The following is a 144,179-nucleotide window of genomic DNA, read 5'->3' as shown; positions in this document are numbered from 1 at the left end:
TAAGGTATGGCTACTTCGTCGCAATATCAAGACTACTCGACCTTGTGACAAGTTGGACTGTCGTAGGCTTGGCCCCTTTTCTGTTTCTGAACAGATCAACCCAGTTGCATATCGGTTACATCTACCGGAGTCAATGAAGATCCATCCTGTATTCCACGTATCTCTTCTTGAACCATATAAGACAGTGGATATACAAGGAAGAAGACAAATGCCACCGCCTCCTATAGAAATAGATAATAATGAAGAATTTGAGGTGGAAGAGATATTAGACTCAAGGCGGCGCCGAAATAAGCTGGAATATCTTGTTCATTGGCACGGATATGATATTAGTGAACGCACATGGGAGCCATCCAGGAATCTAGCAAATGCATCAACTAAAGTCAAAGTTTTTCATCAACGACATCTATCAAAACCAAGATGAAAATCTCTCTTATAAAAGAGACAAGATTGAGGCAAGATAACATTCAATTTCCTATCCTTGTTTGTAACTTCTTTACATTTGTGACGCTAATTAGATGGAGAGCCAACAACCAGCAGATTCAACTCAAGAACCTTCGTTTGCTGACCTGCCGGACGAGACATTACGATTGTCACAACCTTCAAGACGACGCAATCGAGATGAAGATCTTCAAGAACGACATGTTCTTCCTCGAACAGATGGTGAGATACAACGTGTTTGGTATCACGATTTGGGAAGGGACTCCCGATGTTTGGTGATTTTGCTAGAGGTAGGAACAACTCTTGATGGTGTTCCGAATATTCTATTCGAAGGAAGTTATGAAGGCCTCAATAATGATCAAATAACTGGGTGGTCTTCCTGCCCTGGTATGGGACACTAACGATGGTTGAGAGGCCCTATCAATCATCTTCGAAGAGAACAGAGATCAGAGTATGTGGCGAATATAATTCGTCGTATCATAGATTTCCTCAACATATGATGACCGCTCCTCGTGGAACTCGTCCCTAGAAGGGAGGGTAATGTCACGGCCATAATCATGTAAGCTAATAATTACATATAGAAATAGGTAGAAGTAAGTAAAAGTAGATAAAAGTAAGTTAATTGTATACTATTTAATATAGAAGCTTCCTAGAAACTTCCTAGACGCTGCTTTGACTTCATAGGTGTCTTTAATTGACTTTTTGGATTAGAAACGTGATCAACAAGTTGGCCATGTGCCACACATGTTGTTAGCTTGAAGATCAAGCTAACTATGTGGCCCACTCGTAGAAAAACTTGCCTTGTAAGTCAAGGCATGTGTCCTACAAAGTCAACACATATTGGAGGTCCTATAGAACGTCGCCACGTAGCCCCTAGTTAGATAGTATATATAGAGACAAGAGTGAAGGCTTCTTCACTCTTGTCAACTCCTTTCTTGCTTCTAGTCCAGGTTCAAGAGTCTTTAGTTTCTTGTCTTGTGGCAATAGCCATTCCAGTTTCCTTTTAATATACCTACTTGTTTATATTTTGACTTATTATATCGAGATAACCTTTTGGTGTATATTTTTCCTCATCGAGTCTTTGTCCTTGACAGTAGGTTGTCTCTTGCAATTTCATAAAATAGCTCCCACTCCAATGAAGAAGACATATTCCATTGTGGATCATCTATCATTTGCATCTTCAATCCAATCCGCATCTCAATAACCTTGTAAATCAATGTTCTTACCACCAAGGCACAATTTGAAGTTTTTTTGTATCTTTTAAGTACCTCAATATCATCTTTACCATTGTCTAATGCAATGGTCTAGCCTTAAACATGTATTGGCTTACAACATTCACCGCACATACAAGATCTACTCTTGTGGCCACCATAACATATATGAGTGAGCCTACTACTGTCTTGTATGGCACACTTTGCATCTCACATTGTCCATAAGAGATTGGTACTCTTCTTCCATAGTCTTCTCTCACTTGATTGCAGCTTGGGACTTCAATGCATCATACAAAGATAACGGATCAACAAGAAGAGCAATATTTGCATGTTCTTCACTTATTTAAAGAAAGATGTGATCCTTCCACCATTCACCATATTGCCTTCTTTCTCTCAAAGGATGTCTCCTTTCATTTGTAGAAGAAGATTTACCTTGTTGCATTCCACATTCTTTTCCAACCTTCTTCTCTCTTAAACCTTATTGTTTCTCACTCAATAGTTGGTACTCCTCATCATCATCATCATCATAATCTTCAACATCTTCATTTCCTTCATTGTTGTTCCTAGCAATTGTAAGAGTCTTTATCTTTTCAACCTTCTTTGGCTTTTCATCTTCATCAACTTCATTGTCTTCATCCTCTTGTTTCTTTGTTGAATTCAAATTAAATTTAATAAATTTAATTGTTTATCAAGTATTTAATAGACCATGAGTTTAGGTCAATAAATCTCATTACTATTAGACAAATCTTAAATAATTACTACCTTAAATGCAATAACTATGTTTAACAAATGGATGAAGATTTGGATGGATAAAGAAAATAGTTAAAGTAGAAACTATAGTCAAAATGCCAACAAAGGTTGCAGTATGGAGAGGGTTTTTTTACCCTGTCTTTGGTAAGAGTAGTGTTTGGGAGTTACAGAGGTTAGAGATTAAAGGAGGGGTTAGAAGAACTAGGAAGAGGACTAAAGAGGGTAGTTTAGGACAATTGTACCTTAATTTTGGAATAGACAACTCGTATGGAACCCTGATGTTGAAGATGGCAAACCAATACCTTTATTTATTAGATCTTGGATTGTATGAGCAATGGAGAGTCAATCTAATAGGTAGGTATGATAGATCAGGTGGTTGTATATACAAATCTGTGTTAGATCGAAGTGAATGGGACACGCCATGTTGTAGATCAGAGTTTTAGAGGTACTAACGAAAGAGGCAGTGACAGCGCCTAGGACAATAGTTCTTTTCTCTTTTTTTTAATTTAATTTAATTTTTTTCCAAGGTTTGACGGACAGTTAGGTGTTGCCATTCAAAACAACACTTTCACAGCTGTCGAACAGCTTCTAAGGGTGGTTCAAAGCCAATTGGATCGTCCCAATTTTGATGCACTAGTCTAAGGATTATACAATGGCAGCGGCAAAGTCACAAATGAATGCCGTCAGCACGGGTAGCCTGCAGGCATCGCTGTTGCTTTGACCCAAGCCAAGAAAGGGAACAGGTGCGCAGGGAGTGGCCGCCTCTGCCAGGCTGACAAAGTCTCTAGCAGGCAGGGTTTGCTGTGAAGCTGGAGACAACGAGGGTCCCTTGGCCGACGTGAGGAAGTGGGCTGCAACACGAAGAATGTTTTCACCAAGGACGACATCCTCCGAAACCAAGAGACCAACGAGTTCGAGAAGAAATCTGTGATGGGCACCGAACCGACGTCCGGGTCCTCGCACTCGCGCTCTGAGATGGAGAGGAGGCCTTAGACCGGAAGCAAGTCCTTCTAGAGCATGTTTGCATTCGACGGAGCAGCACCTAAGACCATCAACATGCTAGCCATGGTTGGGTTCATGTGGGTAGTGGTCGTGGAGGAGATGACTAGCAGAACGATGATGAATCAGCTCACATCTCCCGGACAGACCGAGCTCTTGTTCTTCCTGGTGGCAATGCAATTGCTCACTTACGCATCAATGGTGCCCATCATGAGCTGCGAGTTGTCGGATGCTCGCAGCTTCGGGTCTTTCACAGCGCGAGCGGAGCGATGGAACGGGCCCATGGCAATGGTGGGATTCCTGTCGCTACTGGTGACGGAGATTTTCACCCACACCGCTATCTTCAACTAGATTTGCCGGATGCAGTTGCGACACCCGATGCCAACGGAACGGTGGTGTGCGGGTGTGTTTACATAGGAGCGTAACTTGGGAAGGAACTAGCAGGCCACCAATCGAATGTCAGATGAGTCCACACGCAAATGAGGGAGATCATGAAACATCGACCTCGGGTGCAATATTGTAAATGGGTAGCTATAGTGAGTTTGGGTTCAAGACATGGAACAGGTCATGTGCATGCGAGGATGCATTGTAGAATTTTGATTGTTCCACATTCGCACAATCGTGCGGATGGACCGCACAAGTGTAGCACTGCATAAATGCAGCACATTTAGCTAGTAAAAGGAATTTAGAAGTGCAATCAGTAGGACGGGTTGTTATTGGTGTTTTCAAATGCAAGCTGAGCTGAGACGATCGTTCAATTTCACCAATGGAAAAGAGATTTGTAGGTCGCTGGCTGTAGTTGGACACCAAGAGTGGAGTTGTTGTGTTTTAAGAACGTGAATACACTGATTAGTTTGGAATGCAAACAATGAGATGGAAGAAGATTCTGGTTTGGAATTTTGGACGTGGCAATCTCTGATGTTGTAGGGATTTTGGTGCTTGAACATTTGATGCAGAATAGAGAGTGCTATCATCAGAGGTTTGTGTTTGAAATCAAAGGATTTAGAAAAGAGTATTATTCAATCTAAGATTGTGAATGTTTGTTTCTGATTTAGAAGATACAATATCAGAGTATATGACCATTATAATATAGAGCAAGTTGAGGGTGCCTTGATTGTGTAGTGATTATTACCAATATTCTAACTTTCAAGTTTCAAGCAAACATGCTGGAATTAATCATAACTTTCAACTTTTTATATGATTTTGCATAACATAAATGCATTCAAGACAATGATCAATAGTGTAAAGAATAAACATGGTTTTTTGGAGCTCTACATCTTATGTCTAAGATAAATTTAATAATGCAAAGTTTTGTCATTTAGTATGGTTGTTAGTACTGTGGACTACTTATTTGTCACTTGGAGAGTTATTAGCCCAATTATTCTTCATAGAATATTATTATTGTCATTGTTAAGGAGAACAAATTTGTCTTTGCAATAGATAGGTTTCAGTCCAAAATCAATGCATTGCATGCAATGAAGCTGTAAGTTAAAAGTTTTTTATTCTAGATTTAGGCAATTCCTGCATATAAAAAGATAAGTTAGAGGTTGTCTTTGCATAAGGTACTACTTTGGAAGATAATAGTAAATGCTAAAGCAAAGCAACTAATCTAAGTTTACTAGATTTTCACAACTACAATCTCAAACTCTTAACTTTGTACATTCTTATTATCTATTTTGTTTATGAGATCATATGTGGTGCCACCATCTATGAGTTAGTGGTGAGAAAAATTACATTTCTTCATTTCTATAAATAAAGAAATACTTCCTATTTAAAACAAAAATAAAGTTTGTTAGGTCATCAAAGAAAAGGTGGCAATAATTATTTGAAGGGGTTGGATGAATATGTTTTGAAGTAATCAATAAAGCAATGTGACATTGAGTAATCAAGTATTACAAATAACTTTTTTTGTTTTATTTGTTCTACTTGAAATGGTACAAAGAATTGTGATGCCACAAATATAAGAAAATTAGAAGCTGCTAAATATTGATTGAGCTTAGCCATCATCTCTGATAATCTGTGGGTCCTTCTACTAACTTGATGATGTTGTGTTGTAATTTTGAAGACATAAGATTAATAGATAAATATTTTGAGAAGTAGATTTAATAATAGTAAGTCCACAAATGTGGTTGTTTTTATGGTTAGACCAAATTTTATGTTAAACTAGGAATGTAACTTCCAAAAGAAAACTCAAAAGAATTTTGCTGAAATTAGTAGGCAAATCTTAATATTTTAAAGTTTCAATATAAAAATTTCTAATGTAAAATTATTTTTTATTTTACATTGAAATTTTACTTTTAAAATTTTTAGAATTTTTTCAAAGCTAAAATAAGTAAGACTTCTTAAAATGCTTTATTACAAATAAAAATTATAAGTTAAATAATTTAATTTTATATTACTAATAATACTAAGTAAGTTTTATTTACATATAAAAGTGTAAAAAATTCTTTTACTGTTTTAATATTTTAGAACATATTTGGAAAATTAGAAGTCTCTTTTTTAAAAAAATCAAATACGTCACCAAAGTTATATTTTAGCCTCTGATAAAATCAAATTATAATTTTACTTATAATAATCAAAATCAAGCTTTCTGTGTGAGTGCAATCCATCTACATCTCCCAGAGCTTGTAATGCGCACAATGTTAAGCCTGTTTTGTTGGTGAGATACTATTTAGCCACTGCATTTGAAGTCAAAAATTTCAACTTTGGAATACGAAAACTTGAAAGCCAGACTATTGAACATGTAGACATAGCTTATCCTTGTAGCCTACTCCATCTTTGATAGAGTTGTGTAAGTAATTGTAGTCCTCTAGACACTTTTTTTTAGAAAATGTGAAGTCTGAATTGAACAAGCAGGGCGCCTCCTGTCACAAGATTTTTGTTTCTTACTGCAATAACCTATTGCACTGAAGATGCCGTTACGGACTGGTCTACATATTAAGAGGAAACACCGAAATAATCACAGCTGTGATTTTCCGGAGAGCTGCTCAGGATTTCACATCTTCTCGCATCTTCACAAAGGAACGTCTCCGTGACCATACCTTGTAGGGTTATATTATTGCACCACAGTGCGATGAATTCAAACTTGTCGGTTCACTCGATGATGTCAAGAACAGCTCAAACTTGTCTGGAGCATGTGGAAGGTCATCCAATTAGACTACTTTTGAGTGTGGGTTTCAGATGCTGCACTGTTAGTGTACATATAGCAGAAAAACAAACATATGCTTGAGAATGATTTGGTGTCTACAGAAATAGACCAGTCTCAAACTTGCCCCACGAAAGGGACAATAGTCAGGATATTCACAAACTCTAAGTCAACTGCGGTAAAGAACTTCAAGGCAAAGCGACCAATGTTTCAAGCCACTTCCAATCGTTGAGTTTGAGGTGGTGTCAATGTTCTCCAGATCTCACGGTGATAGGTGCAAGTCTGTCAGCAAACATGAAAGTTTTGCCTAGAATACCGTGTCTGAATTGAGGGGAAAGGTGACTCTAATTCCACCTACTGTATGAATTAGAGCTTGCACTACACAAGAGTCAGTTGGCCCAGTCAGAGAGCTTTACCCCCAAACAGTGTGGTATGTGCTGTGGAGCCCCAGCAACCAAAGTGGACTAGACTCCCAACCAAACGTGGGCTAAACAATGAAGAAGACTATGTGTTGACTTTGAAAATCCACCCATCCCTCACAGAAAAAAAATTAATTAATTAATTTTAAAATTAAAAATCTTTCCAATCTCTTGTGTATGACCTGCCTGCCTGCCTTGGTTAATGCATTTTGACGTACCGTATACAATAAAATTTACAAAACTATTGATGTAAGTATTGGTAACTGTTGGTTGAGCAGGAGTGTGTCTATGAATATATATATATATATATATCCACACACACACACACACATTCGTTCACCCTTGGATCTTAATATCTTTGAATTATTTGCACTAGTGAATATTGAAGTTCAGGCTGTTATATAAATCATTGTGATGATTAATTATTAAAATAAATTATATGTAATTACATGTAGAAAGTAGAGACGGTGTGTGAATGAAGGTTCATTTTAAGCAGTTAAAATGATTTTATATTCAATAAAATAAAATAAAATAAACTAAAATAAATTGTTGTAGGGTTATTGCAAGGCAAGCATATTAAACTAAGGCAAAATTCACATGGCCAAGATTGTTCTTGCGCCTGGTTTAGAAAGATCAATTGTCGATAAGTTTTTTATTATACAATAATTATTTTTTATTTTTACTAGTAGTTGTAATTATGGATACTCTTACATGGACACCCTGATTCAAATAGAACCAACATTTCATTCCAAACAAAGTCTTAATTTTTTGGTCAATTTTCATTTAATATGAAACAATGTTAAGACATGTATTCTTCTCTTCACCTTTTATTATACAAATACTCACTGTTTGCACGAAGTCTAAATCTGCTACAACTAGAGAATTTATAAACATTAAATATGAAATTATTTTGAATTATTATTATTTTTTTAAAAAAAAAAAAAAAACTAAAAACATACACCATTTCAGGTGATTCTTTTTAGTTAGAGTTGATTGCAAAATTCTATCTCGAAAAACCCAACCTATGACTTTGTCTTTTTATAGAAAATTCTAACACAATAACAATAAATCTTAAACTTATTTTTTAAAATTAATTATTTAAAATATTGATTTCCTTGAATTACATGATATAAATCAGTTCACATTAAGCCATAAAACTACTGAATTGAAAGAAAGTGACGGTCATGGGCGTTATCCCGGAATTAGGCGAAGGTACGGTCACAGCGTTTCGCCGTGGGGGTCGAGCCGCACAGGTCAACTATTACGCAGACAGTTCACTTTGAAGGACTTTCCAGTTGACGATGGAGACCACGATTGACCCACGTTCCCATCCCCTCTCGGTTGAGGGAGTCAATGGCGAACAGCTTTCGGATCTTTTTCAGAGAACTTGGCTGGAAAAAGGTGCCCCTTTATCTCATGCGTTTCCAAGAGTTCCCACCAGTCGTCTGCCTCGTTCCCCATGCCCACGCTTTGCTAGTCTCCTCTGCTCCGCTTGTCCTCCTCGCTCGCTGAGGCTTTTAACTCTGCATTCGCGTGGAAAGTCTTCGCAGTCCGCTCCCGAGGCTTATGAACATCGCCTCTCGGGCTCACTTGACGTCTCCAGTCGGACGGTGTTTTTGTGTATGCTGTTGCGTCTTTGGGAGAGCTTTCGAGCGAGGTGAGAAGTGGATAGTGTGGTGCAATACGGAGGGAATTAGACGGGGAGGACATCGGGTTTTGGTGGTTTGAGAGCTGCAGGGGAAAGCGTTGTTGCGGAGTACAAATGAGTCAATGCGGAGTTGTTCTTTCATGCAGTTGAGCTTCTTCTTTGCTTTTCTTTTTTCCTTCTTGAAGGAAATTCGGTGAATGTAGCGGTTGAAGATTTGGTGCAGCGTTGAGGTATGTGCTAGGGAGGGGGTTTGAGTGACTGAAGCAAGAGGGACGTTGCGATCGCTGTGAGCTGCTTCAAGTTGGTTTGTGTGATGAGTTGTGATGCTGCAGTGGAAGAGAGCGTAGAGTAATGCGTTAGATTGAGTCTAGTCATTATTCGAAAACTTTTAAGACTTGGAGTTCTTACATTATTATGATTTTATGGCTGTCGCAGGCCTGTGGTTGTGAATCTTGTCTATTTTCTGGCACTCAGGGAAGGGCTAGGCTTGTAGGATTTAAGCGGAAGGATTTGAAGGGTCCGGAGCTTGTTGTTTACACGGTCCCGTGAAGAGAAGACGATTTGAGCGCCATGGCGACTGGACAGTTGTTCTCTCGCACAACGCAGGCCTTGTTTTATAACTACAAGCAGAGTCCGGTGCAGCGCATGCTTGATTTCGATTTCCTTTGCGGTATGTCATCGCTCTACACTCAGTTCTCGAGCTTATCTCAACGTTTTAGTCAAGTTCTTAACTTTTACATCGCCAGAGTAAAAGATCAGTCCTTGAATGGCTGAAGTTCACATAATACATCGTCAATTTAAACAGTAAGGCTTGCCTTTCATGAATTTGTCGAAAATCATTTCGTGTTGTGCATCAGTGATTACTCGAAGTCTTAATTTCTCTTGAAACTTTAACTTGAAATTGACCTTTAACTTACCCTCGTAACGTTGAGCATTCGTCTACGTCCCCTGTGTCGTTGAAGTGCCTCGATGACCACCTTCTCTGCAATTGTCTTGATGATTCAGGAACAATTATTGATCTCACTGATATTATCGTTTAATTCAAAGTTAATTTCTCCATGTGAACTCAGATCTGTTTGTTTGAACAGTCGGACGCAAATTCCAATGGTTCAATTAGGTTTTCCACTAGATCTATAGTTCGCCTCTTCACCCCTCAACTCTTCACGAGTCCAGCGCCAACATTTTAAAGTGTTAGTACTGACTTATTGCTACAAACTACACGAAATGTTGCTGTATATTGTGCACCAGTACAAAACTGGTCGCTTCAGTGGGTCTGTTGAGTTTGGTGATGCTCCATTGTGCCTCGACAATAGTTGATGAGATTGTACCTGACGTCACAGGAAGGGAGACGCCATCTGTGGCTGGTGTGATCAACCCAGGATCTGATGGTTTTCAGAAGCTCTTTTTCGGGCAAGAGGAGATCGCTGTACCTGTCCATGGCAGGTGTGAGCTAAACCTTGGAAAGACTCGTCAAGTTTGCTCTAGTACAACTCAAGTGCTTTTTTGAATTAGTGCTCAAGTATTCGCTTACAATACCTTTAATGGTTTTCAATAGAATGGACCCTTGTGGGATTTTACCTTTAAATGTATGCTAAGTGACTAACTCTGTAATCAGTTTGGCTGATAATAGATGCGAGAATTTTGCTTCTGAATAATGTTCTGACTGAGTTCATTTGGTCAAAGTGAAGTAAATTTGAAGCTGAGTTTGTCTTGTTTATGACTTTCGAACAACTTTTAAGTATTACAGAATTATCATAGAAGCTGACCTGCTTTACCATCGGTTTCTGCAGCATTCCATCTGCGTGCAAAGTTCATCCAACGGCAGATGTTTTCATCAACTTTGCATCTTTTCGCAGGTGTGCAAATGTTGCCTATACAAATGACTAGTATTTTGTGCCATGGGTTCTCTGCTAATGCGATAAATAGGAAGTTATCAATATCCTTCTGCTACTGGATCTTATAAATTGCTGTCGTGTTGTGCGCCGAGATCAGTATCTGTTTCATTTGAAAGGAATGACTTTTTATTTGGCTGCCATGACTATGGTTGCAGTTTTAGAATAACTATTTAAGATTGAATGAACTCTATTTAATCAATCATCGTTCACAGTGCTTATGCTTCATCCATGGAAGCTCTCAAGCAGTCAACAATCAGAGTGGTTGCAATCATTGCTGAGGGAGTTCCTGAAGCGGATGCCAAGAGACTCATCGCTTATGCTCGTGCAAACAACAAGGTATAGGGGACCCTCTACAGTCAGTGAAATTTATTTCCTCTAATATAACGCTCAGGCTTGAATGGATTGCCGACTGTGCTATTGCTCATATAAATGCTGGAGTTGTTATTCGTCAGCCATATTCAATGCACCCCACAGATTTTCTAAAGGTGTATGACGAGATCCTAGGAAGTCGGAGTATTACCCTTGTTAGTTTGTTGAGGGAAAAACCCACCTTGCCGTAGTTGATTACCTGCAGTTCTGTTAGCATACAAATAAATGTGACATCAAACGATGACTTTCATCAAGTGTTCTTCATTAAGAATATTCTTTCACAGGTCGTCATTGGCCCAGCCACTGTAGGAGGTATACAGGCTGGTGCATTCAAAATTGGTGATACTGCAGGCACGTTGGACAATATCATTCACTGCAAGCTTTATAGACCTGGATCTGTTGGGTTTGTGTCTAAATCAGTAAGCACGTTTTCCTCGTACCCATTCTTTTAGATAAGGCTGCAGTGAAACATGTGCATGGCACGTTTGCTCGTGAATTAACTGAGTGTTCAAGACAGCTGCTGAATGGTTTTTAAGAGGTACAGTACTCAGCTGACAGGTCCAAAGTGAGGTATCTCAGACAACCTCATCAAGTAGAGAACACTATTTTTTTTTTTTTATTTACGCCATCCAAGGAGCTGCGTAAACGCAAATGTATGCACTGGGGGCATCTCTAATTGGATTTTGGTGGTTCATGCACAGGGGGGTATGTCAAATGAGATGTACAATGTTCTTGCTCGTGTTACTGACGGCCTCTACGAAGGCATTGCCATTGGTGGTGATGTCTATCCTGGGTCAACGCTTTCGGATCATGTTTTGCGCTTCAACAACATTCCACAGGTATCCGTTTCTGACTGCGAATTGTATGATCGCTCATGCAGGATCCAGGAGCCAAGTTTATTACATCGTGAATGTAATTTCTATTTTGAATATTCTTTATCGATTTTTTCATAAGAGCTCTAGTGTTTCCTACGTGAACCAGTCTTATATCTGTGCGTTTCTTCGTGCTGATTTCAACGAGGACATAATCTTTTTTTTGGTACGCAGATCAAGATGATTGTTGTCTTGGGAGAGTTGGGAGGAAAGGATGAATACTCCCTAGTTGATGCTTTAAAGGAAAAGAAGGTCAGCAAGCCAGTTGTGGCTTGGGTTAGTGGCACATGTGCTCGACTTTTCAAGTCTGAGGTTCAATTTGGCCATGCTGTAAGTTCCTTCTTGACCTTAGTATTCATTTTATCTTAGTAATCTATTGATCTATTTTCCTGATGCTGAATTTCATAAGCTTGAATACAGGGCGCAAAGAGTGGTGGAGATGAGGAGTCTGCTCAAGCCAAAAACAAAGCTTTGGCTGATGCTGGAGCTATCGTGCCTACTTCTTTTGAGGGTTTGGAAGCTGTAGTCAAAGCTACGTATGACTCAATGGTATTCACTCAGAATTAATCACAAGTTCCAGTTCTTCAGAACGTCAATTTTTTTTGCCTTTTTTAATGCAAGAAGATAGTTTTTTGACTGACTGAATCTTTTACCTAGGTTGAGAAGAGCGTCATCATCCCAGTGAAGGATTTCATACCTCCCACTGTCCCAGAGGACCTAAATGCAGCCATCAAGAGTGGAAAAGTGCGGGCACCTACACACATTGTGTCTACTATTTGTGATGATAGAGGTACCTGAGAGCCCGCTTTCTTCGCATATGGTGGTCTATGAATTGCTGGATTTTGTAGTTCCCTATTCTCGATAATAACCTAAGTGAAAGTTACTTAACATACCTAAAAGTTTTAAAACGTTCAGATTAATTGTCTTCTGGTCCTGTTAACTACCATTGTTTGCTCAGAGTTATTGTGGTGTTCCAAATGTAGTCACCATGCATCTTTCCCTTCTGTAGGTGAAGAGCCAACATATGCCGGCGTGGCAATGTCCACGATTATTGAGAAGGATTACTGCGTTGGTGACGTTATTTCACTGCTTTGGTTCAGGCGTAGTTTGCCTCGCTACTGTACTAAGTTCATCGAGGTATTAACTCTGATCGACCTGAAATTTGTCTCTCATTAGATTTCAGGCGTGTCGTGCAATATTTTTCTGCTACTTTAGGAGCAACGACATTACAGTCATAGCAGTCCCAAAGCAATCGCAGCCTATTTGCCGATATTCCCATCAGTGCCGCCCGTATTCTGCCTAGTCAGTGAGTGAATGATAAAATATTCCAATTTACGTGGCTTTTTTCGCAGATGTGCATAATGCTCTGTGCAGATCATGGCCCTGCTGTGTCTGGAGCACACAACACTATTGTCACTGCTCGTGCAGGAAAGGACTTGGTATCAAGTCTTGTGTCTGGTACAGTCTAAATTGCAGAAGCTATGTTATGTATGAAGCTCTTGAAATATTCTTTGCTATTGCTAAAGCTTGCCCCGTTATACTTATCAGAATTGTGTAACTGATTTATATTTTTTTAATGAATACTAGGTCTTCTCACAATTGGCCCTCGTTTTGGTGGAGCTATTGATGATGCTGCTCGCTATTTTAGAGAAGCCCATGACAACGGATTATCGCCTTACGCATTTGTGGAAAGCATGAAGAAGAAGGGTATCCGTGTTCCTGGAATTGGCCACAGGTAGGCTCTTTCTACTGTCAGGTGTTTCATTCAGACGTTCAAAGTACCTGCATTTAGTACGGTTCCTTGCAGTTCCTAGCTTGTATTTGATTCTTCGGTCTACGAGGATTGTTACTGAACTTCGTTTACTGTTGTGTGATAACGTGTTGGTCCATTGGAATTTCTGTTTGTTGGGGAAATGAAACTCATTGAAGTTCTGCCCTTTGTGCAGGATCAAGAGTCGAGATAACAGAGATAAGAGAGTGGAGCTTTTGCAAAAGTACGCACGCACGCAATTCCCAAATGTGAAGTACATGGAATATGCTGTGACGGTGGAGTCTTACACATTGACGAAAGCGAACAACCTCGTGCTCAATGTTGATGGGTGCATTGGAGCCCTTTTCTTAGACCTGTTGTCTAGTTGTGCAATGTTCTCTAAGCAAGAAATTGACGAAATTATCCAGATCGGTTACCTTAATGGGCTTTTTGTTTTAGCAAGAAGCATCGGCTTGATTGGGTACGTGATCGCACGTGTGTTCATTGTAAAGCTTCAACAGATTGATTTGTGTGGTATCGTTTTGCATGATGCATTCTTCCATTATCAATGTCGATAGAATCCTAATGTATCCACTTATTGTCCTGCAGACATACATTCGACCAGAAGCGTCTGAAGCAGCCTCTGTACCGGCACCCATGGGAGGATGTGTTGTACACCAAGTACACATAAATTCATAACACGATCTAGTAGAGGATCTAAATCTTATTAGAGTGATTCTTGGTCGGCTACAATTTTAGTGGCTGATCTTGTGGAAACACCATTTAGCTGTAGCAATGCACAAAATATTTGAGATCACATAATGTACCTACTTTTTCAGAGCTTCGTATGTACCTGCTCGATAAATTCCATCACCTGGGTACAGGAACCTGCCTTCCGCAACAAACTATTATTTTTTTGCCACACTATGTTCTGTACCACTCGACCGTCAAGCACTCCATCAGCATTGTAGCAGAACACGTCATTTGTAGTCATCTATGAATTAGTGAAGTAGCAGTATAGATGAAGACATACAATCTGGTGAGCAAGGTAGTTTGCCAAGATGACGTTCTGGCGTCAATTGTAACTAATATGTAGTCATCAAGAGTATTAAATCCACCGCATTCAAGATATTATCTGTAGTGGATATTTTCACGCTCTGCACCGGGAAAAGATCTTGGTCTAGGGCTTGAACCCCCAGACAACATCAACGTTTAGACTGAACATCAATCCCTTTTGTTACTTGACATTGAAACTCACTGCAGATGCCAGCAAACCAACGTGCCTGCCATGGTTGTCTTTCCAGCGTCCTATAATCAACCAGTGGGACAAGCCCCGATCTATGACGTCTTCAGCTAAGGAATCTTGTCACTTGAAATTTACCTCGATGAGTCCACTACACCTGGAGTAACGAAATAACTGAATTTCAACATTGTTACCTGAAATTAGTTACGAGTAACCCATTCAATCGCTCATGGGAGGTAGCCCACATAGAGAATGAATTTTGGAGGCAATTGTTGCCACCTGCTTAGGTGTGTATTGCGTGCCAAAACCTGGTAAATGCTTGGCAGCAACTTTTCGGTCGAAGTAAAATTCCCCATTTTGAAGCTTTGCGCGTGGTTGCAACGCCAACCAAGTAATTGTATCTGCTCCTTCATTTAAGAACCTCAGTGATTTTTGAAAGCTAGACATAACAGTTGATTACAGTCAGCAACGTCCTGAATTGTCAAATATCTGAATAGACCTCTCAGACTTGGACCATTCAACAGCTTCACTCCACAATTTTTTAGAACAAGTAAAGACTGTGCCAACGAAGAGCAGAGAGGCCGTAATGTAATTCAAGAATAATTTAAGAATCTCATCTACTGCTACAATCACGATGGTAATCAAATAGAAACGTTGGTAGCCAGTTATTGATCCCGACTATTGGCACCAAAGAAATGTGCAGAAATTGACATACGTTGAGTGGAAGTCGGGCATGCTTTTCTTCAAGCCCCCAGTATCAACCCAACCTGGATGCATAGAGTAGAATCCAACAGCGTCTTTATGCTTCTGAACCCAGTACTCTGTTAATGCGACCTGCACAGACAATTTGGACGATGTAATATAACATGATAAATCAATCCAGGCTAGGAGTCAATTCAAATGAATTGTAGCCTAGAATCCATTATTGGATCATACTGTACAACGTGAAGCTCCTGCCTCAAAGTTGCAATGGTGTGTCACAATTTAAAGCCAAGTAGCGATCAAAATTTACAATGAAAAAGATGAATTACTACATGAGGACAAAAGTTGCTCAGATTGAGATGGAGAAGACTGCAATGTAACAAAAGGGCAACAATATTGTGGAGTTGTTCGGAGGCTAGATCTCACCTGCACGCGCTTGTTGCGCGCATATTGAGTCGTTCCATCAAAAACATTCTTGTCCTCGTACTGCTCACTTGATCAGAGAATGCGGAATATTAGCTATGTCTAGAACAAAGGACAACGTTCCAACAAATTAATTTATGAACGATCATCGTGGTGCGCTTTGTGGAAACTAAAAAGTACCTGCAGATTTTCATTGAGGTTTTCAGTTAACATGCCCCCAGATGAAACTGTTATCACACGAGACTCGGGTGAAGCTCGTTTCAATGCAGGCATCAAGAGTTCCGTCATAGCATACACACCAGCAACGTTCACTGCGAAATTTGTCTCCAACCTGGACACAAGAATCGTTAAGCTTGAGCTCATAATTGTACGTGTGAACTAGCTTAGCTGTTCTTAAACTTTTCTACATGGTTCAAAGTGGATGCGACTCATTCTTACCCATCCACAGTTTGAGTGCGCTCGGTTTCCATTAACCCTGCATTGTTCACCTTCATCCAGAAATAAGTTAACTCAGAAGCCATACTGTGTCCAACATAAGGCTTTAGACATACAGTTCAGAGGATATCGTATGACTATCAGGAGATTAGATGCGTGACTTTCTCTGCAGCATCAGGCGCTTCAGTAGAGAATGACCACTGAGATTCGGCGAGTTTACCAGTATGTGAAGAGGTCGACCAGATGATGTGTATTCAGCAGCAAAGTCTTTGACTTGCTGTAGCGATGACAAATCACAGACCTGTTTTCAAAGAAAAAAGAAAATTCGTTACACTCTCATAAAATTCATCCCCATCTTCAATGTCAAGGTTCAAAAATCGACAAAGTTTCTTGCACGAAATCGCCCAGAACACCTCATAATTACATAGGCAACGTTAAATTGTTTTTTGGAAATTCATTTGAGAAGTAGTACACCCTGCCACTAAGATGCCCAATCGTTTTAGTGTTGCAAGGCAAACTTGATTAGTGACCTGAAGGGACACATTTGGGTTCCCAGTTTTGGCCTTGATCTCCCCAACAGCCTTCTCCCCTTTCTCCTTCGATCGACACACCAAGTGCACGGTTGCGCCCCTGCAATCACAGCGTGCTGACCAGTACATGAGTGAAGTCTAAATGTAGACCACGAAAGAATAACAATCTGCAATCTCCAATCTTAAGGATAATCTTGACATCTTATCTCCTGGAAGTCTGCTAACAATAATTGCCATCACCAGACATCCAGTAAAGGAGATTTTAAACTCTTTACAACGTCATGGTCAAGCCTATTTGAACATACACGTGACAGTTGAAGAACGGTGAATTCTCTTTTGCTAAATAATCTAGGTTGGGAAGAAAATTGTTAGGGCCAATGCAGACATAGTCTGCTGGGAATCCAGCAATATAGCGCACATGTTTGTGTACACGATGTACCTGGCCGCAAGTGCTTCTGCAGAGGCATATCCAATGCCTGTATTGGCACCTGTCACCAGGCACTGTTTGTCTGTTAAGTCCACTGCCATTTCCTGATCCTTAAACTCCTTCTGGTGCTTCCTGCACAGATTGTCAGCAACCAACTCGGAATTAGCCAACCCTGTAAACAACCATGGGAAGAAACCAATCTCAATGTCAACGTAGAAATCCTGTCAAAGCTGTGGCACTGAACGAGGTCCACTGCTTAGCAAAAAATCCAGAGTCGGGCCTACTCACTAAGTTTAACCTGTTGTGGAAACTAGCGTACTCATAGACTAAGACTAATTTATTACTATGAAGAAAATGCTAGAGTTGTGCTTCAAAGAATTCATACAGGAAAGATCCCCGAGTCCAGTTCATGTATCCATAGGAGACGAAGGTAGCAGTCTTGTATGCCTGCAAAGAAAATACACGTGCAGCATTATAAACAGAATCAAATCATCCGCTAAGTTCCTCGATCTTCACTCGTCCAAGACCCACAGATTATATTCGAGGCAAAGATTTACGTGCGGTCTTTTAGACTAAATGCTGTACCACATCAGTGTCCAGTTCCGCAAACAGCTACATCGTGGTTAACGTCTCCAGCCTGCTAATATTACTATCAACTTCACTCTGACAACCTAATGAAGGGTGCATTCATGCCCAAACCGCTATACCCAGGTTGAAAATTTTGAAGAAGCGCATTGAAACCAACCCAAACCTTAAAAGTACTCATTATTACGCCCATACACGACTGCTACAAGGCACACTGCTACAGCACAAGTTTCAGAGGCGACAAAACGCAAACCTGCCGCAGAAACATTGCTACAGCGCAGAAGAATTGATGATCACGAGGGGCTGAACCAGCGATCCAAGCATAGAAACAAACCCTACACCAAACCCAAGCCTCTTTCACAAGCAAGCCTAATTTCAAATGCTGTCAATCTGGCCTTTCGTTCGATCTCCTTGAGCGAACAAGGGCAAAACCCAAATAAGATCAGGATGAAGCAGCAATAACAACGACGCAGGATTAAAGTTGCGATCTTTCCAGGTATGGTGTTGAGGAATCCCCGAGGGTAACTTCACGACTCCGACAATTTCCAAAAGGTGACGATGTGATGTGTGGGGTCCAGGCAGGTAAATTGCAAACCAGGGGATGGACCTCAGCCTCGCCACAGGAGGTGGCTTCACATCTTACGAGCACCAATTGTCAATTGCGTCGCCGACCATGATCTAGACAAAGCAATATCGTCGTCGTCGTCGTCGAGGCCACACTTTGAACGCTGCGCCTTCGACACCACCACTCGCCTCACCTTTGCTCTTGTTTCTCTTGTTGAAAATGGATTCTGGAACTAACGTCGAAACACCTTAAACCATGTCAGGCCCTTCAGAACCCCAAAACCGTTTTGAAGAATGTAGAAAGATTCTGAATCGATTCCAAGTCCACCAATGATTTGCAAGCTTTACAACAAAAAGTTGGTGGCTCAGACTATTTTTGTGGTGGTTGAACATGTTTTTATGGATTGTTTTGCTCAAGTCTACACCTTGATTTAGGGGTCAAATGCAAAAACTACTTTGATAATTTTTGTCAATTAAATCACTACAACAATTCAATTTTTTTTTTTTTTTTTTTTTTTTGAAATACATTAAAATCTTATTTCTTCACCCAAATTTTTTTCTTTTCCAAAAAAGTTAAAAAAAAACCTCAAGTTGATGATTTAAGGTATTCCAACGTTACTTGTAGCTGTGTGGAATTCTTTTATGGCTAGAAACATAATAAAATTGTTTCATTGAAATCTTGGCTTAAGTAGTTGCATTTGGTGTTCTTTGTATAATAAGTGTTATTTTGTATTTAGAATTTGGAGTTTTTTTTCTTTACTAATTAGTATATGAATTCCTATCATAATATTTGTTTATAAGAAGATCCTTCATTAAGCTTGACTAACTAATATAAATTGTTCCATCAAATTAGATTTATTCAACTAATTGTGAATTATACACAGAATGTTTTTGAATTGTATCATTCATAGATGATACATCTTTATATTTATTATATTAATATCTAATGAAGATTAATCTTGTATTTAATATAGACTAGTTTTATATTCTATATTATTAGAAAAAATCTTATAATTGATTGATTTTGATAATTTTTATGTTTATATTTTTATAATTTTCTTTAATTGGCTAAATAGTTGTTGAGTGAATTTTCTACATCTTCATCTACACCTATATATTCATGAAACAACAATGACCATTTAATGCATTTATTCCTTAATAACTTTCAATTATTGACATGGCTTTCAACTTTTCTTTTTAATTAGACTTATTTTCTAGTATCCTTATTTTTCAATCATAATTGATTTTAATTCTTGCCTTAATTAATTTTTTACTTATTTTATAAATTAAATTTAAGATTAGCAAATATTTTATTTAAGATTTTATTTTTTATTTTTTTATCTATTTTTTATTAATCATGTTTATTGGCGATTTTTTTAAAAAAATATTTATTATTATTTAATCTTGTAGTTTTAATTATTTAATTAAAAATCAATATTAATTAAAATATTTTAATATGATTATATCTATTTAATCTTATCAATATTTTATTAAAAAGATAAAAGATCTATTTATGAAAATATATAATATTTAATTATTATTTTAGTTATTTATCAAATAAATTTATAACAAAAAAATGTACCAAATATTAAATATTTATTTCAATAAATTATTCTTCTTTTTCTTTCTTTTTTTTTTTTTTTTTTTTTTTTTGACTGATTGATGTTTTTTCTAAGACATAAATCTCAAAGAACTAAAAGATTAGTATACTCTTATGTCAGTCAAAAAGGCCAAGAAATTACTCAATGGTGTTATAATATTATACTAGAATGGATATTGCCAAAGACAAGAAGATTAGAAAGTTATGAAACAAGACTAAGTACTAAAAAGTCATTGGCAAGAATAAAGAAAGCTTCATTCTTGCCTCCATATCTACTATCTAACTAGGAACTACATGGCAACATTCCATAGGACCTCTAACACATGTCCAATTTGCAAGACACATGTCTAACTTATAAGATAAGTATTATATATGCGCACCATCTGGTCAGCTTGTTCTACAAGCTACTAGCACGTTTTTTTGTTGAAAAATAGCATAATATGTAAAAATAATATGAAATGTTAGAAAAGTTTGGATTTTAATTAATAATAAAATAAAAATAGAAATAAATAAAATAAAATATTTATCTAATTTATTTAAGTTTATATTTTAAATTTTATAATTCAAGATAGAAATTGTAGGATTTATTAGTAAGGAATTTAGAAGGGCTTTGGTGTCAAAAACATAATATTTTGATTCTTAAGCTACCTATGTAGGTAGATAAGGTGAGTGATAGAGGATTTTATTTCCTAATCACTAATCAATTACAAATATGTCTTAAATCAAATATGTATCTATGAAGATTTTAAAAAGCATTGCCATAAGTTACTATCAAATCTACTTACATTCATCTTCTACTTAATAATTTTTATTTATATAATTATATATATATATATATATTTTTGTAACATTATCTTCCTCTCTCTTTTTAAAGACAAAATCCACAAGGAAAAGCAATCATATGTTGAAAAAGCTCAAGATGTGATAAATTACATTTGCTACATACTTTAATCTTTGTTGCTTTAGAAGGTGGTTGATAGGTCCTCTTAGTCATTGATAGTGTCTCATACCAAGACAAGAAGATCATCCTATTATTTGATTATTCTTGAGGCCTTTGTATCTTTCTTGATATATAACATTTGGAATACCATTGAAGGTAGTTCTTACTTCCAAAAATATCACCAAATATTGGAAGTCTCTTCTAAAGCTGTGATACTAAATATATTATATTTTGCCATTTATTTGAAGAAGATCATATTATTCTTGAAGATCTTCATTTTTATTGCATCATCTTAAAGATTTGTCATAATTGAAATTTTTAATCTAATAACTTAGAAAATAATAGCTCTTAAAAAGAATCTATTAATTATTAATTTTCCATCTCTTTATTACTAAAAATATATAAAAATTATAAACAAGAATAGAAGTTAGAATGTAATTTTTTTTAAACCTTGTTTCTTTTATAGCAAAGATTTTTTATCTTTCATCTTATTTTAAATGAATTTCATCAATAAAAAGAATCAATCTTCTTTGCTATATTTGCTAGATTATTAGTTGGCTCTAATGTATATTTATTAATATCATATCTCCACCAATGAATAAGATATTCTAATATATTTTGGCATTGCCTTGACTCTAAGACTTCTTCAACTTCATGTTCTTGATTATAGTCTTCTTTTATAAGGAGAAGTGGCATTTGTCATCTTTTTGATAAATTTATTATCTTTTATGGCTTAAAAAGAAATACATAGAATACAAGATGAATCTTCATACATTTTGGTAGATACAAGCAATATGCAACTAGATTAATCTGTTAACATGTAAAAAATGATTCACATATACAATAATCCAATTATTCAAAAAAAAAAATAGTTTTGATATTATGAAGAAATAACCATATTTTGTCACCAACATGAAACTCAGATTATTCCTTATAACAAGCTCTGCTATTGTAATGTATTTAATTTAGGTATATCAAAGATATTTGGAAGGTAATTAATTTTACTTGTAAAGAGAAAGGAATTTAGAATAAGAGATTTTTGCCTTACATGGATTGTTCAAGCTTTGAGGGTATTATCTTTTAAAATAATAATCCAACTCTATAGTAGTTTAAGACAAGTATTAGAAAAAAATTAGAGCATAAATTTTGGCATGAAGTGGATTATTTTATTTTATTTTATTTTATTTATATATTTATTTATTTATTTGGATAAGAATATATAGGAGGGAAATTATTGGAGTTCATGAATAGCAAGATTCAAAATTGATTTGGATTTTTATATACTATTTATTAGATTATATATATATATATAATCTAATAAATAGAGAGAGAGAGAGAGAGAGAGAGAGAGATTTTGAAAGAAGCTAGATCTTATTGTTAGGTTTCCAATAAGCCATTGTATATAAGAAGAAGACCTATGACAAGGGAGGTCCAAGCTAATTTATAGAGAAGGATTTCAAGGGCTGCAACTACAACAAGTGACCAATTTGTTTTTCGGTTTGGCTTTCAATTTCTTTGAAATTTATTTATTAAATTTAATATTTTTAAGTTTTTAGCTTGAATTAAGTTCAATGAGCTAAAATTTTCTTAAATTGAATTAATAGTAAGTGATTTATAGATATTTTAGTAAAAACAAAGTTTTTGTTTGAGATTAGAATTAAAGATTGGATACATCTTGGCATGAGAAAGAAATTGATCTAAAATTTATACTAAGTCTTTGAGCTATTTTTTATATTTGAATTCATTTGAGCAACATTGTGCTTCTTACAATCCACTTATAATCAATGACTTTGTGTACTTTTGAGGAGACATGTCCTTGATACCAAATTGATTTTTTATTATTATTGAACTTTTTTTAGTTGTGCCTTTATTGTTGCATGCAGTTCTAAAAAAAAAAAATTCAAATCTCTTGCCATGAGATTATCAACTTTTGAAAAGTGAAAAGTATCAAATTATAGATGATAATCATAATTAACAAGAAAATATTTTTATTGAATAGAAAAATATACCATATTATTATAATGATATTTCAATGATAAAAGAGATGTCCAATCATCTTATTAATAGTTGGTAGTATACTTGAAATATTGCTTTAAAATTTGATTCATTTATTTTATTTGTCCATCAATTTGAGGATAGAAAGCCAAAGTTAGTTTTATATCTACCTTTAGAATCTTGAAAAGAGTTCTTTAAAATCTTGATACAAATTGACTCTTCCTATCTAATATAATATTCTTTCAAAATCCATAATAACAATGGATGTTATCAAAAAGAAAATTAGTTGTTTCTACACCTATAATAGATTTTGTACAAGATATATAATATGCCATCTCGGTGAATTAATCTACTATTATTGTAACACGATATAGATAAGATATTTATATTTTTATTATATATAAATTGGTAATTGGAGCTATATTTAGAATATTTTTAGAAGTTTTTAGAAATTTCTAGAATTGAGGCTAAATTGATGGTCTATATAGGATCCACCATAGAACGTTCTAAAAAAGGCTTAAGGTAGTTATCTAAGTAGGATCTACTATTAAGAATATTCTAAAAAGTTCTAGGATGGTTGAACAAAGTATAAATAGGACTAGCCAAGGTCATTTGGATATCAGATCAAGTATAACTTTGGTCCTTTTTTTTTTAATAAAGTTTGGTTTTATATTTTTATATTTAATTTTTTTTCTATTCTCTTTTGCTATATTTTTTCTTTCATGTTCTATTTTATTTAGTTTTTTTCAATTTTATTTTGATCTACACTGTCCTATTTTGTGACGAAATTTACATTGCTATAGATTAGAAGGGTCTTAGGGCTTAGAGATAATCCAATTCTATTTTATTGATATTAGAGTGAATATTAGTCTATTCTTTGGTAGTATATTGATCACCGTTGTCTGATTAGAGGTCAATTATTGTGATCACAATAGGTACTATTTTGAGATTACCACAAGCTACTTTTAAAAAATTAGCTAATAAAAGAAAAGGCATTACAATAGCATAGTTCAATAAAGAAATTGTAGCATGAAAGATATGGCAAAGCAATCCCAAATGGAGACTTAGATACAACACCTTTTAGGCCAAATAGCTACTATGCAAGGAAAAATAGAAGCTTCTAAGATAAGAAAGTCGACATTTATTAAGTTGAAATTAAATAAATTCAATACACATTCTAGGACTTCAAGGCAAGAAGATATATTTCCATGCCTCCTCAACATGTGATAATACTTCCAACAATCTCAAACAAAAACCACCAAAGAAAATATATATATTTCCAACTATTTGAGAGGAGCAGCAGCCATTTAGTGACAACATCCAATTCAAAGTTATAAAGCTCAAGGTGGATTTTATAACTGAGAGGAATTTGAAACTAACTTTAAGAATCAATTTTGCCCCATTAATGTAATAAAAATAGCATGCAATTAGTTGGCTAACTTTATATAATCTAGGTTAATGCAAGATTATGTCTCTTGATTTAAGTCTCTACATCTCTAAATTAGTAATGTTTCAAAGGCAAAAATGATGGATTGATTTGTATGAGGGTTTAAATCTATAGTCCAACAAGAAGTAGAATTAAAGGATCAACACATATTTGAAGAGGCAATTAGGATTGCACATAAGGTCAATGGTATTGATTTCAAAAACCATGGAATACAACCTATAACACAAAGTCTTATGCTACTATCTAATACTATGACACAATAATCAATGTGGATGGAGATTGATGCCTTACAAAGATCATTGACACTACAGAGACAACAAATATTTATGAAAAAGGAATTGTATTTTTATTGCTGAAAGCTAAGCCATTAGATTGGAGGTTGTCTGATACATCAAAATTTAGGCACCAACAAATCAAGAAAGATTCAAAATTTTGAGCCTCATCAAGTCAATAACAAAATAGAACAAGAAAATGGGGCTTTCTATTAAAGACACGAAGAACTAATATTAAGAATAGTTATTGTCTCTTAAAGATAAATGGCATGCCCTTAGAAAACTATCAAAAAGATTGATTGGTGTGTCTAATAGATTGACTAAGAGGACAACAATATCAAGTGCTTGTAGATTGCGACTCCATAAAAAATTATATCTTGATTGAGGTTGCCAATTGACTTAAGATTAAAATCAAGGTAATCAAAAGAGGGAGTACATACCTAGCAAATGACTGAAAGAACGTATTGAATGAGACATAAGAGGAAAAAATCTTAAGGTTGAGTGACACCTATACTTTAAGAAAGAAGTTTAGGATAACAAAGTTCAGATATGTTATTATCTTTGGTTTATTATGGCTACAGGTGGAAAATAAGCAAATTGATTAGGTAGCAAGGACAATCTCCTTTGAAGATGGTAGATGCAAGGTGATTCTTTATACCTTTGTATCAAGTGAGATAGAAAAATAATCTATAATTAAAGACTTATTTGTAGAGATGATCTTATAAAAGAAGCAAATATAGCATAAATAATTGATATATATGGTAGTTTCAAATCTTGCCTTAGCAGTAGAAAAGATAGCCAAAAGAGTAGAATAGGCAGAGTAATTCATATGCGAATATTGAGATGTCTTTTCAATCAACTTATCTAATGGCATGCCACTTGATGAAGGTGCTTCTTTCCAAATAGAACTATTGTTTGAGGCCAATTTGGCAAGTTGGCCAATTTATTGTGTAGTACCAAATGAACTTAAAGAGCTTTAAAAGACATTCAACAAACTCTTCAAAAAGAGCCTCATTTGAGAAAGCACATCACCATAGAGAGCATATGTATTCTTTGTACCCAAAAAAGATCATGGGCTTCAACTTTGCATTAATTATCAAAGCATTAATAAGTAGACTGACAAGAATGCATATCCACTTCTATACATAGATGATCTTTTTGACCAACTTTAAAGTGCAATCATCTTAAGTAAATTGGACCTTCAAAGTGGCTATTGGCAAATACCTATTGTAAGAGAAGACATAAAAAGACGACCTTTCATATGCTGTCATGTTGTAGCACGATTATATGGTGAAAATATAAATGAAAAAGATTTTATTAATATTTAGTCATCTTAGATGTTAGAAACAGTGGCCAATTTCAGTACCAATATTCAAGGGCTAGTTAATGTCACCCCATTGCAAGCTATACGACCATATGTGACATCAGCAATATGCTCTACCGACGTCATCGAACCAAGTATCCTCCGTACCAACGGGACAACCAAGATCATTTTCTAACCCTACATGGAATAAGCTTAGTAGGTATATACCAATGGAGACACCCAATATGCCTAATGGGGGTGCAAGAAGACCACTTCGTTGTTTTCATTGCAGACAAATTGGTCCTTATGCTAGTGAATGTCCCAATTCCAGAGCCAGTGACGATTACACGCCAGTGTGTGGAAATTGCAAGCAGTCGGGGCATACTTATCAACAATATAATGTTCCATTCAATTTCAATAATCGGGATCAGCAGATCCAAAGCCAAGGAAAAATAGAGGAGATAAATTGAGGTCCTCAAGATACTCTGGTAAATCGGGTGGAATGTGTCTAAGCCGTTCTTACTAAGAGTCGAGAAAACTAGAAAGGACCAATTCAATATTTGGGTGAGCCTGATGCAAAGGGCCAACTTGACCCAATTACAAGGACATCCAATCCAGGTCCTGTTATGGGCCTTTTATCCAGTATGAGACATGACTCGGTTGGGCAACCCAATGAGGTCCTAATTACAGAGGCTTCAGTTCCATTTCAAGCTGTTTCGTTCTCTATGTCGTTTCAGGAAAACATTCTTTTCATGGAAAGCTCCTCTTAGAGGGAAGAATTCCATGGAAGTACGGTCTGCTATTCCAATTCCAAGTCCAAAACGGAAGAATAGGATACCTCACTGAATTAAAGGAAAAGAGAGGAAAAAAAAGAAGGCATTCAGGGGAGATTGGGGATTTTGGAATTAGAGAGTTAGCTTCAAGCTCCTTTGAAAGGTGTAGGACTTGATTTCATAGAGTTTGAGAGGACTTTGCAATCGTTGCTCAAAATCAATGTTTGTATTGGTGGATTGGGCTTTTTTTGCAATAAAATTAAGGCTAGTACTCTTGACTGTTTTTATGAAATTAGAGAAACATCTGTAGTTGAAATTTTAGAGATATCTAGATGGTTGAGTATCCCAAGTACATGCAAAAATTTGTGTTAATCTAATAGTATGGATAGAAGATATTTGATCATTAGTGTAAAGAGGTATCAAAAATCAGCATATTGAGATTGTTTAGGATTTCTGTAATAACTAGAGATCTATTGGCTGGAATAAGGTGAATTTTGACGTGGTAAGTCGAGGACTTAAAGGCGGAGCTGCTCACAAGATTTGAATGAGAATTAACGTTTGGAAAAGGAGAAATTGCAAGTCAAGGTTCATCATCAACTTTCTAGGCGGCGGTCAAGAGACATCAGTATGGATTTATAGCATTTTCTTGTAATTTTTTGTATTTAGATGGTTGAAGGCCACTAGACTACTTGGATACTTATAAAACATCATTTTATCTTCCACAGGCAGATACCCGATGCATTTTCAAGCAAGATAGAACGTAATACGATAACGTACTATGGATATTATGAATGGCTTATTTTATCTTTTAGCATCATCAATGCTCCAATCTCCTTCATAGATCATATGAACATATTGTTTCAAAATCTTTTGGATAAGTATGTAGTTGTCTTTATTGATGATAGCTTAATATATAGTAAAATCTATGAAGAACATGAGCAACATCTATGAGAAGTATTATACCAATTACAAGATAGTCACTTCTATTGCAAGCAATTAAAATATAAACTTTACAAGTCGGATTCACTTTTTTTGGATATGTCATGCTTTTTAAAGGCATGCACATAGAATAGGATAAGATAAAAGTAATAAAAGATTGGCCAATCTTTAAGGATTTTTTTGAAGTCTATTCATTTTTAGGCTTTGTTAGATACTATTCCCATTTTATTTGGCAATTTATACACATTACTACATCATCGAGAAGCCTATTAGAAAAAAATAGCCTATTTAAATGGAAACTAGAGCAAAAAAAGTCCTTTGATAAGTTAAAGGAGGTACTCATTATTACTCTAATATTGCAATTATGTAATCCAAATCTTCCTTATACATGCCACAAAGATGTGGCAATATTATCTGTTGCAGAAACAAGTGACTATTTGAACTGACTATTGACTAATGCTATATAATTTGTATGTGAAAAATATGAAATCACAATATTATTGTTAGAAAGAATAATTACAGCTCTTTAATATTTAGCTTGAATACAAGCAAGGGTAACAATGCATCATATTAGACATCTAATTGTGAAACCAAATTTGAAGCCCAAATCAAAGGACAAGGTAGAAGTCGCTACAATTAGTAATATCATTTTAAACCTAACTAAAGGAGCAAAAAGAATGGAAGCTACGCATTGGGATATTTATTTTAAGATGATTATTGATTGACTAAAGATAGGTAATCTATAATATCAAGATTATCATCTTAGTGATGGCTTGCTCTATTTCAAAAAGTGGATTTATATACTTGATAATACTATGTTTTGGACGTGCATACTTCAAGAGAAACATGACATTCCAATATTTGGACATCTAAAGTATGAAAAGTCTCTAGAACATATCTCAAAGATATAATTTTGGATAGATTTAGATTGTGATGTTTGAGCTTTTGTACATTGTTGCAAATCATACCAACATAATAAAGCATGCAATGTAGCATCTCTTTCACTATTGCAGCCAATTCTGTTATCTATGGTATGTTGAAAGCAAGTAACTATGAATCTGATTACGTATTTACTATAAATATCTTACAATCACACCGCGGTTGTTATCTTTGTGGATTGACTCTTGGAACAACTTTACTTGGCTATGGTGCTCTTTATTATTGATGCCCCAATATTTATACGGATCTTCAAAATGTAGTGGAAGGATATGTAGGATCCAAATTCTATTCAATATCATATCTTAAGAAGGAAGACAAGTTATTTTTTGAAGAGCTTTATGAAGGAGAATTAATAGATATTGATTATTATTTGAGTACCTTGAGTAAACAAGAAAATTGGTCTATAAAAAAAAAATTAAAAAAAAGAAAAAAAGGTATATAATTTTTTTCTTAAATTTTTTTTTTTTGTAAAAGTAATCAAAGAAAGAAATTAAGATGCCACAAAAAATGATTGGAAATAATAATAATAAAAAAAATAAAAATAAAAATAAAAATAAAAAAAACAACAACAACAACAACAACAACAAAAACTTCTAAAAGGATTTTACAATATTTTATTGATAAGACATGAGAAGATTTGGGCTACTTTTGCTAAACTTAAAGAATTATATTGGTAGAAAAATATGTATCGAGATATGATTTTATTTATAGAATCATGTGAAACTTGTTAAGATATGTTAGATGTAAGCTATTTTGATGTTGTATATATTCTAATACATTTTATTAAGATAGCTTATTTCTAATATATCTTTTGGCTATTCATTTTAAATGGGTTGTTGATTTGGTTATTATGCCAATTAGATTATAGAAAATGAAATATTTGGTCTTAGCTTGTGAAGATTTATCAAATCAAATAGAAGATAGAGCATTGATAACAAAGTCTTTAAAAGAGCTTAGTAGATTTTTACTTAAAGATGTTATTTGCTACTATGGATGTGTAAGAAAAATCACTAGAGATTATAGAGAATTAAATGTATAGTAAACTCGTGAATTCTTTGATAGATATGAAATTAAGTTATCATTCACTACCACTTATAATCTTGGAAGAAATGTAAAAAGTGAACATGGTCACCGACTAATTGTAAAAGTATTAGTTAAAGTTTGTAATAGAAAGGTTAAAAAATGGCCTTAATTTTTGCCATTTATATTGTAGGTTGATTGAACAACTCATAGTTCAATAATAAGATATATGTCTATTGAGCTCATGATATGTCAAAGACCTATTATATCAATTGAAAAAAAGTATTTACTTGAAGTGTGCTACTATGAGAAGATGAATTGATAAGAAAAAAAAAATAGCTATTAAAATTTAATAATTTGAGCAAAGATCAAAAGATATACAAATAGCATTAGAAAGGTTAAAAAGGTAAGATTACAAAATAAATCATGGTTTGATAAGCAATATCAATGGAGACCTAAGACAATTGAAGAAGGTGATTGGATTTTAATCTATAATAGTAGCTTAGTGTGAATATAAATTTCACTCTTCAACTCCAATTATAAGATGGCCTTAATTAAGAGTTACTTGTAATTGGTGGTAGGAAGTGAAGTATGTAATTGGAAAAAATTCAAAAAAAAAACAACCATAATACAAGTGAAAGAAATGAAATCAAGTAATTACAACACTCAAAACTAAGTCACAGTTTGTTTACTGTATTTTCATCAAATAAAAAGTAAAAATAAAAAGTAAAAAGTATATTTTTAGATAGGTGATTTTATTATCTTTTCAATGATATAAAAACACATAAATCTGAATTATTATGAATAAATAATGAAGTTTTAAAGATAAGAAGTAAATAATTAAAAAATGAAGTGAAAATATTTTATCTCAAAGATAACTTGCTTATAGATCAAAGATTTGAGCCTCACCAAGGCTCACATGTAGTATATAAGGGTGTCTAAGAGAGGCCACGAGGCCTTAGTCTTATCCTCCTAACTACCTTTAAGGTGCTACAATCCATATGGGACTTGTGCACCCTCCTTCTTACATGGACTACTCTAGGTATTGATGTCAAGGACAAAGACTCGATGAGGGAAAATATACACAAAAAGGCTATCTCGATATAATAAGTCAAAATATAAACAAGTAGGTATATTAAAAGGAAACTGAAATGGCTATTGCCACAAGACAAGAAACTAAAGACTCTTGAACCTGGACTAGAAGCAAGATAGGAGTTGACAAGAGTGAAGAGAGCTTCACTCTTGCCTCTATATATACTATCTAACTAGAAGCCACGTGGCGATATTCTATAAGACCTCTAATATGTGTTGACTTTCTAGGCCACATGTCTTTGCTTGCAAGGCAAGTTTTCTATGAGTGGACTACGTAGTTAGCTTGTCCTTCAAGCTACCAACATGTGTGACACATGGCTAACTTGTTGACCAAGTTTCTAATCTAAAAGTCAACTATGGACTCCTATAAGATCAAAGCAGCATCTATGAAGCTTCTAAGAAGCTTCTCTAGAAGATATTGCACAATTAACCTACTTTTATCTACTTTTATATACTTTTATCGATTCTTGTAGGTAATTATATGTATATCCGTGACATTACCTCCACTTCTAGGGACGAGTTCCACGAGGAGCAGTGATTATATGTTAAGAAAGTCTAATATGCGGCGAATTGTATTTGCTACATACTCTGATCTCTGTTCTCTTCGAAGGTAGTTGATGGGTCCTCTTAGCCATCGATAGTGTCCCATTCTAAGGCGAGAAGACCACCCTGTTATTTGATCATTATTGAGGCCTTCATAACTTCCTTCAAATAATACATTTGAAACACCATCAGCAGTCATTCCTATCTCCAGTAATATCACCAAACATCGAGAATCTCTTCCAAGGTTGTAATACCAAACGCGTTGTATCTCACCATCTGTTCGAGGAAGAACATGTCGTTCTTGAGGGTCTTCATCTCGGTTGTGTCGTCTTGAAGGTTGTGACAATCGCAATGTCTCATCCGGTAAGTCAGCAAACGAAGGTTCTTGAGTTGAATCCACTGGTTGTTGGCTCTCCATCTAATTAGCATCACAAATGCAAAGAAGTTACAAACAAGGATAGGAAATTGAATGTTATCTTGCCTCAATCTTGTCTCTTTTATAAGAGAGATTTTCATCTTGGTTTTGATGGATGTCGTTGATGAAAAACTTTGACTTTAGCTGATGCATTTGCTAGATTCCTGGATGGCTCCCATGTGCATTAACTAATATCATATCCGCGCCAATGAACAAGATATTCCAGCTTATTTCGGCCCGCCTTGAGTCTAATATCTCTTCCACCTCAAATTCTTCATTATTATCTACTTCTATAGGAGGCGGTGGCATTTGTCTTCTTCCTTGTATATCCACTGTCTTATATGGTTCAAGAAGAGACACGTGGAATACAGGATGGATCCTCATAGACTCCGGTAGATGTAACCGATATGCAACTGGGTTGATCTGTTCAGAAACAGAAAAGGGGCCAAGCCTACGATAGTCCAACTTGTCACAAGGTCGAGTAGTCTTGATATTGCGATGAAGTAGCCGTACCTTATCACCCACGTTGAGTTGTGGTTGCTCCTTACGATATACATCTGCGTTTATCTTTTGTCGTTCTTGAGCTTCCTTCAATTGCGTCTTCATTATTGCATGTAACTTTGACAACCGATTTGCCATATCTTCTGCTGCAGGATTATCAACTTTTGAAAAATCAAAAGTATCAAGTCGTAGATGATAGCCATAATTGGCAAAGAAAGGTGTTTGTTGCGTGGAAGAATGTATCGTATTATTATAAGCAAACTCTGCCAATGGCAGAAGGGTTGTCCAATCATCTTGTTGGTAGTTGATAGTACACCTTAAATATTGCTCCAAGACTTGGTTTACGCGCTCTGTTTGTCCATCAGTTTGAGGATGGAAAGCGGAAGATAGCTTTATGTCCACTTTTAAAATCTTGAAAAGGGTCCTCCAAAATCTTGACACAAATTGAGTTTCCCTATCCGATATGATATCTTTAGGTAATCCATGATAGCGATAGATATTATCAATGAAAAGCTTAGCTGTTTCTTCACCTGTGATAGATTTTGTACATGGCACAAAATGTGCCATCTTGGTGAAACGATCTACTATCACAAATATAGAATCATAAGATCTTGAGCTTGAAAGATCAGTGATGAAATCCATAGAAACAGAAGACCATGGTTGTTCTGGTATAGGTAATGGCTGAAGAAGTCCGTAAGGTCGATGACGAGGAATTTTTGATCTTGAACAAATATCACATGATTGTACAAAGTCTTTGACTGACTTCCACATTTGTGGCCACCAAAAATCTCTTGATATGAGTTCCAAAGTCTTATTATATCCAAAGTGTCCTGCTGCTGGAAAATCATGACGTGCTTGAAGAACACGTAAACGTGCTTCTCCTTCTGGAACATGTAAGCATCCTTCAAAATATAATAGATTATTCTTGAACTCGAACTTAGAAGGATCATGAGACTTGGAAGAATTATTCTCAATATCATGAATAAGAGGATCTAAGGACATACTGGACTAGATTTGCTTGAGAAAAGTTGAATCAACAGTCAATGTTGATTTCATTGCTCGGAGATGAAATTGCTCCGGTTTTAAGAGGACCGTTCTTTGTTGCTCAAAAGTTGCATCTCCTTCTTTTGGTGCAAAATAAGAACGTGTAGACAAGGCATCGGACAAACCTTGTTGTTTTCCTGGCCGATAAGTGATAATGAACTCGAATCTTGACAAAGACATACTCCAACGAGCTTGACGACGATTCAATACGCGTGCTGACATGAAATACTTGAGGTTCTTGTGATCTGTATACACAGTGACTAGACTAGAAGCGCCTTCTACATATTGACGCCATTCTTGAAAGGAATCCACGATCGAAAGAAGTTCTTTATCGTGGATCTCATAATTGATCTCGGCTGTTGAGAATTTTCTTGAATGAAAAGCTATTAGATGAAGTTTGTCATCTGATCCCATTTGTGATAAAACTGTACCCAAGGCAAAATCTGATGCATTTGTTTCCATAAAAAATGCCTTGAAAAAGTCAACACGATATAAGACTAGTGCAAAGACAAACTATGTCTTTAAGGCTTCAAATGCTGCTTCCGCTTCTTGATTCCATTGGAATTTATCTTTACTAGACAAGCATGTAAGTGGAGCTGCAACTCGTGAGAAATCTTTGATGAAGATCCAATAGTAATCGGTAAATCCCAAGAAACATTGGACATCTCTTACTGTCCTTGGAATCTTCCAATCCATGATTGTTTGGACTTTCTTAGAATCCATCATGAGACCATCATTTGAAATGATGTATCCTAAGAAGTCAACTTGAGTAGTGTGAAATACACACTTTTCCATCTTGGCGTACAATCCTGCATCTCTAAGTTTTTGTAATACTTGACGAACATGTATTTCATGTTCTTCGACGTTCTTAGAATAGATCAGGATATCGTCTAGATAGCAGACGACAAAATTATCTAAGAATTCACGAAATACATCATTCATGAGATGTTGAAAAGAAGTTGGTGCATTCGTGAGTCCAAAGGGCATGACATTATATTCGAAATGTCCATACCTCGTTTGAAACGCAGTCTTCCATTCATCTCCTTCTTTGATCCGTACTAGATTATATGCTCCTCTTAGATCTATTTTTGTATAGATCTTAGCTTAATTCAACTGGTCAAGGAGTCCTGATATCAAAGGTAATGGATACCTGTTCTAGATTGTGATCTTCTTGAGTCCTCGATAATCAACACACATTCGTAAAGATCCATCTTTTTTCTTTACGAATAGAATTGGAGCTCCTGCCGAAGATTTTGAATGGCGTATAAAATTCTTCGCTAAATTCTCGTCAATATATGTCTTGAGTTCAGCCAACTCATCTTGCGATAAACTGTAAATTGGTCCAAATGGTGGCTGAGTTCCTTCCTTGAGGTCGATTGAACAATCATATGGACGATGCTCAGGAAGAATATCTGCATTCTTTTTCTCAAAAACGTCTTGATACTTCTGATATTGACTTGGAATGCCACTTGAAGTCTTTGCGTTTTCAGAAATAGGTGTAGCATAAATAGCAAAAGTTGATCCTTCTTTTGCTGCATCTATAAATGCTTTTGCACCTATCAATATGGGTTTTACTATACTAGACTTATAATTTTTTACTTGGTTGGTAGAACTATTAATAACGCTCTAGAAAAAGTCAAGTTTATGCGAATTTCAATCTATTCGAAGGTTATATTTTTCTAGCCAGGATAAACCTAAAATAACTGGATTGGACGGGGATTTAATTATGTTAAAAGCTATGTAGCTAACATGACCGTCTATTGTTACTTTTATAGGATGAGTTTCATGAGTGACATCTCCAAAAGACAAGGGATGACCATCTATGACTTCTACATGTACTGGTTTAGGTTTCTGTACAAAAGGTATTTTACGACTTTTAACAAATTGTTCATCTAAAAAACATGCTGAGGCTCCCGAATCTAATAAAGCAGAGGCTTTGTAATTCTTAGGTCCTAAATATAATTCTATTATAAAACAAGGAGAGGGTTCTGAGGAGAGGATAGGACCTTCATTAGGAATTGTACAAGGTTCCAGCTGCACGGTCCCTATTGTAGCTTGACAAATCCGTTTTTCGACATGTTGTTTTCTTTGACCGTCGTACCCCTCATTTTATAGTTGCGTCGTTTCTTTGGACAATGTTGAGCAGTGTGCTTAGGTTCTCCACAACATAATCATAATCCTCCTTGACGATGTCGAATCTTTTCTTGCTCAGTTAGGGGTTTATAACGTACCGCGTCAATTTGCATGTCTTCTACTTTTGAATGTACGTTTGGTGAAGATGCTGATGTTGCCATTGAGTAATAACGTTGAGGTTCCCGTGAATGATTCTCGGATCGAAATTCGAAAAGTCGATTATCACATTTTATCGCAAAATCGATTGCTTGACTCAAAGTTTGAGGATCAGGTAAGTTGAGCATCAATTTCTTTACTTCGTATTGCAATCCATAAAGAAATTGACTGATGAGTGCAGCATCATCCCACTTAATGTCAATTGCAAGTTGTCGAAATTGTGAAGCATATACTGTTACTGAGCGATTTCCTTGTCGCAGAGTTTGGATCTTATTTGTTGCAACACGAGTTGCATCATGTTCACCATACATAGATCGAAACTCCACCAAAAAAGCTTCCAAATTGTCCAATATTGGATTTCGTTGTTCAAGAAAAGACAAAAACCATGATAATGTAGAACCAGAAAGTAGAGTGCCAATAAACCTGACTTGTGATCTTGGAGTTGGATAGCTTTGCGGTTGAAGTTCAATTACCAATTGTACTTGATTGATGAACCCTCGAAACTTTGATCTCGTACCATCAAATTTCTCGGGTAAGGCAATTCTTCGTTCTCTAGTGCTTACAGGGTGTTGTACAATTGGAGAAGGAACGTGATTTGTTGTAGATGTTGAAGCAGCTCCGATCATCTCTATATCCCCACTTTCTGTTATTCTTGTTCTTTCATGTGTTGGTGAATTGAGTTGATGCATCGCAAGCATTAACTCCCTCATTTGCTCTTGCATTTGTGCCATTGCACTCTTCATTTTAACAAGCTCTGTCATAATGACACTAAGAAGAAAAATTTGTTTGATACTGCTCAAGACAAAAGAAAAGAAAGACTTGATAACAAAGAAGATACTAAGAACAATATCAGTTTAGAAGTGGGTAATCCGCAAACTTCTAATACGCTTATGTCTTGTCAAGAGAAAGGGGTAATCCACTCTTACTCAAGAAAAACAAAGCTCTGATATTGTAAGTGTACTCTTGTCAATCTGTCAAGGACAAAGACTCGATGAGGGAAAATATACACAAAAAGGCTATCTCGATATAATAAGTTAAAATATAAACAAGTAGGTATATTAAAAGGAAACTGGAATAGCTATTGCCAAAAGACAAGAAAACTAGAGACCCTTGAAACTAGACTAGAAGCAAGAAAGGAGTTGACAAGAGTGAAGAAGCCTTCACTCTTGCCTCTATATATATACTATCTAACTAGAAGCCACATGGCGATATTCTATAAGACCTCTAATATGTGTTGACTTTCTAGGCCACATGTCTTTGCTTGCAAGGCAAGTTTTCTATGAGTGGACTACGTAGTTAGCTTGTCCTTCAAGCTACCAACATGTGTGGCATATGGCTAACTTGTTGACCAAGTTTCTAACCTAAAAGTCAACTATGGACTCCTATAAGGTCAAAGCAGCATCTATGAAGCTTCTATGAAGCTTCTCTAGAAGATATTGCACAATTAACCTACTTTATCTACTTTTACATACTTTTATCGACTCTTGTAGGTAATTATATGTATATCTGTGACAATTGATCCTCCTATTTTCTACTAGAAGAATCAAAAAATTTGAATTTTTGACCTCATTAGAATATTCAAAAACACCCAATTAGCCTAAGAATTTAGTGTGGCCTTCAAATCTTGCTCAATTTCTTCATAAAGACTCCCAAAGTAGTAAAACTCATTTTTACCAAGATCTTGAAAATTGTTGTAAAAATTCCTCGAAAATACTATATAAATTCTAAATAAATTCTGAAAAATCCTAAAATATTTCTATAATACTAATATCCATTTAAGATTACATTTTTCTATCTTGATGATTTTTGATAATAATAAAAATTAATTTAAATCTACTATAAATCCTATTTTTCATATCAATAACTAAAATGACATGAGGTTCTTTTTCACACTCCTTCTAACTACTAATATTTATAGTTTTTATAAGTAATATATATAGATAAAAGACCAATATAAGTATTGGTCTTAATAAATAATCCTTAATATTTAATAATGAATAAAAATACTAAACTAATGAAGATAATTACCTCGAAGACTTACTAAGACTTCATTTCTACTACTAACATTCTAATTTTCTATTTCTCTAAAGTTTTCTATATTACTTACTATATATGATGATTTAAAGAATTTTAAATGTATATTTTTATCCTAAAATAATAAGTGAGTCAATTTGATGACTCACACTTAGACAATCAACATAACACTTTAAAAAAGTTTTTTAAATAATGGTTTGGACTATATATAGTAAAAATTACTTATGATAATGCGACTTACTCATTACAAAATATAAATAGAATAAGGTTAAAAATACTAATTGTAGGGAAGAAAATCAAAATATTCAAATAAAGATAGACAAAAATAAGTATAAAAGACCTTGTTGAAGACATAAATCTTTTAAGACAAGAAGCTAATTTTAACTTGAATAGCAAAAATGATGAAGAAAAATTGGATGAAGACATAAAAAACATAATATGAATCAAATAAGATTTGAATTCTATGGTACATACCAGAGGATGCACAAGTTTAGAGGAGATTGATGTCATGTAGTAACATAACGTATATGGTGAAAAATAAAAATATGGGTGTTATTATAAAAAAAGCCTAATAGAAAGATGTAATAAAAAAATCATAAATTATAGAAAGCTGATAAAAAATTTAATCTTAATATTGCGATTAATAGAAAAGGCCTTCAATTTACTTTGTAGAGGCATAAATGAGCTAAATCAAAATAAATAAGATAAGAAATTGATATAGACATGTTTAGAAGACAGGTAATAGTAAGTTAATGCAAAATTTACCTCAAATTATCAAAAGTTGATATCCAAAGAGGACTAGTTGTCAACCTAAGTCGAAATCAAATGTTGAGACACAAAATAACATACCTATAGTGACTTTGAGGTTCTTTTTGTAAATCAAAGAGTGGAGTTTAAGAAAAGACATTATAGGATTTTTTAAAGTGTTTATTTTGAACAAATTCAATTTATAATGAAATTATTAGAGCTTTGCAAAATTAGGGTTATTTTTGATAAATTTGATTTTATGAAATAAAAAAAGAGCTTACATTTGGAAGAATTTTGTAAGTTTGATAGTAGATCTATAAATAATAATTTGTAGGTTTGTGATTATAATTATTTTTATTGTGTGCTATAAATTTGAGTATAATTGAATGGTTAGATTGATAGTTATTGAAGTTCAAGTAGATTGGTGTCTCAATTATGGGATTTTGAGGATCAATGAGGGTTTTTAAGATCTTTAGTAATCTACTAGTTGGATTAAGGTGAAATTTGTGTGTATGGATATTAGACTTGATTTTCAACATATATGTCAATTTTGAGAGGTATTTAACAACGAAATTAAGAGATTTTGGCTTGAGAAGATTAGCACCAAGATTAAAAAAGAAGGCTAGCCATTAGCCAAGCGTATTTTAAAATTTATCATTTATTTAGTATGTGCAATCTTTTTGAAAAAAATTGTGCATGTTGTTAGCTTAGTCGTTACAAGGTAGCAAAATTTGAATTAAAACTAATAGTTTAATCATTTATTGAAATTTTAATCTACTATAGGATTCTTAACATTCTCAATAATATTAAGAATGCCTTTGACTATGCAATCAACTCAAGTCTATCTTGCTACATAAGTAGTTGGGAGGTATATGTCAAATACAACAAAATTTTAGAATCAAAGGTAAAAAGCTGACCAATCAATTAGCTAGCAAGGAACTTCAATTGCAATTAATTACAAGTTTAGAAGAAAAAAAAAATAGATTCTTTTAATGAACAAAAATAGATTACATATCCCTATCATCTATTATCTTTGGCAAGACATCTTTTAGACTAGTTCCATGAATAAATATGGTATCATAAGATTATATCCACAACCATTTATTAAATTGTTTACTAATTTTTTGTCTTTCATATTTTTCCATCATAGACAAGTATTAATTAAAGAGATTGGTGTAATTGGTTGAAAAAACTTACTAGCACTACTAGTTCTAGGATTTAAATTAAATCCTAAAGACATTTTTTTAATAAGTAAGGAATATGGTTGTTAGAAATTTAGTTTTGGCCTACTTGCAATTCTTTCTTCTTTTTCTTATCTTCTTTTCCTTAGCATTGAATTCCCAATTCATGCAAGTAGACATACCAAAATAAAATCAAAACAAATTTAGAACTACTTGATATTTGTAAAAGAACAAAAATAAAATAAAAAAAATATAATACCAGATTCCAATTTGGGAGGAATTTTATCCTAACTCCCTCTCCAAGTAGTTCATAAGTTTCTCAAAAGATTGCAAAAAGCACCACTTTTTTGGAAGTGAACACTACATTCATCCATTGAGAGTTGATTGGCTCGTCCTTGTTTACTCAGAACATTTTTCTCACGTCTTTCTCACAATTGAATTCCTTCAATCCCCAAAGCAAGCATGAGAGCAGTTTGTGGCTCAAATTGGAAGGCAATCAAGAGTGTTTCGGGGTCCATCACGTTTCTCTTGCTAACAATTGCTTAAAGAAAACAGCGAGGAAATCCGAAAAGACAAGACGGAAGAGAAGTGGGAAATGCGGCAGCCTGATTTTTTTTGTGTAATTTTCGTGGTTCGCAGTGGATGTGGTTAACGCATTGCATGTGGGGCCATTTGTGGGTGTAGCGAAACAATCTTGCAACCCCAGATTCCGTGCTTGTTCGACAGGTCTCGCATGCGAAATTTCATCTCTCGCTGCAAGCTGAGAGACAACCGTAGGGGTGCTGCTGCTGCGTGGACGAGGTCTTTCGTGTCAGTTCCATAGAAGTGACACGGTACTCAAAGCTGTATTGCAATTGAAGGTATCGAACCACAGCAGCAGCAGCTTTGTTTTGAATCTGATTAAAGGGTGTAGTAGTGGGTTCAGTCTGTGGGAGTGATTGTGAAAGTTGGTTTTTCGGAAGTCTGGTTCGCAGAATTTGAGTGCAACAGATTCGGTGATTCAATTGTAGGGCGTTGAGTACTGATTTTTTTCCAATTGGAGGTGTTTAGGGTTTGGTATCAGAGAGAGGGGTCGATGGCCTGTGGGTCACGTTGTGTATCATCACCCTTGCATTTGGGTGCGTTTGGAAACTCCTCCATAAAAGGGCTTAATCCGTACTCGTCGACTTCGTTACCATCTTCCTCTTCCTCATCTTCTCCGGTACATTACTAAATCCTTTCGTTTTACTCCTATTTTAAAGTCCTTTCTTTAGATGAATTGCCTTGTTGGTATCGCATCTGTATTTGATGTTGTGACGTGGACACCAGGCCTTTTGGAAGCTGATTCACGGGGTTCTTTGTGTTAAGTAGCCTTCGGTTGTAGAAGTGGTGTGCAAGAAGAGGGAGCGAGGAGAACGAGGTGATCGAGAGACGTTTGCACCGTATTATGTGACGGTGATTACTCCTCCTCCACGAAATCTCGGTATCCACAGCCTGCCTCCGGTATGTAACGCTCTTTCTGGAAATCATATCAACCTCATGGAAATGCGAGTTTATAATTTATTGTTTTTCAACTAGGCAGCTATGTGCAAGCATGACTGTAATGGATTTCGATGTGTGTTATATTTGCAGAACACCCAATGTGGAGAGACGGTGGAGGTGAAAGGAGAGCCCTATGTTGTTTCTGGTGTAACATATCGGTACCAATTGAGGAGGGGGAAGTACCAGCCAAGTGAAAAACGCCTGGATGTTCAGTCTCTGGGCCGATACTTCGTCAACCTTTATTTTGACAATCTTCTCGACACATCGTAATTGACGATCTTGCTCCGCATTTACGAAGTAGGGTTGTAACATTTTGAGGTTTTGTGAGGAAAGTGCCGTTTCCTTAATACAAGGTTCTCGTAGCATTGTATTTCTACGTACATACGATGGTCATATTAGGTTTCATTTGAAGGTGAGAATCAGACGTAACTTTGGCTTAGCTATACAATGTAGTAGTTTATATTCTGCTCTCTCTGAGATTTCGAACTCTCTGGTCAGTTTATGAGAACGTTTTGGAAAATATCATCTCCTGTTCAGTAGATTGCATTTCTCACAATCGTATGTAGTCCTTTCAAACGAATGAGTTGTTCTAGTCACAGGAAAAGCAAAAGATGTCAGCTGTGTCGCGCATGGATCCGTACTCCTTTGTGACTATCTCCTACTCCTTTCACTATTGAGTTTGTCTCAGGAAGTATGTTAGCTCCGGAGAGTCTTTGGCGATGGAGAATGGAAGTTGTCTGCAGCAATTCTTTAGGAATGAAACTTTGAAGAGGCAATCAAGTCCATCCACTTCTACATAAGCGAAGTAACATGATAGAGATTTGGTAAAACCGTTCGGCTTACTCTTACATATAATTCACACTCTTGCATGGTTTTGTTCTCTCGCTACAACCCCACAATTTCCCGTCCGAAAAGTATGCACGCATCGAATGAGTGAAATGCAACGGTGTAGTGATGTTTGGCGACAGTTGAACACGCTTCTCCCCCAGTATGTTACCCCTTTTTCTGTGAGTTAATCATCCTTTATCAGCCCGAGGTTTCCAATTTCAAAATACTTCGGTTGTTGTCCGTGAGTCGTCATGTGACTTCTTGTAATGTTTGCGCCTGCACTTCATTTTAAAAGACTAGTTCATTTGCATTCGATGTGCATAGACAAACGACGTCACTACTCATTCCTTCATTGCGAAAGTTGCACTCGCCATGGGATAATCCAAGTTCTCGTTCTAGACCCTAATTTAGTAATCTCCCTTGACCTCCTTGAACCCTCGTAAGGCCCAAATCCAAGGACACTTCTCCGAGGTCTGAAAAGTATGTTTTAATTACTCGCAACCCATACTAGATCTTTGCGATAGAAGATTTCTGGACCAGTAAGTGAGAGATCATGCCTTCCTGAAGAGTATGGGGCTATGTAGATCACTGGGATAATTTTCTGCTCTGCAAACGGGACTTTCAAAAGCCTCGTCGAAACAGTGAAGAGCAGATGTATTGAACTATAACACGTTGCAATTTTCAATCAGTAGGAGTGGCCTATCAGATCTATTGCAGGTAAGAAAGAAGGCTGTTATCAACTACTTGTGATTGAAGCCTTGAGTGCCAAAGGGTTACGGTTGATTTTTCTCTAAACCGAGGAATTCACGAATCTATATGTCGGGTGGACAGATGGGAGTGTGCCGACGAATTCGATCCCAACTCGGGTGAATTGTGCATTTGATCTTGTTGAGATTGGTGTGTTTTCTGGTTTTGGTTAGAATCAGCAGTGATCGAGGAGCCATGAAAGTACTTGCGAGAACGGCGGCATTCTTTTGAGAGAAGGTCGATTGACAGCATGTATAGATTTGTGGAAGAGGGCAGCGCTACTGGTGTCTATTTGTGCCCTCCCATCACCCCGGTTGCAATCAATCGCAGCTGCTGAAATCTCCAACCAATGGGATGCAAACATGATTCTGTGTTGAAATATCAAGGCTGTTCTCAAAGGCTGTTGTCATGATCTCAAAGGAAAGTTATTCTGGACATTTCATGCCCACTGCTTAATGAACTCGAGTGCATCAATTTGCACTAATACCAGTATCATCGGTAACTCTCTTCTGAGGTCGTTTTAAAATTGCCATCTCCTTAAGAGTTGTCTCGTAGGTGCATATCGGGACTGCATACTACTACACCTTCACCATCCCAATCACATGGACACTGTGTTTCTTAGGACTGTTAAACACCAATGCAAGGTGGAAGTCAAGTGAGGATAGACTTCCATTCGATAACCCCAAGAAGAATGAGCCAGCCTCTTCCGTCCTCAATTGAGCTTTTGAAGATCTTGAAAGGTTCTAAAGGTATACCTGTAGGTTAATTTGTGAGTTCAGATGTGTATATCATACCAAACACTTATATTAACCCACACGATCTTCCCAATTGACAGATCTGTGAGTCCTCACTTCTGAGAAAGTTGCGTGATGTGATTTGACGCTCTGTAGGTTTCTGCAGTGAGTTGCAGCCATAGATATCTGGGACGACATATCATACAATCCTGGGTATACATGAGCTCGGAGAGCTTGCTATCAGTTTCTTAATCAAACCCCTCAGTTGGAAAAGAGGACTGCAGAATGAATCGTTTCTACAGCAAGCGCTGATCTTCACTTTGAATGATCTGTAATGACACAAATCGTTCAATAATACAAATTAAATCTATGACCTAAATATATGTCTTCTATTTTTGAGTTTGTCCTGAAGTAGGATATGGTGAACAGCTAGACCTAACCTCTCATGGTTGCTTAGATTATTCAAGTCACGAGTAAATCTTAGTCAGTTTCTTCATTTAAATAATCGAGAAAATCCAGTTGCAAAACTCATGTTTTAGGTTAGTTTAGTTCACATCGATGAACGGATTAAGCTTCTGGCTAGTTAGGGAGAGAATTAGTTTTTTATGTATTGATCTATGAACAGATATCCACGATTTCTCACCACAATGGAGGACACTAAGTGTGGCCAATTCTCTGCGAGAATTATGATTGTGTACAGATGACATGTCCAAGGGTTCTATCAGCACACGGTCAGATGACGCTGGCGAGACTGCTCTTGGTTGGGCTACGGGCCAGTGCGTTTTCCCCCGACGGAGACACAGAATTGCAGTCTTTGATATCTTTCTCAGTTGGCTCAAGAAAATACGTCAGAGAGCTGCACGAGCAGTCAGGGACATGGTAACATGCAGCACCCCACAATCGAACGGATTTGAGAAAAACCTGACTTCTACTTCTCAGGAGAATCCAGTAGACTTGCAAGACATCCAAGATGAGACGTCATCCATCACATCCAACTTGCAGATACTGCCTGACAAACCTATGGATGATGGGTGGTCGACCAGTAATAAAACCAATTCTTCTCTCCAGTGCAAAATCTCCTATGAGCAAGTGTGTTCATTCCCTTTTCCGTTCCTCTATAAAATAGGATGCAATATTCGAAGGGCATTGATGACACATTTGAGTTTCTGTGAACACTATCTTGTTGTCACTCGGAGTCTCAGATCTTCTCGAACTCGTTTCATTGTAAAAACAAGCTGTATTGAGCTGAATTATTTTTGTTATTTACTGTCCAACAACTTAGCTTGAATCGCCTTCCAGGATGCTGATAATAGCGAGCGTAATCTCTGGACTCATGGTCAGAAAGTCACCCCAAATTCAAATTGTGGGCCAAAGTTGCCCTCCAACTTCTTCGAGCTCCCAACTAAGCAACGCCTTCGAGCTGTGAAGATGGTAGTATTATTATTATTATTATTATTATTATTGTTAATGCTGAAATTGAGAAGGTGCATCAACCAGTTGAATATAAGATGTTAGATTCTAAAATAGTTTTCTAGTAGTATTAAGTGGCCTTTCCTTATTGCGCATGAAATAGCTTCTTGCTGGTTATGTGTACAAACCGAACTCGGAAACGTCCCTCCAGGCAAACAAACAGCGGCCATTATGTCGTCTCATGGCTACAGCCAGAATGGTAACTTCTTCTGACAATCCGCTTCCAATAGTATCTTCAAATGAAGCAGAGCTTATTGCAGTGTGCACAAGTTTCTATGAAGGATTTTTTCCCCCTGCAGCTGTAATTGATGATATCTCTTGATTGTACTTTGCTACATGTTCCAGATTGTGTACAAGCCTGGGCCAATCAAGGCTGTGGAGGCCGTGTTTCTCGCATTGTATTTAACTGTGAGCAAAACGTACTGTTTGTTATAATATATCTGAGGCTCAGTATTATTAAAAAAATAAGGTCTTGATCAGCATAATGTCATAGATGACATCCTATAACACAGTTTATCGTAAGTAAATTCCCAAAACCACCTCCGCAGGCTGGTCTTCTTTCGGTGGAGCGTATACCAGTTGGATTCAAAACCAAGTTTGCAGACGAGGTACTCGATGTTGCCCTGTTCTCCCAATTAGGTCAGTTTGCCACTTCCATTGCAGTAGAGTGCGATCAGATTGCTGAGCATGATGGGTGCTTGATGTCTTTTTTCTCTGTCAATTTCCTTCTCACATGTGACAGTGCCCACAATGTGGACAGGTTACTCAGCATACGGTGTTATTGGTGAAATGCAACGGTAAGTATGGAGCTTTTGGTATCAATTCAAATCCTGATCTCATGACAAAAAATCTTCAATTTGATAGGTAAATGACATGTTATCGCCTACAATTGATTCAGATCGTTATTTGTTTAGTTTTTTAGTTTTTTTAGTTTTTTTTAGTATATGTATGTATGTATGTATATTTTTATGTACTATCTTCTGTTCTGGTATATAGGATGTTTGTTTCTTAAGTCGGTGTCGAGATGTTTTATCCTCAGGATGCTCAAGCCGATGGTCGAGACTTCTTTCATCCCTGTAAGAAGAGGTGCATAACCCCTGTTTCTGTTTGCAGCATGTCAAATATCATTAAAAACTATCTAAAAGCTTACGAGGCGAGTGCCCATACTGTTTTGAAAATTCGAATTGGCCTCCCGGTATGTAACTTCATCCCTTGTTCCTTGAAAAACGTGTCACTGTGGTGGTGTATCTAGTTCGATGTTATAAGGCTTTATCCGTATTCCTCTTTACGATCTTAATAAAGTCCATTCTCTTTTTTATGGTGCTAGAGATGAAGGAATGTCCATGTTTACTCACGAGATATAACTGGAATTTTGTGGCTGTGGTGTGCCAGGTGGAACATGATGTGATGTCTTCACGTTTTATCTGTTGGCGGCATCTATCTTTGTCACCTAATGTAGAATCCTGGCAGGAGGTAGTTCAATACTACACTACTAACATATTGGTTCTTCTCTAACTCAATTTTTTAATATTACTGAAGCTTCTAATCTAAAACCATCTGCATAGTGTTGAAGTCTGTCGGTTGTTTTGCAAGGCACGTTTGTGGAACACCTTTGAACATTACTGTGGGGTGACAGTGTGCTGTGGAGATAGAGAATCACGTCATACGAATGAGGCGTTTGTGGGACTTGTAAGTTGAATGTACTGGTCCTTACTTTTTTATATTATGCAATTATCTTATATTGAAAGCTGTCTTAAGAAAATTTCATAATCTATATTCTGTTAGAAACTACCTTATTAATAAACGTCATATGATGGCCCGATTAGTTTCCATAAAAAAAAAAACAATAATACAGAAATACAGTATAAAAATAGAGAAATACAATAGTCTACCTTTTGTATGCCAAGTTGAAACGGTAGATACTTTGGTCAGGTGGGTACTAACTCGTAAAGTAGTCGATTCTCGCAAAGCTGGAATGGCGAAAAGGAAGCTAGTCAAGTCCAACTTAATAATAAAGCCAAGAGGAAAAGGAAAAGAAAAGCAACCTGAAGTAGCTGCACCTGCAATGAAAATGCCTGGGGAGAGTGCACCAAGAAGGAAATCAAAGGATGCATCCATTTCAACCGAAAGGACTCAACATTGGGACGCTGAGTCAACAGGAAGCAACTCCATCGAGTGCGAGCATTGTGAGGAATGTGAGCAACTCAAGAGAGATATTCCACCCTCAGATACGAAGTGCGTCTCTCTGAAAAGTACAGTGAAGGAAATGAAGACAACTGGGCACCATCATTTTCCCGAAAATCGCAAATCTCATGGAGACCACTCTCACACTTCCGAGCAGCAAGTGGAAACCGAATCCTTCGAGAGTAACACAGGGGACTCTTCTGTGCGGAAGCTTTCGGTGGATTTCAAACCCCAAGATCTGAACCAAAGCTCTATGGCTACCAGACAACAAATGATCAAGAATTTGATGAGCAACAGAGTGACGATGTCCACCCCTCCGAGCTGTTCTGCTAGCCGTGGTGGGACCAGAAACCCAACTGAAAAAGCGGCACACATCAAGTTGCCGAGTAAACACGCGAGTAAAAAGAATTCAGGTCCCTTGTACAATTTCTCTGTAGGACAAGGTAGAAAATCCACGGCAGGTTAAGTGATATAAATCAAGTTGAAGTTGCTCACAACAATCAAGTCCCACAAGGCAACAATTTATTATTTAAAGTTGTGTCTAGAATTAAGTACACTGGAGTGTTCAGCTTCGAACTGGCGGTGGCAGGAGGAGGAACAAAAGCCTACAGGTTTTGTTGATTTTGAAGAAGCAGATGCAAAGGTAAACATTTTGTTGAGTCATCTTTACGTAATCTAAAAAAAAAAGAATGACAACAACAACAACAACAACAACAACAACAACTTACCTTTTTTTCTTTTTTCCTGCTTGCATTTCAAAAAAATGATTTTCTAAAATATTTCCATACTTCATAAATAATAAAATGCAGAAATAAATCTTAAATACAAGAGTTTAAAAATACAAGCCCACTTTTAAAAGTTATCTTATTTATTTATTCATTTGCTTACAACTTATCACATTGCATTACATATCCACACAAATGAAAGTTTTCCTACATAAGGCCAAAAAATTTAAATTAGATTCAAAATGACATTAACTCAATGTGTTTCCAATTTTAACTGTAACAATACATCAAGATCACATGCTTATGCCATGTTTGTAATAAATCATTTAAATAACCATGTTATCGTATCATTTTCGTGCTTATGGGTCCACAAGCATGCCTGAGGCAGCCTAAATCCGCGCACCTGGTAGGACTTGAGAATCAGACCCTTACAGACATCAATACGCGGATATCAACTGGATCCGATATCTGCTTAACCAGGTATCATTTCCCGGGTATAAATCAGCATTCTTGGGCTTGCCTTATCTACCTGGCTCCGACGTCGACGAAACGCTCCTCGCTTTATCCCCCATCGGCCTTCTTCACAATCGCAATTCAACTACGGGATTGTGGAGTTGGGTACCCAAATTGCCAAACTCCTTCGATAGTGGCGAGGATTGTTCGGTGACGTGAGTTGCAGCAGCGCATCACCATGGCGGCCACCTGTGGAACTGCTCTGTCGGGCGCAAGATTGGACTCCAAGTTGGGGTCGTCATTTCGTCCTCTTACCACTGGGCCCTCCTCCTCATCGTCGTGTGGAATCAACAATGGCGCGTTCCGAGCTGTGGAAGTGCGGATCCAATCAATGCCCGTGCGCAAGTCCCTGCAGGTCGTCGCCATGGCGCCACCCAAGCCCGGGAAGGCGAAGAAAGGTATTCGAGTGTTTTCTTAAGTGTGGAAGCTCTTTTTTTTAATGGGATTGGGTGTGGTATTCTAGGTCGTGAAGGAATTGAATTCATGAATGGTTTCTGGTAGTTCAATTTTTGCGGTCTCGTACGCTAGCGTTTGAAAGAAGTTGGGATGGGTGCGGAGGAATGCAGTGGTTGGTCTTGTGAAGCTCGCCTTGGAGGCTGGAAAGGCCACCCCCGCGCCACCCGTAGGTCCAGCTCTTGGTTCCAAGGGTGTCAACATTATGGCTTTCTGCAAGGAATATAATGCCAAGACTGCTGACAAGCCTGGCTATATCATCCCCGTCGAGATCACAGTTTACGATGTATGTGGTTCCAGCGTCTTTTCTTCGTTCCCTAGTGCTCATTTTTGTAGTGATTTATGTTAGACTGAATTGAAAATGCTGCTCATACGCATTGCAATGAGTTAGCGAAGTTGAGCGGTTAATATTGTGTTTAGTTGAATACTCATTATATTTCGACGCTTTTTCATGTGGTTTGGATGAGAATGTCTTACTCGGAAGCAACACCAGCGTTGTTAATGGGATCCCTGAATTCAATTTCAATTACAGGATAGGAGTTTCACTTTCATCTTGAAGACACCCCCTGCCTCTGTCCTTCTCCTGAAAGCAGCAGGTAGGATATCTATACATATCGACATGGGTTTTGCTAACGCTTTTTTTTTGTTATGATTCTAATTATGAACTATGTGAAGGCTAGGGTTTAAGTTTTATTCTTTACAAAGGGATTAGACTCTGTTTACTCAACGGACTGCCTTGGTCACTCTTGACTTTCTCTTGTGATTCTCATCCTCTTTCCTAATGTGCAGGTGCTGAGAAAGGATCTACCGATCCGCAAAAGGTGAAGGTCGGAAAGGTCACCATCGATCAACTCAAGACTATTGCACAAGAGAAGCTTCCTGATCTGAATTGCACAACAATTGAGTCTGCCATGAGGATTGTTGCTGGAACAGCAGCCAACATGGGAATCGACGTCGACCCTCCTCTTCTCGAGAAGAAGAAGAAAGTGTTGTTCTAAGAAGTTGCTACTGTAGCTCCACCTTCTCGCCATTTAAGAGGTCAGCCATTTTGATTAGGCTTATTAGCTCACTTCGACGTTTGTACAATGAGTTGTTTGAGGTGTTCGATCCATCCACCTGCGATGTCAATTCAATAGAGTCTGATCAATCATTCCTGCCCTTTAAAACCATCAATCTGTGCTCAGCCCTATCCTCCCAGCTACTTAGGCTCTTCACGTTTCTTGCCTCACGCCCTCAAAACTAGTTGAGAGGAAAGACCCACTTGGGACCAAGTAGCTTCATGAACCTCATCAATTCTTCTTTTGTTAATACCTTGCGGTAATACACACTGTTTATTAAACCAGATAATAATTTGTTCCGAAACAAAGCAACAACATGGATGCTATCTGCCTGTTAAACCATTTAAGAAATTTGTATAAAGACTGCATCCACAAACTAATAAATTTCTAAAATTGATGGATTGGATTGATGACCTTTTGAATTGGTTTACATCTAACAAGGATTTGCTTACATGCAGTGGTATTAAAAAGAGTGGCCAACACAGTGCTTAAATAGAATTTCATATTTCAATAGAACACAGATTTTGTTCCAAAACCTTTATTTATTTATTATTATCACTTTTTTCATGAAGAAAAGTTGTGATAGTTACAGCACCTGCCTTTAATAAATTTAATTTAATACATAGATTTTTTAATTGATTTCTTAAATACTTGCAGAAAAAATGGTATAAAATAAACAGTAATCCATTTTAAATTGTATTAACTTTTATACCCATTTCCAATTTCTGAATTTATGGTTATTTACATTAAAATTTATCATTACTAATACTTTATACAATAGAACATATTTAGATGAACCTATATTGTTGTCTCAAAAAGTGTGATTTTAATGAATCATTTTTTGAAAAATATGTTTGTGAGCCAAAGAATATTTTTAATTTTTTTTTCGAATAGAAAGAAATAAAATTCACAATAGAGCTTTCAGCTACAAAGTAGGATAGCTAAACTTATGCCATTGTCATAGACAATATACAAAAAAAGTAATTTTGTTCAAGGAACTACTTGTGAAATTATAAATAATATATATAAATTACATTAAAAAATCATAAAAGTGTATTAAGACTTTTAAGGATATTTTAAAGTTAAAATTTTGAACTATAGATAAATTAATTAATATAAAAAATATATAATTTTTAAAAATAATATCTATCTAATTAAAACTTTCAGAAAAATAATACTTAGTGTGGAATTTAAATTGTTATTTCTAAGAAGAATCTTGATAGAAGAGGAAAAAATGCATCAAAAGAATACTACATAAAGTTGACCATGGAAAAAAATAGGTTGTTGTAGATCCAAACCAACATGTTTCATCAATTGTCCTTGGGATTTGTTTATTGTCATTGCAAATGTAAGACGGATTAAAAATTGCTTTCTCTTTAGAATGAACGGAAGTTCATTTGTTGAGGAAGTTAATGTAATCTGCAGAATGAACACTAAGTTTTCAGCAAATTGTCCTCTAAAAATTCTTGCTTTAAGAACTTGATCCATTAGTTGAATAATTACTAATTGGATTCTATTGTAAAGTCCTTGGTAAGGAGCAACATTTTTTAATAGCATCATTGGAGTTCCAATCTTACAACAAAGCCTTGATTTGGCCATTTTAGATGGATTAAGTGACTTGATGAATTTGACTAAACAAATATTATTTTTGTTGATACCATCTTCAACAATTTCATTGGTGCTAAGATATTCTTATTCTTGTCTAAAAAATATGGCCATAATATTTTTATTAATTATCCTCCACACCATCATTTTGTATAGATAAAGTGATTCTATCTCTTAAAAAGGCATCATTAGCTATACTGTCTTTTGCCAACTTTGGATAAACAACATTAACTAAGACCATTAATTGTTGATCAATAATTATGTAATCAAGAAGCGTAATTACATTATTAGATAATAATTTTGTATTGTTTCTAATCTGGCAAGTAGCAAATATAACCATAAAGAATTCAAATATACTACCATTAATATATATAACATGTATGTACATTTTATAACTGAAGAAGCTAATTAGCAAATTCAATATCTACTTAAAATGCTCTTGAATTCAATGTCATGTATTCTTTTAATATATGGATTTTTATTTGAGGCCAAAGTGCTAAATGTCAAAAAGATGTTGCTACAATTTCTTCTCAAGTTCCTTTTACAATCATTGAAAATATTTGGTAAAACTTTCCACCAAAGACTAGTTTCTACAAGTTTATTTTAAAAAAAAACATACATCTACATTTTTCTATTATAGAAGTCACATTATTCCTTGTCTTATGCCAAACAAAATGTTATGGAAACTATTGGTATATATATTATCTTGCCATTGCTATTGCTGCATACATCTCAAAAAATAAAATTAATATTATTTTTTGTCTTTTAGTGCATTTTAAAATTGAAATTGCATCATAATTTGGATCATATACCACTTGATGCATTTTTGGAAGATGAATGGCCAAACAAATAACATTTGGCATTTCTTTATAGATTTGCATATCAAAAAGTATTCAAGCAATCTCCAAAGCTCTAATGTATCTTGCATTCAAATATTACATGATCTCCTCTTATTGATTTTCAAATTACATTGTAATACAATCATAGCCCTTATAGATGTACTTGATGATATACTTGACAGCACAAATAGATGTACATACCTCAATGTTTATATGACAATTATACTTCCAAGTTAGTTTCAGAAAAAATGGAACAACATTGTTATTTTCAACAACCATTTCTCAAACTTTAAATGTTTTTCTATCATATTTTTGTTGATATTGAGGATATCCATTAACATCCATTGTTGTTTCTTCTACAATTATCTTTAAATACCTCTTTGTATAACAATCAACTTCCATGCAATGTGCTTGAGGGTTTTGCATTCTACATAGATCATGTACTACGTATTCTAGAATAACTTCAAATAACTCTTGGTCATTATCTTTATTTAATTTTTTTAGAAACTATATAATCCACATCTCTAGCACATCTAATCTTGTTTTCTCTATCCAAAAGAATCAAGTTGTGCATATGAGGTAGACCTTTCTTTTGAACTCAATTGTATAAACATGTGCAACAATATGATCAAAGATAATCCTGTTCTTTATATCTTCTATAATTGCATGTCTCTTTAGCTCAAATATACAAGCAATCAAATCTAATTGGTCACTTGCTTGTTATGCTTGAAGTAATTCAATTTAGATTTTGGACCATCTTAGATTTATTATTATTGTTATAAAAACATCAGGATACTAATAAAACCTTGTAATTGCTATAGAATCTTAAAGTATTTCCATTATATATCTTATACTTCTAATATGTGATGATGGAAGTAAGATCTCACATCTTAAATTATTTAATTTATATCTTCTTTCTTTAGGCCCAATACTTTGATGAATTATAGTAACAACTATTAATCTTAGGTATAAATTAGCACATAGATTTTCTTGATTGTAACATAGATATTACAACCATGATTGCTTAGTTGTTGCTTATCCATCAACCATAAATTCTTGTAATAATATTTTTCTATGCAAAATTATAAAATATTTGGTAGGCCTTAAAAAAGTCAATAAATAAAATAATCTATTTGTATGAGGATGTTGCTTCTCCATTCTTCTTTTCTAGCATCTTCTCTTTCTTCAGCAATATCCAACATTATATTTTGTATTCTTAGGCTAGAATATCATCTAAGGATTTTGTATAGAATAAAAAGAATATAATAAAGAGACAAATAAGTAGCATGAGCCTCATGAATCTTTTTTAATAGTTTATTATTACATAAAAAAATAATAATATTACAAAATATATTACATTCCAATCTATCTCTAGGGAATATAATCATAATTTCTTCAAAAATAGTAAAAAGATTATATTGGTATTTGTTGCTTTTATTCATGAAGTATAAAGAAACAACAAGATCTACCTCCAGCACTCCTTTATTCCTTGCTTGAGACAGTATTTCATATTCTTATTTATCTAATCCAATAAATAAATTATTCTCCTTCAAAACTTCTCCAATTTTTCACATAGTTTTATTTCATAAACCTTTATAATGTCTCATTCTTCTATCTTATGCAAATGATGTGTTGTAGATATAGAATTGTACATAAGTTGGATTGATATCTTCTTTTGGTAACAATGTTCCTACTAAATGGTGCAACTCTCTATTTATTTTAAAACTATATGGAATATTTTCTTCAAGCACAAATTGATCAATATTTGCAACTAAGGACGTAAAAATACATAAAAATAGTTATATATCTATATATATATATATATATATATAGAGTTCAATATAAAATTTCACATAAAACCAAGAAATAAAATTATTATATTTAATTTTTTTTACAATAGTTCTTATTGTAGTTGATAATATTTTTAAAATTCCAGTAAATTTTTTTGCTTAAGAATTTCATTTATAATTAAATTTAATATAAAAAATATAATATTAAAACTATAAAAAATTATAAAAAATATAAAAAATTAATTATAAAACTATAAAATGATAAAATGATATATAAAATTTATCTTTTATAAAATTATAAATATAAAAAATTTAAAAAATTTGATAAAATTTAAAAAATATAAAATACTATAAATAATATAAATACTATTTGTATTGATCAATTTTTTTAAAAAATAATTGTATTAAACTAAGGGTATTTTTAACAATCTAAATTGATAGTTGCATCAATTAATATAATTTGGCTTTTAGATTGTTATTTATTTATTTATTTATAAATACCTTGTCTAATCAAAATTGTGCCATTACAAAAGGTAATTTGACAATCTCATGTAGGTTGATTGAATGTCTAGGATGATCCAGGTGATAATACCAAAAGCTTTTAATCTCATCACAATTGCCTAAAAAGAATTAAATTTGTCTAATTAGGATAATTTACGTGAATATTTCACCACATTTTCATTTACATGGATAAATTTAAGGGCATGGATAGTAGTTGCAAGGTTCCCATTTTTATTTGGAATTGAAAAAAATTACAAAATCAATTGATTATTGATCCAAATAAAGAAATGACTATAAAGCTCCAGCTTGTGAGCTTTTCAACTTTTCTGTAAAAAATTCTTGTCGCAAACTTATTAAAGTTGTTTTTACACTTATAAAGTAATTACCAATATTATAAAAATAAATAAATAAATAAATAATCATCATCTAGTAACCAAATAAAGGTGTTTGAATATTATGTTTGAATAATTTTCAATACCTCTTAGAGCAAACATTGAAGGATCAACAAAAAAGATCATTCTTTCAAATTTCTTACTATAGTCAATTATTCACAATCTTCAATTTGATATCTTCCATGAAAATAACCGCAATTAAACTTTTGATTTACTTGAATTGGCCCTGTTTATAAAACATACACCTCAATAAACACTCTTGAATGTCCAAATTGCAATGCATCAGAAAACCACTAGAATCCAGGTGTGAGAGAACTTTAATTCACAAGCTTGAATCTTTCAAAAAGTCCAAGAAGATTTTTATTAAATTAACTATAAAGTGAAGAGATAGTTTATTGGCTTTAAATTCAAAGTCTGATTTAACACCTATTTATTTGACAAAGAAGGAATGTATACAAAATTCACAAAATAGTGGCATTTGTTGATTGTTTGCAAATAATTCCATACTTGGAGTACAATAATATCAAATCATGTAATTAAAATTTGAAGAAAAAAATTAGAATACATTTATTGGTCACAATATAGATTATATTATTAATCTTAATATTGATCATATTAAAAAACATTAAATATGCTAGGCTTCATAGAATTTGCACTCAACGTAATAAATGAAAATAAATAAATGATTGTAATAATAAGTGAATCAGCCATTGATGCACCTACAAAGATATTCCTTCATAGTTAGAAAGTTTGATGAGGTTGAATTAAGATAGATTCCACCATGCATGCTTTATATGAAATTGTACACTTTATTGATATTCTAAAAGGACTAAAATTTCAAAGCTACCTTTTTTAATACAAAAAATGGCAAGCTTAGCATTCTAAAGATGATTATTGAAATCATACTCTCTAAGTTCATATCATGGTGGGACCACATTTTGTCATAGCTTTGATAAAACACCACAAAAGTTTAGATTAGCATAAATGAATAAATGAATAAATGAATAAATATCAAAAATAGAAAGAAGATGTTGATTGATAAAACTATGTAGTTAATAGTTTTAATGAATCAAACAGAGCAAAGACACTCACTCTACAATGTGGTTGGATTTTGAAACCATGGATAAAGTTACCTCTAGCACTATGTAGAGTCTATATAAAAAAATAAATAAAAATAAAAAACAATAGTAATTAGTGTGTATAGTGGAATCACAGTTTGTCCTATAAATTATTCACAATCTATAAATTGTTAAACTTATAGAACGTCCTATAAAATGATTTGTGAACTCTAGAGAAGGTGATCTTTTTTGTTGAAAATAAAGATTTATCCATGTAATGAATGAAAGCCACCACTTATCTCCTTCTTAATTCTTAATATATAGATATTAATAATAAAATAAATAAATAAAATTATTTTTAAATATTTTAATTTATCTATTAGATTTATTGTTGAAATCTCAAATCATTTATTGAAGTATCAAGTTCATTGTGTATATTTATTGTTATTATACTTATAATTTTATTTTAATAAAAATTAATTATTTTAATTCTATTTACAATCTTATTTAGTATTTTATATCAATAATATCTTTATCAAGCTTTAAAAGATTTATTTCTTGAATTATTGAAATTTTATTTTAATTAAATTTTATATATTTATTAAATCAATTTTATTGATCTCTTTTTTATTATTTATTTAGAATTTTATTAAATATTTTAGTCAATATAATTTGAAATTTGTATATTATCTTTGCGAAATTAAATTAATTTTTCCATTTCGTAAATAAGCTATTAATATAGTATTTTAAAATTTTATATTTTTATTTTTTATTTAAAATCTTAAAGTTAGAACTATATATAACTTATGATACATGTATAATATTAATATATTGTCGACACATGATTTTAGCCATAAGTAATTTATAATTTTGATTTTTTTTGTTTAAGTTGTTAAAATATGCTTCTTATAATTATATTTAAAATTAAATTTATTTATATTATTTTATATATTCAAAAAATCTATTTTTATATATCATAGTATTTTATAAATAAATAGAGATTAAAATAATTATTTTCTATCAATTTAAAATTTAATAAATATACCAAATCTAATACCTTTGATTTAATTTTAAATAATTAAAATTTATATTGATTTTTGAAATTATAAAAATATTTTTCTATTTAATAAAAATTTAACTTATATAAGATTTTTTCTTTTCAAAATAATTTCTAAGCTAACTTTTATATATATATATATATATTTGTTTACATATTTATTTATTATTTGGTGCATAAATACATAGATACATAAAATATTAATTAATTTCATAAAGTTTTGATTGCAATAATAAATAGAACTAAATTAAATATAAATAAAAATAAAAATAAAAAAGAGAAAGAGAGAGAGATTTTCTAATCAATGCAAGTAATAGGAATGACATAGTAAGATACATGTTACTTTTGGACTATATTATATAGATTTTTATATAAAAATTCTATAAAAATATTATAATAATCGATAGATATTTGATTTACCATCTAATAGAATCTTTAATGAGTGCAAATATATAAATTATAATTAAATATTTAATTTACAATTAGGATTCTATTACATATTAATAAAATATAAATTATTTAGGTATTTTTATTTTTATACATCATATTCTATAATCTATAGTATATTCTTTGCACTACAATAAATAGATGAAAATGTACTATGCAAATATTTATCTTATTGATTAGAACTGTGATTGCAAGTTCTTTAATCAGAAAATAACTTTGTACATAGTTTATAATAATAAGTAATATTAATGCACAAAAACTTGATAATTGATATTAAAAATATTTTAAAAAGAAAGAAAGATCTGTAAAAGTTTAAAATTTTGCATTGAAATTGTTTTAAAGATAAAATGATACAATTGGATTGATAAAGAAATATTTTTTGATGATTATATATATATATATATATATATATATATATATAGTATAACTTATAATTTTTATATAATTTTTTTATTTATCATAATATAGATATAAACTTTATTTAAAACTAATCATTTTTTATTTTTTTATTTTTTAATTCTTATACATTTAGTTCACATTTGTATTTAAGAGTTTTATTTTATTTTTTATTTTCTTAATATTGATAATATGAATTTATACTATGAACATGGAAATGCATAATACTTATACAAAAATTAATCAATCTTATACCAAACCATTTTTTTATAACTACAAAGCCTTCAAATAGCTTTGTCTTTTTTAAATACTTTATTATATGAATAATAAATAATATTGAAATTTCTAAATAATAAATTTTATTATAATTTAGATTAATAAAATTTAATATTATTTGAATATATATTTTAAAATATAAAAAATAATTTGAACTATTAATTTTTTTTATAATAAATATATCTTAGCTTTAAATTTTAAGTATTTTTCATATGTCATTTTTTTAATCCTTATTTTAAATAATATATGATATTACATCTTATAATTTATCTCTCAATATGTTATAATATTTGATAAGTTTAAAAAAATTGAGGAACCAACCTAGTTGCACTATGATTAAGTTATAATTTTTATAAATTATCAGTTATGAATAAAGACGAAAAAAACAATAAAAAATAAAAAAATAAAAAACTATAACTTTGTAAAAGCTATAAATAGTAGAAAATCTAGCTTAGCTAAGAATCTAGTGTATTTTTCTAGAAGGCCTTTTTACGCAACTTCTATTGACTGTTACAAAAGATCTTATAGGCAGTGTATTCACCCACATCTCTAATAAGGCTTTGCAGCTTCTCCATGTATATGAACAATAGTGGCGCATGATCTTCCTCAAAGCTGTTGTCAACACCTTTGCTTCCTTTTGCTTGTTGATGACAAATAAGCTCAATAATTTCATGATCATCTAACTTGATATGTATAATATTTTTTTTTATTGAATTGAGTAGTATTGACGTAGAGAGAATTTGTCTTAAGGAAGAGTTAGAATTCTGAATGTCACTAATTATTCAACCAAATTTGAAGATAAAAAAAAAAAAACACCAAATTTATATATAAAATTATTTCTTTAAGAGCAATTATATTAATATATAAGTCCTAAGTATCAAAGATCACTCAAAATATAATAAAAATTTGATAAAAAAGATCATCTATTTGCTACAAAATTTGTATCCACTATTACAACCACTGGTCTTTGACATAAATAATCTACTTCTCTAAGCATAAGTAGTAAATTCAACATCTTTTTTAGATTTTCCATAGCTGCCTTCATCTTTCTTTATAAACAAATTTCTTATTTTTTCTCAATAACTTGTATAGTGGCTCTTAGATATGGAAAAAATGAGGCACCCAAATGTGATAGAATACACATGCCTTTAAAAACCTTTTAGTTTTTGTAATATTTTTACAAGTCTTTATTTTAGATATAGCATCAATTTTATTAAGGTTTGATTTTTTTCCATATCTACAACATATGTATCCCACCACTAAAATCTCATCAATTCCAAAGCTTAATTTTTCCAAAAATAATATGAAGGTAACTAATTCCAATCTTTTTAATATTTTAATCTCATCTTTAATATTCTACTTGATAAAGTTTTTGCAACCTTCAACTTCTATGATTTCATCTTTGTCTTCTTTCTTATTTATTTATTTTATAGATATATCTTTTAAAAATAGAATGGTTTTTTAAGCACAAATTCTTTCAATATTTGATTCATAAAACTTTGCATATGAACCATTGAGTTGGTTTTACCTTGAGATAAGGTACACATCTTAATCAAATCCAAAAGAGTCCTCATTACGGTTAATTCCCTACTTTCTTTAGCCAATTTAAATTGGTCATATCCAAAATATAAGTTTCTAATAGAATAAATGGCATGAGTTACAAATTGCTCAACGACTTCATCTACTATAGAACTTGACTCCATGTTTTGAATAGTCACTTTGTTTGCTAGTTGCATATCCTAAATGAATCTTCATGTTCCTAATTTCTTAGATACTATGAACTATTTATTAGAATACAAAGCAATTAAAGGTTCTAAAATATCCATCTTCACCTTTTCTTATAATAATTCTAACAATTGATAGAAGCAAAGCCCTAGGTACAAGTATAGGCTTTAAATCCCATGGAACATGTAGTATTGTAAAAATTATCATAGGTACTACAATATTAGAATCTACACATCTAATCACGTTAGGATTTAAGGGAAATACCTTATCATGTTTAGTAAGTATTTCTTCAAACATATTTTCCTCCATTGATGTCAAAAAATCACCCTCCTCTAATCTTCAGCTTAGATAATGATTCTTGAATAAAGTGATGTCTAATTCTACACTTCTATATTAAACTTGGCTCCTTAACTGCATCCTTGATATGTTTCATAGTATCAATTAGTAATTGGATAGTGATAGTTTTATCTTTTGTTGCCACAGTTTTATATTTAGTTTGAACTCTAGCCTCATATTTCAATCCATAATTTGTACCAAATCTATCATTTTCTACTATCTTTTTTAACTCTTCATAAGTCCCTCTTGAGTGTATTTCTACTATAGCATCTCCATTCATGCTTATAACTAAATTTTTTAGAACTTTTATCAAGTCTTCCTCTAAATCTATTTCTTCTATTATTCCAACTATGTATCAAGGACAAGAATTCGATGAAAAAAAGTAATTCAGACAAGTGAGCCTTCACTCAAAGAAAAGTAACAAAATATAAATAAACAAGTATGTATATTGAAAGAGAAACTGGAATGGCTATTGCCCAAAGACAAGAAAACTAGAGACCCTTGAAACTAGACTACAAGCAAGAAAAGAGTTGACAAGAGTGAAGAAGGCTTCACTCTTGTCTCTATATATACTATCTAACTAGGGGCTACATGGCGACATTCTATAGAACCTCCAATATGTGTTGACTTTGTAGGATACATGCCTTGACTTACAAGGCAAGTTTTTCTATGTGTAGGCCATATAGTTAGCTTGATCTTCAAGCTAATAACATGTGTGGTACATGGCCAAGTTGTTGACCACGTTTATAATCCAAAAAGTCAATTAAAGACACCTATGAAGTCAAAGCAGCATCTATGAAGCTTCTAGGAAGCTTTCATATTAAATACTATAGAATTAACTTACTTTTACTTACTTTTACTTACTTCCACCTATTTATATATGTAATTACTAGCTTACGTGAGTATGTCAATGATATTACCCCCCCTTCTAGAGACGAGTTCCATGAGGAGCGGTCATCATATGTTGAGAAAATCTATGATGCAACGAATTGTATTTGCCACATACTCTGATCTTTGTTCTCTTCGAAGATGATTGATAGGGCCTCTCAACCATCAGTAGTGTCCCATACCAAGGCGGGAAGACCACCTAGTTATTTGATCATTGTTGAGGCCTTCATAACTTTCTTCGAATAGAATATTTGGAACAGCATGAGGAGTTGTTCCTATCTCTAGCAAAATCACCAAACATCGGGAGTCCCTTCCAAAATCGTGATACCAAATGCGTTGCATCTCACCATCTATTCGAGGAAGAACATGTGGTTCTTGAAGTTCTTCATCTCGATTGTGTCGTCTTGAAGGTTGTGACAATCATAATGTCTCATCCGACAGGCCAGTAAATAAAGACTCTTGAATTGAATCCGCTAGTTGTTGATTCTCCATCTCTTGAGTGCCACAACTACAAAGAAGCTATAAACAAGGATTGAAAGTAGAATGTTATCTTGCGTAGAAGTTGTTTCTTTTATAAAAAAGGTTTTCATCTTGATTTTGACGGATGTCGTCGATGAAAAGCCTCCACCACCTTTGTTGTATTCGCAAGATTCTTTATTGGCTCTCATGTGCATTCACTAATATCATATCAGTGCTAATGGACAAGAGATTCCAATTTATTTTGGCGCCACCTTGAATCTAAGACTTCTTCTACTTCAAACTCTTCATTATTGTCCACTTCTATAGGAGGAGGTCGAGCTTGTCGTCTTCTTGGTATGTTCACTGTCTTATATGGTTCAAGAAGAGACACGTGGAATACTGGATGGATTTTCATTGACTCCGGTAGATGTAAACGATATGCAACTAGATTGATTTGTGTAAAAATAGAAAATGGTCCCAGCCTTTGATAGTCCAACTTGTTACAAGAACGAGTGGTCTTGATATTGCGACAAAGTAGCCATACCTTATCACCTAAGAGGAATGGTGGTTGTTTCTTTCGATAGACATCCGCATTGACATTTTGTTGTTCTTGAGCCTCTTTTAACTACGCCTTCATCGTTGCATGTAGCTCTGATAAATGAGTCGCCAAATCTTTCGCAACAAGATTATCAACTTTTAAAAAGTCAAAAGTATCAAGTCGTGGATGATAACCATAATTAGCAAAGAAAGATTTTTGTTTTGTAGAAGAATATACCGTGTTCTTATAAGCAAATTTTGCTAATGGTAAAAGAGTTGTCCAATCATCTTGCTGGTAGTTAATGGTACATCTTAAATATTGCTCCAAAACTTGATTAATACGCTCCGTTTGTCCATCTGTTTGAGGATGGAATGTCAAAGATAGTTTTATATCCACTTTTAGAATCTTGAAAAGAGTCCACCAAAATCTTGATTCAAATTGAGTTCTCCTATCTGATATAATATTCTTGGGTAATCCATGATAGCGATAGATATTATCAAGAAAGAGTTTAACTATTTCTTCAACTGTGATAGATTTTATGCATGGTATAAAATGTGTCATCTTGGTAAAACGATCTACTATCATGAATATAGAGTCATAAGAACTTGAGATTGAAAGATCCGTGATGAAGTCCATAGAAACAGAAGACCATGGTTGTTCTGGAATGGGTAATGGCTAAAGAAGTCCTAAAGGTCGATGACGAGGAGTTTTTGATCTTGAGCAAACATCACATGATTGTACAAAATCATTGACTGCCTTCCACATTCGAATTCACCAAAAATCCCTAGATATCAATTCCAAAGTCTTATTATATCCAAAATATCCTACTGCTGGGAAGTCGTGACGAGCTTGAAGAACACGTAAACGTGCTTCTCCTTCTCGAACATATAGGCATCCTTCGAAATAGAGTAGGTTATTCTTGAATTCAAATTTAGAGGGATCATGAGATTTAGAAGAATTATTCTTGATATCATGAACAAGAGGGTCTGAAGACATATTTAACTGGACTTGCTTAAGAAAAGTTAAATCAACAGTCAATGTTGATTTTATTGTTCGAAGATGAAATTGTTTCGACTTCAAGAGAACTATTCTTTGTTGCTTAAAAGTTGCATCTCCTTCTTTTGGTGCAAGATAAGAATATATAGACAAGGCATCGAACAAACCTTGTTATTTTTCTCGTCGATAAGTGATGATGAATTCGAATCTTGATAAAGACATACTTCAACGAGCTCGACGACGATTTAATACACGTGTTGACATAAAATACTCGAAGTTCTTTTGATCCGTACATACGATGACTAGACCGGAAGCGCCTTCTAGATAATGATGCCATTCTTAAAAAGAATCCACAATTGCAAGAAGTTCTTTGTCATGGATCTCATAATTGATTTCTGCTGCTCAGAATTTTCTTGAATGAAAGGCTACTAGATGAAGTTTGTCATCTTTTCCTATTTGTGATAAAACCGCAGCTAGAGCAAAGTTTGATGCATCTGTTTCCATAAAGAATGCTTTGGAAAAATCAACACAATACAAGATTGGTGCAAAAATAAACGCTGTCTTCAAAGATTCAAAAGCCACTTCTGCTTCTTGATTCTACTGGAGTTTGTCTTTACAAGTCAAACGTGTAAGTGGAGCTACAACTTGAGAGAAGTCCTTGATGAAGATCCAACAGTAGTTGGCAAATTCCAAAAAACATTGGATATCTCTTACCATTTTTGAGATCTTCCAATCTATAATAGTTTAAACTTTTTTAGGATCCATCATAAGTTCATCACTTGAAATGATGTAACCTAAGAAATCGACTTGAGTAGTATGAAATACTCACTTTTCTATCTTGACATAGAGTCCTGCATCTCTTAATTTTTGTAAGACACGACGAACATGAAGTTCATATTCTTTTGGATTCTTAGAATAGATCAAGTTATCATCTAGATAACAGACTACAAAATTGTCCAAAAATTCTCAAAAAATATCATTCATTAGATGTTGAAAAGCTGCTGGTGCATTTGTAAGTCTAAAAGACATGACGTTGTATTCAAAATGTCCATACCTAGTTCAAAACATAGTCTTCCATTCACCTCCTTCTTTGATGCATATTAGATTGTATGCTCCCTGAAGATCTATTTTTGTATAGATCTTAGTTTGATTCAGCTGATCAAAAAGTCTAGATATTAAAGGTAGTGGATACATGTTCTTGATGGTAATCTTGTTGAATCCTCAATAATCAACACACATCCGTAATAATCTATCTTTTTTCTTCACAAATAGAATTGGAGCTCCTACCAAAGATTTAAAATGGCGTATGAAATTCTTGGCTAGATTTTTTTCAATATACTCCTTGAGTTCAATCAACTCATTTTGTGATAAACTGTAGATTGGTCCGAATGGCGGTTGTGCTCCTTCTTGAAGGTCAATTGAACAATCATAGGGACGATGTTCCGAGAGTGTATCCGCATTCTTTTTTTCAAATACGTCTTGAAATTCTTGATATTGGTTTGGAATGCCACTTGAAGTCTTTTCACCAATAGAAACAGGTGTGGCATAAATAATATATGGTGATTCTTTCATAGTAGCATGCAAGAAAGCTTTTGCACCTATAAATACGGGTTCAATTGAACTGGACTTATGACTCTCTACTTGATTAACTACACTGTTAGTTATACTTTTAGAAAAAGTAAGAGTTTGAGAAATCCAATCTATTTGAGGGTTGTATTTTTCTAGCCACCATAAACCTAAAATGACTGGATTAGAGGGAGATCTAATGATATTAAATACTACAAAGCTATTATGACTATTGATTATTACTTCTATAGGAAGGATTTTGTGAGTAATATCTCCAGAAGATAATGGACGACCATCTATGACTTCTATATGAACAGGTTTAGTTTTTTTTACTAAAGATATGCTATGTCTTTTAGTAAATTCTTCATCTAAGAAACACGCTAAGGCTCCTGAATCTAACAAGGCAGAGGCTTTGTAATATTTAGGTCCTAAAATAACATTTAATGTAAAACAAGAAGATGGCTCTGAGGAGAGAATAAGACCTTTACTAGATGTTGTGCAAGGTTCCAGCCACACGGTCCCTATTGTAGCTGGACAAACTCGTTTTCTGACATATTGTCTTCTTTCACAACAATACTCCTCATTTTGTGATTGCGTCATTTCTTTGGACAATGTTGAGTAGTATGCTTTGGTTCTCCACAATATAAACATAATCTTTCTTGACAATGACGAGTCTTTTCTTGCTTAGTAAGAGGTGTGAAATGTACTACATCAATTTACATATCTTCTACTTCCGAATGTATGTATTGAAGAGGTGTTGGTGTTGCCATTGAATTATAATAATATTGAGGTCCACTTATACGTTTCTCAGATCGAAATTCAAAAAGGCAATTATCGCACTTCACAGCAAAGTCAATTGTTTGACTCAATGTTTGAGGATCAAGTAAGTTGAGCATTAATTTTTTTACCTCATATTGTAATTTATAAAGAAATTGGCTAATAAGTGCAATATCATCCCACTTGATATTAGTTACAAGTTGTCGAAATTATGAAGCGTACAATGCTATTAATCGATTGTCATGTCGTAAAATATAGATCTTATTGGTTGTAACACAAATTACATCATGTTCTCCATACATGGATCAAAATTCGGCTAGAAAAACCTCTAGATTATCCAATATTGGATCTCGTCATTCAAGAAAAGATGAAAACCACGATAGTGCTAAACCTGAAAGAAGCGTACCAATGAATCTTACTTGCGATCCTGGAGTTGGATAGATTTGGGGTTGAAGTTCAATCACAAGTTACACTTGATTGATAAATCCTCAAAACTTGGATCTGATGCCATCAAACTTCTCGGATAGGGTAATTCTTGATTCTCTAACACTTGAAGGACGTTCCCTTATAGGAGAAAGGACATGGTTTGGTGTAGATGTTGAAGCAGCTCCAACCATTTCTATATCTTCACTTCCTACCAATCTTATTATTCTTTGTGGTGGTAAATTGAATTGATGCATCGCAAGCATTAGCTTCTTCAATTGCTCTTGTATTTGTGTGATTGCACTCTTCATTTCGACAAGTTCTGCCATGATAATACTTAGAAAAGAGAAGATATCTAAAATCGCTCAAGACAAATAGAAGAGAGGACTTGAAAACAAAGAAAATACTAAGGACAATATCACTTTAAAAGAGAGTAATCCGCAACTTCTAATATGCTTATATCTTATCAAGAAAAAGGAGTAATCTACTCTTAATCAAGATTAGACAAAGCTCTGATATTGTAGGTGTACTCTTGTCAATTTTTCAAGGACAAGAACTCGACGAAAAAAAATAATTCAGACAAGTGAGCCTTCACTCAAAGAAAGGTAACAAAATATAAATAAACAAGTATGTATATTGAAAGAGAAATTGGAATGACTATTGCCAAAAGACAAGAAAACAAAAGACCCTTGAAACTAGACTAGAAGCAAGAAAGCCTTCTTCACTCTTGTTTCTATATATACTATCTAACTAGGAGCTACGTGGCGACATTCTATAGGACCTCCAATATGTGTTGACATTGTAGGACACATGCCTTGACTTACAAGGCAAGTTTTTCTACGTGTAGGCCACATAGTTAGCTTGATCTTCCAGCTAACAACATATGTGGCACATGGCCAACTTATTGACCACGTTTCTAATCCAAAAAGTCAATTAAAGACACCTATGAAGTCAAAGCAGTGTCTATGAAGCTTTTAAGAAGCTTCCATATTAAATATTATAGAATTAACTTATTTTTACCTACTTTTATTTACTTCCACCTATTTGTATATGTAATTACTAGCTTACGTGAATATATCCATGACACTATGTCTTCATCATTTGAAACTAAATCCACTCTTTTAAAGTTTTTTTCTTATTTTTTTATTATTTTTTTATTTATAGAGTCTAAGTCTTTGATCCTTTGAATACTCACAAATCCATAACTAGTCAAGTTTAAAATTCAAAATTCATATTATCTACATTGAAATTTGTAGATGATTCATTTACACCCATGTATTTCTAGCGTACAATAGTGCTATCTAGAAATCCACAAAGTTGTTTCTTTGCTCCAAAATAAACTTTTTTAATTAATCTTTATGCCTTTCATAGATAGGTTTCACAGTAATAAATTGCATAGCTTTTTTCTGATCCTAGCTATAAATCTTAGCATAATGTAAACCATCATCTAAGACTCTACTGTCTTTTCTAGAAGCTATAATATAGGACTAACTAATTTTTACTAGATATGTAGTAGAGTTTTGTATAAAGAAATTTTGCTCTACTTCCACATTTTTAATCCTAGTCTTTATAGTTGAACAAGTTCAATATAAATCACCTTCTTAATTATTTGTAATTCTAATTATCTGATCATAATTGATATCAATTCACCACTTATTCTTTTTATATATCTACCTTAATATAATGTTGATTTTAGATCTATAATCAACTAAGTCAAAATTAGATCTTTAATGTCTTCCAATCTCACATATGTCTTTGTAGTAGTTCTTGTCCAATAAAGAATTGAATAGCTATTATTTTTTGTTCTATCATTATTATATTTAGAATAGGTATTTAAATATGCTTCTTATATAATATTCTTTATTTTTATAGATTCCAAAGATGTTAATTCTATCCAATATTTTTTTATAACTTCAACATGTTAAAATGAAAACTTATTTCTCACATCAATCTTACTTCTTATTTCTAATATTACAAACTGTACAAATACATATCCTATTTCTTCTTCCTCATCTATAATTATCAATATATCCAATGTCTCTACAATAATAGCTTTAGCTATCATCTATCTCTTATTCTTTATTACATTGATAATCAACTCTTGAAAATCCTTCTTCGCTATATTAAGAGTCTCTTTTAGAATAAATTTAATTTTAGCACCTAAAATCCTCTCTTCTAAAATACTTTTCATATCTATAGATGTCTCAATATTAGATTGAAGCTTATAAGTAGGATTCTTATCTTTAAATTTGCTTGTCTTAGCTTTCTCTTTTTCTTTGTCCTTCTCCTATCACTCTTTTGATAATGATGCACTACCAAAATCAGTAGAAGAAAGCATCTTCTCTAATTTCTCTTCTTTAAAAGCTTCTTTGTTCTTTGGAGACTTCTTCTTACTTTTACGCTCAATAACATCTTTTTTATGAATAGTTCTATCTTTTTTTTCTTCAACCATAGCATTATGCAAATCATCATTATATTTTTTCTCACATAAAAGTATTTTAATGCTAATAACATCAATTGAATTATTCCATGCACTTATTTTCTTGATAGCTTCAGCTTTCCTGATCATAGGTTTTGTATTTGATAAAGAATTAGCCTTAATTACTTTTTATTGAATTATAATAGAGTAAGACTCAGCTCTTTTCTTTTGTATGGCATTATTCTTTGTATTTGTCTATTTATAATTTTTTCATGCCACCTTTTTCAAAATTAATCCTCAAAGGCTCATCTGACCTTATAAATTTTATCCTATCCTTCTTGAAATATACAATACTATCTTTGATTCCAGCCTTATAATTATCACACTCACTAAGCTTGTAGTTTGGATTATCACATCACATACATCTCTCTGAAAATCTCTTTGAGCCTTCAATTGTCTTTAGTGAGCTTGCTATGTAGGATTTCTTTAACTCAATCAATTCTACCTTCAAATCATGTATGCTTTTGATCAATTCTTGAAGAATATTTTCTTTGATAATCTTGATTATCTTTTGAGGTAGCACTAAAGATGGAATGTAAGCACTGACTCTGGCCTTAATATTAAATTATAAGTCTTAATATTTTGTAGCTTAGCTAAAAGCCCCATTGTCTCTTTTACTAATCTCCAATTATTGATAAAACTATTCTTAGATGTCTTCTTTGCTAAATAAAAGAGTAGCTTATCTTTTACGTATTTATCAATTTTTTATAAGAATAATCTAATTTTTCTTATTTCCAAAAGTTGCCTATCTTATCAAGGCAATTGTCCATTACTACTTGTAAAGCTTTGGTGGTGTTTTTATTCTTTCCATGCATTTATTGCCTATCTTCTATAAATTAAGCAAATTCCTTGAATAAATTGTAGGCATCCATTCCTTCTGGTAATGCAAGCCCTAGAATTTGATCTCCTATCTTGACTTGTTGAAAAATTTACTGCCTTAAGCCTCTCTTAGTAGAAGCACCAATATGTCGAGGTAGAGAGAATTTATCTTAAGAAAGTGCTAGGCTTTTCATTGTCACTAATTATTCAATCAAGTCTCAAGATAAAAAAAAATACCAAGTTTATATATAAAATATATATATATATATAATTATTCTTATAGGAGCAATTACATCAATATATAAATCTTAAGTACCAAAAATCATTCAAAATATAATAAAAATATTATAAAACCTTATATATCTTTAGGATATATTTTTTTTAATCTTCAACAACTCATAACTCACGATTGGACTATCCAAAAAAAATTAAAATTTGTATAAAGTACTAATATTCTTTCACAAAAGACATAGGTCTTAAAATCACCCTTGTAACTATATCTTTCAATTTCCAAAATTTGTTGTAAACTTTCTTGTAACTTCATAAGAGCAATAGTATGTCTTGAAAAGACACCTTAACTTTAAATAGCTATAAGTTCATTATTCTAATTTCAAATCGTCTAAAAATTATATACAAATTGTAGTCAAAATCCTAAAACTTATAACTCTTGCTTTTGATTCTTGAATAGCCCTTTTGAAGTTTTTGAAATACTTGTTATGGTTGCAGACAACCTCTTGAGAGCTTATTAGGCATGGCTTTTGACCAATAGGCATGAAGACCTTCACTTCTTACCTTCATCCATTCATATCTTGCTTTCATCCCTCCAAATAAGTTTGTTAGAAGTTTAAATCTTCATCTTTGAATTCCAATCTTTTCTTTAAATTTTATATTAAATATTTAAATCCTATATAATTTAAATATTATAATTAAAATATATAAATCTCAAAATAAATTTTCTTACATCAACTCTCTTTAAATTAACCTTTTAATTACTCTAATATACATCAACATTTATAAATATATTATATGTTTTAGTTAATTTTTACATACTATAAACAATTATAATATGGTAGTAGGTTTTGTATTGACATTTGATTTTGTAATTGAAGATTCTAAATTATGGCCATCAATTCCTTATTGATTATTTCTTCATTGTCAATTTTTGTAATTTTGAATGCCTATTCAAACAATCTAGCATGCCAAAAATAATTTTGTTTTATTATTGGAGATATTTCTATCCAAGCCACAAGTAACTACTACAATGCCATCAATTGCTTAACCTTGTATAAATTGATCTTATTTTTCTCGTTTCAATCTAGTGTATTTTGTAGAGAGGAAATGATAGTGTTACTTGAATGCCACTATGATTCTTGCATGCATTGGCTAGATCTTGGAAGTTGCATTTAGAAGAAGCACATACATATCTATATTGGAAGAATTTTGGTTGTTTGTATTGTACAATAGTGCATTATCCATGACAAGCAAAATCTATTGCATGTACCATCTCCATTTCCTTATTGAGAATTTTTGAGCCATTTTTAAAAGAAAAAAAAGTCTTCATCATCCATGCTTTCTTATTAGAGCAATAATAAAAACCTAATTGTTTGCTTATATAATGATTGAAGCAATAGGGCTTGTAAGCAAAGCTAATAAAAAATGGTGGTGATTTGTGGATTCTATCAACATTTGTTGTAAATGCAATGGTAATCCATGCAGTTTCTTTCTTATAGTCAGTGATTTATTGTTAAGCAATGATTTGGTCTGTCAACATATTATAAAGTAATCAAATTTCATCCATATTATGCAGGTCGTATAAATTATAACTTGCAATGTGTAAGCATAGAGTAGGCATTGTTACATCAATACTAGTTTGATGAGTTGAGCCTACATCTTCCTGCATTTTGATCACTTTCAGCTTGTGACGAGAAAAAAATTCTCAAATCTATTATTCAAAAACTCTATTTTGCCTATGAGAATTACAAGCAACTCTGTAAAGCATCAATTGTGCTCCATAATAAGCTCTATTGACAATAATACATTTCAAGATTGTCGTTGCATAATCCACAGAGCAAGTGATTCCTCAAGGTCAAAAAAATGAACTATCCTTGGATACTTTGTTTAAAACAAGTCTTGGTTCATAGCTTTGTACTTCTTATATTTCTTTAGGATTTTGTTAATAGCAATTTGTGAGGGTACTTTTGTAAGCTTAAACTCGGTTTTGGACCACTTCGCAAAATCATTTGTAAGATTGAAGGTTGTACATTCCTCTACTTGTAGATTAATAGTCATTTGATGTTGGTAAGTGCAATATTCTATAGAGTACGCAGGTGTTGGTCATACAAGAAGGAAAGTATTAGACTAACAATAAGTGGATACTTGAGTAGATTCATGATTTCAACTAAACTTAATATATTTTAATCTCTAATAAGTTATGTTTTGAGAGGTGAACTGACCTTAAAACTTACAAGAGATATTATTGTATATATATATATTTTTAATAATAATATTCTTATTAATAAATAAAGATTCTAAAATCAAGTTTTTTTTTGTTACTACATTTTATTTCTTACTATTTCATGCCAATTTGATTCTTTGTTTATTTATTTATTTATTTATTTATTTTATTATTATTCTAATTCATTTTGTCAACTTTTAAGAAGGAAGATACTTTTATATAGATTTTAAAGTTCCAAGTTGTAATGTAATGTAGTATTATATGAATATTATTCTTAACTTTTAAAAACTATAAAACATCTCAAAAACTAAACAAATGTAATGATTATTTTATTTTAATTATAATGATTGTTAAACTTTTATTTGAATCATTTTCTTAAAGCAATCACTTACATCTTTTCTTAAAGAAAACTTCAATGATTGAATTTTTTCTTTTTTTATCTAAATGTCTTGTAATGTTCTTAACAACATTTATTTGTAATAAACTTTTTAAAATTGCATAAGTGTTTGTAGAGTTAATTGAGTATTGAAGACTTTCACAAAATGAAAATAATATGACATCTAGAGCAAAGCTTTCTAACTTGCATATTTGCACCAATTGTAGATATACAACAACTTTTAGAATATCTTTACAAGACATTATAGTTTATATTTTCCATGTTCTTGAGTTTTCCAAAGTTATAATGTATAATGAAAATCATACAAATATTATTGAGTTTAAACAACTTAATAAAGCTCATCTTAATTCAAAAAAAATTTATAGAGATATTTATAACAAAATCATCTCAACTTTGTAATTCTAAAAAATATGATTAATTTTTTTATAATACATTATAAATTTAAGAATATTTTTAATTTTGGATTTGTTAGAATTCAAATAAAAGACTTCAATTATTACATAATCCACACAATGATATATATATATATATATATATATATATATATTCAATCTTCTTCACTATTACTTTAATACCATTCTAATATAATAAATACAACATTGAGCTCTTTAATATACTCTTCTCCCTAACAGTAAAAGAAAAAACATTGTTGTTCTTAGGGTCACCCAATTGAATGCCTAAACTAGGTCTACCAAATGTGTAAACTAACATCTATAGACACAAGGGTCATGGGGCCTTTCAACCAAGCATTGAAGGATGAAACCCTAGCGTGAGCCAATGGATGAAACCATCCATCCATCCAACAGCGGTAAAATAACTCACGTGCTCCAACAAGAGCTGACTGAGCTGCGAAGACGCTTACTTATTAGGTTTACGATGGGGTAGGATGGATGTTGGACGAATGAAGAAACTCATGGATGAATGATCAGTAGTCAGTTTGTTTGGTGCGGGAGGTGTAAAACCCTAGCCCTTCGGCATGGTGAGTCCTTTTGCAAGCTTCCAGGCCGCCATAGCCGAAGCAGAGCTCCGTAATTCTCATACTTCGTGTGTTGCTTTCCGATGGCTCCCCCGTCGAAAGTCGCCAAGGCCCCTGCAGCCTCGCAGGCGGCGAAGGCAACGAAGGCTGCCAAGGCCCTGAAGACCACCACCAAGCCGGTGAAGAAGCTCTGGAGGAAGGTGCGCACTTCGGTGACGTTCCATCGCCCCAAGACCCTCAAGCGTGCCCGCGCCCCCAAGTATCCTCGTCTTAGCGCTCCCGCCCGCAACAAGCTCGATCACTACGAGGTGCTCAAGTACCCGCTCACCACCGAGTCTGCCATGAAGAAGATCGAGGACAACAACACCTTGGTCTTCATTGTGGACGTGCGCGCTGACAAGAAGAAGATCAAGGAGGCTGTCAAGAAAATGTACGACATTCAAACCAAGAAGGTCAACACATTGATCAGGTCTTTGTTTCTCTCCTCTCCCCTTTTTCCTTTTTTAATGAATCAGGGTTTGTTGATTTTTTGTTTCTTCGGTGGTGGTCTCGTTTGCGCAAATTGCGTGATTTAGGTTTAGTCTTCGTCAGGTTTAGGTTTCGCGAACATCAATGATGTCTTAATTGTGGGAACTTGGACATGTGAAAATTTGTCATTTTTCTCTGTCCACAAGGTGTTAAGTTGCGGAAGAGTAATAGTGCTACTTTTAGCTGACCGTTTGCAGAGGATGGCCCGCCTTAGGTATTTCTTGAACGCTTTCTGCTGGTGACTTGTTACGCTTTAGTACAATTGATGCTTTTAGTAGTGTCTGCTGGGTGCTGTCTGGTCTGAATCTATCTGGCTCTCCTTGTTGTGCTCTTGTCTACAGCATAATTCCCATTTCTTGATGGAGACGAATCTAACTAGCTACTAGTGACGTTGTACATTCGTCATCATCAAATATGAATCATTAACATGAGATACAGACTAGGATGCCAGTCACAGTGCAATCTTGATTAGGACTAGAGCATTCGTCAGTCTTGGAAGTGATCGGTTTTTGTGTCGAAGTGGATAGGTAATGCAAAGTCGTGAGCACGTGGTGTTGTAGATTATTTTCATTTGATGTCTTTAGACGTGGTAGACAGTACATCTCCCTGAACGGTTCTTTAATATTGCTAAATTGCGGTGTTTTGGGTTGACTTGTGTGTTGGCTATCTTTTACGTCCTGCAATCCATGCGTAGATGGAGCCTCTACGCATGGATTGCTGGAGTGGTTTATATATAAACGCACCTGTACATCTATACATACATTTATCTAACCTATCCTCTACAATATTTCAGGCCTGATGGAGCCAAGAAGGCGTACGTGCGACTCACGGCAGACTATGACGCGCTGGACGTGGCCAACAAGATCGGTATCATCTAGATTGAAGTTTCTGTTCAATTTTGTAATCTTCTCATTATTGAGGCTTGGCCTGATTTCTGGCGCATTACATGTTTCTGTGCTGTGCAAAGCCCTGAATCCTTTGATCATGCTATGGTCTAGTCCTGTTGGTTAAATGTCTACAATTAGTTCACATATGAGTTTTGAACTAACTTTACTATATAATGGACGTATGCCACCATCAAATGTTCTCTGCGACACACCTTGTGTGACAGTTCAGCTCATGTTACAGTCGACTACCTCTCTGTATCACATCGCACATCAGAGTGCTACTACACCGTTGGTGGAACTGATGCATCATCTTTGCTTCAGTACCCTTGAATTTTAGCGCTACAGCATTTGCACACTCGCAACCTGGACAATGCACTGAATCACCTAGCTCAGTTCCAGTTCGTCATGAAATCTTGAAAACACTCTAGCGGCACGTAGCCAGCATCATTCATAATGAAACTGCGCACAACCATAGAGAGCCTCAGATATTTCCTGTTGTCACCAGCCTCTATGCGTAAATAACTTATCAAATATTATAATTCTTGTTCCTGGCCTTGCATCTCAATCGGTCGAAGAACAGTATTAATTTCATAGTATCTGCTAATAATTCAAGCGGCAGCAACTTTAGTTAACACCGCTGGTACCTCTCCCCTGTAAAGCAATAAATTGTGCTCTGTGTTATCGTAAGCTCTCTTCTATTGAAAGATCATCTCCTGGTCTACAATATTCACCTCACAATTATTATGCGATTTAAGTTTTGATGCACAATTACATTGATGATAAACAGCCCTCCTCGTCTGATTTCTACGATGGTCCTGATTTGGTTGTTACAATGGTTACATTGTATCATAACTGAGACAAGACTACTAACACAAGTACATAAACTACAAGCAAGTTTTCTTCCATAAATATTATTTTTTTTTATTGATAGTTATCTTTAAGATGCACTAAAGTGATTTGTCCAAAAATAGATAAATTAAAAGTAATAATATTAATACTGTATTTCCTAAGACTCTATTATAAATAACAAATTTATAGATATAATTTATGTAAAAGGTACAGATTATTGTAGTATATTATGATTTCTTAACATAACCATACATTTATGCAAGAATGTATATATATATATATGCAAAAATCTTTGAATGAAATCTACTCATCTTGTTAGTCTTTTTTCCTTTCCAAGAAAAGATGTTTCCATTAATAGAGGCATATTGATAAATAAGTATTAATGCATGCATTCATGCATGAGGTTTTTCAAGAGTTTGGAATCCAGTGTGCGATCAATCTGTAAGAGCGTGACAAAGTGTGAATAGTGAGTGATGCGGTGGTTCTGGAACAGGGTCTGTGGAATTCTGGGCGTCGCCGTTGAAAGAATCAGGCAATGGTGATCACGTCGGAGCGTTTAGGATGTAGTGCAAAGTGCAGACCTACTTATCTGCTCTTCACACCACGTCGAAGGTAACAAAGTAGGGGATGGCGATGAAGTTAAGGTGTTGGTCCGTTACGTTCCTCGTAGAATGAAATGCAGACCTACTGTCATCAACTCAAGGACGTTTCAATGCTCAAAGAAGACGGATATTGAGAGAGTGCACCGCGGTTACACAGCTTCTCCCAATTGTTGCACCGCAAGGCTGCCGGAGTTGGGTGTCATCTGACAAGTTTTGCGAATTGATAGAGTGCTGCAGTAGTGTCCACGCCATCATGATCAGAGCGAAGAAACTCCATCTATTCACCTCACGAAACAACACTCGTTCGTTAGTTCTTGTCTTCAGCACTAGGCTGCGAGGGGTTGGGTAGTGGGAGCCATGCCCCATTTCGCTGCTGCAGCCACTGTTATTTGATGGCGTGGACATGAATTGCGATTCTGAGCTTTAGATTTTACCACTGCTTAGAGTTATGGTGACCGTGTCGAAGTTTCACCTCGACTATATGAAACGGACGGTGGTTTGTGCTACGATAGCGATCCTCGCTCTCGTGTTTGGCTTAGTATTCTGCCGCTCTGTCATTTTCCCAAATGAAATATTTATGGGACTATCTGGACAAGATGTTTTAGACGCAGGTGAACAATCGGATTTGGTTGCGGACTGCGATGTCTGCGTTGCGATAGTCATGGGAGATGATGGCTCCAATTCTCCCAGCGAGAAGAACCTCCCCTTCCCCCTTTTGTCCAGACTCTTTCTCACAGTCAAAAGGATCACAAAACAGGCGGAGGGAGATAAGGTTGTATGCGTCGGAGTAGACTACTCCGACATAGTCTGCAGAATAGTGCGTGATGAGCTTGGAGAAGACGCTAATTGTTGGAAATTCGAGGAGATGCTGCAACGTGAAACTCCAGTAATCCCTTCTATCCATTTCTCTCCCTCTCCAACATCATATCAATGCTAAATTAGCTGCGGTTTTATGAAGGTCATGAAGTCCTGCGACGATATCATTTCTTACAGAATTTTGTAACACGAGCAGGTGATTTGCAAAGACATGGTGATAGGAAACACCAGCCAACACCATCCCCAGCTAACCCCATCGGGAAATCTACATGTCGGGAGCTTCAAATGGCGCAAGATGCACGTTGTGGATTTTGATGCAGCTGCTCTCGGCAGTCATGCACCCGCCGTGGCAAGCATTCGACCCACTATCGTGACGGCGTTTAGTGCTAATCATTTGTCTGTTGGTATGCTCCTGCTGCGATCCATTGGTAAAGCGGCCTTCAGCGCGTGGAAACGCAACCCCAGCTTCAATGTCTCCGTTGTGGTTTGGACCATGGAGGAGTTCAAGGGTAAGGACAGAGATGATTTCCGATGTGTTTTAAGCGAATTGGAAAACAAATGGAAATTGGATGTAGAGGTGCGCAGGTTCAAGTTCTGGATGTATCCGAAGTGGATGAGGATCAACCAAGCTCATGATGGAATGAACCAATTTGGAACAGGTCTGTTTAACGGACCTCTTGTTGGAGGAACAAAGAAAATCTGATGAGTAGTTCGGTAGTTCGTTTATTATATCTTTGCTATTGCAAACAGTTGTTTGTTTTGATTTTGATCGTTTGAAATTTACGGCGAGGAGCAGGAGAATACGCTTGGAAGGTTGTCATGATTCACGCCGTTTTGTCGGAACGACGGTTGGTGCTCTGGCAAGACGGTGGAAACAGATTCAGAAGCGCAGAGTCCCTGACTGAAACACTGGACTACATTACCCGGAATGGGTTTGCTTCGAGAACCAGCAGCGGTTGTATCTCAGACTGGACGCGTTGGGAAGCGATCCTCTACCTTCGTGCAACTGAGCTGAACATGTCACAAAGGAACTGCGATGCTTCAGCGGTTGGCTTCACTTTGCAAAAGTAAGTAAGTCGGGATCAGATCCCTCCTCCCAATGTTTACAAAAACTTTCTTTCTCACAATTAAGTTCCAGTAGTTTCGCTCTTGTACGTCAACCACGTGACAGATTCAGTACTTCACGTATGGCAGGTACGAGGAACTCGCACGCCCCTGGTATGAATGCGCAATCACGAGGCAGTGCATAGCCCCCGACGGATCCAGCCGACTGAACCATCGGCAGGACCAAGCCGCCCTGACAATTCTCACGTACTTGTCTAACAACACTTGCACCGGCATTCACCGCGACATTGGTGTGCACATGGACTACAACGTTAGCGACACCGAGGGTGCTGATCCTACCTCTTGCTATTCCGACCCCCGGCAGTCACGATCACTGTAGCGGAAACTTCTGAAATATATTTTGCGCGCGAAATCATAATTGATGCATCGCAGGACCACATTCTCTGACATCCTTGTTATAAATCAGCGAACCACCCTCTCCGACTCTAATACAGTCATTTGTTAAAACGAAAAAGAAAGAGAACTCTGAACAGTATTAGAAGGATGAATGGCCAACCATATCACTGTTGAACACTAATGACCACTACTTTGTTTGTTTCTTCTATCTTTTGGATATCTTTTACATGGTACCAGAGTAAACATGAGCGCTAATGGAAGGCCATGCAAGCAAGACCTTTCTCATCTTCTACAGGATCTTTTGGATCGTTCGAATGTGGGTATAGCCACTAGAGAGAGAACTCCAAGGAGATCTTGTGAGAAGATTAGTAGCCATTCCGCGAGGGAACTTGGCCGTTCCACGATGGAACATGGTAGGGACGAGAGACTTAGGAGTCTTACAAACTAGAAAAACTCAGCAATTACCACGTGTGGAAATTAAAAATGTGTGCAATCTTCTCCGTTGCCTTCCCTATAGTCCTATATAGTGGTCGTCATGTAATGCATTGCAACTGAGAGACTTGAAAGACACCGCCTATAGAGCCATCACGATGTCAGTCAAAGACTCTCTAATTGATACAGTTGCTGAATATAAAGATCTCGCTGCAGCTTAAGCAACGTTGAGAGCGCTCTACCAAACCCGCGACCCTTCCCTGATTCTACTTGTTACAAATCTATTTAGTCAGACGAAGCTGTCTAAAGGAGGTGAAATGGAGGAATACTTGAACAAGGCAAGAAAACTCAAGAACCGCATGGTTGCCCTTGGTGAGCAGTTACATGATCGAACTCTAGTGTAAGCAATATTAAATGGATTATCCAAGGCATATGAATATGTCATCCCAACCATCACTCATGGTTCAACATTTCCAACCTTTGATAGGATGAGTGCGATCCTCCTGACTGAGCATCATCGACTACAACAATGGTAAGTACATCGAACCCAAACGATTGGTATCTGGATTCAGGTGCCATCCGACACATCACTGGATCCAGGGACAGCTTGAACACAGTAAAGAATCAGAGCAGCAGCAAAAAAACTGTCACCACTGCAGGCAGAGAGAAACATAGAATTGAAGTAGGAGATGGCCAAATGTATACAAACTAATAGAAAATAAAACTAAACGATGTTCTCTATATTTTTTCTCTAAAATGTAACCTCATGTTAGTATGTACACTAGCAGACAAGAGAAACACTGTCGTATTTATGAATGATAAATGTTTTGTTTTAAACAACCCAGATAATAGGCTGATCATAGAATCTGGTAGTAGAGACAATATTAACAATCTCTAGAAGATAAGTGTTGGCATCACCTAAGATGCGAACATTGTAACAATTGAAGATGCAATGAAATTGTAGCACTGTAGATATTGACACTTAAATTATTAAGGCCTATGACATCTATATATTGAAAGGAGAATGATTAGATTATCAAAAATAGATTCCATCAGGATTGTTTGTCACAAGTGCCTAGTTGGACATCAAAGAAGAAAGAGCTTCCTTGCCAAGAGTTCAATGGGGGCAAAACAAGTATAAGAGCAAGTATACTCCAATATTATAGGTCCACTTCCAAAACCCTCCTTAAGCAGATTTACATTTGTCATAGTATGTACCATTGATTATTCAAGAAAAACTTGATGTATTTTTTGAAAGCCAAAAGTCAAGTTTTTGACATATTCAAAAAATTCATAAGCAAAGTGGAAAATAAAAATAGGCAAAAAATTGTGAGTATTTAGAACTAAGAAAAGAAGGGAATTCCTTTTGATTGAATTCAATACTTATTGTGATCATCATGGCATATGATAACAAGTCATGCAACCACACATTCCACAATAAAATAGGATAGTAAAGTAATAGAATTGAAGCTTAGTAGAAAAGACAAGGAACATGATATTTGAAGGTAACATCTCAAGCTTCTTTTGGGCAAAAGTCACTAACACAATGTCATGTTGTGGTTTGGTTGACATGTGAAAATAATGCTCATATATATTTAATATATAATTTATTATACAATGTAAAAAAAACCATATTATTAGATTTTAGTTGATTATAAAATATCATTAGCTTACTATTTTAAAATAGTTAGTTTGAAAGGGCTATTATTAAGGTTGATTTTATGTTGAAAATAATTTTTATATATTTAGAACCACCTTTATTAGACATTGGTGATTCTTGAAATCTTGTTTTATTTTTTTTTTATTTAGTGTTTGGGACACATATTATGTAAAATTTATTAAAAATAGGATTAGAGAAGGATTTTTATATAAAAAAGAATAGTTAGGTCAATCATATGGATAAATGGAGATGGATGATGAAAATCTCCAATTGTATTGGCCAAAATTCATGCCCAAAGGACTTCAAGGAGGCTACCTCAGGCCTTATTAGGAATTAGGATTGCTCTTTTAAGGCCATTTGAACATCAAAGTTTAGAATTGTCAAGTTTAGGATTTTGGGTATGATTTTAGTAAAAAATTTATATGATTTGGAATTTTTTTGAAGGAGATATAGGCACTCAAAGTTAAAGTATTGATTTTGTACCTACTATCAATCTTTAAGGCATAGTGCATGCATATAAAGGGGTTTTGAAAATTAGATTGTGTGATTGCAAAGTTGATTTAAAGAACTATATTTTTCATATAAAATGTAAAAGATTTGGAGTTGATTTAAAAGAGTAATAACTACTTGAATAAAGCACTTCCAAATTAAGATTTGTGAATGAACCAATTTCATGAGGGATTTGGTTTAAGCTATAACTTAGGCATTTGGATAAATCTTTAGCTAAATTTTTTCATAAATTTGTATTACTATGTTATAAAGCTATCTACCAAATTTTGTAGCATTCCAATAGTACTTAGATGCTTATAAATTAGGATTTAGAGTATTTGCTAAGATTTCTAAGATGCTAGACGATTTATAATAAATTTATGGTTTATTTTTTTGTAATAAAATTTAAAGATAAATATTATTTTTCTAGAAATTTGAAAATAAATTGAACAATTAAATCAAGAGATATGATATTCTAAAATTTGAAGATTTTTTTTTAAAAATATATATATATATATATTTTGAAAAACAATTGCTATAATTTAGGCATTTTATGTTAAGTAAAGGGATTTTTAAGAGCCTAAATTTTATATATTTGTTAAAAATGGAGATATGAAGCTATGATAAAATTATGATGTAAAGATGAAGTTCTAAAAAAAGATTATAAAAGTTCTTTGGAATTAATGAAGATTTAACTTATTGACAAATGATTAGTTATGATTTGATAGAGCAAAGGATGTTAGGGAATTTCCAGATGCTTTAGAAAGCCTTGTGTACAAATCTTATTAAATATAAAAAAAATTACTAATTGAATTTTTTTTAATATTGTTGCCTTTATTTGCCTTTTATATTAAAATAAATTACTTATTGAAGCTCAACATTAAAACTATATTCTTTACAACTAAATACTAACATTGTATTCCCAAATAAAAAATCATGCCAAATGACAATGGCCAAATGCTTCATAAATCATGGTTCCAAAAAAATGCAAATCAAGACATCACCTCAAAGCAACTATACATAAAACACTAACCACAAAACACTAACCACAAATCAATCACTTCTCGATCTTCAAAAGCATATACTATGTACTGGTAACCAAGGAAGAGAAAAACAAGCTTAACAACAAAATCCAAACATGCGTATTTATGAAATATAATGAGTGTACCAAGGCATATAGATTTTACAAACTTGAACGTATGAAAATACTTATCTCCCAAAACATCATGTTCAACAAGAGCCGTGTTGGCTACCACCATCTCATATGATGATCACTAACCTCTAAACACCACTCTCTTTTTATAGCAACTCAACCCAATGATTGATTTGCAATCACGACTCTCATGGACCATGCCGAGACAACCGCTCTCCTCGACAATATCGAAGCTAGTCCACATGACCATGACACCCACCAAAAATTCACATCACTAGCCAAGCACCCCTCAGACTGTAGCAACAGACCAACAAGAGAGCTTCTCACCTCGTCAACTTGATCGAGACCTCATTCCAAAAAAATGCCACCCCACGCGAGAACATTGACCTTGTATTCGACTAAAAGATTACCTAATCCTCTCTGTTGAACTCGGCATCACTGAGAATCCTGTAACATATGCCAAAGCTGTCCATAATGCAAACTAGCGAATTGCAATTCAAGAAGAGATTGATGCCATCTAGAAGAATGCAACATAAGAAGCAACTGAGCTTTCGGAAGGCAAGAAGCCAATTTTAGCAAAATGGCTCTTCAAAATAAAACGCGATGCACAAGGTGCGGCTTGTTGCACGCGGCTTCGAACAAAGGGAGGGAGTCGACTTCTATGAGACATTTACTCCTGTGGTCCGCTGGAGAACTATACGCACACCCTTGCCGCCCGAACGAGGTGGACACTACATCAATGCGACATGAAGACGGCCTTTCTAAACGGCACAATTAAAGAAGAGGCCTACATAACCATTTCGGATGGGTTCAAGGAATCACACTTTGAAGGCAAAGTTGCAAAATTGAAAAGGGCTCTTTATGGCCTACGCCAAGCACCGCATGCTTGGTACAACTGAATCAACAGCTACCTTACAAAAAATCTCTCACTAAAAAAGGTGACCTCTGACTCGAACCTGTATTTTTCTATTGACAGCGAGCAATACACAACAATCCTCTTGTACGTAGACGATTTAATTGCGACAGGTGACAATCATGAACAAATCAACCACCGAGCAACTGCACAGGGAGTTTGAAATCACAAGCCTCGGCAAAGCAGCTCTCCACCTCGGAGCTGAACTGACATACACCAACAAAGGGATTTACGTTCATTAGGGAGGTTACCTGATGAAGATGCTGAACAAATATGGGATGGATACATGCAACGCACTAAAAACACCAATGAGCCTTAGGGTGCATCTACGGGAAGATATGGGCTCTCCTCCCACCAATTTGAAACTATACCAAGGCATAATGGGAAGCTTAGTATGAACCTCAAACACTCAACCCGATATATCATTTGCGGTCAAGTATGTAAGCCGCTAGCTTCAACACCCACAAGAAAACCACCTCAAGGCTATGAAGAACATATTTTGATACTTTAAAGGCACACTAGATCAAGAATTATTTTACAAGTATGGAAATGAAGAACATCTACTTACATATGCTGGTATAGATTTTGTAAGAGACAGAGATACAACAAGTCAACATCTAAAATCCTGCACAAGTTGGGAGGGTCACCTATGGGCTGGTGCAGCAAACGTCAAACTACTGTAGTTCCTTCTACAATTGAGGCGAAATACCGCGTATTCATCGAAGCCGCCCGTGACATAGTCCACCTATAGAGACTACTAGCCAAACTAGAATTTCATCAAACATCACCAACAACATTGAAAAGAGATAATCAAAGCTGCATCAAACTTGTAAGAAATCTAATCTTGCATGCATGGACGAAGCATATTGAGCTTCAACACCACTTTATTTGAAAAAAAAAACAACATGAAACATGGAGGTAAGCTACACTCCCACTTCTTTACAACAAGCTGATGTTCTAACGAAACCATTAACTACTACACAACACGCTAATGCCCCCGAAGAAATTGGACTACAACGATTGCCATGAGGTCTGCCAGGCCCTAGCTGCCACCATAATCACCAGATCAGCCTCGGCCAAACATCACTCTTTTAAATTCACCTTAGCAACAACTATCATCCGACCAATGGCATGAGTTCCACACATTGTCCTTGATGAACCATTTGTTGCTGCTTAATCCCTCAGGTTGCTCTGACTGATAAGAGAATAATCCAAAAATTGACGTCCTCAAAATAGTCACAAGTTTCTCCTTAAGAACAAGCTCAAAGTGGTCAATCTCTGCCAAAATTCTTCCTATCACATCCAGAGGCCTCTGATTCTTGCTTCGCACAGAATCAATATAACTAAGAGTGTCCAACTTCACAAAATTCAAAATGACCTAGTTGTTGGTCGATTCAATCGATCGTCTCCAAGCGCGACTCACTCTTTGGAGCTTGAACAAGCAGAAGGGATTGTTGACAAACAACAATCAAGGCAGAATTCTATCTCAAACCAAAATGTCTGAGAACGGAGGAAGGAGAATTGAAGAAGAGGGCTCGTAAGCAAACCCCAACGACTTGGATATGTAGTAAGCTGTAGTCGTCCTAAAATCAATCTCATCGTTAGAAGTATCAGTGCCAGGTTCAAACGAAGCATCAAGAAGAGCCCTCGAACAATGGAGGACAACATCACACACTCTCCAAATGGTGCTTGCAAGACACCAAATACCAAATAACATAGCCTCGCACTGCAACAAGTGAAAGTGGAGGCTAAGCATCTGTAGCTTGTCTCATCCAGTCAACTCAAATCAAGAAACAAAAATTTTAGGATTAGGGAATTATGGCAGTAAGATGCTCTACACATTGACGAAGATCCTGCAAGGATTTAACGGTCACCCCCTTGTTCGAGACATTCTGTACAGAGTACAGAGTGCGTTTGAAAAGGAGTGTTAGAAACCATTGAATTACCCTCTTCAACTCTAATATAGTCATTCGTGAAAGGAAAAAGAAAGAGAACTCTGTGAGTCAACCTCAACAAATGAACAATTGTAGAAGGATGAATGGCCAACCATATCACAGCTGAGCACTAATGACCGCTACGTGGTTTGTTTCACAAATGTTCTATATAAGCCTTTGTTTGGAAGCTTACAGATTATCTCTGAATAAGAAGTGAAAGGTCTTTTACAATCCTGAGTGTAGGAATTACTTCTCCAGATTCACTGCGACGAGCGGGAGCTCTTTCCAATTGAACAGGGGATACAGATGTTCAGATCTTATTCCGTTGGCATGATCTACATGTGGTGGGAGCTTGAGAGGTACCAATGACGTCTCCTTAAACGTTGAGAATGTTCTCCAATTATCTGAGGTTGGATATTTGTAATTAACAACTTCATCTACTTGGTTCTTGACACTATTCACGAAGGACGGCACTACTGCGATCCATCGAAGCGTTAGCTGCTGGGACGGCACAACGTATCCAAATGCATCATCACAGTTTATGGTAAAAACGCATCTAACTGGTCTTCTAACACCTACCAATCACTTCCACCCTGATAGATGTATCAGAGTCATCTTCAAGGGTATGATAATACTTTAAGCATGACGAGACAGAAGTGCTCATGAATATCATCAGTTGAGGTGTCTGGATAATATTTGACTCTTGATGAGCATCCGTTCCTCAGGGTTTAACTGCCTTCAGTGTGTGTCAAGGAAACAGTACCAACATTGGGCATCCACGTTACACTAGCACAGAGTAGGTCTACGAGAGAGACGTAAAACTCACATCTGTTAAGAACAAAACTTGGCCGGGACAAATACTCTTAAACTGGATTTGAGTAGGTGGTTTGATACAACCTCTGTGGTGCACAATCTCAGACTAGAGGAGCTCTCCCGCCAAAGTAAGAATCGCGAACAAGAAATTATGAATAATGAACTAGTTTGAATTCGGACACGAAACTTCCAAATTGAAGGAGTTCGATCGCTTTGCTCTTGAACCGTGTATGTCTTTCTGAGGTCAGCCATGAGTGATGAAACAGTGTAACTCGCATAACAAAGACGGCTTAGTGTTGGCGGAAATGTACCCCAAACTGAGGAAATAATTTTGTTAGAGAACCAATTTGGTTACATGATAAATGAAAGAATGCTGCTGAGAAACGGAGTATACGTCGTCTTCATTCCATCATTAAAAAGACAACGTATACTCGATATCCTCCGAGACTATACAATCTTAAATCACGACGCTTCTAGGACGTATTCACAGATAGAATCCAGAAAAGGGTTCTTCTCGCTCCTCATTGTTTAATGAAGTGCTGGAAGTATGTGCGAATGCAAGCCCTGTTCAAATCCGTGGACCTTATTTATCTGTTAAGAATGATCTTCAAAAACACACTTGACCTCATTTCTGAACTAGTTCCTACACTGGCACCGTCTACGGATTTCTCCGTCAGGTGCTTCCAAGGGCTGAATGAATTGGAGCTTGAACATGGCCTCCGCAAACCTGTTCACGAAAGCGCGCTGGTTCAGATTTGCGTCCACGATGGGGCGGGTGAAGTCCTCGCGGTAGAGACCTTGATCAGAAGTCATCAGACCGTAGCCAGCTCTGATATTCCTAAAATACTCGGTGTCGAACTTGTGTACACTTTTACGATCCATGACAAGAGAAGTGGGAGAAGACGCCTTCGGACATGATTTCTGCAGTGACTTAAGGAGATCCTTGGGCATGGTCTTATCGACCGGGTTGTATATCCTGTCGCTTATATGGTTGCAGTGGGTGACTCCGATTGTATGGGCACCTGTAATTACCATCACAAAATTCAGTAAGTCAGCCGTGAACAAACCTGACATTCGAACAAGAAATCGGTCGATAATGGGAGAAAATAACGGTAGGATCTGTCAAGGATAAGGAATTAGAATATACCAGATAAAACTACCATATCTTCCGTGTTCAATCCCTGCTGTGCGAATGTAGAAACCAGTTCATTAACACTGGCAAAAGCTGTAGGAATATTTTGCTCGGGCTCTATCTTATTGGAGATTCTCCCATCTCGCCGCCCTGCGATAACTCTCCAGCCCTTACCGCCAGTGAGGACCACTGCGTCTCGGGAGGCGTAAGCCAAGATATCCGCACAGGACACTGTTCTGGGACATGCGTCCTCAAGATAATGTTTCGCGGCGTCAATAACTTGGAACCCGTGCAATCTGGCGTTTATTGCGGACGCCCTTTCAGATCTTCTTCCACTCAACAGAACAGATGCGTCGCAACCCTGTAAACAGAATACAAAGATTTCAGAATAAAACTATGAATGATCATTCCAAACTCCATGTTGTACGTGTGGGAGTACGACAGAAATCGAATCTCAAGCGCTAGACAAAATTACGTATTCACATTGCATACCCTTCAACCGTTAATGCGATACCTGGAATGCACACTTCACATACTGGACACTGAAAAGGAACAAGATTTAAATACTATTTCTTGGTTTCGGGTAAGGCTGAGGTACTTACTCGAACAAAGCAATCATGGAATATCAAGCGGAGCAGTCCTGGTGCAACAGTCGGATCCTTCTTGAAATATCTCTGAACCTCCCTGAAAATGATGCTCTCCGCTTGCGGACACGACTTCCGGTAGTAGTTGTAATCAAGAGCGTCGACCTGATTAACACTGAGGGATATCGCGATAACACAAACCAAAGCAAAAATACACGAGGCTCGAAGAATGCGAGCCATCGCAAACACCTTCTGAAACGTAAATCAACACTTCTAATAATGCGATGAGAAACTGAAGTCCCCGAATCGCAGACAATTCAGAACTAGATCGCCGAACACTGAGGAGTGCGAAGCTTATCTTAACACAAAAGAGACCTATGCCAACCTTCGAAACCACGAGTGGTTCCCTCCCGACAACTGTTTCGATGCGTGCTCGAGGAGTCTGCACAGCACCAGCCGTAGCTAGGATGGCGAGGACAGGAAGGCTTCAAGAGAGAAACATGTTTCGATTCCGAGGAGGAAGCTATGTACTAGGTCACAGCTAGTGCTTTCCCACCCTCGGCAAAAGACGACACCAAAGCCTAGAGATGCGGCAGACCAGCTTCGTCAATTGAGTCTCTCACTCCACCGCACCAGAACGCTGCTTTTCACTCTGGTCAACTCCATAATTTTACCACCAAAGTCCTTCCCAATTCTACCGAGAGTGCCCGCACTAATCTCGACAGCAGAGCACCAATTCAGTCCAAGAGGTCCACATCGAGCTATCTAGCTAGCAGACCCGAAACAATCACACACGCGTTCAGTCCACACCGGAAGAATCGGGCGCCTTCTGCAAGGGGGGACGACGCAGCCAGCGATAAGCTCCTCCGAGTCAACCGTGAATCAGTGCGCTTAACTCACAGCTAAAATCTATTTCCGAACGCGCCGAGCCGCACTGATTTCCTCGCAGCATGCGCGTCGCGCTAATTATGATGATACTTGCGCACTGCACATCGACGAAGCTCACCCCTCGAATCTATCGAGATAATGGGTACCTACCGCAAAAGTCAGCGCGTGTTTGTGATTGTGTGTGTGTGGAAGCTGTTATCGGTGTGGTCTCGGTGATGGCGGACGGTCCCTCGCTCAGATCCTGCAGCTACTCACAAAAACTGCCCCCCATCTCTCTCCCTCCCTCTTGTCATTCCACTGTTTTCTTCGCTTCCTCGTTTTGCAGAAGATGATACTGTTTGGTGATTCTCCATCGATGAGGATGTTTTATTCTGTGCTGGAGACACTGTTTTTGGGTCTAATGAAAACCGTTTTGTTGATTGTTCTTTGAGGGTTCAAGGATGGATTAGCTTGCAGTTTATTATATGGCCGTGTCCGGGTTTTCTGAGTTACTTGTTTGTTTGATTGTTTTGATTTATTTTGTTTTTTTTTGGGGGGGGGGGATTGCACAGTGTTGAATGTATATAGAAATAGTTAAAGTTATAATGTACGTTGCGTGAATCATGTAGTTTACGTTTCGTGTTTTTTTAAGAATGGTTCCAAATTGATGTGTAATGAGAAATAGAAATGAGCTTTTAAAACAAAACATGGGTCACGTAAAATCATGCTGATGTGTGAATTTTTTTTAAGTATGTATATAAATTGTTTGTGAAACAAATACATGTAATAACTTGCATTATTGAGCCCATTAAGTAGTGTTATGTGCCATATTGAGTTTATATAGAATTAAACTTCTAACATTCAAGTTGATTGAATTCGTTTCATTTCTTTGAAGCATTAATAATTAAGATATTCCAAAGATAAAAAGTCATATTCAGAATATTTCTTTGCAATAAAAGTACGAAGAAAAAGATTGATAGTTTCTATTCTGTATCTCAGTTATTTGATTTGATTTGATTTTTTTGTTTTTATTTTTATGTTTTAACAATGTTTGTTTGCTTGTTTTCTTTTATGAACACATTATTATTTTAACATATAATGGCCATTTTTAAAAATTATTCAATTAAATATTAAACTTCATTGATGATGGAAGAAATCAAAGAAATCAAAGAAATCATCCAGTTAACAATTTGTAATCTTTAATTATCAACACACAAGTATAAATCCTTGTTACGTTTCTTACAAGATACAATACATAGTCTTAAAAGTTGATTCAGAACATTAGATGAAAATTGTAAAACAAATTCAAGAAATGTAATAGGAGCTTTCGGATCATCGTTCAAATACACAGTGCTCGGCACGATGCAGCGGCACAAGCACGCATTTCACACTGGGAGGAGGATTGAGATGCTCACCGAACCAATTCCATTTGTCGCATGGGATGGGTCCTTTCTGGTGACGAGCGATGTGAACCCGTGACGCCACTTGGAACCCAAAAGTGGTGGAGCTTATGGAAATTGCGGTTCTCGTAGGATGGCATTGATTGATGGGCCGGGTTGAGGCGGCGCAGAAATCCAGGATCTCGGCACTTCGCTGTGGAATTTGCCCTTGAATCAATCGTTTTTTGACTTCTTTGTTTATTTTCGTTCACTGTAAAGTAGGGTTACTGCATCACTCCAGCATGGTCAGAATGCCCGTGTGATCACGCAACACTGATTCACGCCCTTTCATTGAAATTGCTTGCACCCAACATCGAGCAACAATTCCAGCTGGCCGCCTCCCATCTTCACCTTCTGTTTTTTGCTTCATCTTTTTACGGAAACAATCAGACAAACGTCCTTCACAGCGAAACTACTTACACAATTTGGGAGGGGCAGTTGCCTATTGTGTTGTCCCGATTGCCACACCTTCCTCTCACAATAGCCTTTGCTTGTTTGCCAGGCAAAAGTCCATAAATAACTAACTGCTCTCAAACTAATTCCACCTCGTGATGTCTGTCATCGATCCAAGCGGCCGCGCTCGTGACTCCCCGAAGCTTAACTTTCTTTTTTTCTCGCAACTCGTGGCACCTCCCGATTAAAAGAATTTTTTTTTGGCATCTCAGCGTCGCTTAATCGCATCGGTAGGCTTTGCAGACAATTTCGATGCCGATCTGCAATAATCACAAATCCGAACTTGATTTTGTCGCTGAAATCTGAAGTGGGATTGTTTGTGCGTGCGTGCGCGCGCGAGAGAGAGCAGTTCGAAGTGAGCAGTTCGAAATCTCGCAGCTCCAAATGTAAGAGGAATTCATCCAATTGCATGTTTTTATTTTGCGTTGAAGATGCAATATCACCACTTCAACATCCCGCGTTGTCTTTTTGCCATAGTTCGGCGATGTATCGTTTTAGGAAGTAATGCGGGGCTTGATACTATTGCTACAAACAAATTATATGTGTACTCCACATATTCATATATACTCCACATTGGCTTTTTTGGTATTCTAATTCTAAATTGATTTATTTTATTTTATTTTATTTTTTAATTTCAACTTATATTCTCACATTGGTTTTATTTGATATCTTATTCTAGGGTCAAAGTTGGTTTGTTAGGTCAACTTGTAATAGTATTTGCATCCACCTATTTTGTTCCAAATGTGCATGTCATGTAAAGAGATTTAAGAAGGGTTTATATATTATAAAGTTGTTTTGGATGAAAGTTTGTCTTATTTATCACTATGAAAAATGTATTAGTAATTTATGATTTTTTTTAAATATACAAATTTATATTTTTTATGTAGTTTTGAGAATTTAAAGACTTTATATTATATAGTTCTTTAGTTGTCAAGATTCTTGTAATTTTAATGTTTATCATTTAGTAATATGTTTGTCTCTCTCTCTATATAGAAAGAATAATTTTATTATACTATAAAAATAGTTTTGAAGTATACTAAGAATTATGATAATGTCACTAGTCTTACAAAGAAACTAATTGATTTTAAACTAATCAAGATAATGTTAGATTCAATAGTTGGTACAAAAAACATATTTGCAATAAAATTAGAATTTGGGTATAAAAATTTATTTATAATTTATTTATTTTAATTCACCAATTTCTAATCTAAACATGTTTAGATAATGATATTTGTAGCTACATTTATTTTTTGTTCTTTCTAAATGGAAATGATTTGTGGATGTTGTTTTGATTTTATACAAAAAAGAATATGTAACTAGTGGTTTGATTTTATTTTCACACTAAAAATGTATAAAAGATTTGTGGCATATTAGCTTATAGAATGATAGTTGATACTAATAAGTATAATTGATTTAGAGACAATATGAGTATAAAAATAACACTATAAATATGAATTGCAATAATTTTTGATTTTTTTGATGGATAATACTTGTGTTAATCTACTAAAGATGATTTTGTGAATTAATTGTGTACTAATAGTAATTGGGTTTGAAGTGATATACTTGCATCAATTCATTGCATATTTTGTACTTAAAATAACTATCTTTATATCATATTAAGATAACTTCTATACTATTTTAGATATTATTTTTAAACATATCTTTTGTTTTGATAATCATTTAAAAAAATATATCAAGTGCCACAACAATATCAATATATTATCTAAGTTTTTATTGATACACAACATACTAATAGGTGACATCCATAGTGTTTAGTTTCTTATTAATTTTAAAGAAATATATTAGTACTATTATTTATTAGATGATATAATTTATCTTTATGATTTTTATTTATTTATTTATTTATTTATAATCCATAATTTATTAAAATATAATTTATTTATCTTTAAATGAATAAACTAATTCTCAAAGATACATAATGTACAATTGGACTTATATAATTAAATTTTGGCCATATAAGAGCATAAATTCACATTAAGATGTTATACTTTTTTTAAAAATTTTAGAATGTAACAAATACTAATAAAATTAGCATAAATTCAAAAAAAATGTAAGATTTTATTCTTAATTAGATTACAAAGAATCTTGACATTTTAAGATTTGATAGAAGACATTTATAAGTTTAAAAAGTATTATAATTTTAAAATAAAATTATTAAAATAAATTAGTCCATTCAATTACAATCTATGATATACTATTAAATAAAAGACTTTAAAAAAATAATTTATACGACACTATATAGTGTATAAAATATACCATTACAAAATAAATGGTCCACATTTATTGCTACATTAGGCATTTAAATTATATATTGTCATAGATATACACTTGTAAATCAATAATTATCTATATGATTTAGATAAAAATAGGTTAATTCCATAATATCTTCTATAGTAGTTTCCTAGAACCTTTATAGATGTTGCTTTGACTTTAAAGGTATCTTTGATTGATTTTTTAGGTTAGAAACCTGGTCAACAAGTTGGCCGTGTACAACACATGTTGGTAGCTTGAAGAACAAGCTAACTATGTAGCCAACATATAGAAAACTTCCTATATAAGTTAAGGCATGTGTCTTGCAAAGTCACCTCATATTAGAGGTCCTATTGAACATTTCCACATAGTTCATAGTTAGATAGTATATATAGAAGTAAGTGTGAAGCAATCTTCACTTTTGTCAATTCTTTTCTTGATTCTAGATTAAATTTAAGAGTCTCTAGCTTCCTTATCTTTTGAAAATAGCCATTTCAGTTTCTTTTTAATATACATACTATTATATTGCTATTTTTTCATTTTTCTTTTAACACAAATTTATAGGTTTATGCATCTTCTTCTAGTTCATGTCTTTGATAGATTGACAAGAGTACACTTATAATATTAGAGCTTTGTCTTTTCTTGATTAAGAGTGGATTACTCTTTTTTTCTTGATAAGACATTAGCGTATTAGAAGTTGCGGATTACCCTCTTCTAAACTAATATCATTCTTAATATCTTCTTTGTTCTCAAGTCTCCTCTTTTACTTCTCTTTAATAATATTAGACATTTATTTTTTAAGTTTTATCAAGATAAAACTTCTTGAAATAAAGAATACAATAGCACAAATACAAGAGCAATTGAGGAAGTTAATGCTAGAGATGCATCAATTCAATTTACCACCACAAGGAGCAAAAAACATGGCAGGAAGAGAAGACATAGATATGATTGGAGCTGCTTCAACACTACATCCAATCATTTTTTTTCCTACAATAGAATATCCTTCCAGTATTAGAGAACCAAGAATTGCCTTGCTTAAAAATTTTGATGGCACAAGATCCAAGTTTCAAAGATTTATCAATCAAGTATAATTTTTGATTGAACTTCAACTCAAAAGCTATCCAACTCTAAGATCACAAGTTAGATTCATTAGTACACCTCTTTCAAGTTCAACATTATCATAGTCTTTATCTTTTCTTGAATGACGAGATCCAATATTCGATAATTTAGAAATTTTTTTAATAGAATTTTGATCCATGTATGGAGAACGTGATGTAACTCATATTGTAATCAATAAGATCTATATTTTATTAGAAGACAATCAATCCATAATATTATATGCATTAAATTTTGACAACTTACAATTGATATCAAGTGAAATGATGTTGCATTAATTAGCCAATTTCTCTATGGATTATACTATGAAGTAAAGAAATTGATGGTCAACTTACATGATCCTCAAACATTGAGTCAAGCAATTGACTTTGCTATGAAGTGTGACAATCGACTTTTCAAATTTTGATCTGAGAATCGAACAAGTAGACCTCAACATTACTATAATTTAATGGCAACACCAATATGTCTTCAATACATACATTCAAAAGTAGACAATATAAAAATTGATGCAATACTTTTCAAACCTATTATTGAGCAAGAAAAGACTCATCACCATCAAGAAGGATTGTGCTTATATTATGGAAAACCTAAGCATACTGCTCAACTTTATCCAAAGAAGAAGCGTAATTATAAAATAAAGAGTAAAAATATTAAAGAAGACAATATATCAAAAAACTAGTTTATCCAGCTATAATAGAGACCATATAGCTGGAACCTTCTATAAAAGCTAATAAAGGTCTTATTCTTTCCTCAAAATCCTCTTCTTGTTTTATATTAAATATTATTTTAGGACCTATATATTACAAAGTCTCTACCTAATTAGATTTAGGAGCCTTAACATCTTTCTTAAATGAAGAATTTACTAAAAGACTTAATATATTTTTAGTAAAGAAAACTAAACTTATTCATATAGAAGTCATAGATAGTCACCCGTTGTCTTCTGGAGATGTTACTCACAAAATCCTTCCCATAGAAGTAATAACTAATGGTCATAATAGCTTTGTGGTATTTAATATCATTAGATCTCTCTCTAATCTAATTATTTTAGGTTTATTGTGGTTAGAAAAATACAATCCTTGAGTAGATTGGATTTCTTGTATTCTTGATTTTTCTAAAAGTATAACTAAGAGTATAGTTAATTAAGTAGAAAATCACAAGTCTAGTACAATTAAATCTATGTTTATAGATGCAAGAGCTTTCTTGCATGTTGCAAAAGAAATATCACCTACTGTCATTTATGCCACACTCTTTCTAATGGTGCAAAGACTTTAAGTGTTATTCCAAGTCAATATTAAAATTTTTAAGATGTATTTGAAAAAAAAAATATAAATATTCTTCCAAAACATTGTTCCTATAATTGTTCAATTGACCTTCAAAAAGGAATATAACAGCTATTTGGACCAATCTATAATTTATCACAAAATGAGTTGGCTAAAATCAAGAAGTATATTAAAGAGAATCTAGCTAAGAATTTCATACGCCATTCCAAATCTCCAGTAGGAGCCCCAATTCTATTTGTAAAAAAAAAAGATGGATCATTACAAATGTATGTTGATTATTGAAGACTCAACAAGATCACCATAAAAAAGAAGTACCCACTACCTTTAATATCTGGACTTTTTGATCAGTTGAATCAAGCTAAGATCTATATAAAAATAAATCTATGAAGAACATATAATCTAGTACGCATAAAAAATGAGATGAATGGAAGACTATATTTTGAACTAGGTATAAATATTTTGAATATAATTTCATGCTTTTTGGACTCATAAATATACCAATAACTTTTCAACATTTTATGAATGATATTTTTTGAGAGTTTTTGGACGATTTTATTGTGAAGAATATGAATTTCATGTTTGTTGTGTCTTACAAAAATTAAGTAATAGGGGCCTCTTTACTAAGATAAAAAAAAGTGTGTATTCTATTCTACTGAAGTTGACTTCTTAGATTACATCATTTCAAATGATGGACTTATGATAGATCCTAAAAAAATTCAAAAGATTATAGATTGGAAGATCCCAAAAACGGTCCAAGATGTCCAATATTTTTTGTGATTTATCAATTACTATCAGATCTTCATCAAAGACTTTTTTCAAATTGCAACTCTACTTACACGTTTGACTTGTAAAGACAAACTTCAATGGAATCAAGTAACAAAAGTAATATTTGAAGCTTTAAAAATAACTTTTGTTTTTGTACCAATCTTATATCATGTTGACTTTTCTAAGGCATTTTTTATGGAAATAGATGCATCAGACTTTGCTTTGGATGCCAAATTATCATAAATGGGAATAGATGATAAACTTCACTCAATAGCTTTTCATTCCACAAAATTTTTAGCAGCCAAGATTAAATATAGGATCCACAACAAAGAACTTCTTATAATTATGGATTCTTTCTAAAAATGGCATCATTATATAGAAGGTACTTCTAGTCCAGTTACCATGTGTACAGATCACAAAAACCTTGAGTATTTCATGTTAGCTTGTATTTTGAATCGTTGCTAGATTCATTGGAGTATGTCTTTGTCAAGATTTGAGTTCAATATTACTTATTCGCTAAGAAAACAATAAGGTTTGTCGGATTCCCTTTCCAAATATTCTTATCTTATACCTAAAGAAGGACATGTAGCTTTTGATCAATAAAAGATAATTTTATTGAAGCCAAAATAATTTCATCTTTGAGCACAGAAATCAACATTGATTGTTGATTCAACTTTTTTTAAACAAATTCAATCATGTATGTCTTCTAATTCTCTTATTCATGATATTAAGAGTATTTCTTATAAGTCTTGTGATACTTCTAAGTTTGAGTTCAAGAACAATGTAATGTATTTTGAAGGATGCCTATATGTGCCAAAAAGAGAAGCACATTTACATATTCTTCAAGCACGTCACAACTTTCTAATAACATGATATTTTGAATACAATAAGTCTCTGGAGCTAATATTTAAAGATTTTTAGTGGCCACAAATGTAGAAGGCTATAAAAGACTTTTTTCAATTATAGTACATTTGTTCACGGTCAAAAACTCCTCGGCATTGACCTTATGGACTTCTTCAACCATTATCTACTCCAAAACAACCATGGTCTTCTATTTCTATGGATTTTTTATAAATCTTTCAATCTTACGATCGTGTGATTTTATATTTTTGATAGTGGATCATTTTATGAAAATGGCATATTTTTTACCATGCACAAAATCTATCACAAGTGATGAAACTTTCAAGCTTTTCTTTGACAATATCTACTGATATCATAGATTGTCAAAAGATATTATATTGGATAAGACAACTCAATTTGTATCAAGATTTTGGAGAATTTTTTTTAAGATGTTAAAGGTAGACTTAAAGCTTTCCTTGGCCTTTCATCTTGAAATTGATGGATAAATAGAGCAAGAAAATCAAGTTTTGGAGCAATACTTAAGGTGTACTATTAATTATCAACAAGATGATTGAAGAACCCTCTTGCCATTAGTAGAGTTTTCTTATAATAATACGATGCATTCTTCTATGCAATAAAAACCTTTTTTTGCCAATTATGGTTATCATCTATGATTTAATACTTTTGACTTTTCAAAAGTTGGTAATGTTATAGTAGAATGTTTAGCAAATCATTTGTTAGAGCTATATGTAATAATGAAGGTGCAATTAAAGGAAGCTCAAGAATGACAAAAGATCAATGTGGATGCCTATTAAAAGGAACAACCATATTTCAATGTAGGTGATAAGGTATGGTTGCTTCTTTGTAATATGAAGACTACTTGTCTTTGTGATAAGTTGGACTACCGTAGGCTTGGACCTTTTCTTATTTGTGGACAAATCAATCCAATTGCTTATTGATTACATCTACAAGAGGCAATGAAGATCCATCATGTCTTCCATATGTCTCTTCTCGAATCATACAAGACTATGAACATAGCAAGAAGAAGACAAGCTTTATCTCCTCGTACAGAAATGGACAATAATGAAGAATTTGAAGTAGAAGAAGTTTTAGACTCAAGGCAACACCAAAATAAATTAGAATATCTTGTCTATTGGCACAAATATGATATTAGTTAATGCACATGGGAGCCAATAAATAATCTTATAAATACAACAAAGGTGGTAGATGCTTTTCATTGACAACATCCATTTAAATTAAGATGAAGAATAATAAGTCTTTGATATAAAAAAAATAAGGTCTAAAGAAGATTTTTTTTTTTTTTTTTTTTTTTTTTTGTAGCCTTTTTATATTTGTGATACTAAAGAAATAGAGAACTAAGAACCACCAGATTCAATGCAAGAGTTTTGATTTGCAGACTTACTAGATGAGACATTGTAATTGTTACAACCTTTAAGATGATAAAATTGAGATGATGATCTTCAAGAATAACATATCTTTTCTCAAATAGATGGCTAGATACAATGTGTTTGATATCATAACCTTAGAAGAGATTCTCGATGTTTGCTGATTTTATTAGAGGTTGGAACTATACTTAATGTTGTTTGAAATATTTTATTTGAAAGAAGTTAAGAAGGCCTCAACAACGAGCAAAGAACAGGGTGGTTTTCTTGCCTTGGTATGAGACATTGTCGATGATTGAGAGGGCCTATGAACTATCTTTGAAGAAAACTAAGATTGGAATATGTGGCAAATACGATTTGCCGCATTTTGGATTTCTTCAACAAATGAAGAATGCTCCTCATAGAACTCATTGTTGGGGTAGAGAGAGTTTGCGTCAAGAAAACGTTGAGCTTCTGGCTGTCACTTATTACTCAATCAAGCTTGAAAATAAGAAAAGCCCTAAGTTTATATATTATTTTTCCCTTTTTGAGTAATTACACCAAATACACAATCCTCAAGTAATCCATAACTTCCAAAATATGATAAAAATCTTCTAAAACCTTGTTTATTCTTATGTGGAGATTTTTCCGAACTTCAACACCTCATATCTCTTAATCTGGCCATGCAAAAAAACTCAAATTTTACATGAGATACTGATGTATTCTTATTAACTTTTACAACAATTTTCAACCTCAAATTCATTGAAGATCTTGAGATATCTTGAAAACTCTATCAGTCACTTCAAACCCTTGTCTTTATACATCTGCGTGCAATTTTATTCATATCTCACAAAATATAAGCTCAAATGTCTTGAAATTTGTATGTAGAGCTTTTTAATACAAAATTTTACATTCTCCAAAAAGTTTGAGCCAAAAATTCGTCCGAAAACTCAAGTTATGTCTCCAACCATTACTACAAACAAACCCGCTTACTTATTGCTTTTGATTTGGAAGCGCCGCCTTCAACTCCTCACAATTTCTTCATATAAACTCCAAAAGAAATAATTCTTATGTATAAGATGTAGGCCTTGAAATCGCCGTTCCAGTCGCATCTTCCGATCTTCAAGAGCTATTGTAAAACTCCTCGTACTCTCAAAAGAATAACCATATGTCTTAAATAAACACCTTAACTTCAAATGGCTATAACTTCTTCACCCTAATTCCAAATCCTCTAATTTTTGTACACAAATTGTACCCCAAACCTTAAACTTTACAACCTTAGCTTTTAATCTCTAAATGCCGTCTTTGAAGTTGTCGAAACCCTTCTTAAGGTCGAGGGCAGCCTCTTAAAGCCCATTGGGCATGGTATTCGACCAATAGGGATGAAGTTTCCTATTCCTTGCCTTCATCCGACCATGCCTTGCTTTCATCCCTCTCAATTAGCCTCCTACTAGTTTAGATTTTCATCCTTAGGTTTCCACCTTCTCCCAAGGCTTCATACTAAACATTTAGGTCCTATATATATATGTATATATTTTAATGTCAAAATCAAAAGAAGTAAAGAAACAAAGTAAAGTTTCTTATACCAACTCCTTTGAATTTAATCTACTAGCCACTCTAACACACATCTAGATTTATCTTTATATAATATATTTTAACTAATTTTTACATACTGTAAGCATTTATAATATGACATTGTCCTTAGAAGGAGGGATAATGCTATGGACATAGATATGTTAATGAATAATTATTTATATGATTTAATTAAAAGTAAATAAAAGTAGGTTAATTCCATAATATCTTCTCTAGAAGCTTCCTAAAAGCTTCATAGATGTTGCTTTGACTTTATAGGTATCTTTAATTGACTTTTTAGGATAGAAACATGGTCAATAAGTTAGCCATGTGTTACACATGTTGATAGCTTGAAGAACAAGCTAACTATATGGCACACACATAGAAAACTTGCCTTGTAAGCCAAGACATATGTCTTCAAAGTTAATACATATTAAAGGTCTTATAGAACATTGCCACATAGGGTCCTAGTTAGATAATATATATAGAGGCAAGAATGAAGCCCTCTTCACTCTTGTCAACTCCTTTCTTGCTTCCAGTCTAGATTTAAAAGTCTCTAATTTCCTTGTCATTTGGCAATAGCCATTCTAGTTTTCTTTTAATATACATACTATTATATTGCTATTTTTTTACTTTCTTTTTATCACAAATTTTCCAAGTTTATACATTTTCTTCCAATTCATGTCTTTGACATATATATACATGTATCTTTGTGGTTTGGTTTGAAATTACATATTAATTCCTATGCTAATTATCTATTATATTTTTTTCTATTATTTTAAATATATATGTATATATATATATATATATATATGACTTTTATATTTTTAGGAACTATTTTATTTAAAAAATAAATATGCAAGGAATAAGGATTAGAATAAAGAAATTAAAATTTCGAATTTGAAGAGTTATTTGAATTATTTGAATTTACTCAATTTATAAAGATTGAGACTTTTAGAAATTTATGATATACTTAAATTTTAAAAATAATAAAATTATCTTTTTTAGAAGATATTTGTATTTCATAAATTAAATAACATGTTTTATCTATAATAAATTTAATAAAATTCTACTCAATAGTTTTAAATTTGAATATCTGATAGAGTTTGAAACTACTTTAGTTGAATAATATTATAAATTAGTTTCATAAAAAGAAGTTTTAATAGAATATTTATTACAAATCTTATGATGAAGTTTGTTGTAGAAATGTTCTTTCAAGCAAGTAGATTGCATAAGAATAAATTTCTTTTTCTCAAACTCAAGCTTTTTTTTGTATTCATGGTCAATATCAAATGGTCTGATAACTGTAAAATAATTCCTATCATATTTTGAAAGTTTTTTTTTTTTTTTTTTTTTTTTTTTTTTTTTTCCATAATACCTATCATATTATGAACTTGTTAGGTTCATAGTACAATTGTTCACAAAATTGTTGATGCTTTATCAACTTTATAATCACACAAATCTAGGTTATTTTTATTTTTGTTTTTATTTTTTTCTTGAAGTTATTTTAATAAGTATTAAAGATCTGCATATAAATATGCTTAAATATTAAAATTATTTTAAAACAAATGTATCAAAGAATATTAATATTTCACTTTAACAACACTTTATATCCTATTCTTCAAGTTGAAGACTATTCAAATATGATGTCAACCAACTTCTTATGGAACATTAACTCTTTTTTTCCTCCTTGCACCTCACCTTCTTCTTCCATATTTCTTCTTAAATGGGAGATTGTCACCTCACCTTATTTTTTGTAATATGTCATTTATAAGAATAAAATAACTGCAAAATGAAATAAACTCGCAAGCAAATAAATCCTATGAAATAAATCTTGTTTTTCTTAAATAACCATAAACGATTCAAGTTTTTGGTAAGATACTATGATGTATTAATATGTTACAACACACACATATATATATATATATATATATATATATATCATGAATTAATTAAATATCCTTGTTAGGTAGACATAATTTCACAAGTTTAATGAAAAAAAGCTTTTTCAGTTTTTTTAATGCTAGAAATTGAATCTTAATGTTCCCAAATTTAACAACTTTCTCTGAAATCCCAACTTTTCTTTCTCTACGCATACAAATCTACCCATCTACTTATCAAACAATCATGTGAGATTCACCCACCACACTATTTTGCTTTCATTGGAGAGGAAGATAGTTTCGACGTTTTTGTGGGTGTTTCCATGATTTCTATGCGACGTCGTCAAGGTTTCTCTGGAATTAGAATCCACGCCCTTGTGGGTCTCTGACGTCGATGAGAATCCAGTCGTAAAGTGTGGAATGCTCCGTTGTCTTCTTTTTCTTCTTTTTCGTCGTCGACGGGGTGTTTCTCTGTTTTGAAGCCGGTCCTTGCTGCATGCACTGGATAAAGAAGAATACAAAAAAAGCACACAACACAACAGAACAGAACTACCCTCAACAACGACGCAGTGATCGCCACGAGAAGTTGAAGCAGAGAGCCGTGACACCATGAAAGTCAATATTCTGAGTATCCTTTTTTAGGGATTGGTGATTTGTGGGTTTGTTTGTGAATGGGATTTGAATGCGGCAGGGATGTCTGTGATTGTAGAATGCTGAAGTGGGTGGGTGGGGTGCGCTGGGATCTGAATAGTAAGTAGGGTTGTTTGTATCAGGGGCTTTGGTGGTGATGATGTTGAACTGCATTGCATTCTGTAATGCGAGGCCTTGACTTCTCGTTTCCGATTGCGCTTGCGCTGGTGGATGCTTGATACAGAGTGAGTATAGCTTGAACTTCTCTCACGTCAATTTCTTGCTGTAATGTCTATATAGCGACGTTATTGATGAATTTGAGTTTCTTCCAAGCATTCTTGGGTTTTTCTGAGCATTTTTTTTTCGTTTCTTCGTTCACTATTGGCCCGGGTTGATGTTGTACTTTTATTTTACCCCCATCAGTGTCCTTCCAAGCTAGCACATTTTAGGATTTGCGCTGACAACCAAAACCAATTTCTATATGACGGGTAGTTATCGTTGGGTGTCGCAACTATTAGTGCCAGTAAGCACCAGAGGGCGGGGAGGAAGACAACGTAGACATGGTCTTCTTTATTTCGTGAATTTAGGTTTTATTGCTAATCTGTCCACGCAAGCCAGTTTAGAGTAGAGCAGGGCTCGATAGGGTACTCAACGGGGGGTTTCATGTCTACATCTGCGTCGCTAGTTAATTCTCGAAATCTTTTGAGGTTTTTGAATGTTTGAATATTTACACGTTACCTGAGTAGTACCTCATAAATCGATTGTATTAGATTGGAGCGGAAGGACGTGAGAAAGCAAGTCAATCGGTGTCTCATTTGTAAGCAATACCTTGACTGGGGTTGGGCAGATGGCATGCTGTTGCATCGTGGACCTGGGACGCGCACGATGATGCTTGTGGAATATGTCGTATGGCATTCGACGGATGCTGCCCCGACTGCAAAATGCCTGGCGATGACTGCCCTCTGAGTACTTTCCTGTCTCTTGCTCTTTTTATTTTCTTCCAACAATCCCAAATCAGGACTATGTAATACTATCCGTTTTCTCTTCTTTGGTCTATTTCGTGTGCTACCGCGTGCTGTATTTTGACCTAATTTAAGCCCAATAAGCGCCAGAAGGTTTGCTACAGTGGTGTTTGCATGCCAGGTTTTACACAGTATTGAAATGCATCAGCTATAACAATTCGCAGCTATTCTTAAGGAATTCTTTTCTTGTACCATAGCTCGCATGGCATTGAAACAGTTTTCAAGTGGGAACTATTAGCAGGGGTTTTCGTTCAGTTTTTTTAATTAATTAATTGATTATTTTTTTCTTCTCCTTTTGCTGTAGAGAAAGCCAACTGTTCTCTTCTTCACAACTGGGTTTGACCAGGATGCTAATACATGATGTTTGCTTGGCAGTGTGGGGAGCATGTAATCACGCATTCCATCTGCACTGCATCTTGAAGTGGGTGAACTCCCAGAGCCCGCGGCCTCAGTGCCCAATGTGTCGTCGGGACTGGAAATTTCGAGCAGAGTAATACCGGATGCACAAGCATTGTCATCAAACCTTGTTATCCTCCGAACAGCGTCCTGGATAAGTTACTCTTAGCACATCGGTGTTTCGTTCAGTAGATTTGCACCCCATATGAAAGGGAAAAAAGAAAAGAAAAAAAGAAAACATTTGTGTTGTTTAATTCTCACAAATGTTTAATTAGATGTTTAGAAATTCTGAAATGTAGCTGGTGTTCCGTCTTCTTGTCTTGATCCTTGGATGGAGTGCACCCTAGAAGGCAAACTGGCAACTTTGGCTGTTGAAGTTAAAAAAGACCAACTGACGAGGGAACAGGTGCTAGAACTTTGAACGTACTTGAATTTCTTGATCATCGTAGCATGTCTGCAGTTTGATCAAATTCTGATATGAAACATTTGTTGTGGTTTTCCAGTCATGATTCAGTTATATGTAGGTTGTGGTGGCATTAGCAATAATCTAAATTGAATATTCATAAAATTAACAATGCAACAATAGAAGATTTTACAAAAACTTGTTTAAATTCTAAATATCTAAGAGAATTTAATGAAAGATAATCAAATACAATATAAAATACCAATTAATGCATTTGATATCAATTCAAGTCTTTGTATACAAGGTAGTCATAAAAATTTAAAGTAACTTTTATAGTGTAACAATAGGTGTATTTTTCTACTCTCTAATATTCTATATGTATATATATATATATATATATATATATATTTAGGAAATTGATAAGTTGAACCAAATATCTACTAAATTTATCCACCCAATATTATTGGTTGAAGATCAAAACATTTTTTCATTGATTTTTGATCAATGTGGATTTAGCAGTAGAGAATGATGGTTAGGATAAGTGGATCAATTTAGTAAATACTAGGGTCAATTTAACAATTTCCTATTTTTATCATCAATTTTTGTCAATGTGCTCTTGATTTTTGAAGATCTTTTATTTTATTGTGTGTTTGTTTTGAAACTAAGAGCTTCTTCAATTTATATTTGTATAGTATTGATTATTGAGGAAAGATATTTCTTTATTAAATATTTTTTTTATAGATTTGAGAGCATTATTCATATTTTAGAGAATGCAAAAGAATATTCTTAATTAGTTATTAATTTAATTAATTATTTATCTTGAATTTATCTAAATATAGAATAATTAATTTGAAAAGAAAACTAAAATAGTTGTTTTTGAGTTTTGGTTTTAGTCAATAGTACCTTTAAAAACCATGGTTAGTACAAGATCTTAGTATTATAATTCAAGTGATACCAATACTTATTAAGTACAATTGAATTATAAAAAAAATAAAAAATAAAGATAGAAAATAAAAACAATTTTATAATTGAGTTTAGAAAAACTCTTATTAGAGCCAAATGTAGATAAGATCAAAAGAAACGTGCAAAAGATTTGCAGTAGATTAATTATAGAGATATTGCCTAACAACAACAACAAAAATGGGACGCAATAGTAGTTCAAATTGTAGAGCAATTGCATAGCAAAGATCATCAAGTAAAAGTAAAAGCAATCTAATAAGAACATTAGATAAAAGAAATAGCAATCTAGTAAGAAATTGATATGGATTATGAATGAAATATGTCTATCTAATTATAATAAAATATGAAATATATTTATTTAATTGTAGAGCAATTGCTCAATAACAACAAGGATAGAAAGTAATCTCAATTAAACAACAATGGATCAAATTTATAGAAATAAATAGGATGAAAGAAAATATATGGAAGAATTGCATGCAAAACACCAAAATATGAAATACCTTATATTTATTCTTAAGAAATTGGCCAACAATAATGATGGGCATGAGAAATAGTGGCTATTGGACATCAAATATAATACATTTATATAAGTGAAGAAAATAAAAGAAAATATACTAAAGAGTTGTATGAAGAAGCAATAAAATATAAATTATTTTAGTCCAATTGTATAAATGATTTGTTGATATTGATAAAAGATAAAAGAAAAAACTACAATTAGACAATAAATATAGCGTATTCATATTAGTGAAGAAGATAAAAGAAAATCTTTAAAAAAGCTACATTGTCTTGAAAGGATAGAAATTGAATGTGCCTATTATGGTGCATTTTATTAGATGGAAGGAAAAACTATACAATTATCAAAGAAAACATGCCAAGAATTGATATATGTTTATATAGAAAGGTAAAATTCTTGCCTCTTCAACCTTAATTATTAAAAAATTAAGAAGTAGAAATGTGGAATTTGGAAAGATATATAATTCTTCTATTAATACATATTCAAAGTGCATGGAATATATTTGATATCTTTCAAGTCTTAATAGAAATTATTCAATATGTTCAATATATTAATATATTTGAAACAATGATTGCAAATCAAAAGTATTTAGAGATCACCAATGCACTACTTTTGAGATAGAAAATTTAGAATAGACTTGATTTGGTTGCAAGAGTTTTTGAACTAAAACATAATGCATTGATGGAAGATTTATGCAAGCACAACATACCAAAAAATGTTGTTGCAAGAATCCATTGTATTGTATTTAGAAAACATGGTCTTTTGCATATATGGTAATTTCTATTTTTTGATTGAAATAAAAAAATAAAAATATAAGTTGATGTTAATAGGATTATTTGTGCAAACATCTTTTGTAAAAAAGAAGATCTTTTGTTATTTGAGACCCTTACCTCTTGCATGGTTTATGGTCTTTTTGGACCTCAAAATCCACATACTTTATATATAGTAGATTGAAAAATATCAAAAAAAATATTTGAAGCAATATCAAGCTGTGACATCAATAAATTAAGATAGAAATATTCTATATTAAAAAAATGATAATAAAAAGATATGTAATGATAGTTGTAATATTGTTACAAACATATATTAAAAATATATATATATATATATATATATATATATATATGTAAATACTCCATTAATATTAAAGATTGTACTTCTATCTATATTAAGAATTATATTCATAAGTATATTTATAAAAGACATGATCGAACTATAATATAAGTAAGAAGTGATAATAATGCAATTAAGTGTTATATTGATGCACAATGGATTAGAACTTTTAAAGAAGCATGACATTTGTTCAAAATGAAAATGCATGAAGAATTTCTAAATATGGTTTGATTGGTACTATATTGTTTTAGAACATATCAAGTAGTTTTTGATCTAGATGGTGATGAACTTAAAGTCTTAGCAAAAAAAAAACAAAAACTAACAACTTTAAAGTCATTATTTGAAACATGTGAATTTATTAACATTCTTTGATAATATATGTATCAAAAGTTTCTACAATATCTTTGGTCGAACAAGAAGACAAAGAAGTGAATAATAAAGTATTGTGGATTTTTATGTGGAAGCTTATACTTTTTTAATTCTATTGCAAGAGAAAGGTTTTAGCTTTGATTTTTTTTAATATTGTACATAAGTCTTGCTCATTTAAAAAGTTGTATAATATAAATAAAATCCTTTATTTGTCTTTCAAGAATGCATGCTCATAAATGGAATTATTAGAAGAAGCTTCTATAATGCATATAAAAAAGTAATTCAAAATATTGTTTGTCATTATTTTTCTTTGATATATGTTTGCACATTTAAAGAAACTAAAAAATAACTTTAAATTTTTTTTTTGTAATGATGTATATTAACAATTGGCTAAAGATCAAGAATCAATAATCCTACATATATATATATACAATATTATGGACTATTTTTTCTTTAAATTTTTTTTATGAATAAAATAAACACTAGCTGATTTTATACCAATGCCACAATAGAAAAAAATTAGATTTAGAATGGTACAAATTGAGTGCTTACAAAGCATATGACATGATATTGTAAAAAACTAAAAAAAATTGTAGAATGTTGTTTCTTAAAGTTAAACAGTGAGCACCTCATTGAATATTTGGATTAATTTGATTTGATCAATAATAATCTTCAAAAGATATATTTTTTTAAGATTAGTAAAAATTGATAATTTTTTTGTTTATATTATAATAATAATAAAATTTTAAAGTGAAGAAAAGATTGTATTATGAGTTGTTTTTTTTAGAATTATAATATAAATTTAAAATGGTAGTATCATAGACATATATTTATTATAATTTTTATTTAGGTAATATGAATAAATAGAAGTAGATAAAAGTAGATTAATTTTATAATATCTTCTAAGAAAGCTTTTTAAAAGCTTCATAGATGCTTCTTGGACTTTACAAGTGTTTGTAGTTGATTAGTAGCTTAGGAGCTTGGCTAACAAATTAACTCATGCCACATGTATTAGTAGCTTAGGAAACAAGCTAACTATGTGGTATCCATATAACAAACTTGCCTTGCAAGTTAAGATACTTGTTGTGTAAAATCAACAAGTTTTAGAGGTTCTATAGAATGTTGCCACATAGCTACTAGGTAGATAGTATATATAGAGGCAAGAATAAAGTCTTCTTCACTCTTGTCAACTCTTTTCTTGCTTCTAGTCTTGTTTCAAGAGTCTCTAGTTTCCTTGTCTTTTGGCAATAGCCATTCCAATTTTCTTTTTAATATACATATTTTTTTATTTCTATTTTGTCATATTTCTTTAAAAACATTTTACTTGTTTTTTTGCTTTTATTAAGTTCTTGTCCTTGACAAATTGAAAAGAATACACTTACAATATTAGAAGTTATATATTACCTTCTTCTAAATTGATATTATTTTTATTATTTTTTTAATTCTTAAGTACTTTCTTTTACTTGTCTTAAAAAATATTAGATTTTTTTTCTTAAGTGTTATTATAAAAAAGCTTATTGAAATAAAGAGTACAATAGTACAAATGCAAGAACAATTAAGAGAATTAGTGCTTACAATACATCAACTCAATTTACTGCCACAAGAAAGAATAAAAATGACATAAAGTAGTATTAGGGATAAGAACTTGATAAAAGTAAATAAACAAGTATAACAAAATAAAAATAAAGAAGTATGTATATTAAAAGAAAATTAAAATGGATATTACCAAAAAGCAAGGAAATTAGAAACTCTTGAATCTAGACTAGAAGTAAGAAAGAAGTTGATAAGAGAGAAGAGGGCTTCACTCTTGTCTCTATAGGTTCTATCTAATATAGACCTACGTGACAATGTTTTATAGGAGCTTTAATATGTATTGACTTTGAAGACATATGTCTTAGCTTACAAGGCAAGTTTTCTATGTATATGCCATATAGTTAGCTTGTTTTTTAAGCTACCAACATGTGTGGCACATGGCTAACTTGTTGACCATGTTTTTAACCTAAAAAATTAATTATAGATATCTATAAAATCAAAGTAGCATCTATAAAGCTTCTAAAGAAGATATTATGAATTTAACCCACTTTTACCTACTTTCACCTACTTCTATCTAATTATATAGATAATTATTAGTTTATATATGCATGTCCATGATATTATCCTTCCTTTTAAAGATAAGTTCTACAAGGAATGGTCATCATTTATTGAAAAAATCAAGTTGCAGTGAATTATATTTGCTACATATTTTAATCTTTGTTCTCTTCGAAAATGGTTAATAAGGCCTCTCAATCATCAATAGTATTCCATATCATGGTGGAAAGACCATCCAATTATTTGATAGTTATTGAGGCCTTCATAACTTCTTTCAAATAAAACATTTAGAACAACATTAGGAGTTGTTTCTACCTCTAATAAAATTACCAAACATTGGGAGTTCCTTCTAAGGTCATGATACCAAATGCATTGTATCTTGCCATCTATTCGAGGAAGAACATGTTGTTCTTGAGGTTCTTCATCTCAATTTCATTGTCTTCAAAGTTGTGACAATTACAATGTCTCATCCAGTAGGTCACCAAATGAAGGCTCTTGAGCCAAATATGTTAATTATTGGTTCTCCATCTCCTTACTATGACAAATATAAAGAACCTACAAGAAGAATAGAAAGTAGAATATTATCTTGCTTAGATTTTTTTTTTTTTTTTTTTTTTTTAAATAAAAAAAAGTCTTCATCTTGGTTTTAATAGATGTCATTGATGTAAAGCCTCTACCTTCTTTATTATATTTATAAGATTCTTTTTTGGCTTCCATGTACGTTCTATCATATCTACTCTAATGAACAAGATTTTTCAACTTATTTTGGCACCACCTTGAATCTAACACTTCTTCCACTTTAAATTCTTCATTATTTTCTACTTCTATAGGAAGAAGTGGCACTTGTCTTCTTTTTAGTATATTCACTATTGTGTATAATTCAAAAAAATATGTAAAATATAAGATGAATCTTCATTGATTTTTATAAGTATAATTGATATACAATTAGATTGATTTATTTAAAAATAGAAAAGGTCTAAGCCTATGATAGTCCAACTTGTCATAAGGAGAAGTAGTTTTGATATTACAATAAAGTAATCATACCTTATCACCCACATTGATTTATTGTTGTTCTTTGTAATAGACATCTGCAATGATCTTTTGTTGCTCTTAAGCTTTCTTTGATTACATCTTTATTTTTGCATATAGCTTTGACAAATGATTTGCTAAATCTTTTGCCATAAGATTATCAACTTTAGAAAAGTCAAAAATATCAAGTCATAGATGATAACCATAATTGGTAAAAAAAAGATATTTATTGCTTGGAAGAATGTACCATATTATTATAAGCAAACTCTATCAATGGTAAAAAAGTTTTTCAATCATTTTATTGGTAATTGATTGTATACCTTATATACTACTTCAAAACTTGATTTATATGCTTTATTTGTCCATCAATTTGAAGATAAAAGACCAAAGATAGTTTTATATCTATCTTTAGAATCTTGAAAAGAAATTTCTAAAATCTTGATATGAATTAAGTCTCCATATTCAATATAATATTTTTAAATAATCAATGATATTGATAGATATTATCAAGAAAAAACTTGGCTATTTCTTTATTTATAATAGATTTTGTATATAATACAAAATATGCCATCTTTGTAAAACAATCTACTATCACAAATATAGAATCATAGAAACTTAAGATTGAAAGATTTGTAATAAAATCCATAGAAATAGAAGACTATGGTTGTTCTAGAATAGATAATAGTTGAAGAAGTCTATAAGGTCAATGACGAGGAGTTTTTAATCTTGAACAAATATTACATGATTGAAAAAAATCTTTGATTGCCTTTTATATTTGCGGCCATAAAAAATCTTTAGATATCACTTCTAAAGTCTTCTTGTATCGAAAATATCTAACTGTTAGAAAATCTTGGCATTCTTAAAGAACACATAAACGTTGTCGTGTTGTAACACGACTATATGGTGAAAATACAAAAGAAGAAGATTTTTATTAATAATTAGTCATCTTGAATGTTAGTAATAACGGCCAATTCCAGTGCCAATATTCAAGGGTCAGTTACTGTCATCCCGTCGCAGTCAATCGAGGCATACTTACCAGTAATGAAATGCTTCATTTAATTCCAATAACAGGAGTCAGTAGAAGAGGAAAGGACTAATTCAACATTGAGTGAGCTTGATGTAAAGGACCGATCTGACCCAATTATGGAGATGTCCAACCCAGGTCCTGTTACGACTTCTTATCCAATATGAGACCTGACTCGATTGACAATCCAATGATGTTCCAATACGGAGACTTCGGCTCTGTTGTAAACTGTTTCATCGGTTGGACCAATTCAGGAAGTCCAAGGCAAGAGGATTGGACCGCATGGAAAAAAAGCTCCGTCGGTTGGATTAATTTGGGAAGACCGAGGCAGAAGAATAGGGGAGCAGACTTACGGAGGGATTTTAGGAGAGAGAGGATTTCATGTCGTTTGGATCAATATTGGATTTGGAGGGATTTTCAAAGCGAGTGATGTTCTCTATGATTTGAGATCTTCGAGAAATAAAATCGATTTACAAATTTTTGGATTTCGTGATTTTTGTAGCATTTTTATGGATAAAAATTTAGAGACTTATTGGTATGCTTGTTGTGAATGTGTATAAGAGGTTTGAGGTCAATCGAATGGCTAGATCGATACATATGAAGGTTTTGTGAGCTAAGGTCTTGGAATTTAGGGTTTTGAGGATCAATAAGGTTTTCTTATATATCTAGCAATCTGTAAGTTAGATTGGAGAGATTTTTAGTTTTATCAGTAGAAGACTTGATTTTCTATATGTAAATAAAATTTAGAAGCAATCAAATGGTGGAAAAAAGAGATATCGGTGCTGGAAGTTGGCATCAGATTGGAGAAGGAGAGGCTGGCCAACATCCGAGCAAAATTTTGAGGTCATCAACTAATTGGACCTTTTGTTGCAATTTTCTTTTACCTTCCACAGTTAGGTGCCTGGTGCATTCTCAAGCAAGACTTCACATAATACGACATTAGTAGTGAACTCGACGTGAAAGCTTGAAGTAGGAGGTATTAGAATTTGTTTATATTCATTCTTATTATGGAGAATGAGATTAAAAATTTTGAGGAAGTTTCTAGTGGAGTTTTTTCTAAAGGACAAGGTGTGTGCATGGATCCGTCCATTGCTAGTATATTTCAAGCCTTATCATTATCTATGTAGTAACAACAAAGCAATGATCGAAAGAAAGCTTTAGCAACCAAAGCACTGCAAGCAGTGGTCAATAAAATTGATGAATTTGAAGGAAGGAATATTTCAAGGTATTTAAGATGTTATGTTCGAGAAATAGAATTAAATCGGGTTTTTGAGAAGAAGATGGTTGAATTGTTTGGACTTGCCACGATACCGGAGATAAGAGAACATATTACATCGATTATAGATCATTATGGAAATTCATGGGAGATTTTTTTGCGTGCATTAAAAGATGAATATTTCTTGAAGGACACTGATCGTGTTACTAAGAAACTATTTCTAGAATGGATTGAGCGGCCTAATAAGAATTTACAAGCAATTGAGCTACTAAGGGAGTTTGAAAGGTAGTACTTTCAATTATCGAAGGTAGAAAAATTGATATTAGAGCCAAACAAGGTTGAATTATTTTTCCAAGCTGCTGATGGAAAATTACAAGGAAAATTGGAGTTGCTTCTTGAAGATACAGAAGAAGATGAAGGATTGACAATAAAGTAGAAAAATATTGAAAGTGCGGTGGGTTTGCTTGCAAAAAGAGAAAAGAGGAAGGATAGGAGTAATATTCCAAAAGCACTACAAGCACCTAAAATTCCAGTACATACAACATGACCAACAATGCCTGCTATTCAACCTTCAATATATTTACCAAAGAAAGGAGATATGGAGATGGAAGAAATTATACGAGGAATGCGAGATCTTCAAATCAAATTGGCAAGATTTGAAGAAAATACTTCTACAAATAATTTGAAGAATGTTTCAAAACAAAGGTATGTACAAAGATGTATTTGGTGTGATGATGCTTTGCATACTAGGAAGGATTGCGACGAATTTAATAACATGATATGGCAAGAAGTTATTTGCTGGAAAGATGGAAAGATAGCATTAAAAGATATGAAGGTTCTTCTTCAAATCAATTTTGGCAAGGGAGGTATGAGAGCATTGATTCAAGATTACTTAAAAGCGCATGAAATAGCAGCACGTGAGAGTACAAGTTATGGTGCTAGAGTAGATGATGACTTTGGTAGAAATATTGAAACTAGTAGATTTTGGTCTTCTGCCATTTCTACTCTGCAAGAAGGAAAAATGCCTCGGGATGTATTATTGAGGATTGTAGCTACAATACGAGGCGCAATAGGGTGGAAAGATCCTTTTGAGTCTCTTTTAATTCATATATATATTGCTAAGAGCCAACATGAAGCCTTGATGGAAGAAAAGAGATGAGAGAATTTTGATGATACGAGAGAAGAAAGTTCTTCTAAGAGGCAATCTCGAGGAGACAAGGCTCGAGAGGCAACTTCACAAGAATTATTATTAAATGACTCTTCAGCATCATTGGAAGAAAAAACAAAGGAAACAAAAGATAAGGATAAATCGATTGCTTATAAGCTTCTTTCTAACATTGAAGCAGCAATAGATTTAAAAGGGGTGTTGAAAGAACGTATATTAAATACTAAGGTGGAATTCACATTGAAAGAAATTTTGGGAATTACAAAGAAGGAGTTTCATGATGTTATCATTGACAGCTTTAAGCAAAAGAGACAACTAATGGATAAAGCTGGAATGAGTCATGCTATTGACGCAAGAATATATAAAGGTGACGAAGAGGTTGTTAATGGTTACAAGTATTCAACAAAGAAAAAAATGGGTATAATCAACGAGTACGTTTCGAAGATTATAGTAATAAGGACATGAAAGCTTCAAGCCATTATACTCAAAAGCATTGGGCAAGGGCAACTACTAAAGTATTGGTGAAGGTAGGAGATATAAAAGAACCAATTGTTGCTTTGGTTGATCATGGTTCTGAAATCAATCTTATGTCTAAAGTTCTTTATAAGAGGCAAAAATGGCCAATTGATATGGAACATGGATGTGTAATACGAGTAGCTAATAACACATGGAGCAAATTATATGGAGCTTCTTTAGATGTTAAAACTTGAATTGGAGATGTTACAACAAAACAATATTTCTTTGTTCAAGATACAACATCTTATCCGTTGATTTTAGGACAACCTTATATTACGGCAACATGGATAGAAATAAAAATACTTGACAATGGTTCTGCTTATGCAAAGGTATGTAGTGAAGATGGGAGGAAAGCTGTATAATTTCTAACAATACCTCCTAATTGTGAGCAAAATCAAGATAGATTGCGGGAAAAATCTTTATCGAGGATTCTTGGAGAATTTAAGGACTTTAGAGAAATACCACTATAAAGTAGGATTATGGAGGTACAAAAGAGGAGATACTCTCGCAAGATGTAGGTACCTTTGTCGCTAGTTTTATTGATATTTTAGACATTGAAAATATTATGTATAAGCAGGTTGATGAACTTAAAAGAAAAGAAAGAAAAAAATTATATAGTATTAAAAGGGAATTACACAAATTAGGGATAGTAGAAGATGATGAGAGGATTTCCGGTATTTATGAAGAAAATAGATTGGAGGATTCTTTGGAATTGATTGTGTCTATTGAATTAGGAGATAATGACAAGATTGTGGAAATTCATTTGAAGGAGGTTTATACTATAATAGAATCTTTTTGAGCACCAAAAGTTATTGTAGAGATAAAATATAAAATAGTAGATAAAAAGGTAAAATCTGTTGCCGGACCTATTAGAAGATTCTAGGGAACAAATAGAAGAAGTATCAAAAGAAGAGAGTTTAAGAAATCTGAAGAATATTGGACATTGGTTTACAAAGGAGACTTTTGAAGAATTGAATATTGGATGTGATGGTTCTTTATTTCCAGCAGAAATCAAATATATTAAAAAAATACTTGCTAAACAAGGTAAATTGTTTACCTTTGAATCTTGGAAAATAGGATGTGTAGATCCTAATGTTGTTGCTCCTATGGTTATCTTTACAGTACCTCATGTGCCTTGGAACCTAAGGCCAATTCCAGTACCGAGGGTACATTTACCTAAATTGGTGGAATTACTGAAAGAAAAAATGAGAATGAAAATTTTGGAGCCTTCTTTTGGTCCATATTCTAGTCATTGGTTTATGGTACCTAAGAAAAATGGATCGTTATATTTTATTCAAGATATACAGCCAATGAATGTCGTAACTATAAGAAATGCAGGTATAGGACCTTTAATAGATGAGTTTGTAGAAGCGTTTACGAGGAGGGCAATTTATTGAATGGATGATTTATATTTCGTTATGATCAATTTCAACTTGCGCATGGAAGTAGAGATCTAACGACAATGAGAACGCTACTTGGATTGCTTAAAATGTGTACTCTCCCACAAGGTGCTACTAACTCAGTTGCTCATATGATGAACGGGATGAACAAAGTACTAAGAGACTTCATCCCTGAGAAAACTATACCTTTTTTGGATGATGTTCCTATCAAAGGATGTAAAGAAGGAAAAAAAGATGAAACTTTAGATGAGGGAGGGCGTCGCAAATATGTTGTTGATCATATATAAGATTGTGAAAAGATTTTAACTCGACTTGACGAATTTTGTCTTACATTGTCAGGAACAAAATCTGCATTTGGGGTACAAGAAGTTCTTATTATTGGGCATTTGTGTGGGTCTTATGAGAGAAAGCCAGATCCAAGCAAAGTTGATAGAATTGAAAAGATGAAAGATTCATGTGACTCTTTAATAAAGGTACGCAGGTTTTTAGGGGCTTATGTATTTTACCATATATGGATTCCACATTATGCTCATATAGCAAACCCATTGTATGAATTATTACGTAAGAATTATTGATTTAAATGGGAAAGAAAGCATACTGAAGCAATGCAAAAACTAAAGGTGTTATTGATGACACCTCTAATTTTAAGAAGAATTGATTACGTCTATAATAGGCAGATAATTCTTATTTTGGATATCAGTCCTATTGCTATTGGGTGGACTGTGGATCAAGACGATTTAAGTGGAAATAGATTTGCAGTTCAATTTAGAGCTAAAGTTTTAAGTACTCGTTAATATGCATATTCACAAGTCAAAAAGGAACTTTGGGGAGTTGTTTCGGCTATGAAAGGTGAAAAGGATTATTTGTTTGGGACAGAAGTCGTAATTGAAACAGATTGCTTACCATTGCTTAGAATGGTTACTAATTGTTCGACGTCGGATATTACAATGTTAAGATGGATTGCTTATATTAAGTCACTAAATCCGAAATTTAGGCATGTTATTAAAAAGGACAATTTGGTAGGAGACATGATATCTCAAGCAAGATACGAAGGAAAAGACAAAATGGTTGAAGACATTGACAACGTTGGATTAAAATTCTATTTAGTATCAAATCTTAACCGAGAAGACAAGCTATTTTTTGAGGAATTTTATGAAAGAGAATTATTGGATATTGGTCATTACTTAAATATCTTGACTAAGCAAAAAAATTGGTCTATAGAAAAATTCAAACAAATAAGGAAGAAAGCATATGGATTTTTGCTTCGAGAAGGATTCTTATAGAAGAGATCGAAGAAAGGAATTGGGATGCCACAAAGAGTGATAGGCAATAAGGAAGAAAAACAAAAATTATTAAAAGAGTTTCATGATAGTTTATGGGTAGGACATAGAGGAATTTGGGTTGCTTTTGCTAAGCTCAAAGAACAATATTGGTGGAAAAATATGTATCGAGATGTACTCTTATTTGTAGAGTCGTGTGGAATTTATCCAGTGTATTTTAGTATACAACATCGAGATGGTCTTCATCCTACATATCCTCTAGCTATTCATTTTAAATGGATTGTTGATTTGGTTATTATGTCAATCGGATTATGGCAAGTGAGATATTTGATCTTAGCTCGTGAAGATTTATCAAATCAAGTAGAAGGAAGAGTATTGAGAACAAAGTCTAAAGAGGGAATTTATAGGTTTTTGCTTGAAGATGTTATTTGCTGCTACGGATGTGTAGGAAAAATCACTACAAATCATAGAGAATTAAATGCATAAGAAGCTCGTGAATTCTTTGAAAGATATGGAATTAAACTATCACTAACTACTGCTTATAATCTGGAAGGAAATGCAAAAAGTGAACGTGGTCACCCACCAATTGTGAAAGCATTATTTAAAGCTTGTAATGGGAAGGTTAGAGAATGGCCACAACTTTTTTCGTTCACATTATGGGTTGATCGAACAACTCATAGCTCAATAATGGGATATATGCCTATTGAACTTATGTCAGGTCAAAAACCAATTATGCCGATTGAGAAAAAGGTACTTACTTGGAGTGTACCACCATGGGAAGATGGATTGGCAAGAGAAGAACTTCTAACTATTAGAATTCGATAATTAGAGCAAAGATCGGAAGATGTGCAGATTGCATTGAAAAGGTTAAAAAGATCAAGGTTACAAAACAAGATGCAATTTGATAAGCAACATCGATTGAAGCCTAAAGTAATTGAAGAAGGTGATTGGATTTTGGTCTATGATAGTAGCTTGGACAATCAACAGAATACTTCAAGAAAGTTTTTTAAGCGATGGTTTGGACCATATGTGATAACAGCTGTTCATGATAATGCAACTTACTCATTGCGGGAGTTAGATGGAATGAGGTTAAAAATACCAATTGTAAGAAAGCGAGTAAAAATATTTAAACAAAGATACTCAGAAATAAATATAGAAGACCATAGTGAAGACATAGATATTTTTCAGAGATGAAATTGATCTGGATAGTAAAGATAATGAAGATAGATTGGACGAAGACTTGGAGAACAGATTATAAGTTGAACAACAATTAGGTTAATTGGTGCATACCAAAGAATGCATAGGTTCAGAGGGGAGTGGATGTCATGTTGTAACACGACTATATGGTAAAAATACAAAGGAAGAAGATTTTTATTAATATTTAGTCATCTTGAATGTTAGTAATAACGGCCAATTCCAGTGCCAATATTCAGGGGCCAATTACTATCATTTTGTCGCAGTCAATTGCGACATACATACAAGTAATGAAATGCTTCATTTAATTCCAATAACAGGAGTCAGCAGAAGGGGAAAGGACTAATCCAACATTGAGTGAGCTTGATGTGAAGGGCCGATCTGACCCAATTACAGAGATGTCCAACTCAAGTCCTGTTATGACATCTTATCGAGTATGAAACCTGATTCGATTGATAATCCAATGAGGTTCCAATACAGAGACTTCGGCTCTATTGTAAGTTGTCCCGTTGGCTGGACCAATTCAGGAAGTCCAAGGCGGGAGGATTGGACTGCATGGAAAAAAAGCTTCGTCAGCTCGACCAATTCGGAAAGACTAAGGCAGAAGAATAGGGGGACAGATTTACGGAGGGATTTTGGAGGAGAGAGGATTTCATGTCATTTGGATCAGTATTGGATTTGAAGGGATTTTCAAAGCGAGTGATATTCTCTGTGATTTGAGATCTTCGAGAAATAAAATCGATTTATAAATTTTTGGATTTCGTGATTTTTGTAGCATTTTTATGGATAAAAATTTAGAGACTTATTGGTTTGCTTGTTGTGAATGTGTATAAGAGGTTTGATGTCAATTGAATGGCTAGATCGATACATATGAAGGTTTTGTGAGCTAAGGTCTTGGAATTTAGGATTTTGAGGATCAATAAGGTTTTCTTATATATCTAGCAATCTGCCAATTGGATTGAAGAGATTTTTGGTTTTATAAGTAGAAGATTTGATTTCTTATATGCAAATAAAATTTGGAAGCAATCGAATAGTGAAAAAAGGAGATATCGATGCTGGAAGTTGGTATCAGATTGGAGAAGGAGAGGTCGACCGACATCCGAGCGGAATTTTGAGGTCATCAACTAATTGGACCTTTTGTTGCAATTTTCTTTTACCTTCTACAACCAAGTGTTTGGTGCATTTTCAAGCAAGACTTCACATAATATGACAATATGCTTTTCCTTTTGAAACATATAGATGTCCTTTAAAATAGAGTAGGTTGTATTTGAATTCAAATTTGGAAGCATCATAAGACTTGAAAGAAGAATTTTTGATATCATAAATAAGAAGATCAGAAAACATATTTAATTAAATTTATTTGATATAGGTTGAATCAACAATCAATGTTGATTTCATTACTCAAAGATAAAAATGCTTGGGCTTCAAGAAAATTATTCTTTATTGATTAAAAAATGCATCTCCATCTTTTGATGCAAGATAAGAATGTCTAGATAGGCCACATGACAAACCTTGTTATTTTTTACATCAATATATGATCTTGAAATCAAATCTTCATAAAGACATGCTCCAATGGATTTGGTGACGATTCAAAATATGTGCTAATATGGAGTATTTGAGATTCTTCTGATCTGTATACACAGTGATTAGACTAGAAGTGCCTTCTAAATAATAATGCCATTCTTGAAAAGAATCCACAATTGTAAGATCTTTGTCGTGGATTTCTTAGTTAATCTTGGTTGCTAAAACTTTTTTAGAATGAAAAGCTACTGGATGAAGTTTATCATCTATTCTATTTGTGATAATACGATATCCAAAACAAAGTCCAATGTATCTATTTTTATAAAGAATGCCTTTGAAAAGTCAATGCAATACAAGATTGGTGTAAAAACAAAGTTTGTCTTTAAAACTTCAAATGTTGCTTCCACTTCTTGATTCCACTGAAGTTTGTCTTTACAAGTCAAATGTGTAAGTGGAGCTGCAATTCAAGAGAAGTCCTTGATGAAGATCGAATAGTAATTGACAAATCTCAAAAAACATTGGATATTTGATATTATTTTTGAGATCTTCCAATTCATAATAGTTTAAACTTTCTTGGAATCCATCATAAGTCCATCATTTGAAATGATATAATCTAAGAAGTCAACTTGAGTAGTATAGAATATACACTTTTTATATTGGCATAGAATCTCGCATCTCTTAACTTTTGTAATACACTATGAATATGAAGTTCATGTTTTCTCATATTCTTAGAATAGATCAAGATGTCATCTAGATAACAGACAAAAAAATCATCTAAAAACTCTCAAAAAACATTATTCATAACATGTTGAAAAGTTATTGGTGCATTTATAAGTCCAAAAGGCATAACATTATATTCAAAATTTTTGTACTTGGTTCAAAATGTAGTCCTCCATTTAACTCTTTTTTTGATTCATACTAGATTGTATGCTTCTCATAGATCTATTTTTGTATAGATCTTAGTTTTATTCAACTCATCAAGAAGTTTAGTTATTAAAGGTAGTGGATATCTATTCTTGATGGTGATCTTATTGAATTCTTGGTAATCAACACACATCTGCAATGATCCATCTTTTTTCTTCACAAATAGAATTGAAGCTTTTGTTGGAGATTTGAAATAGCTTATGAAGTTCTTGGCTAGATTTTCTTCAATATACTCCTTGAATTCAATTAATTTATTTTGTGATAAATTATAGATTGGTCCAAATAGCCATTATGCTTCTTTTTGAAGGTTAATTGAACAATTATAAGAATGATATTTTGGAAGATTATTTGCATTTTTTTTTTCAAATACATCTTAAAATTCTTGATATTGGTTTTGAATGCCTTTTGAAGTCTTTATACCATTAGAAACATGTGTGGCATAAATGACATGAGGTGATCCTTTTTTAATAGCATGCAAAAAAACTCTTGCACCTACAAACATAGATTTAATTATATTAGTCTTATTATTTTTTACTTGATTAACTGTATTCTTAGTTATACTTTTAAAAAATTCAAGAATATAAAAAATCCAATCTACTCAAGGGTTGTATTTTTTTAACCACAATAACCCTAAAATAATTAGATTTGAGAGAGATCTAATAATATTAAATATCTAAAAGCTATTATAACTATTGGATATTACTTCTATATGAAGAATTTTATGAATAACATCTCCAAAAGACAACAGATTATTAAAGAAACACAATAAGCAAGACACAAATAAGTCAAAATCAGCAAGATTAGATATAAGAAAAGTATGGAATGAGATGCCTCTCACTTCCAACACCCTTTACTTATAGCTAGAATTTACATCCATTATAGCTCAACTTCATTTTCATTCATCCTTATTTCATCCAATTGAAGCCTAGAATCCATTTTATCTAGCCACCACTAAACCTAGCCACCATTATAAGTCTTAGTTGCCACCTTGATAACTTTCATATTATCTTTTGCTGTCCTTTAATCATTAGCAAATTATATTAGGTAATATCTTTTATTTATTCAACATTTATTTTATCACAAATGACCATCTATAACTTCTACATGAACAAATTTAATTTTCTTTACTAAAGTTATATTAAGTCTTTTAGAAAATTCTTCATCTAAAAAATATGCTGAGGTTTTTGAATCTAACAAAGTAGAGGCTTTGTAATGTTTAGGTCCTAAAATAATATTTAATATAAAATAAAGAGAGGATTCTGAAAAGAAAATAGAACCTTCATTAGATATTGTACAAGATTCCAGCTACTTGGTCTCTATTGTACCTAAACAAAATCGTTCATGGATATATTATCTTTTTTGATATTCATACTCCTCATTTTATAAATGTGTTGATTCTTTCAATAATATTGAGCAATATGCTTAGGTTTTCCATAATATAAGTACAATTCTTTCTAATGGCAATAAGTCTTTTCTTGGTTAATCAGAGGTTTAAAATGTATTGCATCAATTTACATATCCTCTACTTTTAAATGTATGTATTAAAGAGGTGTTGGTATTGCCATTGTCGGGGTAGAGAGGTTTTGCCTCAAGAAAGCGCCTGGCTTCTGGCTGTCACTAATTACTCAATCAAGCTTAAAATAAGGAAATCTTAATTTTATATATATAAGTTCTCTTTTTGGGACGATTACACCAAATACTTAAGTCTTAAATAACCAACAACACCCAAAATATGATAGAAGTACTCTAAAACCTTGTATATCCTTGTGTGGAAATTCTCCCGAACCTCAACACCTCATAACTCTTGATCCAATCATCTAAACAAGATCAAAATTTACACAAAGTACTGGTATGTTGTTGTTAATTTTTACAACAAATTTCAACTGCAAATTCATCGCGGAACTTGAGATATCTTCAAACCCTAAGAGTCGCTTCAAACCCTAATCTTTATATACCCATGCACAATTTTCTTTATATCTCACAAATCATAAGTCCAAATGCCACGAAACTTGTATAGATAGCTTTTTAACACAAATGTTTACATTCTTCCAAAGTTTGAGCCAAAATTTCGTTCGAAAACTCAAGTTATGGCTCCTAACACTACTTTGAACAAAACCGCTCACTTATTGCCTTTGATTTGAATGCACTGTCTTTAACTCCCTATAACTCCTTCACATAAACTCCAAATGCAAAATTTCCTTCGCAAAAGATGTATGTCTTGAAGTTTCTCTTCCAGCCGCACCTTCTGATCTCCAAAAGCTTCCGTAAGACTCCTCTTAAACTCAAAAGAGTAACAGTAGGTCTCAAATTGACACCTTAACTTCAAACGGCTATAACTTATTCACCCTAACTCCAAACCCTATAAAATTTGTACAAAAATTGTAGCCAAAAATCCTAAACTTTACAACCCTTGCCTTTGATTTCCTAATGGCCTCTTTGAAGTCGCCGAAACCCTTATCAAGGTCGCGGGCAGCCTCCTAAAAGCCCATTGGGCATGGATTTCGACCAATAGAGATGAAGATCCTTATTTCTACCCTCATCCAACCATGCCTTGGTTTCATCCCTCCCAATTAACCTCCTATTAGTTTAAATCTTCATCTTTAGGCCCCTATCTCCTCTCAAGGCTTCATACTTAACATTAAGGTTCTATAACTTTTATATACTATAATCAAACTAAGTAAGAAAAACAAAATAAAGTTTTTTCATACCAACTCTTTTTAATTTAATCTATTATCTACTCTAACATATATTTAGATTTATTAAAATTTAACATATTTTGGCTAATTTTTACATATTATAAGCATTTACAGTACGACACCATTGAATTAGAGTAATGTTAAGGCGTGCTTGTCTAACTCTTAGATCAAAATTTGAAAAGTCAATTATCACACTTCAAAGCAAAGTCAATCACTTGACTCAATATTTGAGGATCATGAAAGTTGAACTTCAATTTCTTTACCTCATATTGTAATCCATAGAGAAATTGGCTAATAAGTATAACATCATCCCACTTAATATGAATTATAAGTTGTCAAAATTATAAAGTATATAATATTACGGATTGATTGTCTTATTGCAAAATATAGATCTTATTGGTTACAAAATAAGTTGATCATGTTTTCTACACATGGATCAAAATTTTACCAAAAAAGCCTCCAAATTATCTAGTATTGGATCTTGTTGTTTAAAAAAAGATGAAAACCATCATAGTGCTGAACTTAAAAGAAATGTATCAATGACTCTAACTTGTGATCCTGGAATTGGATAGCTTTGGGATTGAAGTTCAATCACAAGTTATATATGATTGATACATCTTTGAAACTTGGAACTTGAGCCATCAAACTTTTTAAGCAGGGCAACTTTTGATTCTAATATGAAAAAAAATATTCTATAATAAGAGAAGAAAAATGATTTGATGTAGATGTTGAAGCAGCTCCAATCATATCTATATCTTGCCCCTTGTGCTCTTTGTGCTCCTTGTACTAGTAAACTATGTTGATGCATCGCAAGCATCAATTTGTTCAATTGCTTTTGCATTTGTACCATTGTATTTTTCATTTCAACAAACTTTGTCATAATAATACTTAGAAAAAAAAAATTAATGTTCCTCAAGTCCTTTAAAAGAAAAGATTGGACATCAAAGAAGATAATAAGAATAATATCAGTTTAAAAGAAGATAATCCAAAACTTCTAATGTGCTTATGTCTTATCAAGAAAAAATGATAATCTACTCTTAATCAAGAAAAGACAAGGCTCTAATATTATAAGTGTACTCTTATCAATCTATCAAGGACAAGAACTTGATGAAAGTAAATAAATAAATATAAAAAAATAAAAATAAAGAAGAATGTATATTAAAAAAAAATTAGAATGGCTATTGCCAAAAGACAATGAAATTAGAGACTCTTGAATCTTAATTAGAAACAAAAAAAGAATTGACAAGAGTGAAGAAGGCTTCATTCTTGCCTCTATATATACTATTTAATTAGGACCTATGTGGCAATGTTCTATAGGACTTTTAATATGTATTGACTTTACAAGACACATGTCTTGGCTTATAAGACAAATTTTCTATGTGTGTGCTATATAGCTAACTTGTTCTTTAAGCCATCGACATATATGGTACATGACTATTTTATTGGCTATATTTTTAATCTAAAAAATCAATTATAAAGACTTATAAAGCCAAAGTAGCATCTATAAAGCTTCTATAAAAGATATTATGGAATTAATCTATTTTTACTTATTTTTATCTATTTCTATCTAATCATATAGATAATTATTGGTTTATATGTGTATATCTATGATTAGAGATATAGAGATGATTGGATCTACTTCAATATGTACATCAAATCATTTCTTTTTTCCTATAGTGGAATATCATTACCTTATTTTAGAAGTTTGATGATACAAGATCAAAGTTTCAAGAATTCATCAATCAAGTAAAACTAGCAATTGAACTTCAACTCCAAAATTATCCAACTCTGAGATCATAAGTCATGTTTATTAAAACATTACTTTTTGATATTATATTATCATAATTTTTATCTTTTTTTGAATAATATAATTCAATATTAGATAATTTGAAATATTTTTTTGGTGGGATTTTGATCTATCTATAGAAAATATTATGCAATTTATATTGCAACAAATATGATCTATATTTTGAAATAAAAAAAAATCAATCTGCAATATTATATGCTTCATAATTTTGATAACTTATAATTGATATCAAGTGGGATGATAATGCACTCATTAACAAATTTTTTTATGGATTTTTATATGAAGTAAAGAAATTGATGCTCAATTTATTTGATCCTCAAATATTAAGTCAAGCTATTGATTTTACTATAAAATATAACAATTAACTTTTTGAATTTTGATCAAAAAATTCTATAAATAGTCCTCATTGTTATTAAAATTCAATGAAAATACTAATATCTTTTCAATACATACCTTCAAAAGTAGAAGATATCAAAATTGATTTGATATGTTTCAAACTTCTTATTAAGCAAGAAAAGACTTGTTGTTGTCAGGAAGGATTATGTTTGTAATATAGAGAATTAAAGCACATTACTTAATATTATCTAAAGAAATAATTCAATCATAAAATAAGAAGTATGATTGTTAAAAAAGATAGCATGTCAAAAAACGAGTTTGTTTCGCTACAATAGGAACTATGTAGATAGAACCTTGTATAATACCTAATTAAGGTCCTATTTTCTCCTAAAATCCTCTTCTTATTCTACAATAAATATTATTTTAGGACCTAAATATGACAAAACTTCTACCTTTTTAAATTTAGAAGCCTTAGCTTATTTTTTAGATAAATATTTTGTTAAAAGATATAATATACTTTTAATAAAGAAAAAAAAACCTATTCATATAAAAATCATAGATATTCGTCTATTATTCTTTAGAGATATTATTCATGAAATATTTCTTCTAAAAGTAGTAAGTAATATTTATTATAGCTTAGGATATTTAATATCATTAAATCTCCTTGTAATCTAGTCATTTTAGATTTATCATGGTTAAAAAAGTATAATCCTCAAATAGCTTAGATTTCTTGTAGTCTTGATTTTTTTCAAAGTATAATTAAGGGTGTAGTTAATCAAGTAAAAAATTTCATAGATATATATCTATTATAATTATTATCTAAGTAATATGAATAAATAGAAATAAATAAAAGTAGACTAATTTCATAATATCTTTTAAACAAGCTTTTTAAAAGCTTTTTAGATGTTGTTTTGACTTTAAATATGTTTGTAATTGATTAGTAGGTTAGAAACTTATTTAGTAAGCTAACCACATGCCACATGTATTGATAGCGTGTAGAACAAGTTAACTATATGGCACCTATATAGAAAACTTTTCTTGCAAGTTAAGATAAGTGTCATACAAATTCAACACATTTTTAGAGGTCCTATAGAACGTCACTACATAGATCCTAGATAGATAATATATATAGAGGCAAAAATGAAGCCTCCTTTACTCTTGTCAACTCCTTTCTTGCTTCTATTCTAGTTTCAAGAGTTTTTAGTTTCCTTATCTTTTGGTAATAGCCATTCCAATTTTATTTTTAATATAGATATTTTTCTATTTTTATTTTATCTTATTTATTTAAAAGAGTCTCATTTATTTATTTACTTTTATGAAGTTCTTATCTTTGACAGATTGACAAGAATATATTCATAATATCAAAGCATTGTCTTTTTTTGATTAAAAGTAGATTATTTCTTTTTCTCAATAAGACAAGTATATTAGGAGTTGCAGACTACCTTCTTCTAAATTTATATTGTCTTTATTATTTTTTTTTATTATTTTAATATCTTTTCTTCTATTTGGCTTGAGTGTTATTAGCCATTTTTTCTTCTTTAAGTGTTATGATGGTAGAGCTTCTTAAAATAAAGAATATAATTATACAAATGCAAGAACAATTGAGAAAATTAATGCTTGTGATGCATCAACTCAATTTATTGCCACAAAAAGAAGCAAGAATAGCAAGGAGTAAAGATATAGAAATGATTAAAGCTTCTTCAATATTTATACCAAATCATATCTTTCTTCTTATGATGAAATATCTTTTTAATGTTAGAAAACCAAGGATTGCATTGTCTAAGAAGTTTGATGGTACAAGATCTAAGTTTTGAAGATTTATCAATCAAGTATAATTTATGATTGAACTTCAATTCCAAAGCTATCTAATTTTAAGATCGTAAGTTAGATTCATTGATACACTTCTTTCAAGTTTAACATTATTATGGTTTTCATCTTTTTTTGAACAACAAGATTCAATATTAGATAATCTGGAGGCTTTTATGATAGAATTTTAATCTATATATGGAAAATATGATGCAATTCATATTACAACATATAAGATCTATATTTTATAATAAGGCAATCTATTAATAATGTTATATATTTCATAGTTTTGACAACTTATAATTAATATCAAATAAAATGATATTACACTTGTTAGCTAATTTTTCTATGGATTATAATATGAGGTAAAAAAATTGATGCTCAACTTATCTGATCTTCAAACATTGAATCAAGTAATTGACTTTGTTGTAAAGTGTAACAATTAACTTTTTGAATTTTGATCTAAGAATTATATAAGTACACCTCAATGTTATTATATTTCAATGTCAATGCCAATGACTTCTCAACACACACATTCAAAAGTAGAGAATATCCAAATTCATACAATATGTTTCAAACTTCTTACTAAACAAGAAAAGACTCATTATTGTCAAGAAGAATTGTACTAGTATTATGAAAAATCTAAGCACATTGCTCAACATTGTGCAAAGAAATAATGCAATGACAAACTAAACAGTGCGGTTGTCAAAAAAGATAGTATGTTAAAAAACAAGTTTATCTACTTACAATAAAGATCGTGTAGCTGGAACCTTATATAATATCTAATGAAGGTCCTTTTCTCTCTTTAGAACCTTCTCTTTAATTTATAATAAATATTATTTTAGAACCTAAACATCACAAAACCTTTACCTTATTAGATTCAGAAGCCTTAACATGTTTTTTAGATGAAGAATTTGCTAAAAGTTATAGCATACTTTTAGTAAAGAAAACTAAACTTGTTCATGTAGAAATCATAGATGGTCATCCATTGTCTTCAAAAAATATTACTCATGAAATCTTTCTTATAGAAGTAATAACTAATGGTCCTAGTAGTTTTGTAATATTAATATCATTAGATCTCTTTTTAATCTAATTATTTTAGATTTATTATGACTAAAAAAATATAACTCAAAAATAGATTAGATTTCTTGTAGTTTTGATTTTTTTTCAAAGTATAACTAAGAATATAATTAAACAAATAGAAAGTCATAAGTTTAGTATAATTTAACATGTATTTGTAGGTACAAGGACTTTCTTATGTGCTATAAAAGAAAAATTAACTTGTATTATTTATATTACATCTATTTCTAATGGTGGAAAGACTTCAAGTGGCATTCTAAGCTAATATTAAGATTATTAAGATATATTTGAAAAAAAGAATGCAAATATTCTACTAAAATATTATTTCTATGACTATTCAATAAATTTTTAAGAAAAAACTCAACTATCATTTTGACCAATTTATAATTTATCACAAACAAAGTTGGCAAAACTCAAGGAGTATATTGAAAAAAATCTAGTCAAGAACTTGTCACGGACATATACATGTAAACCAATAATTACTTATATGATTTAGATAATAGTAAGTAAAAGTAGGTCAATTCCATAATATCTTCTATAGAAGCTTCTTACAAGCTTCATAGACACTGCTTTGACTTTATAGGTGTCTTTAATTGATTTTTTAGGTTAGAAACATGGTTAACAAGTTGGCCGTATACCGCACATGTTGGTGGCATGAAGAACAAGCTAACTATGTAGTCCACACATAGAAAACTTACCTTGCAAGCTAAGGCATGTATCCTATAAAGTCAACACATATTAGAGGTCTTATAGAACATTGCCACATAGTTCTTAGTTAGATAATATATATATAGAGAGATAAGAGTAAAACTATCTTCACTCCTATCAACTCTTTTCTTGATTCTTCTAGATTTAAGAGTCTCTAGTTTTCTTATCATTTGGCAATAGTCATTCCAATTATTTTTTAATATATATACTACTATATTGCTATTTTGTCATTTTTTTTTAACACAAATTTATAAGTTTATACATTTCTTCTAATTCATGTCTTTGATAGATTGACAAGAGTACACTTATAATATTAGAGCTTTGTCTTTTCTTAATTAAGAGTGGATTACTCTTTTTTCTCTTGATAAGACATTAGCGTATTAGAAGTTGCGGATTACCCTCTTCTAAACTAATATTGTTCTTAGTATCTTCTTTGTTCTCAAGTCTCCTCTTCTACTTCTTTTTAACAATATTAGACATTTATTTTATAAGTTTTATCAAGATAAAACTTCTTGAAATAAAGAATACAATAGTACAAATATAAGAGCAATTGAGAGAATTAATGCTAGAGATGCATCAATTCAATTTACCACCACAAGGAGCAAAAAACATGGCAGGAAGAGAAGACATAGATATGATTGGAGCTGCTTCAACACTACATCCAATCATTTTTTTTCCTACAATAGAATATCCTTCCAGTATTAGAGAACCAAGAATTGCCTTGCTTAAAAATTTTGATGGCACAAGATCCAAGTTTCAAAGATTTATCAATCAAGTATAATTTTTGATTGAACTTCAACTCAAAAGCTATCCAACTCTAAGATCACAAGTTAGATTCATTAGTACACCTCTTTCAAGTTCAACATTATCATAGTCTTTATCTTTTCTTGAATGACGAGATCCAATATTCGATAATTTAGAAATTTTTTTAATAGAATTTTGATCCATGTATGGAGAACGTGATGTAACTCATGTTGTAATCAATAAGATCTATATTTTATTAGAAGACAATCAATCCATAATATTATATGCATTAAATTTTGACAACTTACAATTGATATCAAGTGAAATGATGTTGCATTAATTAGCCAATTTCTCTATGGATTATACTATGAAGTAAAGAAATTGATGGTCAACTTACATGATCCTCAAACATTGAGTCAAGCAATTGACTTTACTATGAAGTGTGACAATCGACTTTTCAAATTTTGATCTGAGAATCGAACAAGTGGATCTCAACATTACTATAATTTAATGGCAACACCAATATGTCTTCAATACATACATTCAAAAGTAGACAATATAAAAATTGATGCAATACTTTTCAAACCTATTATTGAGCAAGAAAAGACTCATCACCATCAAGAAGGATTGTGCTTATATTATGGAAAACCTAAGCATACTGCTCAACTTTATCCAAAGAAGAAGCGTAATTATAAAATAAAGAGTAAAAATATTAAAGAAGACAATATATCAAAAAACTAGTTTATCCAGCTATAATAGAGACCATATAGCTGAAACCTTCTATAATACCTAATAAAGGTCTTATTCTTTCCTCAAAATCCTCTTCTTGTTTTATATTAAATATTATTTTAGGACCTATATATTACAAAGTCTCTACCTAATTAGATTTAGGAGCCTTAACATCTTTCTTAAATGAAGAATTTACTAAAAGACTTAATATATTTTTAGTAAGGAAAACTAAACTTATTCATATAGAAGTCATAGATAGTCACCCGTTGTCTTCTGGAGATGTTACTCACAAAATCCTTTCCATAGAAGTAATAACTAATGGTCATAATAGCTTTGTGGTATTTAATATCATTAGATCTCTCTCTAATCTAATTATTTTAGGTTTATTGTGGTTAGAAAAATACAATCCTTGAGTAGATTGGATTTCTTGTATTCTTGATTTTTCTAAAAGTATAACTAAGAGTATAGTTAATTAAGTAGAAAATCACAAGTCTAGTACAATTAAATCTATGTTTATAGATGCAAGAGCTTTCTTGCATGTTGCAAAAGAAATATCACCTACTGTCATTTATGCCACACTCTTTCTAATGGTGCAAAGACTTTAAGTGTTATTCCAAGTCAATATTAAAATTTTTAAGATGTATTTGAAAAAAAAAATATAAATATTCTTCCAAAACATTGTTCCTATAATTGTTCAATTGACCTTCAAAAAGGAGTATAACAGCTATTTGGACCAATCTATAATTTATCACAAAATGAGTTGGCTAAAATCAAGAAGTATATTAAAGAGAATCTAGCTAAGAATTTCATACGCCATTCCAAATCTCCAGTAGGAGCCCCAATTCTATTTGTAAAAAAAAAAGATGGATCATTACAAATGTATGTTGATTATTGAAGACTCAACAAGATCACCATAAAAAAGAAGTACCCACTACCTTTAATATCTGGACTTTTTGATCAGTTGAATCAAGCTAAGATCTATATAAAAATAAATCTATGAAGAACATATAATCTAGTACGCATAAAAAATGAGATGAATGGAAGACTATATTTTGAACTAGGTATAAATATTTTGAATATAATTTCATGCTTTTTGGACTCATAAATATACCAATAACTTTTCAACATTTTATGAATGATATTTTTTGAGAGTTTTTGGACGATTTTATTGTGAAGAATATGAATTTCATGTTTGTTGTGTCTTACAAAAATTAAGTAATAGGGGCCTCTTTACTAAGATAAAAAAAAGTGTGTATTCTATTCTACTGAAGTTGACTTCTTAGATTACATCATTTCAAATGATGGACTTATGATAGATCCTAAAAAAATTCAAAAGATTATAGATTGGAAGATCCCAAAAACGGTCCAAGATGTCCAATATTTTTTGTGATTTATCAATTACTATCAGATCTTCATCAAAGACTTTTTTCAAATTGCAACTCTACTTACACGTTTGACTTGTAAAGACAAACTTCAATGGAATCAAGTAACAAAAGTAATATTTGAAGCTTTAAAAATAACTTTTGTTTTTGTACCAATCTTATATCATGTTGACTTTTCTAAGGCATTTTTTATGGAAATAGATGCATCAGACTTTGCTTTGGATGCCAAATTATCATAAATGGGAATAGATGATAAACTTCACTCAATAGCTTTTCATTCCACAAAATTTTTAGCAGCCAAGATTAAATATAGGATCCACAACAAAGAACTTCTTATAATTATGGATTCTTTCTAAAAATGGCATCATTATATAGAAGGTACTTCTAGTCCAGTTACCATGTGTACAGATCACAAAAACCTTGAGTATTTCATGTTAGCTTGTATTTTGAATCGTTGCTAGATTCATTGGAGTATGTCTTTGTCAAGATTTGAGTTCAATATTACTTATTCGCTAAGAAAACAATAAGGTTTGTCGGATGCACTTTCCAAATATTCTTATCTTATACCTAAAGAAGGACATGTAGCTTTTGATCAATAAAAGATAATTTTATTGAAGCCAAAATAATTTCATCTTTGAGCACAGAAATCAACATTGATTGTTGATTCAACTTTTTTTAAACAAATTCAATCATGTATGTCTTCTAATTCTCTTATTCATGATATTAAGAGTATTTCTTATAAGTCTTGTGATACTTCTAAGTTTGAGTTCAAGAACAATGTAATGTATTTTGAAGGATGCCTATATGTGCCAAAAAGAGAAGCACATTTACATTTTCTTCAAGCACGTCACAACTTTCTAATAACATGATATTTTGAATACAATAAGTCTCTGGAGCTAATATCTAGAGATTTTTAGTGGCCACAAATGTAGAAGGCTATAAAAGACTTTTTTCAATTATAGTACATTTGTTCACGGTCAAAAACTCCTCGGCATTGACCTTATGGACTTCTTCAACCATTATCTACTCCAAAACAACCATGGTCTTCTATTTCTATGGATTTTTTATAAATCTTTCAATCTTACGATCGTGTGATTTTATATTTTTGATAGTGGATCATTTTATGAAAATGGCATATTTTTTACCATGCACAAAATCTATCACAGGTGATGAAACTTTCAAGCTTTTCTTTGACAATATCTACTGATATTATAGATTGTCAAAAGATATTATATTGGATAAGACAACTTAATTTGTATCAAGATTTTGGAGAATTTTTTTTAAGATGTTAAAGGTAGACTTAAAGCTTTCCTTGGCCTTTCATCTTGAAATTGATGGATAAATAGAGCAAGAAAATCAAGTTTTGGAGCAATACTTAAGGTGTACTATTAATTATCAACAAGATGATTGAAGAACCCTCTTGCCATTAGTAGAGTTTTCTTATAATAATACGATGCATTCTTCTATGCAATAAAAACCTTTTTTTGCCAATTATGGTTATCATCTATGATTTAATACTTTTGACTTTTCAAAAGTTGGTAATGTTATAATAGAATGTTTGGCAAATCATTTGTTAGAGCTATATGTAATAATGAAGGTGTAATTAAAGGAAGCTCAAGAATGACAAAAGATCAATGTGGATGCCTATTAAAAGGAACAACCATATTTCAATGTAGGTGATAAGGTATGGTTGCTTCTTTGTAATATGAAGACTACTTGTCTTTGTGATAAGTTGGACTACCGTAGGCTTGGACCTTTTCTTATTTGTGGACAAATCAATCCAATTGCTTATTGATTACATCTACAAGAGGCAATGAAGATCCATCATGTCTTCCACATGTCTCTTCTCGAATCATACAAGACTATGAACATAGCAAGAAGAAGACAAGCTTTATCTCCTCGTACAGAAATGGACAATAATGAAGAATTTGAAGTAGAAGAAGTTTTAGACTCAAGGCAACACCAAAATAAATTAGAATATCTTGTCTATTGGCACAAATATGATATTAGTTAATGCACATGGGAGCCAATAAAGAATCTTATAAATACAACAAAGGTGGTAGATGCTTTTCATTGACAACATCCATTTAAATTAAGATAAAGAATAATAAGTCTTTGATATAAAAAAAAAAGGTCCAAAGAAGATTGCATTTATTTTTTTTATTTTTTTTTATTTTTTATTTTTTTTATAGCCTCTGTGTATTTGTGATGCTAAAGAAATAGAGAACTAAGAACCACTAGATTCAATTCAAGAGTTTTGATTTGCAGACTTACTAGATGAGACATTGCAATTGTTACAGCCTTCAAGAGGATAAAATTGAAATGAAGATCTTTAAGAAGAACATATCTTTTCTCAAATAGATGGCAAGATACAATGTATTTAATATCATGACCTTGGAAGAGACTCTCAATATTTGGTATTATAAATATTTTATTTAAAGGAAGCTACAAAGTCCTTATTAATGACCAAATAACAAGGTGGTCTTTGCACCCTAGTATGAAACACGATGTATGGTTGAGAGGGCCTATCAACTATCTTTTAAGAGAATGAAGATTGGAGTATGTAGCAAATAAAATTTGCCTTAACTTAGATTTTTTCAACATATGAAGATTACTCCCTATGGAACTCATGTCCAGAAGGAAGAGTAATGTCATGGATATACACATATAAACTAATAATTATTTATATGATTTAGATAAAAGTAAGTAAAAGTATGTCAATTTCATAATATCTTCTAATAAAGCTTCTTAGAAGCTTCATAGATACTTCTTTGACTTTATAAGTATCTTTAATTGACTTTTCAGATTAAAAACATAGTCAACAAGTTGGCCATGTATCCTACATGTTGGTAGCTTGAAAAACAAGCTAATTATGTGGCTTACATGTAGAAACCTTTTCTTGTAAGCTAAAGCATGCGTCGTGCAAAGTCAACATATTTTAGAGGTCTTATAGAATATCATCATGTAGCTCCTAGTTAGATAATATGTATAGAGGTAAGAGTGAAGCCTTCTTCAGTCTTGTCAACTCTTTTCTTGTTTCTTATCTGGATTTAAGGGTCTCTAGTTTTTTTTTAATATACACACTACTTTATTTCTAGTTTCTTTTTAATATATATATTTATTTATTTCTATTTTGTGACTTTTCTTTTGTCATTGATTTTTCAAATTTATGCATCTTCTTCTAGTTCATGTCTTTAAGAGAACTTCATTTGCCATATTAAAATCTCCAATAGGAGCTCTAATTTTATTTATAAAGAAAAATAATGGATCATGGCAAATGTGTGGTAATTATCCACGATTCAATATTATTACCATGAAAAATAGTTACTTGTTACCTTTCATATCTTAACTTCTTGATTAATTGAATTAAGCTAAGATCTTTACAAAAGTAGATCTACAAGTAGTATACAATCCTATATGCATTAAAAAAGGAGATGAATAGAAGAATGCATTTTGAATAAGGTATGGATATTTTGAATAAAATGTCATACTTTTTGGACTTAAAAATATAAAAGTAACTTTCCAACATTTAATGAATGATGATTTTTAAGAGTTTCTAGATGGCTTTGTTATTTGTTACTTAGACAACAATTTAATCTATTCTAAGAACACATTAAAATATAAAATTTTTGTTTATTATGTATTATAAAATTTAAGAGATGTAGGACTCTATGCCAAGTTAGAAAAGTGTATATTCTACACGACTTAGATCAACTTCTTAGGATACATCATTTTAAATGATAGACTTATAATGGATCTTAAGAAAGTTCAAATTATTATAGATTGAAATACTCTAAAAATATTAAGAGATGTTTAATATTTTTTAGGATTTTTCAACAACTACCAAATCTTCATTAAGAATTTTTCTCAAGTTGTAGTTCTACTTATATGTATGATTTCTAAAGAAAAGTTTCAATAGAATCAAGAAACAAAAGAATTATTTGTTACTTAGACAACAATTTAATCTATTCTAAGAACACATTAAAATATAAAATTTTTGTTTATTATGTATTATAAAATTTAAGAGATGTGGGACTCTATGCCAAGTTAGAAAAGTGTATATTCTACACGACTTAGATCAACTTCTTAGGATACATCATTTTAAATGATAGACTTATAATGGATCTTAAGAAAGTTCAAATTATTATAGATTGAAATACTCTAAAAATATTAAGAGATGTTTAATATTTTTTAGGATTTTTCAACAACTACCAAATCTTCATTAAGAATTTTTCTCAAGTTGTAGTTCTACTTATATGTATGATTTCTAAAGAAAAGTTTCAATAGAATCAAGAAACAAAAGAATTATTTGAAGCTTTAAAGACAACCTTTATTTTTATACCAATTTTGTATAGCATTGACTTTTTAAAATCATTTTTTGTAGAAATAGATGCATTGAACTTCATTTTTAATGTCATATTATTACAAATAGAAATACATAATAAACTTCATTTAGTAGCATTTTATTCAAGAAAATTTTTAATAGCCAAGATCAACTATGAGATTCATAATAAAGAACTTCTTGGAATTATGGATTTGTTATAAGAATGGCACCATTATCATAAGGTGCTTTTAATCTAGTTACTATTTACAATGACTATAACAATCTTGAATATTTTATATCAGTACATATTTTGAATCATCATCAAGCCTATTAGAGCATGTCTTTGTTAAAATTTGATTTTAAGATCACTTAACGACTCAAAAAATAACAAGTTTTATTAGACTTCTCCTCTAGATATTCTTATCTTATACCAAAAGAAGAAGATATATCTTTTTATTAACAAAGAATGATTTTCTTGAAGCTAAAGCATTTTCATCTTTGAGCAATAAAATCAACATTGATTATTAATTCAATCTTATCAAAAAAATTCAATCAAGTATGTCTTTTGATCTTCTTATTTATGACATCAAAAATCTTTCTTTTAAGTTTTATAATGCTTCCAAGTTTGAGTTCAAAAACAACCTATTCTATTTTAAAGGACATCTATACATTCCAGAAGAGAACATGTTTACGTTGTTGTATGGCATGATTTGCTATCTAGGAATATACTACATATCTAGCTATAGAGAGTGTAGCTTAAACCTTTATATTAATCTTGTCTTAGCTTCTAAAACTCCTTTGATTTGCATAAAACTCAAAATATAACAAAATCCCTTCAACACATATTTTTCCCGCGAAGGATTTTTTTTATTTTGAACTTTAGAAATTCATAACGCTTGATCTAGCTATTCAATTTGTCTCAAATTTATAGAGTAGGTAGAATCTACCCTTAAATTTTAGTACAAAAAAAAACCAATGGCAAAATCACTTTCAATCTTTTAGTATCTAAGAAATCCTAGCAGATGCTCTAAACCCTAATTTCTAAGCATCCGAGCACTATTTTCTTAATATCTTAAGAGTCCAATATTCAAATGTCATCAAAATTACTTAAAAGTTTATTAACATGAATTTATACATTCTCTAAAATTTTGAGCCAAAACCTTATCAAATTGCTCAAGATATAGCTCAAGACACAACCACTAGTAAATCGGGTCACTTACTACCCTTAGATTGCATGTGTTGACTTCAAAATCCAATAACTCCTTCATTCCGACTTGGAATCCAGCAAGCAATATGCAAAAGGTATAGCTACAAAAGTGTTCTCTCCAATCGCAATCGCCGATCGTCAATTTCTATCTATAAGCGTGCGTTATGCCAAAAGAAGTGACAGTAGCTCCCAAATCAACACCTTAACTTTGAGCACCTATATCTCTTTTATATAAAATCCAAATCATATAAGATTTGTACCAAAATCATAGCCAAAAACTTGAACTTGCTGACTTTGGCCTTTAAAGCTCAAATGGCTCCGAGAAACTAACCCTAATCCCTAATATGGCCTCGAGCAGCCTCCTCAAAGCCCATTGGTCATGATTTTTGACCAATAGGAATGGAGATTTTCATCATTCATCTTCATTTATATATATTGGTGCCCTAATTACTTCCTTTGCTACCAAAATCCTTCTTCAATCCTTTTTCTTGTAAGATTTACATAATTTATGCTCTAAACACCAAATAAAAGAACCAAAATAAGTTTTTAAAGGTCACCAATGTTTAATAAAGATGATTCTAAATATTTAGAAGTTACTATCAATCAAAACCAATCTTAAAAGCTATTATCAAAAAAAAATAAAGTTACACAAATTCTAATAGAAATCCTTTTAAACAACCTCCTTTTAAAGTAGTAATTTAACCACATTCTATAATCAATTAAAATCCAATATCATGGCTCTCACCATGTTGTTAAGTAAATTATACATTAAATATATAATCATATTATTTTCACATGGTAGCCGAACTACAATACAACAACATGTTCTTCAAGCATATTGTTATATTGCGTAGTCTTCTATCTGGAAATACACTGGGTACCTAGCTGTAGAGAGTTTAGTTTTAATTTATTGGCCAAGCTCCAATAAGTTTTTTAACCTTAAAATTAGAAGACAAATAAATACTACAATATCAAAAAGATATTATACTAATAAATCCTTTTATGTTTCATAAGATTTTTATATAAGGCTTTTTAAAATATCTAGAAATTTTCTAACATTCTTGGCTATATCAAATCATAGCTAAGCATTTTTTGGTAAATTAGGTTTTCATTAACTTCAAAGAAAATCCCTAATCTCCTCTCAAAAACTCATCTTTATACAAAACTTCAATCATAGCTCCATATATCTATCTTCAACATATATATAAAGTCTTGGCTTCCAAAATACTCCTTTATTTTGTATAAAATGCTCAAGTTGTAATAAAAATCCTTCAAAATATAATATTTCCACAAAGGATTTCTTCTTTCTAAACTTTAGAAATTCATATCTCTCAATCCAACTATTCAAATTTTTCCAAATTCATGGATATCATAGAATTCATCCTTAATCTTTATCTTCCAAAAATTCAACTAAAAATTTGCTACCAATCATCTAGCATCTTAAAAATCCTAGCAGGTGCTCTAAAATCCTAATTCACAAGCACCTAAGTACTATTTTCTTCATATCTCACAAATCCAAAACTCAAATGTCACAAAACTTATATATAAAGTTTAGCAACATAAAAACATAAATTATTAAAAAAATTTAGTCAAAATCTTTTCAAATTACATAAGATATAGCTCAAAATACAGGTCATATATAACTCTTTAGATTCCAAATTGTGACTTCAACTTCTAATAACTCCTCTATCTTAGCTCAAAATTCTTCAAGTAGTACACGTAAAATATAGCTGAAAAAGTGTTCTCTTCAATCTTAGTTGCTGATCCTCTATTTCTTTCTGTACGCATGGATTATATCCAAAAGAGTGACAATAGATACAAAATCAACATTCTAACTTTGAGCGTACATATCTCTTTCATATAAACTCCAAATGACTCAAAATTTTCACCAAAACTGTATTCAAAAACCTAAACTTGCTGATCCTAGCCTCTAAAGCTCAAATGCCTCCAAAAAGCTAACTCTAATCTCTAATATGGCCTAAGACAGCCTCCTTGAAGCCCATTATGTGACATTTATTTAAGGTCAAAAATTCTTCATCATTGATCTTATGGACTTTTCTAACTATTATCTATTCCAAAACAACCATGGTCTTTCGTTTCCATGGATTTTAATAAAGAACTTTCAGTTTCAAGTTCTTTGATTCCATGCTTGATTTAAGACGTCCATATAATCCTTAAATCCATTGCCCATGTCTTTATATTTGAAGATTTTTAGATTTTCAACCTTTGATATCTACACTTCATGATGAATCTTTTTCTTATCAAAATCCAATTGTGCCCCCAATACATATGCATTATCCATGTAACCTTGATCTTGGTCCAAAAGATTAGTACTCACAATTAACTTGATTAAAGCCATTGATTTAGTACCTTTACCTTTGACTCCATAATCTTCTTTTGCCACATTATCTTGCGAAATATCTATCATTTCTTCTTGAATGTATCCTTGTAAAATATCCTTCGTTTCTTCTTGAATGCATCCTTGTGAAACATCATAATCTTGTATTATCTCAATATGTTGTATTACTTCATAATATTGAAAAATTTCATAGTCTTGTGAAACCTCATGTTCTTGAAAAATCTTGCAACTTTTACCATAATCTTTTTTACCACCATGAGATGTTCCATCCAAATTGCCATCATCCACTTACATAAACATATTCAATGTAGAATAGCCATAATTTTCATCCTTATTGTCATTAATTTCTAAATCCCTGAGTTCCATATTGCCTTCAATTTTTTTGATATTTTGACCTTCCATAGTAATAATTTGATCAAAGTCTTTGTTCTTTCCTTCACCATCCTTGATAAAAGATCCACTTTCTTTCATTTGTAAAAAATTGGCTCCTCCTTCGAAGTCCTCCAGTTGCTGTTCTATTTCTCTTTTTTCAAGATTAATTCCTTGTAATGATAAAGATGATATAGAAGCCAAAGTAGAAGATTTCTTAGACCATTCTCCAACTCCTTTAGCTTGTGCTCTTTGTTGCTTTCCTAAAAGAATTGTTGCTTCTTTCAACTCTTCTCAATTGTTAGTACAACCACTCTCCGTAGACTCATCTGCAAGAAGTATAAAAAGTTTGTCTCTCATGGCATCATCAAGACCATTTAAAAATAATTCTATTTTTATAGCATCCAATGACTATCTCTCTGAGGATGACAGTTGATAAAACCTCTTTTCAAATTCTTTCAAGAATTCATAAAGATCCATATGCGTGCCTGGTTGTAATTCTATTCAATCCAAAAACTGTCGGTTGGTAATCTTATCCTCATTTGCATCAATAAATTCTTTCTTCAAAAGTTCTTGAAATTTTGACCATGTCTCCACACCCCTTTCAAGTAATCTCTTCACCTTTTTATGAATCCCAAGTTCAATAGCCAAATAAAAGCTTGAAATCATCTTTGCCTCAGGGATTTGGCATGTCTCCATCTCACATGTATAAACTTGTAAAAACTTAGTGATGTTGCATACGTTAAACTTCCCAAATTTGTTGAAAATTCCTTGTAATGCCTTTGTGATATTCCTTTCAATTGCTTGAATCTTTTGTTGTTCTTCCATAAATATACAAAAAGCCTCAAAAAACTCTTTAACATTTGTTCCATCCAAAGTATTCAACCTATCCAAAGACTTCATTGAAATATCTTCCATTTTCTTCCACAATGTTAAAAAAATATCCCTTGAAATGCTCCAATAAATAACTTATGATACCTCAAAATGCCCCAAGATGTCTATAAAGCCATAATATACTCCATAATAATCCAAATATCGACATTGCTTTTCAAAATATCCTCTAAAGCTCCAAGTCTTCCAAAAACTCTAAAATCAACCTTGTCATCTTGCACCATCAATTCAAATAACCACATACAAAATCCAATATCTTCCACCCCAAACGTTCACATCGGGTTCACCACTTATGTCGTATTACGTGTTGTCTTGTTCGGAAATACACTGGGTATCTGGCTGTGGAAGGTATAGTTGTTTTTGTAAATAACAAAGAAACCATAATAGATTTTATCCATGTATGAAGAATATAATTGAAATATCAATTTCCAAGTATTTAAAAACACTCTTCATAGTCATTTTAACCATACAATATTCCAATTGCTTTATTTCTTTTATAATTAAGTTGTTTTTGTTTTTCTTAACAAGCCCTAATTCTAGCCAGTGAGCTTTGACAAGCTGTAACTTTTGATCCAACTGTCCACTTAGTGTGAAATTTTGCATCCAAATACCAGTATAAGCCTTCTATATGCTCAGAAAATTTCAGCCCAACCCAACTTACAGATTGTAAGAAAACGCCCAAAAACCGCACTGATGACACTCGGCCGCAACCTTGAAATTTCATGTAGAAACTCCAGAAGTGATTTCTCCTTTGTCAACTGTTAACTCCAGCTCAAAATTGAATAGCCACTTGATCTCCAAATCTTCTATTACCAAGCCAAAAATTACGTCGATCCAATTAGTAGATCTTCAGATATCATAGAAACCCTATCCAACCCTAGACTGCCAACTTCCGACAACCCTTTGTACTAAAACCCAGATATCTCTTGATTGCATTGTTAGATTAATACAAATTTTTGTATACACTTAGCACACCCAACTATCCAGACAATACCAAATTTTGACCTATAGATGCTACACGACTTGCACAAACCGATTGAGAATGCAAACCATCAATGTTTTATGTAAAATCCGAAATACCAAAATAAACACTGACTTTGAGCAGTGATTGCTCTCCCCTCACAAATCCTAATGAAACCAAACTAGTGACCTTGAAAAGAGCTTGAAGCTAGCTCTTCGATCCAAAAACCCGATCTGAAAAAACCCCAGTATTTTGCCCTAGGCGGCCGTTTTAGTGGCTGGAGGTCGGATTTCGACCCTGTCTCATATCCGGCCGACCCCCGGATATCAATCTAATCTATCCTAGTGGTTTTATAGCCCGATCCTACCCTCAACTTAACCCTAGTATCAACCATGCTAATAAATTATTCTTTTTATCCTTTCTTTACCATTTTATGGCCTTTCTAAGGCAATAAAAAAGTTACTACAGCCTAGAAGGTAAAATTACTAACTAGTTTTTATCTACTAGCTTTTAAGTGAAGAAAATAGGATTAGAGGCTTTTATAAAAGCCTTGTAAAATATATTGAATGCTTGTTGAACCATGATTATATAATATTAATTAAAATATCATTTTTTTGTCATTTTTTCACTATATAGTCATGTCACAACACGACAACGTTGACAAAAAAAATGGATGAATTGGTTGTGAATCTGGCCAAGGATAAAGAAAAAAGACATGAATCAACCAATATGTATCCCAATGTCTGGTGCAGCAATTGTAAGGGGCAAGGTCATTTAGTAACAGAATGTCCTTCACCACCCCAAATGACTATACAATGTACCTTTTGCGGGGGCAAGCATATTACCACCAACTGTTGGAATTTACGGAAGCAACAACAACTCAATAATCAGATAATGACTCAACCAACCCAGTGGGACGTCAATCAAGTACAAATGGGAAATAGGTTTGGCTAGAATGGAAATCGAGTGAATAAACAAAACAAGAATTATTTTAATTTCTTAAACTCTGAATTTCACTAAGAAGGTATATCCAATACTCACGGATTGGTGATGAACCAACCAGGATACCATCAATATCCACCAATGACGAATCTAATGCCAGACTCTATAGTAACAATGGATCAACCAAGATCCTTTACTCATCCGACATGGGATAGACCTAGCAATTATATACTAGTAGAGACACCCAATATCCTTGAAGGAAGTGCAAGAAGACCACTTCATTATTTTCGTTGCAAATAGATTGGTCATTATGCGAGTGAATGTCCTAATCCAAGGGCTAGTGATGACTATGCTCTAATATGTGGAAATTGTAAGCAGTCTGGTCACACTTATCAGTAGTGTAATGTGCCCTTTAATTATAATAATCGGGACCAGCAAATACAAACAAGCCAACTGGCGGAGGACAAAGGCCCTGTTCAACGAGACTCACCAGTACATCGTATTGAGGTGGTGAACGCAGTGCTTACCAGAGGCCAATAAAAAGTCAAGAATCTAATTCAAAACCTAGATGAACCAATCGTAGGAGAGCAAGTAGCGCCATCTATGGGGCTAAATGAACCAATATCAGTATTGGGACGTATCCCAATATTGAGACCTAAACAGACTGAAGAATCTAATTTGGTTTTACATGCCAATTTGCTGGGACCATCCAATCCAAGTCCTGTTATGGGCTCTGTACCCAGTATGAGACCTAAATTGGTAGTAGAACCCAATGAGGTCCCAATTACAGAGGCTTTGATTCCATTCCAAGTAGTTCCGATCTCTACGCAATTCCGAGAAATGTCCTATCCGTTTAAAGATCCTCTCGAGGGTAGGAACTCCAAGGAAGCCCCAGCTGCTATTCTAATTCCGAGTCTAGGGTAGAAGAATATCTTACCTCACGGAGTAAAATCAAAACCAATGAAATGCAAAAGAGCATTGAGAATTACTCTCAATATGGAACCCTACGGCATTCTAAAGGTTTTGGATGTTATTCAGCCTTCAATTACAATGAAGTAACTTTTGGCTATAGCACCGAAAAATTGATCTATATTGAATTTAGTGTTAATATGACGAAGATCCCACACTAAAGAAATTCATGAAGTTAGCTTAAACCCAGATCCGGAAGCACCAACAATCGATGTATCAATCGATGGCGTTTTAATTCTAGGGGTACAAGTCGATGGTGGCTCCAATGTAAATTTAATGAACGTGGTGTCATGATGTAACACAATTAATAGGTGAAAGAGTATAGAGATTATTATAATTTAGGAGATCTTAGTTCAAAGTATTAGAACAAATTATCTTAGAAATATAGTTAATAGTCAAAGGGGTAGAAAAATTAAAGGGTACCAATGCTGTCTTTTAGAAAGGTGACTTCTACTTACTTTGTAGTACCATAAGTAAGGCAAATCAAAGTAGATTGGGAAAATAAATGATATAAGCATCTTTAGAAGAAAGTTAAGAATAAATTCTAGAAAAAAGTTACTTAGAAAAACTAGATATTGATGCCCGGAGAGGGCCGGTTATGAACCAGGGTCGAAATCAAACCCTGGGGCAAAAAAACTAAGTCTCAACGACGACTTCGAGGTTCTTTTGGAAATTGGAGAGTGAGATTTGATATCACACTAAATAGGCTTTCTATAAACGTATATTTTGGATGATTTGGAGTTGATATGACTTTGTAAGAGGTTTGCAAAGTTGAGGTTTGTTTCGGATGACTTAGATTTTATGAAATAAAATAGGATTTACGTTTTGGGTGATTTCAAGAGTTTTGTAATAGATCTACTAGTGAAATTTTGTGGGTTTATGGTTATAGTTGTATTTAATATGTGTCGTGCATTTCAGCTTGATCTAACGATTGAATTGAGGGATATTGAGGTTTAAGTGGGTTAAGGTCTCAAAAAGTAGAATTTTAGGTTCAGTGGGAGTTTTTGAGATTTCTTGCAATCTATTAATTGGATTGGAGTGAAACTTATATAAGAGAATATTAGACTTGTTTTTCTATGT

At 33.0% G+C, this 144,179-nt stretch overlaps 9 protein-coding genes across 18 annotated transcripts; 7 read left to right on the top strand and 2 right to left on the bottom strand.

Annotated features, from left to right (window-relative positions):
* The first annotated feature begins 8,520 nt into the window (after positions 1-8,520).
* On the top strand, positions 8,521-14,401 carry LOC112289577 (ATP-citrate synthase beta chain protein 2). Of its 3 annotated transcripts, none has more exons than XM_024534859.3 (15): positions 8,521-8,619; positions 9,046-9,280; positions 9,951-10,053; positions 10,401-10,466; positions 10,718-10,841; positions 11,159-11,293; positions 11,576-11,713; positions 11,921-12,076; positions 12,167-12,295; positions 12,404-12,536; positions 12,756-12,883; positions 13,099-13,204; positions 13,334-13,481; positions 13,693-13,977; positions 14,106-14,401. In XM_024534859.3, exons 2-15 carry the CDS (start codon positions 9,181-9,183, stop codon positions 14,185-14,187), a joined length of 1,833 nt encoding a protein of 610 aa, XP_024390627.1. In that variant the 5' UTR covers positions 8,521-8,619; positions 9,046-9,180; the 3' UTR covers positions 14,188-14,401. The 3 variants fall into 3 exon arrangements, with proteins under 3 accessions (XP_024390627.1, XP_024390626.1, XP_024390625.1); XM_024534858.3 differs by having other exon boundaries at positions 8,521-8,755; XM_024534857.3 differs by having other exon boundaries at positions 8,521-8,840.
* A 147-nt stretch (positions 14,402-14,548) lies between these two features.
* On the bottom strand, positions 14,549-18,627 carry LOC112289578 (uncharacterized). Of its 2 annotated transcripts, none has more exons than XM_024534860.2 (10): positions 18,095-18,627; positions 17,642-17,703; positions 17,269-17,388; positions 16,830-16,929; positions 16,520-16,600; positions 16,303-16,352; positions 16,045-16,195; positions 15,868-15,927; positions 15,455-15,573; positions 14,549-15,178 (listed from the first exon to the last, which is right to left on the bottom strand). In XM_024534860.2, exons 1-10 carry the CDS (start codon positions 18,107-18,109, stop codon positions 14,959-14,961), a joined length of 978 nt encoding a protein of 325 aa, XP_024390628.1. In that variant the 5' UTR covers positions 18,110-18,627; the 3' UTR covers positions 14,549-14,958. The 2 variants fall into 2 exon arrangements, with proteins under 2 accessions (XP_024390628.1, XP_073393857.1); XM_073537756.2 differs by having other exon boundaries at positions 18,336-18,456.
* Positions 18,628-39,908: 21,281 nt separating this feature from the next.
* Positions 39,909-41,539, top strand: LOC141046020 (uncharacterized). Its single transcript, XM_073537738.2, has 4 exons — positions 39,909-40,339; positions 40,530-40,680; positions 40,830-40,961; positions 41,091-41,539. Exons 2-4 carry the CDS (start codon positions 40,555-40,557, stop codon positions 41,268-41,270), a joined length of 438 nt encoding a protein of 145 aa, XP_073393839.1. The 5' UTR covers positions 39,909-40,339; positions 40,530-40,554; the 3' UTR covers positions 41,271-41,539.
* Positions 41,540-41,683: 144 nt separating this feature from the next.
* Positions 41,684-48,214, top strand: LOC112289781 (uncharacterized). Of its 7 annotated transcripts, none has more exons than XR_012218671.2 (14): positions 41,684-42,545; positions 42,660-43,324; positions 43,466-43,640; positions 44,010-44,398; positions 44,609-44,740; positions 44,883-44,978; positions 45,125-45,187; positions 45,328-45,387; positions 45,540-45,643; positions 45,893-45,974; positions 46,172-46,252; positions 46,416-46,468; positions 46,712-47,606; positions 48,099-48,214. XR_012218671.2 is itself a non-coding variant. In XM_073537732.2 (14 exons), the coding sequence occupies exons 4-14, from the start codon at positions 43,634-43,636 to the stop codon at positions 47,427-47,429; spliced, it is 1,785 nt and encodes a 594-aa protein (XP_073393833.1). In that variant the 5' UTR covers positions 41,684-42,545; positions 42,660-43,073; positions 43,198-43,324; positions 43,466-43,633; the 3' UTR covers positions 47,430-48,080. The 7 variants fall into 7 exon arrangements, 6 of the variants coding, with proteins under 6 accessions (XP_073393833.1, XP_073393832.1, XP_073393831.1 ...); XM_073537732.2 differs by lacking the exon at positions 48,099-48,214 and having other exon boundaries at positions 42,660-43,073; positions 43,198-43,324; positions 46,712-48,080; XM_073537731.2 differs by lacking the exon at positions 48,099-48,214 and having other exon boundaries at positions 43,476-43,640; positions 46,712-48,080.
* A 40-nt stretch (positions 48,215-48,254) lies between these two features.
* LOC112289782 (uncharacterized) lies at positions 48,255-49,827 on the top strand. Its single transcript, XM_024535360.3, has 4 exons — positions 48,255-48,599; positions 48,768-48,940; positions 49,187-49,250; positions 49,444-49,827. The coding sequence occupies exons 1-4, from the start codon at positions 48,380-48,382 to the stop codon at positions 49,650-49,652; spliced, it is 666 nt and encodes a 221-aa protein (XP_024391128.1). The 5' UTR covers positions 48,255-48,379; the 3' UTR covers positions 49,653-49,827.
* A 23,102-nt stretch (positions 49,828-72,929) lies between these two features.
* Positions 72,930-74,388, top strand: LOC112290056 (large ribosomal subunit protein uL23). Its single transcript, XM_024535997.3, has 2 exons — positions 72,930-73,376; positions 74,229-74,388. Exons 1-2 carry the CDS (start codon positions 72,991-72,993, stop codon positions 74,311-74,313), a joined length of 471 nt encoding a protein of 156 aa, XP_024391765.1. The 5' UTR covers positions 72,930-72,990; the 3' UTR covers positions 74,314-74,388.
* Positions 74,389-75,613: 1,225 nt separating this feature from the next.
* LOC112289527 (uncharacterized) lies at positions 75,614-78,707 on the top strand. The gene is made up of 4 exons (XM_024534779.3): positions 75,614-76,659; positions 76,786-77,248; positions 77,386-77,656; positions 77,784-78,707. Exons 1-4 carry the CDS (start codon positions 76,222-76,224, stop codon positions 78,031-78,033), a joined length of 1,422 nt encoding a protein of 473 aa, XP_024390547.1. The 5' UTR covers positions 75,614-76,221; the 3' UTR covers positions 78,034-78,707.
* A 7,033-nt stretch (positions 78,708-85,740) lies between these two features.
* LOC112289218 (peroxidase 1) lies at positions 85,741-87,647 on the bottom strand. The gene is made up of 3 exons (XM_024534254.3): positions 87,179-87,647; positions 86,592-86,937; positions 85,741-86,466 (listed from the first exon to the last, which is right to left on the bottom strand). The coding sequence occupies exons 1-3, from the start codon at positions 87,398-87,400 to the stop codon at positions 86,081-86,083; spliced, it is 954 nt and encodes a 317-aa protein (XP_024390022.1). The 5' UTR covers positions 87,401-87,647; the 3' UTR covers positions 85,741-86,080.
* A 13,926-nt stretch (positions 87,648-101,573) lies between these two features.
* Positions 101,574-103,575, top strand: LOC112289373 (anaphase-promoting complex subunit 11). Its single transcript, XM_024534533.3, has 4 exons — positions 101,574-101,653; positions 101,868-101,900; positions 102,503-102,621; positions 103,053-103,575. Exons 2-4 carry the CDS (start codon positions 101,887-101,889, stop codon positions 103,169-103,171), a joined length of 252 nt encoding a protein of 83 aa, XP_024390301.1. The 5' UTR covers positions 101,574-101,653; positions 101,868-101,886; the 3' UTR covers positions 103,172-103,575.
* The last annotated feature ends 40,604 nt before the right edge of the window (positions 103,576-144,179 follow it).

The sequence above is a fragment of the Physcomitrium patens genome, chromosome 12 (assembly GCF_059467195.1).
Source record: "Physcomitrium patens ecotype Gransden chromosome 12, ASM5946719v1, whole genome shotgun sequence".
In the NCBI taxonomy this organism is placed as follows: Eukaryota; Viridiplantae; Streptophyta; class Bryopsida; order Funariales; family Funariaceae; genus Physcomitrium; species Physcomitrium patens.
Note: the sequence above shows the minus strand (reverse complement) of the source record. Positions and strands in the feature narration are given on the sequence as shown.

Bases quoted from the DNA above. Each gene is read 5' to 3' on its own strand.
- LOC141046020 (XM_073537738.2), top strand. From the start codon at position 40,555: ATGGCCTGTGGGTCACGTTGTGTATCATCACCCTTGCATTTGGGTGCG. The intron at 40,681-40,829 runs GTACATTACTAA...TGTGTTAAGTAG, and splicing joins CCTCTTCCTCATCTTCTCCG to CCTTCGGTTGTAGAAGTGGT. The intron at 40,962-41,090 runs GTATGTAACGCT...TTATATTTGCAG, and splicing joins GTATCCACAGCCTGCCTCCG to AACACCCAATGTGGAGAGAC.
- LOC112289782 (XM_024535360.3), top strand. From the start codon at position 48,380: ATGGCGGCCACCTGTGGAACTGCTCTGTCGGGCGCAAGATTGGACTCC. The intron at 48,600-48,767 runs GTATTCGAGTGT...GGAGGAATGCAG, and splicing joins GCCCGGGAAGGCGAAGAAAG to TGGTTGGTCTTGTGAAGCTC. The intron at 48,941-49,186 runs GTATGTGGTTCC...TTTCAATTACAG, and splicing joins TCGAGATCACAGTTTACGAT to GATAGGAGTTTCACTTTCAT.
- LOC112289373 (XM_024534533.3), top strand. The intron at 102,622-103,052 runs GTACTTTCCTGT...TTTGCTTGGCAG, and splicing joins TGGCGATGACTGCCCTCTGA to TGTGGGGAGCATGTAATCAC.
- LOC112289218 (XM_024534254.3), bottom strand. From the start codon at position 87,400: ATGGCTCGCATTCTTCGAGCCTCGTGTATTTTTGCTTTGGTTTGTGTT. The intron at 86,938-87,178 runs GTAAGTACCTCA...TTCTGTTTACAG, and splicing joins TCCATGATTGCTTTGTTCGA to GGTTGCGACGCATCTGTTCT. The intron at 86,467-86,591 runs GTATATTCTAAT...TGGTAATTACAG, and splicing joins AGATATGGTAGTTTTATCTG to GTGCCCATACAATCGGAGTC.
- LOC112289577 (XM_024534859.3), top strand. From the start codon at position 9,181: ATGGCGACTGGACAGTTGTTCTCTCGCACAACGCAGGCCTTGTTTTAT. The intron at 10,054-10,400 runs GTGTGAGCTAAA...CGGTTTCTGCAG, and splicing joins GCTGTACCTGTCCATGGCAG to CATTCCATCTGCGTGCAAAG. The intron at 13,978-14,105 runs GTACGTGATCGC...ATTGTCCTGCAG, and splicing joins AGAAGCATCGGCTTGATTGG to ACATACATTCGACCAGAAGC.
- LOC112289578 (XM_024534860.2), bottom strand. The intron at 17,389-17,641 runs GTATGAATTCTT...CAATCTGTGCAG, and splicing joins TGGACTCGGGGATCTTTCCT to GAAGCACCAGAAGGAGTTTA. The intron at 15,574-15,867 runs GTGAGATCTAGC...TTGTCTGTGCAG, and splicing joins CGCGCAACAAGCGCGTGCAG to GTCGCATTAACAGAGTACTG.
- LOC112289781 (XM_073537732.2), top strand. The intron at 45,188-45,327 runs GTGAGCAAAACG...CCACCTCCGCAG, and splicing joins TTCTCGCATTGTATTTAACT to GCTGGTCTTCTTTCGGTGGA. The intron at 46,253-46,415 runs GTAGTTCAATAC...GTGGGGTGACAG, and splicing joins ATGTAGAATCCTGGCAGGAG to TGTGCTGTGGAGATAGAGAA.
- LOC112289527 (XM_024534779.3), top strand. From the start codon at position 76,222: ATGGTGACCGTGTCGAAGTTTCACCTCGACTATATGAAACGGACGGTG. The intron at 76,660-76,785 runs GTAATCCCTTCT...TAACACGAGCAG, and splicing joins TGCTGCAACGTGAAACTCCA to GTGATTTGCAAAGACATGGT. The intron at 77,249-77,385 runs GTCTGTTTAACG...GGCGAGGAGCAG, and splicing joins AATGAACCAATTTGGAACAG to GAGAATACGCTTGGAAGGTT.
- LOC112290056 (XM_024535997.3), top strand. From the start codon at position 72,991: ATGGCTCCCCCGTCGAAAGTCGCCAAGGCCCCTGCAGCCTCGCAGGCG. The intron at 73,377-74,228 runs GTCTTTGTTTCT...ACAATATTTCAG, and splicing joins AAGGTCAACACATTGATCAG to GCCTGATGGAGCCAAGAAGG.